Here is a 144,179-nt window from a genome sequence, read left to right as displayed (position 1 = left end):
ATGCTAAGCAAAATAAGCCAATCCCCCAAACCGAAGGCTGAATGTTTTCTTCAATATGTGGATGCTATTCACAATAAGAGCGGGGGACAGTCTAGGAAAAAAATAGAGGTACTTTGGATTAGGCAAAGGAGGGACAGGAGGGGAGAGGGTATGAAATAGGAAGAATAGTAGAATGAATCAGACATCATTACCCTATGGACATACATGATTACACAACTGATGTGATTCTACATCATTTACAACCAGAAGAATAAGAAGTTATACTCCATTTGTGTATGATGTGTCAAAATACATGCTACTGTCAGGTATAACTAATTAGAACAAATTTTATGAAAAATAAAGTTAAGATAACAAAAATATACAGTTCAACTAGGGCAAAGGTTCACGATGAACCCAGAGAGGTTAGAAAAAAATGAATCATGCAGAACCTTTCAAAAGAATATGCTCCTTACCCAAAAGAAAAGGGAGAGCCCTGAAAGGATTTGATCATAAAATAAAGGGTTCATATTAAAAACCATTCACGTAGGTAGTGAATGGATAATGAGTCTGTGTTTGCAGTGGATAAAAGATATGTCAGAAGGCAGGGCATGGATTCCTGGGGGGCAAGTCTAAGCATTTAACAAGGTCTGTGTAGGGGGTGGCCACAGTCATTTAGGTAAGAGATTTTGAAACTCTGTCTCAGAGAGACAATTAGAATTATATTAAATCCTTCTTCAAGGTCAGGATCTGACTATGGTAATTTACGTGCACTGATTTTATAAAGCTGTAAAAAATGCAGCGAACAGAAAAGATAAAAACCTCTATAAACTCATAACTTGAACAGCTAATGTGATTGTGCTCTTCACACAGCTGGGGGACACAGAAGGAAAGAGAGATTTGAGAAGTTTTAATACATTGAGAATGAGGTATCTATTGGTTATCCTTGAGAGAAAAAAAATTTCAAAAAATTATTTTGGCTAGAGGCAGAAATTCATGGACCATAAAAAAAGAATTAGATTGCCTAAAGTGTTAGTCATATTTCTGACACTGTGCCTAAATACTTGACAAGAACAACTTCGAGGAGGAGAAGTTTATTTGGTGCTCACAGTTTCTGAGGCTTCAGTCCATGGTTGGCTGACTTCATTGCTCTGGACTTGAGATGAGACAGAACATCTGGCGGAAGGGTGGCAGGGTGTGGTGAAGGACAGATGCTCGGCTCAAGGCAGCCAGAAAGAAGATATAACCCCAAGGGCACACCACAGTGACCTTCTTTCTCCAGCCACAACCCACCACCTATAGTTCCCACCTAGTAGTACCTTCAAACTATGAAAGCACTGAGTGGATTAATTCACTGATTACAGATCTGACAATCTAATCATTTCCCCTCTGAACCTTCCTGTGTTAACACATGAGCTTTTAGGGGACATCTCATATCCAAGCCATAACACCTAAACAGAAAAGAAATGAGTAAGAAAAACTGAGTAAAAAGGAGATGAGGGGAGAAGAGGAGGGGGGAAAGGAGATGAGGAGAGTAGGAAACTGAGAAAAGCTAAGAGAACATCGCTGAGGATAGAGGACAAAGAACATTCACAACTGAAGAAATAGCAGAGAAAGAGGAAAGAAGGCACCAAAGAGCAACCAGAGATGTGTGAGGAAAATATAAAAATATGGGGTCAGGGTACTAAGGGGTAAAATGATTAAGTGCTAAAACCATCCATTGAATCTCATAATAAGGTCAATCTTGATGACATGACTAAGAACAATATCTGTGACTGGTGGGAAAGGAACCTAGATTGCAGTGTATTGATGAATAAATGGAGAATAAGGAGGTGCAAATGTGACCAGATGGATTGAGCTAACGTTGAAGATTTGCTGCATGAGTGGACGGAAGACCACCATGCCTAAGACTTGAGCAAATTGTTATGAGTGATAAACCATAAGATCCAGACTGGAGAGGTAATAGAGTGAAGGCAAAACAAATTTTGGGGAAAAATAGAATCAGAGACTAGATAGGTTTATATCTAGTGGCCTATATGCTGGGTAAAGTGGAAAGAGAAGGAATGGAATGTCTTAATTTAATATTTTATAGGTAAAGCTGTTCCAGGTTTTAAGCCACAACCTTGAGAAGAGATGACTTCAATACAATGGAAGTCATTGAAAATGAGAGAAAAGAATAAAACTTCCACATTTTTGAAGGGTTTATTTGTGCAAATGCAACCAAGTTGATGGAGAGAGGACAACTGTGACTGATTTACCACAATCTATAGCAAAATAGCAGCTATTGGAGTTGGGTAGTTGGTGATGTAGGAGTTGACAAAGTTTCTACTTAGCTCCATACTGAGACAGCTTTATGTGGAAAGATGTCTAATTATAATATAATTTTAAGATAGAAAAAATATAGCCTTGTTTTCATCAATAAAGGAAAGGTTATGTTGATTGTGATAGATATCCATTGAAACTATTATGACATAACCATTAAAAGAGATTTTTGAAAACTTGCTGAGGTGGTTAGATGCTGTTAAGTTTCTTTCCTGGCGTTTGCCTGGAATCCCAGCAGGATTCAACCATTCTGAGTTGAGAGAATCTCCAAATCCCTTTGTTTCAAAGTTCATGAAGCTATATCAGTAAAACAGCATCATCATCTAGAAAGAAGCTGCCCACATAGATCTTCACTACATCTACCACCTCCTAAACCCAGTTTTGAAAAAGGCCAACAAACTCTCAAGGTTTATAATCTAAAACTAAAATCCTTTTCTATATTGTCTGTCTATCTCACCTCTAAGAATTACAAATGATAAAATAAACAAATAGCTTTTTCAAAGGATTAACTTCAAAGAACCTGAAGTTTTTCAAGTGTGAGACAATTTTTCTGGATTTTATGTGTCAGATTTTTTTTCTATTTTCAAGTTCATTTTTTTGGTATGTTTTTGTTTACTTTTGACTTTCTCTCCTTCTATCCCTTCTTTCCATCCTTCCTCCCTTGAAAACTATTTTTATTTGATATAACCATACCTAAGTTTGTCAGCAAAGCAATTAAACTTCAAAATAAAAGTTAATTTCCCCTTCTCTTTCCACTTTTCATTTAATAGGATCATCAGAGTAAAGAAACACAAAGTCACATCCTCTGGGCTACCTGGTGGGAAGGGCCCAATAAAAACCCTTTGAAAAAGATGTGGTTCTACCTAACTTCCCAGAGACCAGCCAATCACTTAGCTTTCCATTTGGACCTGGTTGGAAGCAGTTTATTTTCACTCCTCCCTGACCTCAAACCAAGTACGATTAAGGCTGGGAAGGCAGAGGGCAAAGCAGAAGAGAGGCCAAGAGTGCTTTGAGATGCTTTCTCTGTGGACTCATCCTCTCAGGTTCCCCGAACAAAAATGCCTCCCATAGGACTCCTTTCCTAGAAGAATCAAGGGTGGAAAGGGGCAATTAACTGAAGTCTGACGGATGCTTTTACCCGGAAATTACAAGGTCTACTCCCTGCACCCCAGGGGTCTTTATACTTAGTTATTCTCATATTTAGATCTGGGACTGGCAAAACAGCAATGAGAATTTGAGCTTGTAGCATTTCTTCTTGATGCCTGAGAAGTGTCTAGGATCTTGGAAACTGGTTTTTAGTTCCCACAGAGAACTTTAGGACACACTCACCCACCAAATACCTGATCATAAAAGCAGTCAAGGTCAGTAATGGGGATGAAATGGGGATGAATTTTTCCCCTCAGTAATTAATGTGCTTATATATGGATATAAAAGAGGAAAATTCAGAAGGCAGACTTGGGCATGGATGAGAAAAGATATTAAAAAACAGTAAGAAAGAGAAAATGGGCTGGGGTTGGGGCTCAGGGGTAGAGTGAGTGCCTAGCCCATGTGAGGCCCTGGGTTTGATCCTCAGCATCACATAAAAAATAAGTGAATAAAATAAAGCTATGAAAAAAGTTACCTCATTTAAAAAAAAAAGAAAGAGAAAAGAGAGAGATGGAGTGAAGAAAGAATAGAAAAAAATAGAGATTTGGGGACAGAGACAGTGAAGATTAGGAGAGGAAAGAGAAAAAGGTAAGAAAAAAAGTGAAGCGAGAGACAAGAAGACAGGATGAGAGAAAGGAAAAAGAAAGAGAAAAGTGGATGAAGCTATAGAGACAGGCATTCGTTTGCCTTGGATCCCAACCTAAAAAACCACATCTGAACAGCACAGGACATGAGCATTCCCAATTGTTTGAGTGTTTCGCCAGTTTGGGGAAATCCTTCTACGCTCCCCAAATGTCTCTTTCCATGGTTATAGGAATGTTCTAACTGCCAACATTAGGGGTATTTTTCCTTGATGACAAAAATATCTCTCTGTTTAGGCAGAACAATCTGCAATGCCTTAACAAACCACTGCAGAGTTTGGAAGTCTAGACGTTGAATGAGTGCATGGGTTTTTAAAGACAAATGTCTCTCCAAAGGGCCACTTATTTGGTTCCTAATGTCTGTCTGTGTAGGAATTGTTCAGTATGTCATGGCCTCTGAAACAGTAAGAGGGGACTTTAAGAGAAAGGCTCAGTGAAGAAGGATTATCAAAGAGGGGGTGGTGTAGGAGGCCAGGGTCAGGGCAAGCACAGTCGACATATCACATCTTGCAGAATACACAGTGACTCTCCAGCCTTGGCTTAGGGTATGGTGGGCTGCTCGTGGATTGGCATTTTGCTGTCTGCTAAATTATCCAGCTCATTTGCAAATAGAGTCTGGGGCACAGGCACTGCATCCAGGACAGCCTGAGTTTCCTGTGCAGTTTCCTTTCCTGGTAAATAGCATCTATATCTCATCCACCTGAATGATAATGATAATGATAATTCCAACAAAGGTTAAGAAATCTGCTATGGGTCAAAATACCATGATCAAAGTACGACCATGAGCCAAGCCTATTTTATTCCAAAACCTGAGCTTTTTCCCTGGACTTGTGGTGCCTCCAGTGAGGGTGGTAGAGGAGGAAGAAGAGGAGGAAGAAGAAGAGAAGAGAAAACGTTCACTCTTGGGATTCTAGACAAGGGAGGAGGTTTGAGCCTAACACTTGTAACATTTTCTTCTGACGAGTCTCAATATGCATGTATGTAAATTAGGATGCGGAAGCCTTCTAGGAATAGAATGAAGCCTATGGAGTTGCATTTTAAAAGTCAGATGTTCTGAAACCTGTCCTGGTTTGTCTTCTGCTGAATGTTTTCTCTTGATTAGAAAGTCATTGGATGAAGAAGAGCCCCTTCTTAGCTCTCTTTTTCCTATTTAAAAAATTATGATCTTGAGATTGTTTGGGGAAGTGGAGTGGTTGACCTCTCCTATATGATTAGAGACAAATGCTCTTGCTGAGATATAACTTCATTTCCCTGTGTCTCAGGTAGGAAATCGCTTTGCTGAGTGATTGCATCCTTGTGCTGTGGAGTTGTGGAAGAAGACTTGGACTTTGTTGCATATTGGCACCCAGATACCCAGAACAGTTGGATGTACCTGAAGTCATTCCAGCACTAATGTATAAGTCTACTGTTAGTGCTCTAACAAATCACCCCAAATGTCATGACTATAAAATGCACCACGAGTTTACCATCTTGCCGTTCTAAAGGTCAGAATCTGTTTCCCTGCCTGTTCCAGCTGCTAGCTTGCCTTCCTTGGCTTATAGCCCTTCCTCCATCTTCTAAACCAGTGACTTAATATCTTCAGGTCTGTCTCTGACTATGACCCTCCAGCATCTGCTTCCACATTTAAGAATGTGTGGTTACGTTGAGCTAATGCAGATAATCTTCTTGTTTTAAAGTCATCCAGTTAGCAACCCTATTTCCATCTGCAGCTTCAATTCCCCCTTGTCACATACCTTAACATAGCCACAGACTTGGAGACAAGGATGTAGCCATCTTTGGGATCAATATACTGCTTACCACAACTGATTAGGAGATGCTGTGTTTTAAAATGATAGGAGCACCTAGGAGGGAGATGAAAACTTGGGATACAACTAAAATGTCACTTCGTTTGCCATCACAATTCATATAGGATAAGCTTTATCAAGTAACCAAAGGAACAAAGGGGGACTAGATTGGGAAGGAATTAGAAAAATATATACCGTGAAACTTGAAATGTCATTTAAAATGATATCAAATTGTCGCCTAACTTACCCTGTGTTGACCATTAGACAATAAGGTATAAACAAAAATTGCCTAAGATATTCTCCAAAGCAAAAATTAATTTGTCTTTGCTTTCCCAACATGGCACGAGATCATAAAAACCATCACCAAGGAGAAGGGATCTGAATGACATTAAGTGGAAATGTGTCTTTGGGAAAGTTGAAACAGAGAAGTCAACAGTGGGGAAAGCAATGATGATAGAGAAAATTGATGGGAAATGTAGAAGACACCAGTTTAAAAGGGTTGTTATGCCATATTAAGATGTTACCTCATCTTAAGATCAGTAAAAATCTTGGGATATTTAAACAGGAGAAATCATATTGAAATAAATATTTTTAAAGGTCTCTTTAAAGAGAGAATGAATTGATAAAAATTAAGATTTTTAGGGCCCCTTTACTTAATTGAAACAAAAATGTATGCATGTTTATGACAGGTTTTTTTTTTTTGAAGAAAACAATATTATGCTTTGCAGCTTTTCATTTGAAAAAGCCACCTTTCACCTGAAATTTAGTAATGGATATAAAAATCAAATCTAATTGTTGCTGTGCCATGATTAATTATTTGGAATACTCCCACAGAAACTTCTTGGGGCAGTAGCTTGGCTGCATCGACTTTTCCACAATCTAATTCTCACTGGCACAGGTGCAAGAATCACGTTTTGTCAGGGAACAAAAAATGCTGTCCCTCCTTAACATTTGTGATCAATAATCTTTCTAGTTCCCTATTACCAATATATAAGGAGAAATAGATTATTTCCCACTCTCTTTAAATAGTACATGAATCTTTTTTATATGACTGTTAAAAATGATTATTTCAGAGTTCCATTCCCAATATTCTCAACCATTCTCCACCTGGATCACAAGGAAGAGCAGCATGAGGACCGAGAACCAGAGCAAAATGTCCGAGTTCCTCCTCCTGGGGCTCCCCATCCAGCCAGAGCAGCAAGGCATGTCCTACGCCCTGTTCCTGGGCATGTACCTGAACACGGTGCTGGGGAACCTGCTCATCCTCCTGCTCATCAGGCTGGACTCTCGCCTGCACACCCCCATGTACTTCTTCCTCAGCCACCTGACCCTCACTGACAGCTCCTTCTCATCTGTCACTGTCCCAAAGATGCTGGTGAACATGCAGACTAGTCACAAGTCTATCCCTTTTGCAGAGTGCATTTCCCAGATGTATTTTTTCATATTTTTTACTGACCTGGACAGCTTCCTTATTACATCAATGGCATATGACCGATATGTTGCCATATGTCACCCTCTCCACTACACCACCATCATGAGGGAGGAGCTGTGTACCTTGCTGGTGGCTGTATCCTGGATCCTGTCCTGTGCCAGCTCCCTGTCTCATACCCTTCTCCTGAGCCGGCTGTCTTTCTGTGCTGCTAACACCACCCCCCAGTTCTTCTGTGGCCTGGCTGCCCTGCTCAAGCTGGCCTGCTCAGACATCTTCCTCAAGGAGTCGGTCACGTTCACAGTCGGGGTGGCAGTCATCACTCTGCCATTTGTATGTATCCTGGTATCGTATGGCTACATTGGAGCCACGATCCTGAGGGTCCCTTCAACCAAGGGAGTCCGCAAAGCTTTGTCTACATGTGGTTCCCATCTCTCTGCTGTGTGTCTGTACTACGGGGCCACATTTGGACAGTGCCTTTTCCCAACATTCAGCAGTTCCCTTGACAAGGACACCATCGTGGCCATCATGTACACCGTGGTCACACCCATGTTGAACCCCTTTATCTACAGCCTGAGGTACAGGGATGTGAAAGCTGCCCTTGGGAAACTCTTCAGTAGAGCAACATTTTTCTCACAGTAACACTTGACTTTTATCTATTTATTTATTTATTTTTCAGAACTCCATTTTGGTTGATGTGCTGAATTTGATTTCCATTTGAATGTGTTTCAAAACAAATTTATGTCTCTAAGCTCTAAGACAAATGACAGCATGTTGAATGTATCTTGTAAATATTCATTGACCAGAATTTCATTTTTTATACAATGTTCTCCTTTACAACTAGATTTTTAAAATTGTTTTATTTTTTATTAACACAAAATAATTGTACATATTTTGGGGGTACATGTATACAATTGTGTACTGAACAAATAAGATTAATTAGCATTTCCATCTCCTTTTCATTATTTTTTGTTTGGATACTTCAAGTACCTGTCCTCTAGTTCTTCAAAAATCATATAAGAGGTTATTTTGACCTATAGTCCCACATCTTACTATAAAACACTAGAATCTATCTAACTGGAATTCCTCCTATCTGGCTCTTTGGTAGCTTTTTAATAACTTTCCTCCACCTCTTCTCACATTTACCTTTTCTAACCTCTAGTAATTACTATTATACTTTCCAAATGGCTTTCTTATAAAAAGATTTGGATTAGTAAATATGAAATTAATTTTATTACTTATTTCTTCAATTTGGGAGTCATAAATAATACAATAATTCAGAGTTTGGTTATTCCTTATTTGAGATTTTTGGAAAGCCATATATTTTTAACCCACAATCCCAGGCTTTAAAACAACCCAGAATCAAAGAATGTGCTGTATTATTTAACTCATCTCTCCTGTGCAGACTAAGTGGGTTTTATTTTCATCTTTATGGGTGTACTGAAATCAAAGAACAAAAATAACTTGTCACTTAAATAAGAGGAAATATATTACTCTCTGCTCATACTGTTAAATGTCACAGCTCTGAAGAGCGAGGTGTCTGGTGGTCAGTACATCCCCAAGCCTCCCCCGCCCTTTTCCAACACTGTGTCATTGATTTTGTTTAGCTTCCAAACTCAGTCATTAATAAAGAAGTGCTTCATTTTGGCCTCTTTAGAAATATAACCAAATAAGGGTGCAAACTCTCTGAAGGTACCATCATTTTCCTACAAATCTACTATGGATTCAGCCCTGACTAGCCTTCATGGACATCCTGCCTTCCTAAATGAAGAATGAAAGCAAAGCTCCTCAAGCTTTAGGGTACATAAGAATTTTGGAGAACTTTCTAAGTATGGATTCCTATGATCTACGTCCATAAATTCTGATTCAGCAGTTTTGAGGTAGAGCTCAAGAATTTGCATTTCTAACAAACTCCCAGGCTGCCCTGATGCTGCAGAATTGTGAACTAGAATTTGAAGACAACTGGCCTAAGAACTCAACCTTGGAAGTTGTCAGATGCACATTTCATGAATTCTGTTCCAGGTAGAGTGAAGCAAGAGACAGCTTAAATTATTTTAGTTATAGAGGAAGCAGTGGTTCCTGCTGATATTTTTCTATTTAATTCTGGATGCAGTAAAATTTTTAAGCTCTAATATAATAGATAATATTCTAATAAAAAATTTTAAAAATCTAATATTCTTTCCTGAGACATGAGAATTCCTTTTCTCTTTCATACAGAAGATAGACATATCAGATACCATATATCATATCTTGTATTATCACATCAAACTACAATTAAGTGAAAATAAATCCAAAGTTTTGAAAACATACATCATAATGTTCAACATGGTTTTTTTCCATTAAATTTTGAGTAATTTCGATGTGACTTGTGACTTTATTAATGTCACTCAATACTCTGATTTTCCCTGTATCATTAGAACATGTTCACATGTTCTAGAATAACTCTAAAAAACATATTTTCTTATTTTGCACTAACAATTATTTCACACATGATACATGATATAATAAAATATGCATTAGTTATAGAACTTTAGATGATATTGGAAAAGCTGTAACCTCCACCACACCCCCCCCCACACACACACACACAAACACACACACACACACACACACAGGTACTCTTGAGTTCTTGGCAGAACATTGAGTAATTTTGTGCTTCATGATGTCATTCATTTATAAAAGGTGTCCTAGAACTTGACATGTTTCTGGACACAGGACATAAGATAGCATTTGTATAAAATCCAATCCACATTATTATCATTAGATACATCACATTTTTATTTTGGTCTTTACATCACTTCTGTGGGTTGTTTGTTTTGGCACCTGCCTATGCAAAATACAATGTTTTCCCAATTTCACACATAAATATAAGATTAGATAGTATGTAACCAGCAGTCGGAATGATATTGAAGGCTGTAGTGATACCTACAGAGTCTGCTTGGGATGTGAGGATGCAAATCAAAACATTTTGAAGGAGTTGGATGTTTGATATTCAATATAGAATGTAAAAAAATTGCAACAACCCTTTCTGCTCTTGCTCATAAAACTTCATTCCATAATCTTTGGTTTATGCTACAGGTGAGTGAAAACAATTTGACATGGCCACCTCCTTTTCCGGAGTTCAAGTGGAACTTCTATTGTTCAGCCATTTTCACAGTTAAAAAGATTGTTTGTGGCCTTTTCAAACAATCAAGCCACAGATACTGAGGAGCCCAAACAGAGAAGCCCATTACAGTTGATGCTTTTAGAAATATTAAAGTAGCCTCGATTGGGCAACTGACACAATAGATGATTTCAAGACCTTATATAATCTTTAATAACACTGCATAGGGAATCTTTGTGCTAATTCCAGAAGAGACTGATTAAACCTTTTTTACTTTAAGTATATTTTAAAAGTAATGATGCACTTAGAAGTGGAAATATAAATGTGAGTAAAATAATTATAGAATAAAGAATCACGAAATACTATAAAATGAATCCCACTTGCATAAATATAAATGTTTACTAATAAAAATCATTTTAGAAGGTTTAGAAATGAATAATGGATAGGCAAGGTATTTTAACTTTTGCCATCATTTTCATGTCCAGAGTATTTGGATTCACATGATGAAGATGCATTACTTTTACAAACAGACAAGCAAAAGGTACTTTGCATTTGAGAGGGAAATTCCTCTGCACATCCCAAACTATGACCTAAGAGAGGCAATCCAAATCTTGCAGGGAAGGAATTTCCCCATCTCTTGAGCTCAGGGTCTGCATCCTGATGCTCTTCATAAAGACAATGTTTCTTCAAAGTCTGTCCTCAGAAACACTGCCTGAAAAATATCTGGCCCCAAATCTCATAAATGAGCATCTCTGGAGGTGGATCTGAGATCTGCATCTTTAACAAGGTCCCAGTTGATTCTGCTGAATATTAAAGTTTAGAGACCACTGCCCTGGGGCATCTGTCCTAGAGGGAGTAAGAGGAAAACTGAGAAATGAATACATGTTTAATTCAAGTCTCTAATCACAACCTGGTGTCCTGTCCCATTGGGTCCTAACCCTAGTGAATAGAATGAAGTCTTCACATCTCCATTTCTGAAGCTGGTGAAATGAGAGAAGCAAGCTCCAGGCTCATGACTTTTCTCTTTGATGTCCATGCCACGGAAGTTATATGCAAAAATCTGGGTCTACTGGAGACAGCTGAGAAGGCAATACAAATCTCTGGGAGTAGGATAACCTGAGCATAAAGTTCAGAGCAGGACTGGGTATTCATCAGTAGCAGGTGTGTGTGCATGTACAGGTGCCCAGAGACTTCCTATGCTCTCTGTGCTGAAATAATTTTTTTATTCCTACTTTCTAAAGACAAGGATATAGCAACCATCACTAGTCAATGGTGCTCATGCCTCTATCTCCAAGTCTTAGGGAGTGGAGGAATACAGCCAGATGACTATGTAAATTAGCAAGCACACCCCCAAACCAGGCTGGAGGTATTGTGTCATCATTCATGTTTTAGGTTATCAGGATGTATGCTTCTTAATGTATGTAGTGTAACCCAGTTCTCTTTAGTGTTTCTCTCCAAAGTCCCTGATCATTTGTATAGCAGTCCTACTTTTATTGTATGTATGTTTGAAGTTATTTCTGGCTATAGAGCTTTGATTTCTTTTTTAGCAAAGCACTCATAATGCAGCTCCCTGTTAGAATCACCCTAATGATTTCTTACCTATGACCCTTAGTGTAGTCTCAGACCTTCATTAAAGACATCAAACCCTGCTCCTTGGAAAGATCTACTACAATGTATTGTGTATTTCAAAATAGCTAAAATAGAGGATTTTGAATATTTCCACATAGTTACTTTTTTCTCCTGGTTTTCATTAAAGACACTGAGTGTCTTCCCTAGAGATCTTTATACTCTTTATTTAATAGAAGCTATGTCACCTCATCTAGAACAGCTCCTATGAGAGATTTGTTTTACAGACACCATTTTACTTAATTCTTACAGTAAAAGGCAGGGATTATTATTCCAGTTTTACAGAGGAAAAACTGAAGTTCCAAGAGATGCAACATTTGAATCCCTTCTGTCTGGCTTAAAAACTTGGGCTTTGCCTTCTACAGCACACACCCTCACTATCAAGAAAATATCCATTATTAGCAAGCAGCTGTTAAGGTATTGAGAAGGTTGAGTGTGGTGCAGTGAGAATCTCTACATGGTCTTTACTTAAAGCTAATACAGAACTACAACAACACCAAAGCATGGCTTAATTAGATCCAGGAGCTTTTATTAAAATCCTAAATCTCATAAACTAGATAGAATTACAGCTTTGGGAAGGAGTCATCATTTCATCATTTTATAGCATGAGGGAAACCAGAAGAGAATGGAGAAAGAGGGGGAAGTCCAGAATACTGGATATCTGAGTTATCGTTCTGTTAATATTCAGAATATTCTCAGGACCTAAGCTCAGTGTCTTACTTCTAACTTAAAGATGAGAAAAATGGGGTTTTGCTGCTTGCCCAGAACTCAACAAATATGAAGTGATGCTGCCTGAATTTGGAGCTATTCCTAATTGTAATGCTTTTCTCAACACACCATGCAACCCTCAGGCAGGAAGCTCTTATCTTAAAGTCACAGTTCCAAGGAGAGCCAGAATATTTAAGCGATCAGGGACAGACTGAGAACTGGGCCAGGTGTCATTATTTTCAGAACTGTCACATCTGATAAGTTAGTTGTTTTCAGTAAGTTTAAAAAGGAGATGATACATCCGTATGGGATAGGAGCATGTTCAAATCACCAACTTGGAGAAGCAAAGATTTTTTGCCTACCATTAACCTATATAAAATTTCTAAATTTTCCTCTAGTTAAGAGCTAGTATAATATAACTGTAATATCTTGTATTGACTTTCTGTCTATAGGCATCTCTAGTAGGCATTTAACTGATCTGAGGCTTAAAGGGAACTTTTTCCCACTTGTCTTACAGGATTTAATAACTTAGTTTTTAGAGTATTTTAATGGGTAGATAGTAGTTGATGGGGAAGACTGCAAATACATTTTTAAGACACTTGACACTGATGAGTTGGGGGCCCTAAATATAACTAGATCTTGAACAGGGCCTATTAGCAAGTTCTAAAGATCAAGATTCTAGGAGCCCAGTGAGGAAGCTAAAAAAGGGAAAAGGATACATGAGTGGCCCTTTTCTTTATCCTCAGTTGAGGAAAACTCTATTATGAATTGTGTTTTCATGGTGCCATGAGAACTCATTGACTCAGAAGGTTATAGAAAATTATCTAAAAGATCCTGACAAATTTATTACTTATAATAAATATGGAACTGCCAATAATGTTTTCTCTTTTTATAGCAGTGACCTTTTAACCAATGGATATTTTTTTCTCATCAATTTTATATATATTGGGAACTTTGGTGCTTAATTTTTGACCCAGTTTTCTTTAGGCATATACTATTGAAACTTCTGCCCCAGACTTTGACTATTGATGGATTTTGAAGTCATATTTCAAAAGTTTGATACATCGCAACTTGAAGGCACGAGAAAGGCTAATGATTATTTGTTAAAGTATAGAAACAGAATAGATGTTGGGACCATTTTAACGTAATATTTCTCCTCTAAGACCATGGAGGTTTTTCTTCACTGATAGACACAGCTGCAAATTACGCTTTGGTCAAAATTGCCTCTTCCCTGGATGGTGAGTAATGCCATAACAAACTCTCTTCTCTGTTGACAAATTCTATTTTAGAAGATTTTTTAATAGGGACATGGCAATGAAGATGGATACTGGTATACAGTAATCATCATTTGAATGGCTCTTGTTTTATCCTGCCTGCTCTACTTTCTTCAACAGCCCTCCCGTCCCAGTAGAGAGAAGAGCAGAATGAGGACGGAGAACCAAAGCAGTGTGTCCGAGTTCCTCCTCCTGGGGCTCCCCATCCAGCCAGAGCAGCAAGGCATGTACTACGCCCTGTTCCTGGGCATGTACCTGACCACGGTGCTGGGGAACCTGCTCATCCTCCTGCTCATCAGGCTGGACTCTCGCCTGCACACCCCCATGTACTTCTTCCTCAGCCACTTGGCCCTCACTGACATCTCTTTCTCATCTGTCACGGCTCCAAAGATGCTAATAAGCATGCAATCTCAGGATCAGTCCATCCCTTATGCAGGATGTATAGCACAGATGTATTTTTTCATATTTTTCACTGATCTGGACAATTTCCTTCTCACTTCAATGGCATATGATAGGTACGTGGCCATCTGTCACCCCCTGCACTATGCTATCATCATGAGAAAGGAGCTATGTACCTTGCTAGTAGCGGTGTCTTGGATCCTGTCCTGTGCCAGCGCCCTGTCTCACACCCTCCTCCTGGCCAAGCTGTCCTTTTGTGATGGCGACACCATCCCCCATTTCTTCTGTGACCTTGCTGCCTTACTCAAACTCTCATGCTCCGACACCTCCCTCAATGAACTGGTCATTTTCACCCTGGGAGTGGCAGTCATCACTCTACCGCTCATGTGCATCCTGATCTCTTATGGCCGCATTGGGGCCACCATTCTCAAAGTTCCATCTAGCAAAGGGATCTGCAAAGCCTTGTCCACCTGTGGCTCCCACCTTTCTGTGGTGTCTCTATATTATGGCACAATTATCGGAGTTTATTTCTTCCCCTCATCTGGCACCTACAGTAACAAGGACATAGTTGCTTCTATTATGTACACAGTGGTCACCCCACTGTTGAACCCCTTCATTTATAGCCTTAGGAACAGAGACATGAAGAGGGCTGTGGAGAAACTCTTAAATAAGACAACAGTCTTGTCTCAATGACATTGCTTATATATTCATGTATTTCTAAATGCTAGATTCCTAATCTTGGGCTCAGCATAAAATAAGTGCTCAATAAATATTTAGTTACTTGAATTGTATTTTGTTATCCTTATTCTCTCTTTTCCTTGCAACAATTTAGTATCTACTATGAATTCTGAGTTAATATTATTGGAGATTTCTCTTGCCCACTAGAAATTATTTAGTGGTACTTAAATTTCTTCTCTTATATCCTGGGTATATTCTTATGAATGGTTGGGTGATGTTGAATAAAGAGATCCCTTGGCATAGAATTTCTAAATTATGTCTTTTCCTTCCTCCATCTTCCTTTCAGTGTTCTTAAATTTTTTGGTGGTGATGGTAATGATTGTTGTGGATCAGGAGAAGAAACTATATAGTACCCTTTATGGTACCAAGAAACCCTCTTCCTTTGGATCAGCTGCTACATTCAAGGACACAAGTCCTTGAACACTGACCACCCTTTTAGACTATAGTAACCTTCATTCAACAATTTGCTTTCTCCTAAGCAGCTGTCTGAATCTTCCTGACTGCATGTGGGAATTTTAATGAAGAATTGGCTCAACCCAGGTAGGTGATGAGAAAGACAGAGCATCCACAGTCAGGAGCCTTCTGTCGCCCCACTGAACTTGGTCTTCTCATTCATTCTCTTCATTATCTATCTCCCTGAAAGTCATTTATACTCAACTTAGTGACTCTAGGTTTGTACTGCACAGCTGAGTAATCGTATATCTTTGTCTTCTATATCGTATCTTCTTCAGCATCCAGTGAAGGGCCCCATAGGTCTCTATCTTGGGGCCTATAATTGAGGATAAACAGAATTTCCAGTGCTTCTGAGACTCAGCACCATGTAGCTGCAAGCAAGGAAAAATAGATCTCAATCGCAAGCCTTATGTACCAGAGTGGGGGCTGTGTGGCCTCAGGCCATTCACCTAACCCATCTGACCTTCAATTGCTTCTCTAGTATAGATGGAAAAACTATAAAATACCTAACACATTTTTATTTTAAATGAATTCAATAGTAAATCTGGCTTAACACTACAACTAAGAAAAATGAATGTTAGTTTTTCCTACCTAACAGAGATGAGTTTTGGAGCAGAACTTATACAGATATTGCTGAATTGTAATTATAGGCAACATGACATGTTTGCTATATTTCCAATTCAAAGGCAATCAGCTGTCCTGGGAGACAGCAATACAGCTGCTGTGGCTTGAGCTGGAGCTGGATGGCTAACAGAATGTGAGGGAGTCGATGGGTGTGTGGATGAGGGAAGACAGATGGGAAGAATGCCATACTGTCCATGTGTCCAGAGTTAAAACCTGAGCAGGGATGGAACCTTTCTTGCAGGTCTACAGGAAGCCTGCCTTAGCTAGCCTGGACACAATCGTGAACCTGCTGCGGACGCCTCCCCATGTTGGTGGTGTCGTCTGCAGGACTGAGTACTCAGTCAGTTCCCCAGCCTACTCCAGCTCCGTCCCTGAGATCCCTGAAGTTCTGCCTAGGTCTGACAGGACCACTTTCCAAAGAGGTCAACACCTGTCATTCATACTCATGGGCTGGTGACACTCTTGAGTGACTTCCTCTAAAGAAATAGCCAGCCCACCTGCCTATTGGAAAGGGTTTATGACCACCTTCTCTGCTAGTCCACCTGTCCCCTAGATTGGTTTTCTTATTTGTGGACAGACCAAACCACACTGGCAAGTGTCATACTGATGTGGATAGAATTTCTGGAAATCACATTGGAAGTATACAATATACCTGGCACTTTTCTCTTCAGCCATGCCAGGGCCAAGTTTCATGACCTTCCCTAATGAAGCATCTCACTGGGTTTAGAACAAAGTTTGTGGCATTTTTGAAAATCATGAATGTATAATGTGGTCACAGGTTAACAAATACAACTGGAAGTTGTTCAGATTGATATTTCAAAGGACTAGTTTATATCTTTCTCAAGAGTTAATATTTATTCTTTCAAAATGTGTGACAAAAGAACAAGATTTCTCAGAGGAGAGGAATCATAACATCCTAGAAGCAAAAGCATTTGCATTTCAGCTTCACTGTAGTGCATGTGTGTGTGTGTGGGCGCGCGTGTGTGTGATTGCAACTCTGACATGAAGATTAAAGAGTAAGCAAAAAGTGTCCTATTTTGCCATACGTGAAAAGTAGAAGATCTAATAAAGAATTAAATTCACTTTTTGATAAAATATTAAAAGCCATGAATTTCGCATTGATTATTATCTATGAATCTAAGATGATTTTTCATGCTTTTATTCATACATTATGGTTATACATAATAGGGGGGTTCACTTTGACACATTCATATTCCTCCCTCCCCTGATTCCTTTCCACTACTATTGAGGGAAAAGATATAAATTAAATCAAGAGCAATCTCATAAACCCATGAGATTAAATTTATTCATCACTAAGCATAAAAAGTTAGAGTTAATATCAGAAAAATAGTGAGACTTTCCTTCCATTCAGCAGCCATTTAGCAAATTATCTGCTCCATGCTAGGCCGTGCACCTATCCCTGCAGGAAAAAGATGTGACCTCTAACTAAAGAAGCTCACATTCTAGTAGTATAGAGACAGGTGGGCTAAAAAATATGTAAGAGTACAAAATGCTTTAATATAATCATACAATGAATAATTGAGATTAGTATGCCTGATTACTATATATTAGCACTATATTAAAATTTTACTATATTATCTCTTTTAATCCTTAGAATAACCCTATAAAGCACACATTGTTATTATCTGTATTTTACAGTTGAGAAAATTGGTAGAGACAATGACGCAATTATATGATAGTCACATAAGGAAAGATATAGTTAATGTTCACTGGATATTAGCAAAGATAGTTACCAGAGAAATAATTCTTCAATTGAAAGTTGAAGGATGTTAAAGATTGATTCATAGAGGGCAAATTAAAGTCTAGACAGAGGGTACAGAGTGACCCAGAATATTAAAATAGCACAATAACTTCAGGAAAATGTTTAAGGGGAAAAAAAGGTGTTCCCATGCATATGTGTGTGTGTCAAGGGAACATTAAAAGCTAAATCTAGACAAGCAGTTAAGGACTACTTTGTGAATGGGTTAGGATGCCCTCTTTAGGGATTTAGATACTACCCTGCAAGTGATAGAGTATCATTGACTTGGAATAGGGTCGAGTAGGGAAAACTGTGGAATGTTGTATTTGTACTGGGAAAAGATTCCTGAAGTAATCGATGTGTAAGATGGTTTGTCAATGGCTTGGGGAGCCTAGAGACAGGGAGCTCAATTGGAAAGTTGTTGAACATCCAGGTAATAGGTGTTGTATGCCTGAATGATGATCATGGCTTGAGGACAGAGAAGAGATTATCTTGAAGATATGCTAAACAGGTCTTGGTATGTGATGGGAAGCAGGTGGTAGAACTAAAAATTGGTTTTGGTTTCTGGCTCTGTGAATGATATTTAAGAATAAAGTCAAAGGCTAGGCACTTTGGATAATTTTTTTGAGACTGTGTCCCACTATGGTCTTGAACTCATGAACTCAAGCAATCCTCCAGACTCTGTGTTCCAAGTAGCTTAGACTAAAGGGATGCACCAGCACATCTGGTGCACCTTGAATAATTTTGATTACATTTAGCAATCTTAAGGAAGCGAAGGAACATATTTCAAACCATCTGTTGTTGTTGTTTTTTTTTTCAAAACAGCTTCTAAGCAAGAGGAAACCAAATACCCTATGTATTCAAGAGACAACAGAAGCTCTCCATCATCCACCTCTCATCCCAGCTAAAGTCACATCCTGCTCACATTACACTACCAAAGTGCAAAGATTTATAACTCATCTATACTTCAGTGTGAATTATTTAAATGCTAACAACACATTCCCATTGCTTGAAACAGGAGATCATAAAGAAATAGAAGTTTGAGTTTAGGGATCAGAAGTGAGTGCAATGGGATGTATCCAAGGGAGGACCTTTGAATACAGTTGGGTGGAATCTAAGAACACTGGACTGAGGAACAGTGATAGGCAATAGTATCTGTTGATGGGTCTTTATATGCTCTGAGCTGAACTAACTTCTCACTGCCACACAATTATTTTGGTATAACCAAACTGGACACCCAGTCTCATATCTCTCAGTTTCCCTGGGACTTGAGGGAAAGAACTTAAATCCACCCCAACATGAAGTTCAGACATGTACTGCACTATGAATGGACTGAGAATCCCTGGGGATCAGAATGAAGAAACCACAGGGCCACCTAGAGAAACCACCAGGAGAAGGAAGATGCAGCTGACTGGGGCAGTCTGAGAAGCAGGTGCAGGATAGCCGAGGGGACCTGGGGTGTGATACTGTATCTGATACTCGCACATCTCAGTCTGCCTCAAGTTCACTAGTCATGTCATCAGGAGCCTTAGAAATCTGCCAGCAAACCCACTCCTGAAAAAATACGATCATGAGAAGTGAGAAGTATTTTATTGCTATTCCAAAAGACAGAAGAAAGCTGGGTGGCTTTCTTGGTGGCTCAGAGACTGTCAGTGGCCTGTGGTCAGCAGAGCGAAAGATGTCAACAAAATGGAAGGAGATAAGGGCAGAAGGACTCCAGGGCTTCTGCTTATACGAGAATGGCCTCCTCAGCCCGTTCACAGACCCCTATAATGAGTGGAATCTTAGGAGCTAAGATGGAGCACGCTGCTCTACGTGATTCACAATTGTACTCAACTGCTGCTGAAGCTGGGGTGGTTTGATTCTGTGAAGGATTTCAGTAATTATTCATTGACAAAGTATAGGGATCATGAAACATTCTAAGAGGGGTCAGTTCTGAGAAATAAACTTCTGCAGGGAGGAATGTTTAGGTGGAGAGTGGATACTTGGTCACACCAGAAGTAAGGGATCAAAACTATATGAGACTCATTTTTTTTTAGTGTTTTTAATATTTCTTGGGTTCTTGGAGACAAAAGAAACCTCACATGCCTGTGAACATCATTTTTTTCTTTCTTTACAACTAATTTAAGCCTCTTTTTTTTTTTTACAGCTGAAGGCAAATATGCCATCAAATAAGGAAAGAGGGTTTCAGTATTCTCACCCCTTGGTCCCATCCTACCCAAGAAGGATGCTGACATTGGACCTTTTGGACCAGCAGAGGGAAGGAGCAGCACAGGGAGCTCTAACACCATTCCTGGTGAAATCTTGGGGAATCAGAGGAATTCCGGCAACCCGCAGAGCCATCTAAACATAGACTTTCTTTGATAGGCAATTCTCAACCTATTCCGTGTTACCTGGAATGTAAACTCCATATTTTATTTCTTTCTCTTAACCTCCACTTAGACCTATAACAAAATAGGTGTTCCTAAAATTTTAATGATGGATGAATGAGTAATCTTGAATGAAAGAGTCATGAAAACAGAGGCTTTGTCTTGTTCCGTGATATATCCAGAGCACTTAACAGGTTTTTGCTTTGTTTGTTTCATTTTGTTTTTCTTTTTTTTTAATGTCTGGGTTCGGGGGAGGATGAAGAGTGAGAACAACATCATCAATAATAATAATAATAATAATAATTATAACAACAACAACAACTATCATTTGTTGAAACCTACTCTTTGCCACTGTACCACATGCATTTCATAGCTCATCTCAATCAATCTTCCATGTTACCTTATTAGACAGAAACTGCCATCAAATAACCATGTTCTCACCGTTGGTCCCATCCTACCCAAGAAGTATGCTGGCATTGGATGAGATGAGAAAATTAAAGCTCAGAGGAATAAGTAAGTAACGGAAAGATGGTCTAATGGCCAGTGTGTGGCAGACTCCCCAACTGAAGTCCGCTGTGTGATTCCAAGTCTATATATTTTCATTAAACATTGCTATTGCTATATATAAAAAGAAAAGCTCCTGTGACCGAGGAGCCTCTTCAGGGCTCCCTTCATGTCCTTGTTCCTGAGGCTGTAGATGAAAGGGTTCAGCATGGGAGTCACTACCGTGTACACTGCAGCCGCTGCAATGCTCGTCTCTTCAGAGGCCACAGAGGGAGGGCACAGGTAGGCACTGAAAAGGGTCCCGTAGAAGACACAGACAACACAGAGATGGGAACCGCAGGTGGAGAAGGCCTTGCCCCCTCCACCAGGAGTCCGGACCCTCAGGATGGCAGGCACAATGTGGATGTAGGAGATGACAATGCACAGGAAGGGGACCACGAGGACAGTGCCTCCTAAGACAAAAACCGTCAACTCATTGACACGGGTGCTGGAACACGACAGCTTCAGGACGGGAGTTATGTCACAGAAAAAGTGAGCAATTTCCCCCACAACACAGAAGGACAGCCGGGCCATGAGGAGGGTGTGAGTGAGGGCAACCAGGTTAGTGAGGAGCCAGCACAAGGCGAGCAGCAGGACGCAGGCCCGGGGGCTCACTACTGTGGAGTAGTGGAGCGGGCGGCAAATGGCCACGTACCGGTCATATGCCATTACAGCCAGCAAGAAGCTGTCCAGGTCACCAAACATCAGAAAGAAGTACATTTGTGTGAGGCAACCAGTATAGGAGATGGTAGGATGCCGGGTCTGAACGTTCACCAGCATCTTGGTGACTGTGCAGGATGTTAAACCCACGTCCACCAAGGACAGGTTGGCCAAAAAGAAGTACATGGGGGTGTGGAGGTGTGGGTCAGAGGCAATGGCCAGGATGATGAGCACATTCCCAGTCAAGGTGACAAGATACATACACAGGAAAATTCCATAGAGTAAGTGCTGCTGCTCTGGCAAATCAGATATTCCCCGGAGGAAAAATTCAGAGACGCTGGATTGGTTCTCCATGACGGTAGTATCTGGAGGCTAGAGAAGACGGAATGCTAGATTTACCATTAAACTGCTTGTGCTGACTCTCAGATCTTCCAACTCCCAAATGCAGACACAGACCACCAGAGGGACAGAGGGCAAAGGCACTCATGGCCTGGTCATCTTTAAAAAGCAGCATGACCTGTTAGGTATTAAAAGCTTAGCATGTGCCCTACCCACCACCCTCCAATAACCTTATCACCTTCAGAAACCAGGCACATCGTTAGGGCCAGGGTGCTCTCGCCATGACTCTGAGGACAAGCAACCTCAAGGATAAAAACTGTTGAGAAGACCTCGACGTGGCAAATTCCTAGGGCCCACAGCTTGTCACCTGCCAAGATTTGTGCTCTCTTCCATTTCCCACCTGCGTGTTCTCAGCTCAGCCCTGTCATGGGGGAGGCAGAGATGTTGACGCAGGATGTCACACTGATACGAACAGCTAACTCTTGACTCCAGGATGCCGGACTGACCACACCTTCCTTGAGTTAGAGAGCCCTCGTAGAAAAAGAAAACACACCTTTAAAATGGACAGAAAGCTGGGAAACAATCCTTAACCCACCTCTTTCACATGAACAAAACCAACTCTCCTTCTGAGTGAAGCCCTCGCAAACAAGCCTCACCTGTATGTTCTTGCACCTGACTTGATTTTATTTCTACTGTCACCAAGTCCAAGTCCCCACGTCCAGCATAAAATCTTCCTTTAAATTCCTTGTTACCCCAAACCTCACATTACCTTCAATCTGACCCTACTTTTTTCTCTCGTTTCTAGGAATCTCATTTTTTCTTTCCTCTCTGTTTTCCTCAATTCAAACTTTTATGGAGAGAGTACCCTTCCAACATGGCCTGAGGCAAGTTCATCCCTGATATTACCATGCCTTAGAGGAATTCTGCAGCTCTATAACAGTTCCTATGTTGCAAAAGGATATTAACATGAATAGACTGAAGTGAAATAAATCTTAAATTATTTGGCGGAGATGGTCCCAAGACACACAAAATATTCTTCTTTTTAAAAATTCTCTAAGGGGGTTGGGGTTGTAGCTCAGTCATTAAATACTTGCCTAGCATGTGTGAGGGACTGGGTTCGAGTCTCAGCACCACATATAAATAAATAAAGGTCCATCAATAACTAATAAAAATATTTTTTTAAAAATTCTCACAAGGGAGGTGGGTAGGACCTGAAGAAGTACTGGGGAATGAAATCTACCAAATCTACCAAATTATGCTATCTCCATGTATGACTCTACCATAATGATTCAAATATATGTATATATATGCATAATATATATGTAATACATATAAGTATAATGCACTAGTATATTAACTTTTTGTTGCAGTAACCCAAATACTTGATGAGAACAACTTAGAGGAGTAAAGGTTTATCTTGGGCTCAAAGTTTCAGGTTTAATCATTTTACCTCTGAGCATTCCTACATTAACATATGAGCTTTTCAGAGGACACCTCATATCCAAGCCATAGCAATCTGCCCCTGGCCCCCAAAAGCTCATGTTCATCTGACAATTCAAAGTGAGTTTAGTTCATCTCCCAGAGTTCCCGTAGTCAACATTTTCAGAATTGCTCAAAATTCCAAGCCCAAAGTCTCCTCTGAGACTCAAAGCCAACTCTTAGTTGTGAGCTCCTGTAAAGATCAAAAACAGGTTATATACATCCAATAAATAATGACACAGAGTAAACATTACCATTCCAAAGGGAGGAATAGGGGCATAGAATGGAGGAATGGGACCAAAAATGGATGGAACCCAGCTGGATGAAGAAGCCCCATAACTCCATGTCTGGCATCCAGAGCACACAGCAGCATGATGTGATCCCAAAGGACTAGGGCTGATCCACCCCTATGGACTTGCCAGCTGCAGCCCACGTGGCCTCTCTCACCCACAGCTCTGTCCACAGCCATCAACTTCCCTTGGCAGCTGTTCCATATTCTTGGACTCTCTCGATTCCGGGGATCTCCACTGCAGTTTCAGCTTCATCTTCAGAGATTCATGCATTACCCTCTGAGTGACTTCCTGCAGGGGTTTCAAGCCTGCAACATGTGCCCTGACCTCCCAAGCCTTCCTTTGAAATCTCAGTGGAAGCCTCCATGACCCTGTAACTTCAGCATCCTGCATTACTGCAGCAACACATGAATGATAGCAAGATCTGCTGCAGTGACCTCTGAGTGCCTGGGAAGCTTAACATAGTGAAACAAATCCCGGGGAAATGACTTCCTAGGTGCACCCTGTGCAAGCAGGGTGCCCCCTTGGTCTCTTAAAGCAGTTTTCCCTTTTATACCCATGAGTCTGCCATGGGTATGTCTTGCATCTTTGCTATTATTTCTCTGTAAGTACTTATTTTTAGTGGCTTGGCCCTAAGTTTTTAGGTACTTCTTTTTCTGAGAAAACTACAAATTTTAAACTTTTTAACCTCTTCTTTCTGCTCCCAATTCTCTCAGTAAACCTGGATAAAAGCAGTCAGCAATACCCAGGCCACCACTTGAATGCTGTACTGCCTTGAAATTTCCTCCACTTTATTTAGTTCATCACTTTTGAATTCAGCCTCACACAAAGTCTCAGGACATAGAAAGAAGTGTAGCTAAGGTTTTGCCAGAATGTAATATGTGCAGCCTCCAGACTAATTCCCCATTGAGTCCTCATTCCCCTCAGAAATCTCATGAGCACAGTCTTCACTGTCCACATTTTTATAAGAATTCAGGCTTTCTGAGCTCCCACCACCATTACCCATTAAGCTCAGCTTATGACATTCCAAGTCTTCTCCCACCTGTATTTCAGAACTTTTTCAGACTCTTCCCACAAATCAGTTCCAAAGGCTTCTGAACCACATGGTCAGATTGGTCACAGCAAAAGCCCTGCTCCCAGTACCAATTTCAGTGTTAGTTATCTTTTCACTTTTGTGGCCAAAATACCTGATGAGACCAACTTAGAGGAGAAAAAGTTTACTTAAGGCTTATAGTAACAGAAGTTCAGTCCATGGCTGGTCAACTTCACTGCTCTGGGCCCAAGGTGAGGCAGAACATCATGGCATAAGGTGTGGCAAAGGAAAGCTGCTCAGTCATGGCAGCTAGAAGCACAGAGAGAGCAAGAGAACAGATGTCCAGGGATGAAATTCAATCCCCAAGGGCAAGACCCTTTCACTCACTTCCTCCAGCCATGTCCCACTTGCCTTCAGTTACCGCCCAGTGGTTCAAATTATTAATCACGGGAGGTTACAGCTGTCATAATCCAGTCATTTCATCTCTGAGCATTCCTTCATTGCCTAACACACAGCTTTTAGGGGGACACCTCTGAACCAAGTCAAAATAACTAATTAAAATGATGATGATGATGATGATGATGATGATGATGATGATAAAAGGGAGATCCATAGAGAAGAGCAATTGTGTCAGGAGAGGGAGGAGGGAAGAGAAAGAGAAGGTACTGAGGAATGAGTGATCAAATTATGTTATGTGCATATATGAATATGGCATAATGAATCCCTCTTTTAGGTATAATTATAATGCACAATAAAATGTTTAAATCTCAAAACACCTCATTTTAGAATGAAGGGATTGTGAAAAATATATGCCTATTTATTTCCTCATCTTTTCTTCTGAAAGAAGAAGTGAAGTCCTGCATTTGAATTTCTGTCATTGGTATCATCATCACCCTCTAATGCTTATTAGCTACTATTATTTGCCAGGCAATCTATTTAGCACTTACCTAGTTGTCTCCTTTAATCCTTCAATGAAGCAGGATGCAGAGATTATTCTTCTTCACTATAAACTGAGGGTAAGGATGTTTGATAAATTTTCACAATGACCCACCATGTGTGTGTATGTGTGTGTGTGTGTGTGTGTGTGTGTGTGTGTATGACAAATATCAAACCAATTGCATTGAACTCTAGAGACAACATCATTAATCACAGCAGTTTGTCTGCGAGACGCAGGCGAATGGGAACTTGAATTCAGCCGATCCGGGCTTGGTGTGTGTTCTGAGAGGCCCAGACTGTTCGCCCCAGATCCACGTCAGCTCAGCATTGCCTAACGATCCTGAGCAAACAGCATTTAGATGGTTTACGACTCCCTATGCCCACGCAGATGAAGAGGTCAGAGACTTGATCTCTTCGCGCCCGCCGCCATGTTTCAACAACATCATTAATCAATACATGGTGAGTTATTTTCTTTCTTTATAATTACTCTCTCAGGATTCCTAATTGAACATCTTTAGTATCAATTGCCCTTGCTATTTTATATATTTGTTTTTCGTAGAAAAATATTGAAGCTCAATAACTGGATAAAGCCTAAAAGAACATTGGGTCCAGAGATCCTTAAGCATCATTATATAGATCAGCTTATCTAAATCAATTGAGATGTTTATTAAAAATATAGAATTCTATTCCCCACCTCAAACATACAGTCTGGGTACCTGTATGTAAAACCACAATTAAATCCTCCTCAGGTTTTTAGATGTTTAATTGGTACTAAGAAACATTTTTTTAACCCAACTCTTCCCTTTAATTCACAGATAAATAAGTGAAGGGATTGAAAAATATTCCACTGTTCTTTGGAGGAAGACAGAGTCTAAAAACTGAGGTTTCAGACTCTTACACTAGTTCCCTGTCCATTAAGTCAACTGACTTTCCATTTCATATTATTCAGAGTCCATACTTAAAGAACAACTTCTCTCTAAATAAATAGACTTACTGAGTCACTGTGCATATTTTGAAGTTAGGGGTATTATCTATCCCTAAATCCTACACTGAGTTGAATAACATCTCAGAATTACACACGTTTTTTGCATGAGATTTTTTAAAAAGCCACTACCTAAACTATTTCCCCCCTACTCCATCTCATGATGGGGAACATGGTGACTCACCAAGATTAGACTCTGGTGACTGGACCTATTCTAATAACCATGTCCTGGGTGGCAGGAGAGTCTCTTAGGACCCAACAGATGTGCATCTCATCAAGAGGAGAGTGATGGAGACTGGCCAACAACTCTGTGCTTTCCTGACATCCACACCCTGTCTTTAGTGTTTCCAATTAGGCTTTAAGGAACCATAAATTACTTTAGGGAAGAGCAACATCTCTTTCATTATCTATGTCAGCTTGATCATCCTGTTAATGCCTTGATCAAGCTATTCCCATTGGAGATTCTTCAGTCTATGGTACTAACCAGCGCACATCAGAAAATTCCCCAAATCCACCCAAAATAAATTCATAAATAGAGCTTCCCATTGTAATCCCAGCTCTTGACCTTCTGTCCTTTTGTTCTTTTATTCAAGTACCTTGTGCTGGTATGTCTTGCTCTAGCCTTTAGTTCTTTCCTCCCCTGAAATGATTTCTCATCTTTCAATCTTATCTGTGGCCTCTATAGATCTTTGAGACACCATTGAGGTGCTTCCAGAAATTTAGGACAACCTCTTCCTCTATCATCCAAGGTGACACTGTCTCTTAACTTACCTCCATCGCCTCTTCCTGTATTGTGACTGTTAAAAGGTAAAAGCTGACTTGAACATGATAGAAAGGAACTCCGAAGGTAGCATCTGCCTGACCACAACTGCTTAACTCACGTTTCTCTATTTTGTTTTACACTGGTTACTGAGAAGAAAGTGATGCAGCTATCTTTAATTTGGGCAGAAAAGTTTGGATTCTTTCTGAGAATCTTTGTGATGGGATTAACTGGAATTAGAGTTCAGGATCAAAAAATAATAAATACAACTGTCAAACAGCCAGAAGCAAAAGACAGATTGCTAACCTGAGACTAAAAATAGAGTTTGGAGGGAAAGAGAAAAAAAAGATTTTAGATTCCAAATGAGGATCCCAAGACATTAAGAAAGGACTTGCAAAAACAAGTCAAGGTCATATCCGAGGGGGAGGCTGGAGCAGTCATGGTTGAGTTCATCAGGGAGAATAAAAACCTGAAAAAGGTTCTGTATGAATGTTTGGGGTGACCTGGGAAACATGGTGCTCTGATCCCACCTAACCCAGGTCTTCGGGAATTTTGAAGTACTTTATATTTATATTTGAAAGCTGAACTGACGAAACAGAGAGCTGGTAGTTCATCAAAATAATTCTAGGAGGAAACTGATCAGGCTCCACTTTGGGCATCCACATATACAGGGAGTCTGGGGATAGAATTCCCTAGAGCCTTGTTATTGCAAACGCTCAATAATTGTCCAATTTCCTCTCTGTGTCTCTTAGACTGAAATAGTACAGTGTCACTTAAAAGCAGAGAAGTTTTACTTCTTTATGTTAAGTGGTAGCATCAAAAAGTGTATCTATTTATACAGATTTGTAACCACAGTCTATGGTCAAAACACACTTTCTGTATCAATAAATCTCTTATCTCCTTACCACGTTTTTGCCTCTAAGCTCCTTCTCTAAAAAAAATCAGAAGCTACCAACATAAACTCATTTGAACAGTTTAATAGCAGAGGACATATCTTTCTTTTTTAAAAGCTATAAATAAACAGAAAAAAATCATCTGACTAAAGGGGAGTGAACAGGGAGAAGGGGGAAAAGGAAAGGCACTAGAGAATGAATTAGAGCAAATTATATTCCATGCTTGTGAAATTATGTCAAATGAACACTAATATTATGTATAATTAAAATGAATTCTCATGCTTCTGGTTATATAAAACTCTGTTGTATATACATACTATTTTTTTGATTGTTGTTGGAGCTGCTTTTAATGTGCATGCATATTTTTCCCCCATTATCATCAAGTGTAATTTTAATCTTACACAAATAATATTCATTGAAATACCACGTGAAAAATTTGACCTACCATGTTCAAAGAGTTTAGTTACTGAAAAGAGAAGAAAGCTAAGGACTCTTGGCAAGGTGGTTATAACATGTGCTTTGTAAACATTCTTCTTTGTCAGTTTTTAAACATTTTAAATTTGGTTTCTCAATTGAAATTTAGCTTACAGGAAACTGATAAACATATCGTATTTTCTTTAGCCATTTATCTGTTGACAGGCACCTGGGCTGGTTCCATAACTTGGCTATCATGAATTGTGCTACTATAAACATTGATATGCCTGTATCAGCATTGTATGCTGATTTTAGATCTTTTTAGATAAATACCAAGGAGTGGGATAGCTGGGTCATTGATGGTTCTATTCCTAGTCTTTGAGGAATCTCCAAGTAGCTTTCCAAAGTGGTTGTACTACTTTGCAGTCCTAAAAACAATGTATCAGGGTACATTTATCCCCACATCTTGCTCAGCATTTCTTATTATTTGTATGTTTAATGGTTTCCATTCTAACTTGAGTGAGATGAAATCTCAATGTAGTTTTGATTTGCATTTCCTGAAGAATTAAATTATAAAATTTGAGGTAAATGGATGGAACTGTAGAACATCACATTTAGTGAAATACACCAAACTCAGAAAGTCAAGTGTCAAATATTTTCTCTCATATGCAGAACCTAAGAGATCAGTGGAGTAGAGGAAGAGATAGAGAGGGAAAAAGGATGGACGGAAAAAGTAAGAAACTGTGAAATAAAATTGACTGAAGTATTATATATATAATATATATTATATATGTGTATATATGTACATATCTGTGTGTGTGTGTGTGTTGTGTGTGTGTGTGTGTGTGTGTCACATTGAATTTCACCTTTAATAAAAATAATACCTCCATGTACTCTTGGGCAATTAAATCATAAAAAAAGGAAAGAAGTATTTTCTTTCAAAAATTGAGATTTTAAGTATTCTTGGAGAAAGAAAAGTCATGGTTCATATAGGTAGGTGGATGAGTTTCTGGTACTAGTTGCCTTCTATTAATCTGGGTGATGATTATAAGGTTATTCACTTTATAACAATGATTAATATTTGTATTAGTTTTTAATTTTTAATTTTAAATTTTGTTATTTGTATTTAATTCTACAATAAAGTGACTCAAAACTCTTCATACAAAAGGTTGTTAACTATATAGGTTATTTAATTGTTTTCAGTTAAAATTATGCACGTGGCAATATCTGAAATAATCTGCCTCATATTGGATGTTGTTCAAGAAGGCAGTAAAAGAAGATAATTTATAATATAGAATCTATTTTATAAACTTCTTTTATGCCATTCTTTTATGTTTGAATTTTATACACTACTTGACAAAAAAAATGTTATACTAAACTCATGCATCTTGTTTTGGAATATTTAAAACCCACACAGATACAGGAGTAAAAAGAACAAACAACAGCAATAAAATTTTGAAAGTTGGAAACCCCATGGACCAATAAGTAGTGATCAAGGCAGCCTGAATTTCGCCCTTGGCTTGACTAAACTTTAGACAATTTTTTTTTTCTCCCGGCTGTAGGACCCTGAAGTCCCTTTTTTTACATTGACTTTAGAAAACTTGCTATTGTAAATGCTTTTTCTGCATTTTTAATATGTAAATCTCCCAGATTTTTGCCAGTTTTACAACCTAGGAATATTTTTCTCAAGCATGTGGGAGCCACCCTTCAAGTGTAATCAAGAAGAAAGCAGAATGATGTCAGCAAGATATCTTACTAGACAGACCTTCCCTCCCCCACACCAAAAAAAAAAGCCAAAACAAAGAAAAAATAACTGCAATCCACTGGGTGCGGTGGTGCATGCTGGTAATCCCAGCAGCTCTGGAGGCTGAGAAAGAAGGATTGCGAGTTCAAAACCAGCCTCAGCAAAAAATGAGACACTAAGCAACTCAGTGAGACCCTACATTTAAATAAAATACAAAATAGGGCTGGGATGTGGCTCAGTGGCTGAGTTCAATCTCCAGTACCCAAACCAAAAGAAAAAAAGACCTGCCAATCCCTGTAAGTGTTCTAGGGAGAGTGCTGGAGTGAAGGGGCAAAGATGCGCAAAGCACAAAAACTCAGGATGGCCTTATAAAGAAGGAAATGGAACACACAGCACCTACTATTCCATCTTCCCAGGAAAGACCAATCCTGAGCCAAGAGGGACTTCACATAGTGAGGAATGGATGACAGGAAATTCCCAGGAATACCCACGAATGCCATAGATAGTTGAAGTATTTTCTACAGTCCTCACAGGCCCTGAACCAGTATGGAGAGATGCTGGAGAATCTAATGCAGCATTACCCCAGGGAAAGAACCCAACGCATATTGTGCCCTCTCCCCACCCCCAAGCTTCTGCTGCACAGTGCCATTTGAGACCCCATATACCTGAGGCCCAGAGAAGCACCCAGACAGTCGCCCACTCTCCTGCACACACATAAAGCAACCAGGTGGTCCTACTGCCCACTTTTTTAAATGTTTTAATTTGTTCTTTAGAGTTATACATGACAGTAGACTGTATTCTGACATTTAATAGCTACATGGAGTATAAGTATTCATTCGTGTGGTTGTACATAATGTGGAGTTACACAGGTTGTGTATTCATATATGAACATAGGAAAGTAATGTCCAATTCTACCTTCTTTCCTATTCCCAACCCTACTCCCTAATCCACTGAACTTCTATTCTTCCCTACTACCCTCCCTTATTGTTTGTTAGCATCCAGATATCAGAGAGAACATTCTAGGAATTTGGTTTGGGGAATTGGCTTATTTCACTTAGTATGATAGCCTCCAGTTCCATCCATTTACCTGCAAATGCCATAATTTCATTCTTCTTTATGTACCACATTTTCTTTATGCATTCATCTGTTGAAAGGCACCTAGGCTTGTTCCATAGCTTAGCAATTGTGAATTGAGCTGCTATAAACACTGATGTGGATGGGTCACTACAGTAGACTGATTTTAGGTGCTTTGGGTATATGCCAAGGACTGGGATAACTGGGTTGAATGGTGGTTCCATTCCAAGTTTTCTGAGGAATCTCCATACTACTTTCCATAGTGGTTGCACCAATTTGCAGTCCCACCAGCAGCATATGAGTGTACCTTTTCCCCACATCCTCACCAACATTTATTGTTACTTGTATTCTTGATAATTGCCATTGTGACTGGAGTGAGATTGAATCTCAGTGTGGTTTTAATTTGCATTTCTCTAATTGCTAGAGATATTGAACATTTTATCATGCATTTGTAGACCAATAATTTTTTTCTGAAGTGTCTATTCAATCCTTTTGCTCATTTGTTGATTGGGTTATTTGGATTTTATGGTGTTAAATTTTGGGGGTTCTTTATATATCCTGGAGATTAATGCTGTATCTGAGGTACAGGTGGCAAAGATTTTCTCCCATTCTGTAGTCTCTCTCTTCACATTCTTGATTGTTTCCTTTGCTGTGAAGAAGCACTTTAGTTTGATATCATCCCATTTATTGTTCTTTGATTTTACTTCTTGTGCTTTAGGAGTCTTGTTGGAGAATTCAGTTCCTAAGCCAACATGATGTAGATGTGGGCCTACTTTTTTTGTAGTAGATGAAGGGTCTCTGGTCTAAAGTCTAGATCCTTGATCCACTTTGAATTGAGTTTTGTGCAGGGTGAGAGATAGGGGTCTAATTTCATTTTGCTACATATGGATTTCCTGTTTTCCCAGCACCATTTGTTGAAGAGTCTCTTTTCTCCAATGGATGTTTATGGCACCTTTGTCTAGTATGAGATAACTGCATTTATGTGGTTTTTTTTCTTTCTTCTATACATGGTCAACATATACTTACAATAAATTGTTTTTTATATATACTTAAAATAGTGAGGAATGGATAACAGGAAATTCCCAGTAATACCCACAAATACCATAGATAGTTAAATACAGTCCTCTTACAATATACTTACAATATATAATATACTTACAATAAATGGTTTTTATTGACACATAAAACTGTATTTACTATATAGTACCATATACTCCAATACACATATACATTGTATAATGCTCAAATCAGGGCAAACATATATAATTCTTCAAACATTTATCATGTCTTTGTGGTGAAAACACTCGAAATCCTTTCTCCTAGCTTTTTTTTTAATAGTCACCTTAGTATGCAATAGAACACTGGACTTCTTTCTCCTAATTTTAACTTTATATCCATTGGTAAACCTTCCCCAGCCCTCTCTTTCCCTACTTTTCCTAACCTCTGGTCACCATTATCCTGCTCCCAACTTCTTTGACATCAATTTTGTTAGATCCCCCATATGAGTGTGATCATGTGATATTTGCCTTTCTGTGCCTGACTTATTTCAGTTAATATAATACCAGTTCTACCTATGCGGTTGCAAATGACAGGCTGTATAGCATTCTATTGTGTACATGTGCCACATTTCTTTATTCATTCATCAGTTAATGGACACTTGAGTTGTTTTCATTTCTCGACAATTGTGAATAGTGCCACAATAAACATGTAGTGAAGATGTCTCTTTGACTTCATGATTTCATTTTCTTTAGATATATCTCCAAAAGTGGGATTGCTGGGTCATGCAGTGGTTCTAGTTTTAGTTTTCTAAGGAAACTCCATAACGTTTTCCATAATGGCTATACTAATTCACATTCCCACCAACAGTGAGTAAGAATTCCCTGTTCTCCACATCCTTGCCAACACCTGTCTTTTGACTTTTTAATAATAACCATTCAAATTTTAGTGAGGTGGTATCTCACTGTGTTTTTTTTCTTTTCACTGACATTTAATGCTGTTGAACACTTTTCATATACCTGTTGCCCACTTGTGTGTCTTATTTTGAGAGATGTCTACTTAGATCATGTCCCCATTTTTAAAAAAATTAATTAAATTTATTTTAAGTTGATGCATGTAGAAAATATAAAAATTATGTGTATCAGTGTGATGTTTCAATGAATATACACATTGTGTAGTGTTTAAATCAGGATAAACATATTTATCTTTTTAATTATTCTTTATGGTTAAAACTTTCAAATTTTTTCTTCTAGCTTTTTGAAATATACAGTACCCAATTATTACTGATAGTAACCCTATTGTGCAATAGCACATGAGAACGTCTCACTCCTAACTATAACTTGGTACCCATCAATCAATCTTTCTCCATGCACCTGCTCTTCTAAATCTTCCCAGATTTGTCCTCCATGCTGAATCCTTTATCTACATCCTGAGAATAACCTGAAACAGGGCCTGAGGGAGCTCATGGGCAGGAAGAGAACCTTGGCACCATCCTCTTGACAAACTCACAAGTGCAATTGAAGGAGAATTCTATTATTAGCCTGACTAATAAATAAAATTAACTAATAAATTCAGTTATTTCCCTTTCTCTGACCTGTCCTTTATGAAGTTCTTCTTTCCCTCAGTTCATCTTAAATTCCAGGATCACAGTACTGAAGATAAACATCCTGTGAAGCCAAAAGAGATTGTGGGCACCAAATGGAGCTTGCTGGCCCCATCCCCAGCAGCAGCAACTTCCTTGCCACAGATACGCCTCTGTGTGCTGCTGTGCAGTTCCCTCAACTCTCCTCCCTTTGTCTTTCCCCCTTATAACCTAAACGTTGCCACTACCCCACATTCTGAAGACAGCCCTTAGATCTGTCTAGACAGTCCTTGGGTGTGTCTTCCTGGTGTGGCCCCACTGAAATTAAAGTTCCTTTTTCTGTTTCGCTATTCACTTCACCACCTGTTTATTCTTCTGGGAAGAGTGACTGCCTCTAGCCAATGGAGATGCTCAGAGTCAAGCTTCTGTGCTTTGACTCTGGTAACAGACCCTGTTCCGGTTGGATCTGGTTTCTACTGGTTCTTGATGATCAATCAGCTGCTGGAGGTTGACATTTCTAATCCATGTGAGGTGAGGCTACCGTGGGCTCTGGCACTCATGGATACCGGCCTATGAGTTGGCCCTGTGTCTGTTTAGATCACAACACTCTTACTCTCTATTCCTCCTCCTTCCTTCACATTCTCTATTTTCTTATATTCTAAATACTGCTTTAAACTAACCCTTTCCCCATATATATTTTCTGACCAAATTTCTCAATTCATTAAGGCTGATTCTCCAAAATCCTTCCCATTTCAATATATTGCTGAAAAAATTACACAATCTGCAGTTGTTGAATATTTATGCAAACACATTTGAAGAGAGAAAGAATGAAGAAAGGGGTAGGATGAGAATGGAGAAAAGAGGAATAGGATGAAGAGGAGTAATTTTTAGCTAAAATTATATTTTAGCTAATTTTCTCATTTTGAAAAGGTGTGTAATTCCTTCATATGCTCCTACTAAAATTTTTTCTTGATTAAATCTTAAGTGTTTACATTTACTCCCGCCTTTTCTTTCTTTCCTCCCAGTATTATAGTACTGTCTTTATTTTCTTTTATTTCCTGTTATAGTTTACCATACAAATAAAAAAAATCTAATAGAAAAGAATCAAGAAAGATAACATGGAAATTATCCATTCTACACAAAAATGTTGAAACCTTTCTTCCGTCCTAGACCTTCCTTTGCTCCTAAACTACACATGCAAATGGTATTTACACTCTAGTCTAGAAACACCCATTCCTAGGATTTCAGCCTATGTATTTATTATCATAAATGAATATTGCATAATATTATCATGAGTGCACATTGAATATTGAGATATATGTGAATACATTGAAAGATGTTCCATGAATTCCAGTTTATAAAAGGTGAAAAATGGCAACCTCCTAAAATATTATCCATCAAGAAATGAGGAAAGATATTATGATTAATTCCATTGAGTTTAATTATATACAATAAGTTCAAAAAATTAAATATATATCTAATTCTACCTTGAAAATCAATTAGGTAGGAAGATCAAGATGAGGAAAAAAAGGTAAAAATATGAGTAAATTGGGGCTGGGGTTGTGGCTTAGTGGTAGAATTCTCCCCTAGCGCAGGTAAGGCACTGAGTTCGATCCTCAGCAGTGCATAAAAATAAATAAATAAAAATAAAGGCATTGTATCCACTTACAACTAAATATATATATATATATATATATATATATATATATATATATATATATATATGAATTACTAGATTTAAAAAAGCATGTGAAATGTATATGTGTGTAACCAATTGGGATAACAACAAGAGTGCAGAGGAACAGAGAAAGTTTTTCCACTTCCTTATACATATTCTCAGTGTTTAGATTCATTAAAATAATCATTTGTTGCTTATGGAATTAAAAACTATTCTTAAATATTTATTCACTTGATTGAATTTTAAAAATGTTAAAAACAACTCAGATTTTCTATTTCTTCTTAGGTAAGATGTGTATTTTCCTTAGAAGATATCTGTTATACCTAAAATTTTAATTTATTTGGCCCATAGATTTCAGAATAGACTATTATCTACTAAAATATCTTGTCTCCACAGAAATTGTTAATAAATAAAATAGTCAACACATTGTTGAATGACTTTGAAAATTGTCAGCTAAGGAGAAATTTTCTGAGTGCTTACATATGTGAAAACACATAATTTGGCACTTTTATTCCGTAGATCATTTGATTATTTGGTAGAATAAAGCATTGTAGATTTCAAAACTTTTCCTTCTACTTTGGATTAGAAAAATATATTATTGTACTGCATCAGGTCTTTCCAGTGAGATACAGAAGGTCATTCTAATTTGTATTCATTTATAATAGTCTCTGCTCTATAGATTTCCTACATCAAGCATGGATATGCTTCTACTACTTAAGTCTTGGGAAAGTAGACCCTGACTCTACCCTCTTTACTGCAAACCTGAGTTTATGAGCCCAGTCGTTCTTGATTGTGTCTTTTCCTATAAGTTTCAACATTTAACAAAATGGTAGGCAAAATACTGGAAAAATAGTTCTTAGACTTGACACCAAAAAACAAAAAGCATGATCTATAAAATATAAACTGACAATCTGAACTTCACCAAAATTAAAAACTTATTCTGTATAGGATCCCGTTAAGAGTGAAAAGAGAAACTTGAGAGTAGAAGAATATATTTGCAAATCACGTATTTGACAAAGGACTAGTATCTAGAATATACAGAGAACTTGCAAAACTCAAGAATTAACGAATAAACAATCCAGTGGGAACATGAGCAAAAGAATTGAAGAAATATGTCATCAAAGAAGATATATAGAGGGCATATGAGAACAGAAAGTTATTAATTATCACCTAAGAAATGCAAATTAAAATGACAATGAGATTTGACTACATACCTACCAGAATGACTGAAATAAAAAAATAAGGACAACACCAAATGCTTATAAGGATGCAAAGAAACTGGAACACTCATGTTTTTCCTGGTGGCACTACAAAATAATATAGCCACCAGAAAACAGTATGGAGTTTTCTTTAAAATCTAAACATGTGACTGCCTTACAATTGAGAAACTGCATTTATCTCAAAGACATGGAAACTTATGCTTACACAAAAACATTTACAAATATCTCCATTTCTTGCAGTATTACTTGAAATATCCAAAACCAAAAAGAAAGTGGGTAAAGAGTATATGAGATCTTTATGTATTATTTCTTATAACTGCTTATAAGTATATAATTTTTCTAAAAAATAATTAAAGACTTATTTCCAATGCACAATGTAAAATACTAGGGTCAATAATTCACAAGTGTAAAATGAAATGCAAAACTTCCAAATTATCTGAGGAAGATATAACAAATAAAAGAGAGAAAAAGGAAAACAAAAAGCATGATATATAGAAAAAAATAAAGTAAATTTAAAAATCAATTCCAAATATCCTGATAAGTACATAAATCTTAGTAGTTTTTTTTATAAAAATAGAACATTGCAGGTCTAAAGTTAATATGGAGAGGCAAAAGACCTAGAATAGCTAACAATTAGGAAGATGAAGAAATTCAGAGTACTGATATTCCCAGACTTCAATATTTACTATTAAGCTACAGTAGAAAAATATAGTGTGAGATGGGTAAAAAGCGGGGAAAAAGACAACTAAATAAATGAAATGGAATAGAAAATCCAGAAATACAGGCATATAAATATTGTTGACTGACTTTTGACCAAGGAGGAAAAGTAATATAATAAAGATCAGGTTTTTAAGCAAATGGTGCTTTGACAACTGGGAATCTACATAAAAAATTAAAATAGACATAAATATTACATCTATTACATCTTACAGACTCCATGCAATGGCATATTACTCACCCCTCAGGGCTGCAAGTCATGATACAGAGAAATCTTCAATGTACATTGCTAAGTGAATTAAGCCAATCCAAAAACCCAATCAACTGTACGATTCCAACTATGTGTCATTTGGAAAAATCCAAACTTGAGGACAGTAAGATTAATGGTTGCCAGGAGTAGTGGGATAGAGGGATGAATACGTAGAATACAGAGGATTTTTAGGACAGTGAAACTGTATGATACTATAACAATAAATATGTGTCATTATGTTTGTCAAGACCCATAGAATATACAACACCAAGAGCAAATCTAGTGGAAACTATAGGCTTTGGGTGATAGTGGTATGTCAATGGAGATTAATTGATTGTAAGATACATACCACTCTGGTGTAAGATGTTGATAGTATGGAAGTTGTATTGCAGAGTAGTAAGGGATGTATAGGACCTTTCGGATGAATTTTTTTGTAAATCTAAACTCTAAAAAAATTAAGTCTATTGAAAAAAGGCAATATCAATTACTGCCTACTTGTCCTGGCTGCTGGCACCTAAAAATTTTAGACTTGTTATTCCCCGCAATTGCTTAAGCTGATCCCTGGAAATAAATACCTTTATTAATAAATAGATTATTAATGGAATGGTGTGCCTGGGTAACTGGAGAGCAGAGGTAGGGATACTAGAAGTAGGAATTAGCTCCCAAAACCAGAAGTACTATTTACAAACACAAAATTTTCCTTTCTGACCTTTGCTTTGGTACTAGAAATTGCAGTAGTAGATTGCTATGGTCAGGAAAAAATAGCTTAAGTTTAAGGCCAGGATGATCTGGTCTAGTTTCCCTAATATTCTCATTATTTCTCTCTTCCAATCCAAAGAAAAGGGAAAGAAGGGCCAAGAAAGATTGGCCAAAGTATAATGACTGCAATGTTTGGTCTTTCTTTAAGAACAAGACCTACTATACACCACCAAAAATCCACACCATCCTTTTAAAAAAACTTGGTCCAGCATGAACTTAATCTTGAGACTTGGAGATCTAGTTACATGTTTCTTTATCTCTTTGGGGTGTCTTTTTAATTATCGGAGTTTTTTTTTTTTGGTGCCAACCCCCAAATTTCCTTTACCAATATTAAAAATATCTACATGTTTTAAAACACATAGCTATAAAGAAGAAAATTATTATCTAATTCCATTGCATAAAGATAACCATTGTTAAGCTTTGTGTCTTATAATACCAATTCCCACAAGAGTGATTCTCATGAAATTACTGCTCTGAAAATTTCCAGCATGCATGATTAATCAGTTTTTAAGAAATATTTTATGAAAGAACCCAGAAAATAAGTCGTGCACTGAGTATAAAATTGGCACACAGAAGGCATGAAACAAATATTGATTTTTTTTACATGTTTGTCATAAGTTAAAGAAATGAAATAGTAAGGAAATAACACGACGTATATGGCATTTTAATCATCATCTCTTGTCTTCATCATTCGATGGCCTTATATGTGCTCTCACACCTTCCTGATCATGATCACCACAGGTGACACAATACAAGGAGAACAGGTATTAGAATAAAAACTCACCTGGTTTGAGCAAACTCTTTGCATCCTAAGTCACAATTTTTCAATCCTACCTCAAAGGACTGATGTGAGGAACTATGAAGAACATTGAGAAAGGTCAATAAATGTTTGCATTCTCATCCTGCCTTACCGGGGTAGAATTCCCTGGCTCCAGACCCCAATATCATATGACTTATGGATAATGTGCTGGTTGTAGAGGTGAGGAGTGGGGGACTGGTATTCTGTTCTTAGCAGCGGTTTTTCTGCTGAGAGTAGGAGGGAGGTTGAGGCAGAACATCTCATTCCACAGCCTATAGGAAGGAAATGCCCTTCTGGTTGTATCTCTAACTCAAAAATCACTGAAGTGGTTGAGGGCAAAGTTGATCTGGGCATTAGGCTTAGGCCTCAATCATGGTAAGAAGAACATTTTCCCGCTGCCAAAAAGTTTGCCCAAAGCCTCCTTCATGTCTCTGTTCCTCAAACTGTAGATGAATGGGTTCAGCATGGGGATAATCACCATATAGAGGACAGCAGCCCTACTTTCCCTCTCTGAGGAGTGAGTTGATGGGGGAGGTAAGTACACACCCATAAGAGATCCGTAGAAGAGCAGAACCACCGTGAGATGAGAACCACAGGTGGAGAAGGCCTTCCAACGCCCTCCAGGAGAGGAGATGCCGAACACAGCCCAGGAAATTCGGACATAGGAGAAGACGATCAGCATGAGAGGAACAGCGAGGAACATCAAACCCATGGAGATGACCATCAGCTCGTTAATGTGGGTGTCAGAGCAGGCAAGCTTCAGCAGAGCACTGGGATCACAGTAGAAGTGGGGGATGGCCGTGTGGGCACAGAAAGCCACACGGGTCAGCAACAGTGTGTGCATCAGAGCAGGACAGTTGGTCAGCACCCAGCACATACCCAGCATTAGTGCACAGAGTCGAGGACTCATAGCTGTGCTATAATGGAGTGGCTGGCAGATGGCCATGTAGCGGTCATACGCCATCACGGCCAGGAGGCAGTTGTCAAGACCACCAAACATAAGGAGGAAATATAGCTGTGCAAGGCACCCAGAATAGGAGATGGTCTGCCTCTGCATATGAATGTTGGCCAGCATTTTGGGGATTGAGGCAGAAGTGAAACAGGCATCAGTTAACGAGAGATTGGCCAGAAAGAAGTACATGGGAGTATGGAGGCGTGGGTCAGAACTGATGGCCAGGATGATGAGCAGGTTCCCCACCACAGTGACCAGGTACATGCCCAGGAAGAGGCCAAATAGAAGAGGTTGTTCTTCTATCCGCTCAGAGAGTCCTAAAAGGAGGAAGTCTGAAACAGCAGTTTGGTTCACTAGGCTTGGTTTTCCCATGCCTTGTAGTCCTTGTTATCTGTGCAGATAAAACCTTTCCATGTGACAATATTTAATTATCAGTATATTTAACAATTAAATGTTTAAAATATACTAATAATTAAATATTTAATTATATGTGTATGTATTCTGTAAATTGTCAGTTCCCAGGATTATACATTTTATATATTTTATGGCCAGAACTATACCAGGAAAATAAAGGAGAGTAAATGGTCTTTGCCAATGAGAATCTCTGGATCTCATTAAAGATGTAAGAAAATACCCACAAGACATTCAGAGAACATTTAAGATAATATCCAATTATGACATTTTCAGGTAAATGGATGGAGTTGGAGAATATCATGCTAAGTAAAGTAAGCCAATCCCCCAAAACCAAAGGCCAAATGTTCTCTCTGATAAGTGGATGCTGATCCATAATGGGGGAGCATGGGGAAAAATGAAGGCATTTTGTTAGGCAAAGGGGAGGGAGGGGAAGGGAGGGGACATGGGGGCAGGAAAGATGATGGAATGAGAGGGACATCATTATCCTAGGTACATGTATGGCTACATATATGGTGCTACACTACATCGTGTACAACCAGAGAAATGAAAAGTTGTGCTGCAATTGTGTACAATGAATCAAAATGCATTCTGCTGTCACATATACCTAATTATATAAATAAATAAAGATAATATCCATTCCAATAAAATTGTGCTTTCTATGCTATATCAGGGTCCGGGGAATAAAAGATCAGTTCAATCAGAGAAGTCAGCGTTACATATTTGGAGGAGATGAGAATTGAGGATGGCCTCAGGGGAAAAAACTAGAAAAGAAATTTATGATTTCTTTAAATTCTAAAAATTCATGAATTTTTTTTCTTATTAAAGAGAAGATGTATGATCTCCATCACTACCGTTCCTTCTCCCAACACACAGGCACATACACATAGGCCCACACACATGGGCACACACATATACTTTAAAGTCTTCTCTATGGGACTGAAAAGGAAAAGACACCCTCCTCTCCACTTGCCTCCCACTCCCTAGAAGATGACCTCATCCATTCAGACCAGGTCTGAACTGTTCCCCATCTGGGAGCACAGGACACGAGGGCTGAGGGCAGGGGCGCTCTGCCATATCCCACATTCCGTTGACTGCTGGGATGTTCCTTTCACAAGAGGGACAGGGGTTCTTACTGTTCCACAGCTCTCCTTTATCTGTGGCTTCTTCTCTTCTGTCATCTATTCTGGGAGCTGATATTTTAGAATCCCCGTGCCTTCACCCCTACACTTGAACTGCATCTCTCTGATATTTATTTCTTATCAGATAGAGGCAAGGTGAAAAATATTGGACCTTGGCATTCTTGAATTAAAATGGATGGAGTTGGAGAATAACATGCTAAGCAAAGTAGCCTCTCTGTCTGCCCTCCTAGGATTCAGAGCAAGCTGGCATAAAAGGCCATCTCATGTTGGCCTCACAGAATTTGAGTTCTGTTTGTTTCTGTGGTTCATAGAGAGGCTTCTGATCTTAGGCAGACTCAGATTACATAACCTGGAAACTTGTGCTTGATCATTTGGCTAGTAAAGAGGTGTGTGTGTGTGTGTGTGTGTGTGTGTGTGTGTGTGTGTGTGTTAACCTTCCAGATCCTCACCTGAGTAAGAATCAATTTTAGGCATCTTTAAATTCTCTCCTTTAGATGGAAAATTCTCACTGAGGAACTTTCTGAGACCTTTCTGACTCAGAGTCAGGAAAGCTGGGGCTGCACTCAGTCCAGCATTAGGAGCACCTGGACCGTGACTCATTATCAGCTTTCCAGTCTTTAGAAGACAGGACTATTTCTTAGGGTTATAAAGGCTCTGGGTACACCATGTCCCAAAGTGCTCACTAGAGCCAACCCCAGTGTCACTGTGAAAGTTGTGCTCCAGCCAGCTCTGGCTCGGTCCTGGGGGATGTGGAGCATCTCTTTCCCAAGGGTTAACCTCTTAGATGTGGGTCTGGGGAGTGAGATACTCTTGCTACAGTGTAGTGCACTTCAGCCTAACCAGCAAGTCTCCTGGGAACTCCCACCTGTGCACTGGACAATTTAGTTCCTGTCCTGTGCCCTAGGTAAAACTGGATTGAAGAAGAGATGGAGGGCATAAGCTATAATATGACCATTTATGATTTCCTCACACAGAGCAATTCTGAGACAAAGTATCCTGCAGAAAAAGCCCACAAGTCTCAAATGAGACAGTCTACATAACGCACATTAGCCAATCCCACTTAGAGCATATAAATCGCCTCCTATCTCCCATGTACTTACTAATACTGACTAACTCTTGAATACTGTCAGTACATGGTCAGAAGTAACATAAGCAGCTCAGGATGATGGAATTGTTATTATTTCTATTTTACAAAAACTGATGCCCAGTGAGGATAATCACCTGATCAAAGCCATAAGACTATTATATGGAAGGAGTGAACTTCCTACTTGTATCTACATGACTCCAGATACCATTCTCTCAACCCCTATGCTTTATTCCAGTATCATTGTTGGTTTATTAGGATCATGCTTGAATCATTAACAATTTCATCAAACTTTTTTTCTTTTGGTTCTGGGAATTGAACCCAGGAGCCCACTGAGCTACATCCCCAGTCCTTTTAAATTTTTATTTAGAGACAGGGTCTCACTACATTGCCAAGGACCTCATTAAATGTCTCTGAGGCTGGTCTTGAACTTGTGATCCTCCTGCTTCAGGCTCTTGAGTCACTGGGATTACAGGTGTGCGCCACTGTACCTGCCAATAACCAACTGTTTTTAAACTCGCATTTGTTTTTAATGGTGGTGGGATTGTACCCTAGGTCTCATACATGCTAGGCTAGTGCTCTACTCCTGAGCTATACTCAGCATGTTTCATCTGATTTGAATGAAGCAATTATTCCTGAAATAGTCTTGTTTTCCCTAGTGAAGTATTCACACGTTTTTAAATAGATATTAAAGAAAATAAAATAAAATTTTGATTTTTTTCTGTCCTAGTCATTCCATTATGTCTAGAATGTTTTAAAATTATTTTGTATTCAAAGTTGACAGATATTTGCATTGTAATTTTCCCCCATTATTTTCATATTTAAAACCTTTTCCATCCGTAATCATGGTAATTTCACTTAGCTATTTCCTATAAGTTTTAACTATTACATTCGAATCTTTAATTTACTTGCAATTTATATTATAGTAGGAAAAAAAGAGTCTATCTGTACTTAAATATTTTTAATACCCACCTGCCTCTGTTCCATTTTTAGTAACTTATGCATACTCCATTTGTAAGCTAGACCTGAGCACCTATAGGTAGTTTTTCCACCATCTTGGGGAAGCCCACTGCATGGGAGCAAGATTCTGAAAGTCAATGCCTTGAGGAAATTCTATGAGGTCAAGGTGGAAGCTGTATGGTCCACCAAAGTTTTGAACCTGGCTTATAGAAATTCCAGACCCTCACTTTCACTGCCCATGTAGCCAAGCAAGTCACTAAGTCCAGGCCAGTTACTAAGGGAAGGAAATTAAGCACTATCACTCCATGGGAAGGCTAGCAAATTAGTTTTGACCATCTTCAGTGTACCACAGCTTGTACTCTCACCACAAATTATTTACATATATCCCAAGACTCACTTCTTCCCAAGAGTCTCGGAATTTCATCCCATTGTAACATCAACTCAATATCCAAGATCCTGGCGACATCTAAATGAAGTTCAGGAGAAAATAAGTTTCCCTCTAATGCAGTTCCCTGTGTCCTCTTCCTCTTAATTGGAGTTTGTAAGAACATAAGATTCCTGCATATACCCAACAAAAAGGTGATAGAGATGCGGGATGACTGCCATAGATACCCCTGATTCTTGGGGTGAGGACAGGAAGTGTTTAACTCTGCTGCTGACAGTCCACTGATGAATATACAGTCATTTCCCTCTTTATGGTTTTGCTTTCCACAGTTTCCGATACATGTAGTCAATTATAGTTCAAAAATATGAAATTTTAAATTATGCATGTGAGTAGTATAATAAAATCTCTAGTCACCCACTCATTCCTGCCTGGGATATAAGTTGTCCCTGTGTCCACCATATCCATACCACATGATGCTGCCTAGTAAAATGTGTCACCACACCTGGCTCATCCTGTTCTTGTTTGTTTGGTTTTTTTTCTTTCAATGTTTAAAGAATCCATCAATGAAATCGTCTGTATCTTGATATTACCATTACCATGTTGGGAAGCTTTGATAGTGAATGCCATTTAAAACTTTTTAAATTAACACACAAGAATTGTACGTATTAATAGGAAACCATGTGATACTTTGATGCATGTATAATTATGTAATGTTCATATCAGGGCAAGCAGATCTACCTTCTCAAGCATTTACCTGAATTAATCAAAAGAGAGGGAAAACCCTTCCTGAAACATAAAAATATGGTGGTGAAGTTATTAACTTTTCCCCTCTACATTATGTTTTATTATTATTATTAATTTAATTGTGCATATTTATGGGTCATAGTGTAATAATTCAAAAATATGTATAAAATATCTAATAGTCAAATTAAGGTAGCTAGCATTTCCACCTCCTTAAACATTAAAAAATGATCTTTGATTATCAAGTAAAATTATACACATGCATTTTTATACATGTGTATTGATCAAATCAGGGTTTTGTTGAGGGTTTTTATCATAAAGATATGTTGATTTTATCAAATGCTTTACCTGAATCTACTTTGATGACCTTATGGTTTTTGTCCTTCATCCTGTTGATGTGATGTGTTATGTCTGTTGATTTGTGGATTTTGAACTATCCTTGTGTCCCTTGGATGAAACACACTTGACCCTGGTATATAAGGGTCTATGCTGCAGGATTTGATTTGCTAGTACTTCATTGAGATTGTGTGTGTTTGTGTGTGTGTGTGTGTGTGTGTGTGTATGTGTGTGTGTGTGTGTGTGTGTGGTGCTGGGGATAAAACACCAGGCCTCATGCATGCTGTCAGCTGCTCTGCCACTGAGCTACTTCCCCAGCCAGTTGAGAATTTTTGCAACTGTGTTCATCAGGGATATAAGTACCAATTTTTCTTCTTGTTGATGTATCCTTGTCTGATTTTGATATCAGGGTGCTTGCCTTGTAAAGTGAATTTGGAAAGATTCCCTCCCTTGCAATACTTTGGAACTGACATTAGTTCTCTAAAATTTTGATAAAATCCAACAGTGAAGCCATCTGATCCTGTTCTTTTCCTTGTTGGAAGATTTTTTCAATTACTAATTTGATATCATTACTCATTATTGGTCTGTTCAGATTTTCTGTGTTCTTATGGTTCTATTTGTATAAGTTACATGTGTCCAGAAATTTGACCATTTCTTCCAGATTTTTCAATTTTGTGGCATATTTTTGTTCATTGTGGTATCTAATCACCCTTTGTATTTCTGTGGTATCAGTTTTAATGTCCTTTTTCACCTTCAGTTTTATTTATTTAATCTTCTCTTTTTTATGGATTAGTCGAACTAAAGGTTAGTCAATTTCATTTATTGTCTTGAAAAATGAGCTCTTTTGTTGATATTTTTTATTGTCTTTTTAGCCTAAATCTCATGTATTTCCTTTCTGATCTTTGTTATTATTTTCCTTCTACTAATTTTGGGTTTGGATTGTTATTGTTTTTCTATTTCCTTGAGTTGCATCACTAGACTGTTTATTTGAAGTCTGTTTATTTATTTATTGTGATGTAGGCACTTGTCGATACAAAATTCCCAGTTAGTACTGCTTTTGCCGCATCCCATAGGTTTTGGTATGTGTATTTCCTTTTTAAATTTTTCCCAAAAAACTTTAAATTTACATTTTGATCTCTTCATTGACCTGTTGTTCATTCAAGAGGATTTTGTTCTATATGTGTTTTACAATTTGTAGAGGTTCTTGTTGCTAATATCTAATTTTAGTACATTGTGGTCATAGAAACTACATGACATAATTTTTACATTTTTAAAATTTATTGATACTTGTTTTATGGCCTACCATCTGGCCTATCCTGTAGAACATTCTATGTCTTAATATATATTCTGCCACTGTTGGATGAAATGTTCTGCAAATGTCTGTTAGGTCCATTTGGTCTATAGGGAAGAATAATTTCAATATTTCTTTGTTAAGTTTTTATCTGGATAATCTGTCCATTACTAAAAGCAGTATGTTGAAATGCTTAATTATTATTTTATTGAATTCTATCTCTTCTTTTATATCTAATAATGTTAGCTTTATATAATTGAGTGCTTTAGTATTGGGTGCATATATATTTACAATTGTTATATCTTTTCATTGAAATTGATTCCTTTATCATTATATAGAGAATGTCTTTGTCTTTTCATATGATTTCAACTTCAAGTCTATTTTATCTAAATATAGGCACTCCAATTTTCTTTTGGTTTTAACACGTATATTTTCCCACCCTTTCACTTACAGTCTCTGTGTGTTTTTACTAATTGACTATCCTGTAGGCAGAATTTTATTTGCTATTATTTTAAAAATTCATTCAACCAGACTAAATCTTTTAAGTGAGGATTTTAATATACTTACATCAAGGTTATTGTTGATAGGTAAGAAGTTACTACTCTTATTTTGGTAAATTTTTATGGTTGTTTTTATATCTCCTTTTTTTCCTTTTCTCCTGTCTTATTATTCATCTTTGTGTGTGGTTGTTTTCTGTATTTATGGAGTTTGAATCTCTTCTCTTTTTCCTTTGTGTACTTACCCTAACTGTTACCAGGGTAAATTTCATACTTTTTTCATGTTTCTATGATGTTTACTATCTTCCTTTCACTTCCAGATGTAGGAATATCTTAGGCATTTTTTTTTTCTTTTTGGTAAGGTCAATCTGGTAGTCTGGTAGTGATGAATTTCCTCAGTTGTTGCTTGTTATGGAAATCTCTATTTCTTCATCATTTCTGCAGGATAGTTTTGTAGGATATAGTCTTGGGATTGGTTTTTTGGGTTTTGTTTCTTAATTTGAGGACTTTGAATATGTCAACCCATTATCTTCTGGCCTGTGAAGTTTTTTGCTGAGAAATCTGCTGTTAGTCTAATTGAGATTTTTTTATAAGTGACTATGGAATTTTCTCTTCTTACATAATTTTAACAAATTGATTATAATATGCTCTGAAGCAAACCTTTTTGGCTGAATAAAATTGGGATCCTCACACTGTCTGGATTTGTATGCATATCTCTTTTAAGTCTTGGGAATTTTACAGCTATTATTTTGTTAAGTGGTTTTCTATTATTTCCCCTTCTTTTTTCCTTCTGGAACATGGGTAATATAAAAAGTTGTCATTTACACTTCTCAGAAGAGGAAATACAATCAATCAACAAATATATGAAAAAATGTTCATCATGTCTAGCAATCAGAGAAATGCAAATCAAAACTACTCTAAGATATCATCTCACTCCAGTCAGAATGGCAGCTATTATGAAGACAAACAACAATAAGTGTTGGCAAGGATGTGGAGGAAAAGGTACACTTATACATTGCTGGTGGGACTGCAAATTGGTATAGCCAATATGGAAAGCAATATGGAGATTCCTTGGAAATCTGGGAATGGAACCACCATTTAACCCAGCTACCCCTCTCCTCAGACTATACCCAAAGGACTTAAATAGCATACAACAGGGACACAGCCACATCAATGTTTATAGCAGCACAATTCACAATAGATAAACTGTGGAGCCAAATTAGATGCCCTTCAGTGGATAAAAAAAAATGTGGCATATATACACAATGGAATTTTACTCAGCATTAAAAGAGAATAAAATCATGGCATTTGCAGGTAAATGGATGGCTTTGGAGAAGATAATGAATGCTAAGTGAAGTTAGCCAATCCCAAACAAACACATGCCAAATATTTTCTCTGATATAAGGAAGCTGGCTCATAGTGGGGTAGGGAGGGGGAGCATGGGAGGACTAGTTGAATTCTAGATAGGTAAGAGGGTTGAGAGGGAAAGGGAGGGGGCAGGGGATTAGCAAGGACGGTAGAATGTGATAGACATCATTATCCACAGTACATGTATGAAGACCCAAGTTGGGTGTAAACATATTTTATATACAAACAGAGATATGAAAAATTGTGATACATATGTGTAATAAGAACTGTAATGCAAAAAAATCCCCCAAAAAAGTACATGTATAAAGGCATGAATTGGCGTGATCATACTCTATATACAAAGATATGAAAAATTGTACTCTATATGTGTAATAAGAATTGTAATGCATTCCACTGTTGTGTATTTAAAAAAATAAAATCAATAAAACCAAAAAAAAAAGAAAAGAAAAAAAAAGTTGTCATTTAAATGGTGTCCCATAAGTCTTGTAGAATTTTATTATTCTGTTTTATTTCTCTTCCAGTTATTTCCCTTTTTGTCTGTTTGGGTTATTTCAAAATGCCTTCCAGAAAGCTCAGAAATTCTGCTTGATTTTTGTCTATTGTTGAGGCTTTGAACTATGTTTTTCTTTGATTTATTCGGTTCTTCATCTCCAGACTACATTCTTGGTTCTTTTTCACTATCTTTATCTTTTTGTTGAGTTTCTCATTCATATAATGAGACATGTCCATTCATATAATGAGTTGTGTCCCTAATTTTATTGAATTGTCTGTTTGCCCTTTCTTTTTTATTAAATTATTTATTTATTCTAATTTGTTAAATGATGGCAGAATGCAATTCATTTCATATTACACATATAGAGCACAACTTTTCAAGTCACTGATTATACACAAAGTATTTTTACAGCATTCATGTCTTCATATGTATACTTAGGGTAATGATGTCTAACACATTCCACCATCATTCCTACCCCCTTACTCCTTCTCTTCCATCCACTTTGCTCTATCTAAAGTTTCTCCATTCCTCCCATGCTCCCCCACATCACCATTATGAATCAGCATCTTCATATCAAAGAAAACTTTGGCCTTTGGTTTTTTGAGATTGGCTTACTTCACTTAGCATGATATTCTCCAACTCTATCCATTTACCTACAAATGCCATGATTTTATTCTCTTTTAATGCTGAGTAATGTTCCGTTGTGTAGATATACCGAAGTTTCCCTATCCATTCATCTACTGAAGGACATCTGTGTTGGTCCACAATTTGGCTATTGTGAATTGTGCTGCTATAAACATTGATGTGGCTGTGTCCCTGTAGTATGCTGTTTTTAAGTCCTTTGGGTATAGACCAAGGAGTGGGATAGCTGGGTCAAATGGTGGTTCCATTCCAAGTTTTCCAAGTAATCTCCATACTGCTTTCCAGATTAGCTGCACCAATTTGCAGTCCCACCAGCAATGTATAAGTGTTGTTTGCCTTTTCTTTGATCATGCTGAATTTCCTTCAAGCTTGTAATTTGAGTGCTTTTCCATTCAATTTATTTATTTCCTTTTTGAGTTATGGTGCTAGAGGGTTATTGTGTTATTGGCATCATATTTTGTTACCATGTTTTTCATGCTTCTTGTGTTCCTACATTGATATTTGTACTTCTGGTGGTCAGTATCTTTACCAATTTTATAGGCTGTCTTTCATAGTTAAAGATTCTCTGCTGACAATGTGTCCTAGGATGTCAATTGAGTATGCTATATTGTCTTTGATTCTGTAACCAAAAGCTCCATTCTTATGCCCAATGCCAATTTAATAATGAAGACATGGTTTTGAGAAAAAGGAAGAAGTTGTTTTACGGCTTTGCTAGCAAAAGAAAAACACATAGGACTCCTGTCCCAGAGGCTGTGATTCTACCCATCAGGAGGAATGGGGGGCTTTTAAAGGAGCTGTTGAAAGGCTACATTCCAGGTGTGCCCTGACAGTGGGCCCAGGGACTTTGATGGTGTGTGAGGATTCACTTGTTAATTTGTCACTTTTTAGATCCTCTGGCAGACGTCTCCTTACTGTGGAGCACAGATAACTCAAGGTAATTTTGTTTCTCACCCCCAGCTTAGGGAGGGAGAGAGGGAGAAGAGGAAAAGAAAAACTTGTCCCTTTTAAAAATAAGACTCAGAGCTATATTCAAAAGTTGAAGTAGACACTGTTACAATTCCAGATGTAAAGAATAGTATAGTCCTCATGTAGCTTTTTCAGCCATAACCAACATTAGTAATGCCTACAGTTGTCTTCAGCCACAGGAGTTTGTAGGAGGACATCACTAACTGGGATGTGCACGTGTTTCTGGGAAGAGCACACGCAGCTCTGAGTGTAGGGCATCCCTCAGTTTCTAAGGAGCCCATTAGAGCAGGGCCGCTGTGGTGGACTTAGAAAGGTGAGACCTGGATAACAGAATAACAGAGAAAAGGTACCCAGGAGTTTCTGAGAGCCACTTCGAATAGGGTCATTCTGGAAGAACTGGGCAGGCATGGTGCTGTGCTTCCAGAAATGGGTACAGAGCACTTGTCAACGTCTGAGGATCATGAGGAGGCCGGGGCCTACTCAAATAAAAAATAGGCCCAAATCCTCACCATGTTGGCTTAGGAATTAAATTCCTCAACAAGACCACTAAAGCTCAAAAAGTAAAACCAAGAATCAATAAATGAGATGGTATCAAACTAAAAAAGCTTATTCACAGCAAAGGAAACAATCAAGAATGTGAAGAGAGAGCCTACAGAATGGGAGAAAAATTTTGCCACCTGCACCTCAGATTGGGCATTAATCTCCAGGATACATAAAGAACTTAAAAAAAATTAACAAGAAGAACCAAACAATACAAAAGCAAAAAACCACAAATGACCCAATCCAATAAATGGGCAAAATAACTGAACAGGCACTTCACAGAAGAAGAAATACAATTGGTCAACAAATATATGAAAAAATATTCAACACCTCTAGCAATTACAGAAATGCAAATTAAAACCACACTGAGATTCAATCTCACTCCAGTCGCAATGGCAATTGTCAAGAATACAAGTAACAATAAATGTTGGTGAGAATGTGGGGGAAAGGTACACTCATACATTGTTGGTGTTACTGCAAATTGGTGCAACCACTCTCAGAAGCAGTATGGAGATTCCTCAGAAAACTTGGAATGAAACCACCATTTGACCCAGTTATCTCACTCCTCAGTTTATACCCAAATGACTTAAAATCAGCATACAACAGCAACACAGCCACATCAATATTTATTGCAGCTCAATTCACAGTAGCAAAGCTATGGAACCAACCTGGGTGCCCTTCAACAGATGAATGGATAAAGAAAATGTGGTATATATACATACACACAATGGAATATTATCCACCCATAAAGAAGAATGAAATTATGGCATTTGCCAGTAAATGGATAGAACTGGAGAATATCATGCTAAATTAAATAAATAAGCTGTGTCCAGCTGCATAAAACGAAAGGCCAAATGTCATCTCTGATATGTGGAGGCTAACCCAAAATAAGGGGGCAGTAGGGAAGAATAGAAACAGTGCATTAGACAAAGGGAAATGAAGGGAAAGAAGGAAGGTGGGAATAGGATTCTAATGAATGATTCTAATGAATCAGACATAACTTTCCCATGTTCATATATGAATACACGAGCAGGGAAACTCCACATCATGTACAATCACAAGAATGGAAAGTTATACTCCATGTATGTATAGTATGTCAAAACACAGTTTACTGCCAAGTGTAACTAAAAATACAAGTTAAAAAAAGAAGAGAAAGAACTTTATACACATAAAAAAATATTTACTGAATGACTGCAATGAGTCAAATCTCAAACCTTACGGAGTTTACATTTAAAGAGACATGGAAACTCTGGAGTCTCCAGTGCCTTGACAAAGTGTCTTCTCCAACACCGCGACCCACCCTCCCCATACACTCCAGGAAGGGACCTGAAGACCAGGTAAAGGATTCCTTCTGACCAAAGTGACCAGCTTAAAGTGAATCGAGTCTACCCTGGCTCAAGGGGAGAACCTCTGACTACACTAGGTCAAGAAAATCAAGTCCCCATCTACATTGGCTCAAGACAAGTGAGTTCCCATCCACACTGGCTCAAGGTGAGTGAGTGTCTACACTGAACAGGACAGGGAGGCACAGTGAGTGCTTCAGGCATTGGAGAGGATGGCTCCTGGGCTCCAGCATTTTCCTGGAGGCCTCCCTCTCAAACAAACAAACAAACAAACAAATAAAAACTGCTTTTTAAAGAAAATCTTTGAAACATCAATTTTATTATACCATTTGTGGAGAAAAATTAATTTAAGAATAAATTTCTCCCAAAGCAAGGGAGAAAGGCAAAGAGCAGGGAAGGAGAAGCGTCCCAGGGTAAAGTCTCTGTGATGTGTTTTGCGGGGGGGGGGGGGGGGGGGGGGGGGGGACAGAGAAGACTCCTGGTGGGTACAGATGCGCTCCTGCCTGGAATCCGTGCAGAGACGCCTGAGCCATTCAGCACACCTCATTCCCACACCATGATTCAACATCCACAGAGCCCAGGTCTTCTGGCTGTCCATCGGTTCTGTCTGGGCTCTGCATTTCCACTGGAGTCACTCTGTTCTGGAGGCTGGCCAGTGGAAGCAAAGTATGCAGCACAGTTACTGAATGCATTTGGTGATGCTCCTCCTCAGCCTCTTCCATCACCTGCTGCTGTCCTGGGATTGCCCTGTGGAGGTGTCTTGGGAGGATGAGCTGCTGGGCACAGAGTCCTGCTGGGAGGCTAGGCTGGGGGTTTGTCCACATGGAGGAAGCAGAGCTGGATGGCAGGCACACTGGCATTCCAGGTCCCTTCTAACCTGGGATTACTTGGCCTCCTCAATGTAATAGTCTATGAACTGAGACCTCTGGAACTGTGAGCCCCAGAGAAGCTTTTCTTCCTCCAAGCTGTTCTTGTTGAGTGTTTTGGTCATAGAGACAAAAAAAGCCAATCAAATCACAGCCGTACATCATTACACCCAGCTTGACAAATGTACGTGTGTGCGCGCGCGCACATGTGCTCACGTGCTGGGAGCTAAATCGGGTCTTTGCACATGATGGATTAGCTCTCTTCACGTGCACATTCCATTTCTGGTGTGGGAGCTTCCTGGCCTAACAAGCTCTCAATACTGTGGCATGGATGCTGAACTGTAACAGGAATTTTGGAGAGATACACACATTCAAACCACAGCATGAGATAAACTAGAGCTCAAGGAGTGGGTCCCCACTAGATGTGCCCTGTGTGAGCGGAGTCCTTCAGGTTGCACTGAAGGACATTAGACAGGAACTCGGATCTTGATGAAGACAGAAAGATCCCTCCTGGTAAACAAATTCATAACCAAAGTAGCTAGGGCTACTTTTGTTTTCTACAAGATGTTAGAGAGTAATGTATCAAAACACCCCAATTTTATTCTATGGTATTATATGAATATCATAAAAACACTGTGAAATCAGTAACTGAGGGGAAGGGGTTGGAGAGGTACAGCAACGGCATCATTAGATGGCTGAAGTCATGGTACTATAGATTCACATCACAGTGGCATCTCTTTCTCACATTAAATGGAAGCCCCAAGAAATACATGTAGAGAATGCCCCAAATGAGAGGTAAGGGAATTAAAACGTTTCACTATAATCATCAACTAAATATGAGAGGATATGATCATATAATGAAGCAAGTCACATTGAATCAAAGCTTATGCTCTCTCCTTCTAAGAACGCAAGCCAAGCTGAACCAAGGCCCACCTGGTCTCTTTATAAGACACAAACCACACTGAACCCAGGGCCCCGATAAACAGCAAAGCCCCACACATGTCAAAACTTCTATGCTATAAGCACTTCTCCTAGCCTATGAACTATCTTAAGTGAGAACAGAGACTGGATCTTATTTAATCTTGGATGCCCAGTGCCTACTATAGAACTTCATACCCAGGAGTTTTTCACTTAATGTTGGTTAATTGTTTTATTGGCTGATTGGGTTGGGGTGGTGGTGGATGTATGAAGAGAGAGATGGACAGATAAAGCACTAGTTGGAGACATGGATGGATGGAAGGAAGGAAGGAAGGATGAATAGTTAGATGTATGGTTGTTGGCAGGCTGATTGGATGAATGGCTGGGAGGATATAAAGTGTCTGATAGTAATAAATTGTAAGTGTATTAAAAAAGAAAAAATAAATATACTGTAATTGTAGCAGTGTGGTGTTATATTAGCCAAGGGAACAAACAGACTCCACCTGTATGATTGTCTGCTTAACGGCAAAGGTGATACTACAAGCAGTAAAGAAAGGATTCCTTTTTCAGTAATGGTGCTGGAATAATCAGTATCAATATCAGACAAAAATAATTATAATTTACACCATGAATAAAAATTATTTCCAGAGGTATCATAGATATAAATATAAAAGGTAAAATGGCCTTTTAGAAAATAACATAGGATAATATATTTACATATTTGGCCAAACAAAACACAAAAATTACTGACCATAAAGGAAGCAAATAGTCAGATTATACTTAAATTTTAAAAAAAGTAAAAATGCCATGACTCTAGTGGCACTAAGAACACAAAAACAAAAACATGAAAGAATTATCATTCTTCAAAATATATCTGAAATCCTGTCCCTTGTAGAAAAACGAATGGAACTGGTCATCATCATAGTAAGTGAAACCAGGAACAGAAAGACCAGTGTTGTGTGTTTTATTTCATTTGCAGAAACTAAAGAGGAAAAAAATGACCTGAAAATAGAAAAAAAAATGACTATTAGGAGCTAGAAAGGGGACTAGGGCAGAGAGAGGATAGAGGGAGGATGGACACATCAACACAGAACACCTGCAGGTCTGGAAATACCACAGCGAATCCCATAAATTTATATATGTATACCAATTAAAACATGTTAATATTATAATAAGAAGCATATATCATTTAGATGGTGAAAAGCAACTCTCTCTTCCTTTCTATCTTCAGCAACAAAATCAAATCCAAACGTCAAATCAAGGCAAAAAAAAAAAGGAGAAAATGCAACAGAGAAGAAGAAGATTGGAATAGCTGCCTCACCAAGAAGATCTCCAAATGAGCAAATTCCAAAGATTCCAAATTCAGTTGGTGTCCAAGAAACATGAATTAAAGCCAGGAATAATGGCACACACCTGTAATCCCAAAGACTTGGGAGGCTAAGGAAGGAAGATCACAGGCTTGAGGTCACCTCAGCCACTTTATGTGACTTTCAGCAACTTACTGAGATCCTCTCTCAAAAAAAAAAAAAAAAAAAAGGCCTGGGGATGTAGCTCGGTGGTAAAGCACTTCTGGGTGCACCTGCTCCCCCCAAAAAAAAGACATAAAAAATAAGATCATCATGAGATACTATATCACGCCTCTCAGCATAGCTAAAATTTAAAAGATGGTGGTTGGCCACAGGGGGACTTAGTGTTAGAGTGCTTGCCTAGCATACACAAGGCCCCAGCACCAAAAATAAAAAAAATAAAATTTAAAAGACTAACAAATCAAGTCTTGCTGTGTATTTGAAGCACTAAAAACTTCTCTTGCTGTAAATGGGAATATATATCCGTGAAAATCCTTGAGACGCCATTGGGTTATATCAATATATTCCTCCCAACCAGCATCTCCATTCCTTGGCTCACATATAAGTAATTCCACTCCCGAGAATATACACACTTAGCAAAAGATATTTATACTAATATTCACAGGAGCTGGATTCTTAATAGATCAAAACTGGGAGAAAAATCCTAAATGTCAATACTATCATAGGTTTTTTGATTATGGTATATTTATATAAAGGAATTTTAAACAGAAAAAAAATGAACAAACCAATACACAATAAACCTCAGTGAATGTCACACAAACAAAATGTTGAACAAAGTAAGTCAGATGAAACTGATAAACTGATTTAAATTAAAACTTTTCTCTTCCACAGTAGACACCCCAATTGCACATATTATACAGAGTAAGTTGGAACATTGGCCAAGATACTTGCTAAGATAGTGTTAAGATCTGATGAGACATAGATGACCCCTTTCAGCTGTCTCCTTATGGACATTTACCCCAGTTTTTCCACTTGAGTCACAGATTGACCAGGTATGGTAGTAGCAAGCACAGAGCAGCATCCCAAGGCGACTGACAAGAGGAACACTCCTGGAGAGTCTACAAGAAGAACAGAAATCTCACATGAAAACAGTAGTGCACCTTCTGTCTTTAGGGATTCAGGGACAATTAGTCTCTGTTCTCGCTAATAACAATCTGAGGCCTCTGAACCTGGTAAATATTCCCCCATGGGCCACTGCAGGGCTTTTCAGTTCCATTTATTGTGACTCCAAAAGTCTACCTTCAGTTGCCTACAACCCTGAATTTCATTTCTATCCCATAAAAAGAAGAAGCTGTCCCCACAGATCAATAGCTTCTGAGATTTGCTGAGATCAATTGGGTAAGTAAGTATTCAATCAGATAGACCAGAATTCAAGTCTGAGATTTTGCACTTACTTGCTGAGCTACCTTGAACAAATTATTTAAATTGTTCTCTTTAAACCTCAAATAAGTGTCCTTATTTATCTTAGAAAACAGTGAAAATTCAATGAGAAAAGCACTTTTAATGCAGTGCCTAAGCAGGAGGTTAACAATCAATGCAGGCTTAGTCTTTTTGCTATTGCTATTGCTGTCATTGTTGGTGCAGTGAGCAATGACATGTTTCGCAACTCCCCCCTTAGCTAATGATCAACAGAGGCAGGATTTACACCAAGGTCTGTCTTCCCCGAAGTGTGCACTCTTGAGCACTAAGTCATTCCATTCTCTTGTTACATGAAAAACAAAGATTCAAGAGCATGGAATTCAATGGAAAATCAAGAGGCAGCTACTTTCCCTCCTTCTGAAAAGTTAGAGCTCTCCACTGCTCTTTCTCCAAGCTCCTTTCAATTTTCCCCCTGCAGATGCATCTCAGAGAGGTTTACCTGGAGTTGTGGTGGCCAGGATGCGACTCCACAAGTCTTGAGTAACTTCAGAGCTCTAAACTCACTGTGTCAGTAACTCTAAACTTTGGAAAGACTACGCAACCAATGCTGTTTGACTCAAATGACTCGTGGCTCCCTGCCAGAGGGCCAAAATCTTTCAAGTAACTCATCATCTTATTCCCCACTGTCCAGCCACAGTGGCCTTCCTGTTTTGGTGGGACCCTTTACTACCTTGGGACCTTTGTATGTATATGCTTCTCTTCTTTCTTCCACTCTTGATATAGCTAATTACCACTTCAGGTTCCAAAATATATTTAAATTTCTCAAAGGAGCTTTCTCTGAACTTAGTCTAACAGATGTTCCAAGTATACTTTCTCAATGGTATCACCATAGCAGTCCTTTTTGATGGAAATCAGAGTTTCTGACTGTACATTTACCTGTTTGTTTATTGTCTCCCCAATTAGCCTGTAAGCACAAAAACTGTACTTTTTTGATGAACCTTAACTATTCAGTGTCCACAGGCCTTGCTGGCATTAAGTAGGCAATCTAATATCTAAATGCAGGAAACACTATGAAAACAGTGCCCTAGACCCTCTGTGGAAGCATTCTAAAAATAGATCTATTCTGCAAGGTCACATTCTCAAAATAGGAAACAAATATCTCTAGTACCTATGAGAAAACTGAGAGTTTCCCTGCTTCCAGGGATGGAATTGAATCTTGGACTAAATTCCAGAATTGGTAGAAGATCTTAATTTTAATGTTGCATAATAAGGGGATCCTTATTAACTATATGATCTTAGGCTATATAATTTGTCTCTGTTTCCTGATCTGATAATGTGGGGAAAAGATACATTGCACATAGCTTATGTGGATCAAAAAGATACATTGCACATAGCTTATGCCACTGATACACAGTCTATATATCATAAGTAGTTTTTTATGATAAATATCTTCACTCCTTCAATTGTCTTTGTCTTTTTTTCAACATCCCCCTTGTGAAAATAATTCAGAATCATCCATATCTTGGCACCCCTTCTCTCAGTCTTCTTAGGTTTCCAAGGAGTTCTAGGTATTCTGCCATTTGAGAAATACTCTAGAGATTATTTCTATGTTGATAGAGAAAATCACCTTAATTCTTTCCTGTTTACTTTAGAGAATTTTAATACTTGTATCCTAAGGAGGCAGCCGGACAGGTGAAACCACTTTTACTCTAGGGCCCTGATCCAGCACTTACTGTTCCTTGGACAAGTTTGGAAACTCTTGAAAACACAACCCGAATCCATCCACTTCATGCTCTCTGTTTGGGTCCTACAATTGTTTCTTTACAGATCTCCCTGGGACCCTTGTGTCCCCACAGTCTTTCTGTACACAGTAGCAGAATGGTCTCTCCATATCATAAATCATTCACAGTCTGCTGCTTGACACCCACACACCCCACCATCAGATCTCTGATTGTACTTAAAATAAAATACAAACTCTCGAATCTGCGTGGCCCAGCCCTACCTGCCCTGTACTGCCTCCTCCACCTCCTCCTGCCCTCCTGCCTGCCCCCCTTGGTGCATCTCTCTTGAGCCCTTACCTTCCTCCTCCTTTATCACACGCTGGCATTCACTGTGACCAAAATGCTCTCCCAACCAATTATTTATGTGGCTGGCTCCTTCCCATCCATTCCTCCACGGTGAATGACTTGCTGATCACTCAGTTCAAAGTCATGTGCCACCCACCGTGGCATCCTGTTTTCCGCACCTGCTGACAGCATGACTTCTTTGACTAGAATGTTGACTGCATGAGGGAAGGGATCTTGCCGTATTCTGAACCACCATCTCTCTGGCACCTAAAGGAAACAGTGACATATAAGTACTCAATGCACAGAGAGTGAATGGATTGGTTCTGGAGGTCTCAGGAGAGGTAGATTAGTCCAGAGACTGTAAATTAGAAGTGCCAAGATTTTAACCTTACCTCATCTTCTTTCTAGGGGACTCAGTTCCTTTTCCAAGATCTGAAATGTTCCCCAAAGGCGCATGTGTTGAAGGTTTGGTCCCCAGCAAGGTGCTACTAAGAAGTGGTGACAATTTCAAGAGATGAGATGTAGCGGGAAGTTTTAGGTGGTGGGGGGCATGCTTTTGGAGGGGATTGTGGGACCCCAGTCTCTCTGTTTTCTCTCTTTTGTGTCCTGGCCATACGACGAGAGGGTTTGTTCCACTGGCCACTCCCCACCATGCTGGCTCTCTCACCAGAGTTCCAAATGCAATGAGGCCCAGGGCTGTGGACTGAAGCCTCCACAACTGTGGGCCAGACAAACCCTTTCTCAAAACTTTAAGTCAATTGTCTCAAATATTTGTTGTCTTGACAATGAAACCAACAAAGTGGGCCTAGCAATAACCACTCCATAGAGCTCTTGCATTTCTCAGTGGGAGGATGCACAGCCCTCCATATTCTGGTGTCACTGTTATTTTATGCCTTTGTTTCCATCAAGGCAATACTAGAGCATGGAAAGGTTTTAAAGGGTCATTTTCTATTTCACTCTTTAGTTACACCACAGCATGAAGACAGGAAACCACACCAGTGTTTCTGAATTTTACCTCCTCGGCCTTTCTGAGCATCAGGGAGAGCAGTCTCTCCTCTTTGGCATCTTCCTGGTCATTTACCTGGTCACCGTGGTGGGGAATAGTCTCATCATCCTGGCAATTGGCTCTGATCCCCACCTCCACACCCCCATGTACTTCTTCCTGTTTAACTTCTCCCTCACGGACCTGTGTTTGTCATCTACTACTGTCCCCAAGATGCTGGTGAACATCCAGGCTCAGAGGCACACCATCCCCTATGCCGGATGCCTGTCCCAAGTCTGTTTCTTCCTGTGGTTCATTGGTCTGGATGTTCTCCTCCTGGCAGTGATGGCATATGACCGGCTTGTGGCTATCTGCCATCCCCTTCACTACACCACTGTCATGAGTCTCAGACGCTGCATCCTGCTGGTGGCCTCGTCCCTCGTCCTTGCACATTCCTACTCTCTAACCCACACCATTCTCTTGGCTCAGTTATCCTTCTGCCAGGACAACATCATCCCTCACTTCTTTTGCGAACTTCTTCCACTCTTGAAGCTCTCCTGTTCCAACACCTACGCCAACCAGTGTGTGCTGATGTACTGGGGAGGGGCTCTAACGGTCTTGATCCCCTTGCTCGTCATCATTTCATATGCCCGCATCGTGGCCACCATTGTGAGGGTCCCATCAGCAAGTGGGAAGTGGAAGGCCTTCTCCACCTGCGGCTCCCACCTCTCTGCAGTTTGCTTGTTCTACGCGTCTGCTATCGGGGTGTACTTCATTCCCTCTGCTGCTGATTCCGTCGGCAAGGACAGGATCGCGGCAGTGATGTATGCTGTGGTGACCCCCATGTTGAACCCCTTCATCTATAGCCTGAGAAACAAAGACATGAAGGGTGCCTTGGGCAGACTCCTGAGCAGGGGGGCACTGCGATCTCCATAAGGCCAACAGCGTCCCCTTAGTAACTCAGTAACTCAGGGCAAATCCACTTGCAGCAAATCCTGAGTCTCTATTTGCTAGCTTTTCAGCCCCAGGCAAATTAAATAATCTCATTGAGCTGCAATTTCCTCATCTCGCAAAAGGGGGTGGTAACACAATGTCTATCATGCAGTGTGTCTGATATATTTGCTGGTCCCAGGTCTTAGGCTTGGAGATTCATCGTCTTCAGCAAGATTCAACATATTGCATTGAAGTAATTATGTTCATCCTTTTCATCATTCTAAAGAGAAGATGGAGACTCTGAGAGGTTAAATTACTTCCCTGAAGTTATACAGCTAATTAGTGACAAAGCCAGAATCTGAACCCAGATATCTGATTCCAAAGCACATACCCTCAATGATGACCTTATGCCGAGGTGGGCATGAAATCTACATATTTCTCTCAGCCATTCATTTTCTTTTCCTGCTTCCTTCACATCATGCACATATGCCACTCCCATCAACAATGTCTCCAAATACTACCTTGACTGGATGATGGGGCAATGCAAAGGAGAAGCTAGAGAAGTGTAAAATCCCAAGAAGATTCCAGTATTACCCAAGCCCTCTGTTTGAGTGTATGTATCTGTTTAGATATTCTGGAATGACTTAAAAATCAGGCCACATGAGTAAAGATTCTTGAGCAGGTTATTCTGGACTCCAAGTTTCTTTTACGGAACCATCCTTTGACACTAACATTCCATGTTTGGATCTATTTCTAAGCAGAACATCAATTCCATCATTGTAAGTGCATTATTGCCTCTCCTTGGGATACATGCAGATAACCTCCAGAGGATTTTTCAACAGCTCATTAGAGAAATTTTGGCATTTGCCATACATTTTTTAAATTTCTTTCCTGTGTAATTGTCACACAACTGAGGCCTCATTGGTGAATTCAGATTTTTAAATAGTTTTTTTAAATGTCCTCCATCATCTGGCTAGATTGGAAGGACAAATTCCCCTCAGTAATGTGGACAGTGGTCACCCCATGTCCAGCCCTTTCATTTTCAGTCTGAGAAGCAGGAATATGGAGGGAGCCCTGTGAATCCACTCAATGCTAGGCAATGCTACAAGGAAGACCAAGGAGCAGCTTGAAGTCCTGGGATTCAGTGCTGGCTTTGCTCTGAATAAAATCTGTGGCAGCTGCATAATGACTGAATGATGCTGAGCCCTGATTTCTGCATTTGTTTAAAAAAGCGATTGGACTACAAACCCCAGTTGTAACAGTATTTAGAGGTACAGTGACCAGAACTCAAGATGGGAACTCATAAATTAGAAGCCAGCACCCTGATCCACCCCTTCCACAGTAATGTAACTTGAGGCAACTTCATCTCTGTGAGTTTTGGGGTTTCATGCTCTGTGCTTCCAAATGGAGAAAACTAAATTAGGTAATGAACACCCTCCTTTGTCCCATTGCTCACTCTGTCCCATCTCTTGATTGCTTTGGGTAAGCTCAGCAGGTCCCTCCCTGCTTCTTCTTGAGAACAAGGCTACTCACAGGGAGGAAACGCTTCAGTGTGTAGCCCCGAGGGCAAAGCAGCCCCTCAATGAACACTCCTGGGAGAGCCACCTAGATTCAGCACTGCCTCCTTCTAGAGATAGCTGGGAAACACTGAGGCTCTCGCTCCAAGTTGTGTCCTGCAACCTGAACTTAGCAACAGTAGAGACAGTTTGCCCTCCACCTGATATTACCTGTCTTAGCTATGAATTGATTAATAACTCAGGTGGGAAAGAAAGTGCTCTTTGCTGAATTCCCTCAAACACTCTCAATAATCCAAAACTCACAGCTCCATCTCTTAGGGGCTGGGTGATTCTACAGGAAGTTGTTTAACTTCTCTTGAGTTTCATTGTCTATCAAAAGAAGGTAAATATAAAAGTTTTTAAGACTTTGTCATTTAGAGAAGTTTTGTTCATAGCAAAATTGAGATGCAGGTATAGATATCTCATGGCCCCTGCACATGGATAACCTGCCCCATTTTCAATGTCTTCCCCCAGAATGATGTTATCTATTACAGTTGTTGAACCTGCATTGATACTTTATCACCCAGAGTCCACACTTTATATTACGGTTCACTCCTGGTGTTGTGCATTCCATAGGTTTGAACAAACATATAAAAACATGTGTCCACAATTATAGTATAGTACTGAGCATTTTCACTACTTTAAAAATCTATGCTTCTATTCATCTTTCTCTACCGCTGATGCCTGCCATACTAATCTTTGTAGTGCCTACATCATTTTGCCTTTTCCAGAATATCACATCGGGGATGTAGCCTTCTCAGACTGGCTTCTTTCACTTGATAAAATGCTTTATGGTTCCTCCAAGTCTTTTTAAGTGTTGATAGTTCATTTTCTTTTTAGAGCTCAGTAACATTCCACTGTCCAGGTGTAACAGTTTATCCATTCACCCACTAAAGGACATCTTGATTGCTTCTAAGCTTTGGCAATCATGAATAAAACTGCTATAAACATCTATGTGAATGTGTTTTTGTTTTGAAAGTGGTATAGTCACTGGTATATGAGCCCAGCTTGTGAGAGCTGCAGAGCTGGTTGTACCCGGCAGAGCTGTGGCAGTTGAGTTGTAGACAGCTTTGGGGGCAAGGTTTCCCAGAGCCTTGGGGACACAACCCCTGCCCAGAAAAGCAGCGTAAGGGGACACAGAGATGAGAATGGGGGGAACATAAGGTTAAGAGAACAATTCTAAAAAATGAGCTCATGTGCTGACCCCACACATGCTTTCTTTGCCAAAAAGTAATCTGCTTGCAGCCCTGCCTGGCCGAGTAGACAGGATATGTCACATTCCTCAGCAAATTGAGGCAGGGGCTAAGGTCAGGCAATGTTGGTAATAAATAATAGGGGTCCAGAGAAGATGATGCTGGTCATCACTGGTTATCAAACAGAAAACAATGGGTTGTTAACCTCTGTGAGTACTCCTGGGCTTTCTGGGCTGCTAACAATTAACCCCCAAGTCCCTGCTCTCAGGGGCATACCTGGAGAAAAAAGAGGCAATGATTAAAGGAGACTCTGGGGTCTGTAAAACAGCAAGACACACCCTCTCCTGCGGACTTCCAGCTCCAGGTATGCCCCTTTTCTTTGGAGAATTCTGTCGCTATCACTTTCTTAAATAAAACTAGCTTGTCTCAGCATTTCTCAAATGTTTAATCTTTAACACTTGGGAACAAAGCTCCATTCCTGATCTCCAAGACTGGTAGCAGCAGGACCTCACCCCACAGGGTCTGCAAGCAAACACGTTAAGGCAAAAATGGTTGTTCTTGAGTCTTAAAGTTTTTTAATTACTTAGGATGTTACCCCTTTCTTCTTTCCTATTTCTTTTGAACTGGGGATAGCTATCCTCTGCCTGTCTCACCACTTTATTTTGGAGACATATCACAAGTTCAATTTTACATATTCAGGTGGAAATCAGTTTGCCTTAAGATGAATCACACCTTGAATCTCACCTATATTTTATCAAGAAAATGTGGTATATGTATACATACACAATGGAATATTACTCGGCCATAAAAGGAATGACTTTGCCAGTATACAGATGGATCCGGAGCCTATCAAACTAAGTGAAATAAGCCAATCCCCAACGCCCCCCCCCCCCCCGCCCAAAAAAAGAGAAATGTTCCCTCTGATATGCAAATGCTAACAAACAACAAGAGGGCAGGAAAGGAAGAATAGAAATTCATTGGATTAGACACAGGGGAATGAAAAGAATGGAAGGGGGATGGGAATAGGAAAGACAATAGAATGAAGCAGACGTAACTTTCCTGTGTGCGTATATGAACACACCACAGTAAAACTCCACATCATGTGCAACCACAAAAATGGAATCTTAATTAGAAAATGTTATATTCCATGTATGTACAAGATGTCACACTACACTCTCCTGTCATGTCTATCTAAAAGAAACAATCAATAAATAGTATTTGAATGAGGCTAGGATTTTGAGTTGATGTTGGAATGACTTGAGACTTTGGAAGCTATTGGGATGGGATGATTATATTTTGCATGTGACAAAGACATAAACGAGGGAGTTACGATCTGAATATTTGTGTGTCCAAAAATTCATATGTTGAAACAATCACCAATGTGATAGCTTCAGAAGGTGGAATCTTTGAGAGGGCATCAGATCCTGAGGGTGGAGCCTTCATGAATGGGATTAGTGTCCTTATAAAAGAAGCCCAGAGAGCTGCCTTGCCCCTCAAAACCACTGAGGACACAGAAAGAAGCTGCCATCTAGAGTGGCCATGATCAGACATGGAACCTGCCAGCACTTTGACCTTGAATTTCCCAGCCTACAGAACATGGAGTAATAAAACTTCTGTTGTTTATAAGCCACCCAACTTGTGATAGTTTGTTACAGCAGCCTAAAAGATATTCAGGAAGGTCAGACTAGACTTTTGTGATTTACATTTTCTAAAATCCCAACATTTAGTTTTCAATGTGCTTCTCTCAATGATATGTCAATAAATAATTGCCTAAGCAATGAGGCAATTTAGTCTTCCATTCATTCTACCAATATTTACTAAGTTTCTATTGTGTGCCTGGCACTCTGCTAGATCTGGGGCTATCTTGAAGAAGATCAGAAGGCACCTTGCACCTGCCCTCCTGGAGCTTATGTAGTCTAGCAACACATCTTCTCTTGTGCACAACAGAACACACAAGGTAACAGATTTCATGCTATACTATAAGTTCCATGAAAGCACAGATCTGTTCCATTCTCAGGATTTAGCCAAATAAATGAAGAAACCGTAAGTGAATGAGTTCATGGGAATGTTGAATTTAAAAATAGGTTTTGACCCACAGAGGAGAGGAAAGAGATTGAAAAAGGAAGAGAGGAGAGCACAGAGAAGTACTGGAGAATGAAATCCACCAGATTATCTGGACTCCATGTGCAAATAGACCACAATGAACCTGCTTATGTATATAATTATAATGCATTAATCAAAGTAGTAATAATATTACAAGAGAGATCAGCAGAGCACAGCAACAAGATCGGGGGAGAGAAAGGGAAGGTACTGGGGAGTGAGATTTGTAAAATTATGTTACATGCACACAATAAATATGGCATAATGAATCCCAGTATTGTGTGGAATTAAAACTCCTGTCATTGATCCATTGATCTCATTTATTTTTCAAGAGGCTCATCTCAAATCAAGGTATTGAGGTCATTGTTGTCACAGCATTTGTAGAGAGGTGATGTGATATAATTGAGAAATGCCCCAATTTGGGGGGAAGGAGATCTGACCCTGAATTTAGCCCATTTATTTTGTGTGATATTTTAACAAATTTCTTAGCCTGCTCCTTGGTTCTTCTAGTTATGATTTAGGATTTGATGAAATTTAAATCATAACATTAGAAAGATTAAGTTATATGACCTCCACGCATAATAGGCACTAAATAAATATTTAAGGTCCAGGTCGAATTATCAAATGTTTATTGCACATCATGGTTGAGCACAGTTATAAGGTTAGTCTCTAGACTCAAAACGGAACACCCACCAGTTAGGTGACATCGAGCGTGTCAATTTCTCTAAGCCTTGGTTTGTTGGTCTGAATATTTGAGATCATAGTAGTATCTAATTCATATGATTGTTGTGAGAATTAAATTACATAAAATTCTTTAGGAACTTCTTTGTGGGAATGAGGATGTAACCCAGAGGTACTGTACCACTGAATCTACACATACAGCCCATTTACTCTTGATCTTGCTACATTGCTAAAGCTATACTTGAATTTGTGATCCTCCTATTTCAGCCTCCTAAATGGCTGGGATTACAGGTATGCACCACCACATCTGGCTAAAGTTTAAAGAACTTCAAATGAAATGCCTGACATATCATAAGCACTCAGCAAATGTAGCCTCTTATTATTGCTAAATACATAACCTCAGTGGTGTCTGTGTTCATGCAATCCATATGACAGCTGGTAACAATGGTTGCATTTTACCTTCTAGGGTAACTAAGATTTGTGTTCTCAGAATGAACAGAGAATAAGCAAAAGAGCAAACATCCATTCAAGCTGGACACTGAAAGCAGAGAGTATGAGTCAGATCAAGAAGAAAAGCAGAAGATGATACTTCTCAGCCACATAATAATCCCTAGAAATCAATAATCAAAACAGCAACCACATAGAAAAGATGAACCAGAATATGGTTAAAAAATTCAAAGAAACTAAAATTACAAATATATATGATTATATATGTATATGATTATATATATATATATATATATATATATACACACACACACATACATATATATAAAAAATAGTCTCCATCAATTAGGAAAATAAAAAGCAAACCTATCATAAAGTATTATTTTTCTCCTTAAATTGAGAAAAATAAAATTTGTAAACAGTGCTATTAGACTATGAGGAAAAGACTACTCTCTCATGTGCTCTCAGCGGTTGTGCAATTGGTACAAACCTTTTGGAGGACAATCTGGGGGTATCCATTGAAGTTTAAAAAGATGAACATTTTTTTTTTCATCCAGCATTTCTATCTGTATAGAAATATAGGTAGGTACAAATGCCTGTAAAAGATTCGCTGTAGCACTGTCTCTGTAGAGTCAGAGGAAAGGAGATCCATATGTGGCATGTGTAGGGAAATGTTTATAACTTGTGATACATTTAATATTCCATGAACTATCTTTAAAATAACGACGTATGTCTGATGTTGTCATAGGAAGCCCATGATATACTGATGAACAGAAAAAAGATAGCTCCTGAATAAAGGATCTTATTGTCTTAGGCTCTTATTTTCGTAATTACAAACTTTCATACATGTTTATTTGTGCATAAAAAAGTGTCTTAAAGGGTGTGTGTCTACACGGTGACAGCAGTGACGTGACGCCTGGAGAGAAGGGGGAGGCTAAGTACCAGACTCTCACTTTCTACTTGATGCATATTTTATTGCTATTTTTTTAAAAAATTATGTGTTGCTTAAAGAAAGTGAAACGAGTAGCTACATATCCAAGGACTCGGGGGAGGGAGAAATCCATCCCTGCCTGGACCGTCTGAGTTTCTACGGGCTTCCTGCTCAGTAAATCTGGAGCACTCTAACAAGCCCCACGTCCAGGCCAATCTCCCAGGTCCTGGGGGCTCTCCTGGGAAGAGCTGAGCTGCCAAGTCACAGTCACAAATATGACATTGGAAATACTGCCTCATGGGCCCCACTCCTTAGAGAGGCAGCGAGGTTGGACCATAGCACATGAGGGACTCCAGGCCAGTGAGAACCACGGAAGCCATGCAGAGGCATGTATAAAACCTCAGCTCCCAGCCCCTTCCCCAGTCGCCCTCCTGCCCCTGACAAGCAGAAGCACCTGCAGGAGTCTCACAGCTCTGCCCCTCCAACCCACACTGATGTCTTCCTCTGGTGCTGGGCATCTTCTGTCTTCGCCAAGTGGTCTGCCAGGTGCAGCTGTCAAAGCAAGACGTGACCACGCACGCCGCCTGAGGGAAACACCAGGCCAGGCCCACTCGAGTCCAGCCAGCATCCACAACAAGGCGGGGCGGTGCCCTAGAGGGCTGCACACCGCACACAGAAGTTTCCAGACACCTCAGATCACTCGAGATAGGCTTTTTGAGACTTATCTGGAAGCAGGACTGTCTTTCATCACAATTGATCCTCTGGGCAAAAAAAGTGAGTATGGTGAAGTTTGGTTTTGACCCTCTAAGACATCTTTTCTCTCCCTTCATAGTGTCTCTTCCTCCATCATCCTCAGATATGCTCCGTCTTCATGGACTCTTGCGTCAGCCTATTAAAACAGCCACCGAACAGCACGGGCGATTTCCAGTGGAGAGCGGTCCTCTTCAGGGAAACTTTCTCTGAGTCAGAGAAAAATCTAATGGAATTCCAGACAGCTTCAATCAGTTGGGGAAGTATTAATGAATAATCAGGGCTAAGTGACCCAGAAATCCCAGAGCTTGGACATAGTTGTCCACTTTTTCTCCTCTTAACAACTGACGCAGAGTTTTCTTCCCTCTCTGGGAATTAATGATCAAACAGGAACTCAGAGAACTGACTTAGCTGCGTTATACAAGGTCCTCCTCTATTTTCAAAGGACTGTGTGTGAATCAGGTGGTCAGCAGTACCTATCCCAGAGCCCAAATTCTCCTAGAAATTTAAAACAAACAGGTCCTCACTGGTTCATGGGACGTTTAAGTGACCTTTATGTCTAGAGTCTCTTCTGTTTTATAAGCTTCTCTATTGAAAGCAGGTTGTCAGTCTTCCCATTTGCCAGATGAGGAAGGCAAGCTATTTTACCAAGGCCTCAGGAAATTTTCATGGCAGACCTGGGACCAAAGTCCAGACGTTCCATCTCCTGGATCAAGGCCTATCCCTGTGTACCACACTGCTGTTTCTCCACCCACACCCTTTCATAAAACGAGATTCTTCTCTGGTAGTTGCCCATTATTGGCATCCCACCTCCTTATCCATACCATTTTCTTCACCTCTGCTCATAAGGGGTCAATTCACTGATGGGCCAGGCAGATCCTCTCTGCCACCTGTGAGAAAGACAGGGAGGACTCCAAGCCTTCAGGCAGCTCACCCTTCAATCACTTCCAGGACGCTCTCCAGCCTTATGAGCAACTTTGTCACAGGAGCTGCTAGGGCTATCTGTCACCTAGGGTGCAGACCAGTCTATGCCTTTCCTAAGACCTGAGAAGAGATACTCCATGTTTTCTACATCATAAAATCAGAGCCCCAACCCAAGACAGCTGAAGCCCCAACCTGGAGGCTGGAATTGTGACGTCACATTTAACAAGTCCAATTGCAATGGCAGGCTGACAGGCGGAAACCAGCCTAGGAAGACAGTGGGATGTGGGTGTCAAACAGGTGGGGAGGGATAGAGAAAGCACCTCTTTTCAGACTAATCTACAACCTACCTGATTGTAACTCTACTCTCTGGGGCCTTGGGGAACTTAACTCATCCCTCTCATCCTAGTTCCATGACCTAAATATGGAAATAATCGTATCTACTCTTTAGTTTACAATGAGGATTAAACTAGAAAGCATATGTTATAGGTACTCAACCTTGGCCAATGCACAGAATAATCCAGGGGAAAAGCAAGAAGCAAAGAGGAAAGTAGAAACTGGACATTGAGGGAAAGCTTAGCAGGTGGCAGAGCCTAGTAGTTAAGAGCAAGGCTCTGTGATCAGGTGGGGCTGAATTCTGATTCCAGTTCTACCACTCACTAACCAAGCACCCTGAGCATGCCACAGAATTCCTCTGTGGCATGTTCTCATCTGTACAGTGGGGATAATAATATTTGCATCACACAATTGCTGTGATCACCACATGAAAAACATGTGTCTTTTGAGAACAATTTGTGACGTAGAGTAACTGCTCTATAAATTTGGCTACCACTTCAGTCCTCTCATCATCATTACATACTGAGATCAGTTTAGGAGATCCAATATCATACTATGAATTGCGAATTTTGTAACTGAAAAATCTAATGTTTGTTCTCTGGAATTGTAGCACAAAGGCATCCTTTACTTGAGGCATTAAAGCATACAAACCAGGAGTGAGAAAGATATCCAATCCCATAGGGAAGAATCTAAGCTCACGAAATGGGTGGGCAGACACACGTCTGAGCATACCAGGTACCCAGGTCTAAGTGTGAAATCCAGCCACCACTTAAGACTAAGTTATGCTGAGAAAATTGCTTTGCCTTTCTAAGCCTTGACTTTCTCATCTATGCAATGAGAATCACAAGTGATTGCACGCAGCTGGAAATGTCCTGGTGTTGACATAAGACTTAACGCATACAGTCCTTACTTAGGGACAGTTCTTTCATTTGTTTTTTTTTTTTCCCTCCCAAAACCCAAATTGCAAAGCCTAAAGAATTTTTTGAATAGCCATGGACACAACTTATTTGTGGCCTGCCAACTCTGATCACCACCCCAAAATAGTTATTTTGTTATTATTTATGATCAGACAATCAGATTACTCTGTGATGAAAAAAAACAGACTCATGGAACATTGCTTAGTTCTGGGAACCACATTTGTACAGACTGTGATGAAATGAAACAGGTCCACAAATAGAGAGAACTGGATGGCAGAAAAATCTCTGTTTGACAAGACTGAAAAACTCATAGGGAAAATTACCAGCACTGACTGAATATATGGCAGGGACCAGGAACTCTCATTTAATCCTCATAACAACTTTCATATCTGCATTTTGCAGATGAGAAAACTGAGGCTGGCCTTTCATCTTCTTTCTCTTGTATATTTTATGTTTTTATTAGTGCATCATAGTTGTACATAACAGTGGAAGTCATTTTGACATAATCATACATCATATAATTTGCTCCGTCTCAATGTCAGTACTTCCCCCTTTCCCTCTCCCTCCTCTCCTCGATGCCCCTCCTCTACTCTATCAGTCTTCCTTCTATTCGTTTCTCTAAATTGATGCATTATAGTTATATGTAGAAGTGGACTCATTTTTATATATTTATACATGCACACAGAATAATTTGGCCAATTTCATTCTGTGGTTCCTCCCTTCCCCCTCAAACTCCCTCCTGTACTGCACTGCTCTCCCTTCTATTTTCATAAGATCTTTTTTATTCTCCTCCCTCCCTCCCTCCATCCCTCACTGCTCCCCCCTCTATCTCCCTCCCTCTCTCTCCCCCTCACCCTCTCTCTCTCCTCTTTCTTTGTAGCTTCTACTTATAAGATAAAGCATTGAACTCTTGACTTTCTGAGTCTGGTTTATTTCACTTAGCACGATGTTCTCTAGTTCCATCCATTTACCAGCAAGTGACATAATTTCATTCTTCTTTATGGCTGAGGAAGACTCCATTGTGTAGACTGACTTCATAACTTGGCTGTTGTGAATTGAGTGGGATGCTGATTTCAGTTCTTTTGGATAAATACTAAGGAAAGGAAGAGTGGGTCATATGGTGGCTCCATTGCTAGTCTTTTGAGGTTCTCCACACTGCTTTCCAAAGTAATTTTACTAATTTGCAGTCTCACCGACAATGCTTGAGTTTACATTTTTACCTGTCTTCATTGAGGCTGGCCTTTTAGATACTGCCTAGTGTTGCCTTTGTTGATTAATGTTTAGAGTTTTGAAGGCTTTCATATTGAAAAATAATGTGCTTGCTCTGTGAGACCTCAGAGGACCAAACTCTCCTTTCAGTGTACAAAAACAAGAAGCAATAATACAATAGAAAAATTCTGATGGCTAGAGCCTTTCACCACTAAAAGCATTCTAGAATAGTAAGGTTGTTCACATTTCCATCATCCTAAAAAAATAGATTGAGCACTGATTGAGAGGTCAAGTTAAATCTGTTTTTCACCCATATGCCCCCCTAATGAAAATCTATGGGCTTTAAAAAACAGGCAGATAAAATTGTTCATTATATGTTTAATAGTTTAAAATATAGAATATACAATGTATTGGTCATTTAAAATAAACTTTACATTATTTCTTAAAGCATATCCATTGGCATTTTAATACCAGAGTGTTTAGATGCCTGATACTGATATCACCCATTTTTTTCAGTAAGTACATAGTGATGCTATAACGTTTTATTCAAACAGTCAAAAAGGATCAATAAAATTCATCACTTGATATTAAAAGCAAGCTTTCAAAAAACCATGTAGAATTCATTTTTAACAAACTTATAACTCTGGTTTGTTATGACATGGCATAAATGCTTGTATAAACCTCTTTTACCCAGATAGGCAAGGAAAGAATTATTTTAGTTATGGGAATTCTGTTAGAAAATTATAAGAGAAAGGCTAAAAGTATTTTATGAAAATATTAAAAATTTTTAAGTTATCAAAATATTGGATATAGAATGCAAAACTTTATTTTAATACCAAATAGCCATTCTTTCTTCATTTAGAAATTATAAGGTTTTTGTACTTTTCACTGAATTACATAATTTAAGACACTCTCCAATTAATACTATGGACATGCGTTGTCTCTAAAACCTTTCATAATTACAAAGAACTGTTACCAACTTATGACCTAAAAATTATACTTTTGGCATAGATATTTTAAATCTTATGCATCTATCAAAGAATAACTTTCAACCAACATGAAAAAATTAGCTAAAAAAACAAAATCAAGTTTAAAACAAGAGACTGGTATTTGCCTTCTTGCTTTGTTCAATTGTGTGATATACTGAAAATATTTGTGAAAAAAATATGTTTGGCTTTGTAAAGCAGATTCCAAAAATGTCTCATGAATAATTTTATTGGAATCAATATATACAAAATGTTGAAATAAATAGAAGACAAATGATCCTATATTGTTTAAAATGCTGATTGATTGACTCAGGGAAGAGTTTTTACTGTCATGTATAACTAAAGCAATTTTTTAAAAAAAGATTTACTATCTTGTTACTCCAGTTCATAATTTTTCTAAACAAAAGGAATGGTTAGTGAATGTTCAGTAATCAAAGATAAAAATGAGAGTGTCATTTAAAATTTTTCACCAATATGCACACTGTATACAAATAAGTTTAAAGCACCAAAGGAAAAGAAATGATTATCTATAACTTTGCTTGTCAAGTATGAACTACAGTTAAAATTGAAACTTTCCATAAAACAAATCAATATTAACTATATTACATATTTTCCCAACATGAGTTAATATATACTTTTAATTGTGATTGATAGTATGTTTTGTATATTTGTAAACACTATAAGAAAGAAACATTTGAAGGGAACTGTTTAATATTAATGTTTGCAGTTGGTTTTAAATTTATACAATTCTCCTCTCAATTTTATGTTAATAATATTGAGTTGACACAAAATTATTTAATTCGCTTGGACAGCCTTTGTCTTGAAAATGATGTGTTTTTCCTGCAGTCAAACTAATTTTGCTAAAAGAGACAATCAAGTTTTGTCAATGTGGAGGATAATATTAAAGGAAAATGATTTTTTGCACTTAATTCAAGTATTGGAAAAACTTTTTAAACAAGTAGAATAATCCTAACTCTTAGGAAAACTACTAAATCAATTATATTACTTTTTCATGTGTTTCTAATGTGTTGGATATGTAAATCAAATTTTCAACTGTGTAAGTTTTTAAAAAGCAACAAAATACTCCTTAAAAGCTACAATTTTACATCATTTTCTTTCAATTTAAACATGTACTTTGGTACTTCTTCCTATTGTGTATTTTATCCCATTGTAACAAAATTTTATGCTAAAAAATTCTTTTTAACCACCTATTTTATTTTCTACAGTGAAGAAGACTACAAAATTAATATTTAATTTCTGGTAGCTATAATATTTTATGTTTAAAATAATCAGAAATATTTCATCTGAATCAAATTGTTATTATAATTGTAGTAGTAAAAAACTGACCAAAACTATGATTACAAAGCTCAATTATATGAAATTGCCAATAATTACCTATTTTGACCTACAAATGGTAATTTTTTTTACTTTAAAAACTCTTAATGTTAGTTTTCCTAAGTTGGCATTACCATTTTCTTCATATTCATCTGAGTCTCATCATTATGCATAAAATTATTTTCAGAATCCTGCAAAGTCTTAGTAACATATATTTTGAGAAAGTGGAAAATAATCATCTATTGGTCTGGTGACTCCTACCCAATTTTACAGTCTATAAAATAGCAAAATGGCAATTTCATATGACAATATATCATAATTTTTAAAAATAACTATCAAACTTAAATATAGTCATTTCATCATCTCCATTAGGGTGTAAATCCAGAATTCCTGTGAATGCCAAAATCTGTAGATGCTCAGGACCTTTATATGAAATGGTATAATATTTGCATATGACAAATTCACACCCTCCCATATACTTTCTCTAGATTACTTAAAATACCTATATAATGCCCACTCATCACTTCACTTACATGGACTCAGTGTAATATTTGGTACCTGGCAAATTCAAGATTTGATTTTGGGAATTTTCTGAAATTTTAAAAAATATTTTTGATGCATAATTGGTTGAATCCATGTCACTATAACTTATAGATACAAAGGCATGACTTTAAGAAAGTTTTATGTAAAGATACCTAATGGAATAATGCTTTCTTTTTTATTAGTTCATGTATCCAGAAGTGAGTATCACTTATTACTAGATAAATCTAACCACTAATGTTTTTCTTTTGTCACATGGGAGACAGGATAATGCATAAGAAGCCATCATGAAGACAAGATGAGATTAGAGACAAGTTATGTGGAAATTATTAGGAAATTATATTCCTAATAATCTGGAAACTTACTCTCTTAAAATAATGGGCACCAGCAAGAATACCCTTGTGTGCATCTCCTAAAATGAAAACAGAATATTCCTTCCTTGATTATGTAGCTAATCAACAGGTCTACTACCATGAATAAGATGTCTTGGTTTTAGTTTGGAGACTCGTGGTATTTAGTAGTTAATAGTGTAACATTTGGGGCCACATATACATGACTTAAATTTTGCCTTTCATGAGCTTAAAGTGTTTATACTTCAATTTTCAAATTTACAAAACTAATAATAACAACAACAATAATCCTATTCTAAGATTATAAGAGTATACAACAAAGTCCCTGCTCAAGGTAAATGCTCCATAAATATTAGCTATGGTGATAGTGATGCTAGTAATAGTCATGAAAAATTATAAAATGTTTTGGGAAACTATAAAGCATTTACTTCATCCCCTCCCTTATCAGCACCATGTGTAGTTTGTACTGGGGCACAACAGTAAAAGCAACTAAATAGCCTGCTCATGAGTCCATGAAAATAATCTTTTTTGTTGTTTTTATGGTAACAGATGAGCAACACCAGCTGGACCAGTGTGTCCCATTTTGTTCTCTTGGGTATTTCTACTCGCCCAGAAGAACAGATCCCACTCTTCCTTCTATTTCTACTCATGTACACAATCAACATTTCTGGCAATTTTGCACTCATCATACTTATTATCTCCGCTCCTCACCTCCACATCCCCATGTACATCTTCCTCAGTAACTTGGCCTTGGCAGACATCTGCTTCACCTCCACCACGGTCCCCAAGATGCTGCAGAATATTTTTTCCCCTACAAAGGCCATTTCCTACACGGGCTGCTTAGCCCAGACGTATTTCTTCATTTGCTTTGCAGCCATGGAAAACTTCCTCTTGGCTGTGATGGCCTATGACAGGTACATTGCCATCTGCCACCCGCTCCGCTACCCCATGATCCTGACCGGAAGGCTGTGTGCACAGATGGTGGCTGTGTGCCACGTCCTCTCCCACCTTCATGCCCTGCTGCACACCTTTCTCATGGGCCAGTTGGCCTTCTGTGCAGATAACAGAATCCCCCACTTCTTCTGTGACCTCTACCCTCTGATGAAGATCTCCTGCACCAGCACCTACCTTAACACCTTCATGATCCAGACAGAAGGTGTGATTGTCATCATTGGAGCCCTGGCCTTCATCATTGCCTCCTATGCCTGCGTCATTTCAGCGGTCCTCCAGATCCCCTCAGCCAATGGCAAGTGGAGATCCTTTTCTACCTGTGGCTCTCACCTCTCTGTGGTGGCCATATTCTATGGCACCCTCACATGGGTCTACTTCCGGCCCCTTTCCAGCTATTCGGTGACTAAGGGTCGCATTATGACAGTCATGTACACTGTGGTGACTCCCATGCTGAACCCCTTCATCTACAGCCTGAGGAATGGTGATATCAAAGGAGGTTTCCGGAAATGGATGAGACTTTTTACTTTTGATAAAACCCCAAAACACAGTTCTGAGTTTTAACTATGATTCTAGGAAAATTGTTCCATCCCTCAGATCTTCTTCCTTTAGAATGTCTCAGAAATATCTTAATTAAATCCATATTATGAATTTTTTCACCAAATATTTTCCTGGGATGTCTCGTAAACCCAAAGAACATGAAACAAAAGATTCTACTGTATCATTAGTACAAAATACCAGCATGGCTTCAACTATAATTGAGGGTGTTCTGTGGGCCTACAATTACACAACAGCCGTAAGTAATTCTCAAGAATTCTTAGACACAGGCAAAAGAAATCAATGCTAGTGATTCATTGGAGGAAGTGAGTATCTCAAAAGGCTAAGTGGAGCTCAGAAGTTACCAAGACTGAGGAAACAAGAAAATGGACAGGAATAAGAAAAGTCACATAGTCAAAACCATAGTCAAAATCATAATTGGGAACTAGTCCAGTGAGGATATGGCTGTAGTTTCCAAACTCTGTTCACTGCCAACTTGCAACTTGTACCCCTGCCAGCATTTCCAGCAATAGTCACTGGGTATAGCCCTCGGAGACCTACAAACTGGTTATCACCACCTCCAGAAACACCTGCCTACATATTCTCTTCACCACTACCTCTAGATTCAAAATGAGATAGTGCGATGGTGCATCTGACTGGCCAAGAATGGGTCATTTGCCCATATTATATCTGCCAGAAACTGAGAGAACAATATTAATGTTTGTATTTAATATAAGTTTCTGTAGGACAGGTGAAATGGATTAACTACTTCAATATGGGAAGAGGGACATAAGGACAATGTCTACTCTATGGGGTCAAATGCTTTCAGTACCTTAGAATTAGGTATGACCACAGCTCTCCAACTTGCATTTTCTCAACCTACTTCAGCTGCACAATTCAGAGATGACTAAAATTCCCACTGTCTCAGCATGTTTCTGGTCTTTTCTGCAGTTGATATGTAGAGCTTGTCTAATACCGGATGATTGCTGACTAATCGATCCTGTGCATGGATAACAGGTTCCAGAGCCAAATCTCATAAGTATAGGGCCAAAAGGAGAATGTGAGAGGGACTTCCCAGGACATGGGGCAGAAGATGCTAGTGCAGGCTGATTTAGATAAAATTCCTTACAGAATACAAGTAGTTATGATGCTGAATTAGAAGGAGCTAAAATTGTGGTAATTTGTCATGTGATAGAAAAAATTATTTCTTATAGCTTAATTATGTATTAATCAAAATTTATTCCATTGGAGTGGATTTGAGAAGCTATATTTCCTATATCTTTTTCTGCACCAGGTTAATAAATTCTATCAAGATAAAGGGGGCCCTGACACTTATAAGATGATGACAACAAAGAAATCATGCCAAGTTTTGATTAGTTAACTCTGGTTCCTCATATTTTGTAGAAAATATCTTACATACTCAACATTTTTTCTGCTGGATTCTTTGTTTCCTCCTACTTTGTATCTCCATCTTGAGGTGGCAGTTCCATTTTTGAGCCCTTTTATTCTTTACTCTCTGATTAGACTCAACTCTTAGCACTGGAGCCTTTTCTAAAAATCCCCTTTCTTCCATTAAAGAATTGTCTAAATATGGAGAAATAAACATGTCAGTATATGAATTCAGGATTCACCCACCAGATCCATAATTTTGCTTTCCAGTTTCAGCTACCCATTGTCAACTGCTGTATGAAAATATTAAGTGGAAAATTCCAGAAATAAACAATTCATAAGATTTAAGTTGCTTGATGTTTTGAGAAACATATGAAATTCCACACTGTCCCCCTCCATCTTCCTCAGGACATGAATCACCCCTCTGCCCAGCATATCTATCCTGCATATGCTATATTCCCATAAAAAGTCATTTAGTATCCTTTTTGATTATCAAAAAAACACATAATATGCAAGTTGGCACTATCCATGGTTCCAGGCATTCTCTGGAGCTGGGAAACATATCTTCTATGATGAAGGGTTGACTACTATGCAACTTTTTTTTTTTTTTTTTTGGGTACTGGGGATTGAACTCAGGGATGCTTAACACTGAGCTGCATCCTCAGCTCCTTTTAAAATTTTTTATTTAGAGATAGGTTCTCACTAAGTGGACTGTACAATATTTTTAAAATTAATTGAGCAATTATTACAAATAGCACACATACACATTTTATGTTCAATACACTATTATTCATGACAGTGAAAATTAGAAATAATCCAGAGGGGAAGGATGGCAGAGTAGAGGAAGGGTGTGATTTTCACTTGCTCTGGGACTCCAGATTCAGGCAGTGGGGATACTGCTTCCCAGTAAGGAGGATGACAAAGGAATACACCAAAATTCATGTCAGAATAATAGAGATGCATAAATTCAGGTGCTTGGAACATAGAACAGGAAAGAATACCTCAAGAACCAAGCCCATAATGCTAGCTCCAGGGAGGGGTGACACAGGCAAAAAGAGAGACAGAGTCTGTCAAGAAAATGTGGCATGGGGGAAGCCATGGAAGAGAGGGGCGGTCTGAACTTGAGTGACCTGAGGCAGGGTGGGGAGTTGGTATGGGAGGGTCCTTGCATTTGATGGAGAACAGAAAGCTGAGGCAAGACACCATCTCCAAGTGGCCCCTTGGGGACTTTCTGTTGCAAGAAAAAGAATTCACAACAAGCTTAGCCGAATGCCCCTGCATGCACCTGCCCTGAGATCTAGGGTCCATCTGGAGGGTCCACTAACTTAGCACAGAATGGAATGCCCCCTGGGGAGTGCTTAGGCTGGGGGAGTGGAGCAGGATGAGGCTAACTTTCCCTTGGGGTTAGGAGGCTTGTGGAATTAGCCAGAGAGAACCTAGAAACTGAACAAGTGGGCACATTTGCACTTGGGCCAAGACCAGTGGAGAGTTGGTCACTTTCTTCCAACAGTAAATAGGGTCCTGATGCATATTTTAAAAAATAAAAGTATAATCTGTGGGTGACTAGGTGTATACCCACATAAGAAACAAGTACATACAAAAAACTTGAAATGATGCAGTTGGCTTTGCAGAGAAGTGGACAAAAGATGAATTATTAAAAATAATCCTACTGTCATGTATAACTATTTAAAACAAATTTTACAAATGTTTAAAAAAGTAAGTTGACTTACTTAAAACAAAATCACTTTCCCCATAGAAGAAACCCTTTCTACACTTTTAATGCTTTATTTTAGTTGCAATGCACTGTATAGCTAATTAAAACAAATTTAAATTTTTAAAGAACTATTTTAGATACTTTATGTTAAAAAGAAAGCACTTAAATGAATTTGTACCTCAAACTACATTAAAAAATAATCACCTCCATATATTTTTTAAGACTTTCAAGGACTAAAGGCAAAGTTTAAAATTTTACATAAAAATATGGAATACTATTCCAAGGTTAGTAGGACAAGGGAGTTGTTTTTTAAAATTCAGATATATTTGGTTAAAGCATAGTCAAATCATATGGCTTAAAAGCCAATGCCAGCACCAAATTCCATCTGGGAATAGAATATTCATGTGCCATAATAAATGGTTCCAGTTGAATTGTTATCAAATCATATACTATTGATAATATACTATTTTAACCCCTGATGACATCTAGCTCAGTTTCTAAACAAGGTTTTAAATTAGATCAGGTGCATGTGTTCACTCAGAGGACTCAACTGGCTTCTAATTTCCAAAGTCACAAACAGTCACTTGACTCTAGACAATCTCTCTCTCTCTCTCTCTTTCTCTCTCTCTCTCTCTCTCTCTCTCTATCTCTCTCTCTCTCTTTGAATTTGTCGGTTTTGTGGGTTAGTTGACTAATGCATAGGGACATGTATCCAAAGTTAAAGCACTATATGGAATAAATTTTCTATACCTTAAATCCCCTTTAGTTTATCCATTCATCCTACATTAAATCTTTAGTAACAACAGATCATTTTGTTATCTCTATAGTTTTGCATTTTCTATGATACCGCATAGTTGAAACCATATATTGTGTAGTCGTTTCAGACTGGCTTACTAGTATAAGCGTTTTGGAAAAGAGCTCAGCACTGAGAATTAAATAGGATATACATATGCCATATACTCCAATATTCCTTCTGTGTGTACAATTTACAGAATCTCTCTGATAAACACACTGGATGCATGCAGTAGAATGTTAGCAGCATTGTTCATGATAGCTGAATGCTGAAAGCAAAAAAAAAAAAAAAAAAAGCCATTAAAATAGATCAGAGAGGTCTGTTATAGTTCCACAGTGGAAGATGAAAATACAGAGACGAATTTCACAAAGGCAAGAGAAGACAACAAAAGCTAAACGAAGCAGAACACACATAGTCTTTCATTTAAATGCACATCTACAGCAGATAAAATTTATGGATCACTGAAGTGTTGAAACTCACATGAGAAGTAAATATTGCAAACAGTGAAGCTACTGGGTACCTCCAAGAAGAAAGAAGACACAATCGAGGAGGGATTGAAGAGGCTTCGATGGGGATATTGTTAGTTTTTTTATTGTTTAACCCTGCAGATTGTTAAGTGAATGTTTCTGTTAAAATTATTTAAAATGCTATCATACCTCACATTATGAAGAACTCATAAATGCATACATGCAGTTACAACATCATGGATACATATACATATAATTTATGTATGTTATTTCAATATTTTCCTAAAAATTGAAGTAAAATTTTTAGTAAAATGTTTAAAATATTGCTTGGGTTGAAAAACATTCAAATATCTAAAAGGCATCAGGGTTTGACTTCTCACACACAGGATGACTACTCCACTACTAAATATAGGAGGCTTATTGGCACACGGCTAGTTACTAAATGTCTCTCAAATGTGAATTTCTTCCTTTATAACAAGAGTTAAAGGAATACAAAAACATCTGTCACAGTAAGCAGCTTATAGCAATGGAGTTAAGTATCTTTGCCTGGAGCAGAGGCAAGTTTCTCAAGGAATAAAGATAAAACTTGGCCGTATCTGATGAGAACACAGAACACTGGATTTATGTAGTTGGGTTAGGAAGTAACTGTTTTCATTTTAAAACAAAACATAGTTGGATTAAACTGAAATGGAGACCTGCTTGAACTCACTGCATGTTGCCCAGATTCCTGACCTCCCACCCAGCCATTCTCCATTCCACAGCCAGAGAGGCTGACCCCTTACTGGAATGGGCCCATCTCCCAAATAGCATCATCACCTGAAAGGCCTTTCAAAAACCATCATTCTCACTGCCACGCCCCACACCCACATGGCCCCCGTAGGGCCCGGAGGTCTCCAGTGAACTTCCTGTTCACCACTTGAGTCCTGGGCCCATTCTATGTAGACCATTGGGCTACTCTCAATTTGTGACAAGGGCCATTCTCTTTGAGAAAAAAGTTACATGCCTACTTATCATCACTCTAATAACACATAAAAAATAATTTTTGACAATGATTCTGAAATAACCAACAGTTTAGGAAAATAGAAGAAAAGGTAAGGAAAAGCTAGTCGTCTGGTACCAAATTAACCAAAAGTTCTACTGTCCTACTACTTGGTACATTGACTAGAGACAGTAATGCTATGTTATGTACTTCTAGAAAGCTATAATAAAGGCTTTTGAATGTTTCAAAGAAATGGAAAATGAGGAAATAAATATGTTTGCCACCATTTGAACATTACACAATTATCAAAACTTCACACAGCACAGCATGAATATGTATGATTTTTTAGGAGTAATTTAAAATAAATGAATGAATAATGGGCCCAGGTTATAGCTCAGTGGTAGAGCACTTGCCGAGCACATGTGAGTCCCTGGGTTCAATCCTCAGCACCACATGAAAATAAATAAATAAAATCAAGGTATTGTGTCCACCTACAATTAAAAAGTGTATTAAAAAATAAAATAAAACAAATGAGTGAATAAGAAATTAGGAACAAAGGTAAAACTGCATTTCTTATTTCCCTTACAAAAGAAAATAAAATACAAAAAGCATTACAAAATTATACACAAAAGTATAATTATAAACCACCAGTAGTAAAATTATAATCATCTTCAGAAAGCCAAAAAAAAAAAAAAACCTTTGCTACAACCAGTGGGGGTGTGGAGAGGGGGGAGACAAAGATAAAAGCTGAGACTACATAATAATTTTAAACGTATTTAGGATGAGAACAAATGAAAAAGAAAAATTAGGAGTAGGTAATTAGGCAGTAATATTTATAAGATTTTCAACATTAACAATTAAACATAGACAAAAACTATGTTCCTTGTGTAACACAGTTGAATAAAGTATGTCACATCAAATTCACTAAGGAACAGGTTTGGGGGTGTAACTCAATGGGCAAGCTTGCTTAGTACTGTGAAAGGCTCTGGGTTCCATTTGCAGTAGTCAAAAAAAAAAAAGATTTGCTAAGAAAGAGTAATTCAGAGAGGAAATGATACATGTACAGTATCAAAGAAAATCTCATATCCAGCAATTGTGAAAACAGTGGCCATCACGCTGAAAATATTCCCCTACTCAGGACGTTTCTCAGAGCGCCTCTCAGATCCCAATTCCTCAGACTGTAGATAAAGGGATTCAGCATGGGGGTGACCAGAGTGTAGAACACAGACACAATGACATCTTATCTTTACTGCTATTGGATGAGGGGGGAAAGTAGAGTGCAAGAACTGCTCCATAGTATAAAGAAACTACTGCTAGATGAGAACCACCTGTGGACAAGGCTTTGTAGATTCCCTTGACTGAGGGTCTTCTCAGGATGGTGGCCGCAATGTGGCCATAAGAGACCAGAATGCATACAAATTGCGCAGAAATGGCCACAGTTCCTACAGTGAGGATGACCAATTCATTGATGGTGGTATCAGAGCTGGACAGCTTAATCAAGGCAGCAAGCGGAAGTGGTGGAGAGTGTTGTCTCTAAGGAAAGAAAGATGGGCTAGCAGGAGGGTGTGCACAAGGGCACCAGCAAAGGACAAGACCCAGGACATAATTACTAGCAGCAAACAAAGGCTCTGACTCAAGATGGAGGTGCAGTGGAAGGGATGACAGATGGCAACATACCTGTCATAGGCCCTTGAGGTCAGAAGGAAGCTGTTAACATCTCTGAATAATAATTTTTTTTAAATCCTGGAAAATGCACCAGAACAGGAGATAAATTTATTTTGCATCAGCATGTTCATGAGCATTTTTGGAGCCATAACTGAGAAGAAAGAGATGTCAGTGAGGGCCAAGTGGCTGAGGAAGAAGTACATGGGGGTGTGGAGGTGAGAGTCCAGGCTGATGAGCAGGAGGATGAGCAGGTTCCCCAGCACCGTGGTCAGGTACATGCCCAGGAACAGGGCACAGAATATGCCTTGCTCCTCGGGCTGCTCTGATTTTCCTTCCTCGTGCTCTTCTTGTTAACTTTTTCTACACACAGAAAAGAGATGGAATGTGAAAGAATCATAAATCATTGTGACTATTATGTAACAAAAACATGGCTTTAAACTAGTCAGTAAGTGCATTCCAAAACTTGAATATCTCAAGTTTCTTGCCACACCTGTGGACTAATGATATTTTGGAGAAAGGATGTGATGTGTTTACCTAGGAAGACATAACATCTTTGAAAAAGAATCCATGAAACATCCAAAGGAGCATGATATCAGGCCAAATCAACTCAAGGACTCATTATGGAGATCTGAGATTAGGAACAAGGTGGAAAGGCAGGTCAGTAACCAATTAATAGAAAAATGAGTGGACGATCTCTAATGATTTGTTGGCTTCTCTGTCTTAACCATCTCCTTGCCTCTGAAATACACTTTGGCTAATGTTTTAATTCCAGGAAGCAGATCAAATGCAGAGAATCAAGTGGGAAACTTTCAATCTGTAAGATTTCAGCATGTACAGAGGTAGTGGAAATATCCTATGGACAGATTTAAGGGTGTAAACATGAGTCAGTAACAAAATATCAAATGGCATACCTTGTCATACACCCATCAGTTCGTTCTTAAAGAAAATTCTTTCCCATTCAACATGTTCAATCTTTCAACGCCCTTTCTACAGGAATTTCCAAGGAACACAGAGGAAAAGTAGGTTTCTCTTTCAAATTCCCATTTTGGTTGCAACTTGAAATAGATCATTTTTATTCAAGTCCTTTGAACAACAGTAAATACTTGCCATTTCAAGTTAGACCCAGGATCTGCCAGAGAACAGACACCACCAATGTCTATCTAGCATAAGGAAATAATAACTTCTCCATTTTTTCTCTTCTTAACCTAGTTTTTACGCTGAAAATTCTTATATATTTCTTGTCATGATCCTAAGATTTCTTACCTTATAATCATCAATCCTCTCTCTTTCTTCAAGTCAATTGGACTCACACATACCCACATGAACAATTATAAAGAAATAAGGACAGAGAACATGGTGTCTGTCTGTTAAACAATAGAATCCATGTTCTATACAAAGTCCTATTCAATCTGACCATCTATAGGAGAGCTAGAGATTTAAGTAAATAACATAAAAAATTTTAAAATAGCTTGCAGTTTACTGGGTCAAGATCAGATTATAGCAAGACAGGAGGGTCATCAGGAATCAAAAATAGAGGTAATTACAGCAGGTTAAATACAAAGCAATATTTGTCTACACCTGGATTATGGTAATGAAAATGAATAAAATTCCAGAGATTAAGTATAAAATTTGGAAGATATCACAGGATCTAATGAAGTTTGAAATCCAAAAATCCTCTCAAAATATAAATCAATTTCAGATAAATAATTCTATACATATATTTGATTTTATCCTATCTTTTCAAGATTTGGTTATATACTCAGCTGGAGATAAATTACCCTTCAGGGAACCATCTGTCAGGTTTCCGGTGAGGAGGTGTAGAGTCTAGGAATCAGAAGCACACACTGGATACACACACACATATAGCACAGAAACACAAACAATGATATTACCAAATGTAAATTCCGTTCCTGTTGTGACTGGGCCGCTCGTATGATGAGCACAGATACCTTCAGCTAATAGCCACAGGAATGTTCTTGCATTTTTCTCCAGCAGACACTGAATGCAGTGAAGCACGTGGAGTCTCTAAGGGGATTAAATTTCCAAAGCAACAGGAAACTGAGTTATCAGTTCAGAATCAAACTATACACACACACACACACACACACACACACACACACACACACCTGTTCACAGCTTAACTATGGGGAGGTCATGGGACACCATACCTCTAGCTCCATCTCCAAATTAGAGGGGGGATAAAAACAGATACACCTGCTTTATTGCTTTCTCTTCCCTTGGGAGAAGACCTAGATATTGCAGCAGGCCTGAGGGATTTAACTCTTGGAAGAATGCTGAGATTAAGGGCAAGACAGCTATTGGAAACCTGATGATGCACAAGGCTTTTTGCCTTCCCAGTTTACCTTGGGGAAAACGCGAGTCAAAGTGCATCATAAACCAGGGTAAAGGTTGAGCATGATGATCCAAGGGTCTTGGTGATGAACGCCATACTATTTAAAAAGCACCAGAAACCCTCTAATACCTTCATTCTCTACTAAAAGAGTGAAGAAGAATATATTTCAGGGTCACCACTGGACCCTGAGGAATGGAATAGAATTTCTATGAGTCTAACTCTTGGTGGAAAACTATCACGTCATCATTAGATTGCGGCAACATTCTTACAATAACATAAATGACCAGTCAATATACACATTCTACTAATTACCTTACAAAACTGATCTCAAATCCATAAGTACATTTCCAGTTCCATTTCCTCCTGGTAGAAAATGAATATCATGTGCTCATTGTTCAAGGTGAAGATCTATGAATATTTATAAATATTATTATTCAGATTTCCAGTTTTCCCAGCACCATTTTTGAGGAGATCATCTTTTTTTCCAACACATGTTTATGGCACCTTTGTCTAGGATGAAATAACTGTATTTATGTGGGTTTGTCTCTGTGTTTTCTATTCAGCACCATTGGTCTTCATGTCTGTTTTAGTACCAATACCATGCCATTTTTGTTACTATAGCTCTGTCATGTAATTTAAGGTCTAGTATTGTGAGGCCTCCTGTTTCACATTTCTTGCTAAGGATTGCTTTGGCTATTCTGGGCCTCTTATTTTTCCAAATGAATTTCATGACTGCTTCTTCTATTTCTATGACGAATGTCACCAGAATCTTAATAGGAATTGCATTAAATCCATATAGCACTTTTGGAAGTATGGCCATTTTGACAATATTAATTCTGCCTCTCCAAGAATCTGGAAGATCTTTCCATCTTCTGAGGTCTTCTTCAATTTCTTTCTTTAGTGTTCTATAGTTTTCATTGTAGAGATTTTTCAACTCTTTTATTAGATTGATTTCCCAATTTTTTTGAGGCTATTGTGAATGGGATAGTTTTCCTAATTTCTTTTTCAGTTGATTCAATGACCATGCCAGTGATCGTTCTCTTTCTTCTCTCCTCCTCCTCCTCCTCCTCCTCCTCCTCCTCCTCCTCCTCCTCCTTCTTCATCTTCATCTTCATCTTCTTCTTCCTCTCTTTCTCTCTTCAGTGTGAAGATACAATAAGTTACCTGTTTGAAAACAAAGACAAGAGCATCAAATCAGTTAAAAATTTGATCTTGGATTTACAGCCTCCATAACTGTGAGAAAATAAATTTCTATTGTTTAACCAAACAGAGTATGGTGTATTTCTGTCAAACCAAGAAAATGGAGTCATATATGTACATATGTACAAGTATGTATTTTAGAGATGCATATACATAGCAATACAATGAAAATGATCAATAAAATAAAATAATTAAATTCTGCCTGGTTCTTTCTTCCTACGGAGAGACAGGAAGACAGTATGTGGATAGCTCAAAAGTAGATTCAAATGAATCTTTTTTAAAAATAATCATTTGTTAATGGAAGTTAACATTCATAGATAAACATGAGCATGCAGGAAATGCACAAATTCATGAATTATGACAAGAGAAATACACTATGTAAATATCAGCTGGATAATGAAATAGTCCTCCAGATTGTTCCTCCTAGTCATTTCTTCTAAATGTAAATCTTATTCTACTACCACAATTACTCTTGGCTGATTTTTACCTCATAAAATGAAATGCAAACAAAGTCTGTATTCTTTTTATATTTTAAACCATTTTATATAATTTCATGTAAGTATGTGCTCAGATACCAATGAACCAGTCCATCCAATTGGGGAAATACATATCAATACACAAAATATCGACATCACTTCAAAAAGTTTTGTTGAGCTCCTTCTCAGCCAATATCATCCAGAAGCAACCAGCAATTTTACTGCTTTAACAATACATTAATGCATTAAAGGGGGTGGGGTCTCTGGCTCTGATACAGGATGTAGAATTAGTACTAGAGCCAGAACTCATATATAGTACTATAGTGATGCCAGGCTTGGTTCTAGTTTGAAACTACAGTTACAATTGACATGAAATCATTTAATTTCAGTCCAGTAGACTAACAGCAGATCTCTCAACAGAAACCCTACAGTCCAAGAGGACATGGAATGACACATTTTGAGTCCTGAGAGAAGTAACTGTCAAGTAAGATTACTATACACAGCAAGGTTATGCTTGAGAAATAAAGGTGAAATAAAGACATTTGAAAATAAGCAAAAATCGAGGAAATTCATAGCCACCAAAGAACCCTAGAAAAGATGCTTGAGGGAATACTCTACTCAGAAGTAGAAGAAAGAAACTAACATGATAGCATAAAAAAGTATAAATCCCACAAAAGGAGTAGACATAGAAAACAGAAATAGAAAATAATCAAACATTATCAATACAGTAAACCATCAAACACAGTAAGAATGGAAAAATGAGCAAAGCATATTCAAAGCAACTGGAAGAAAATCAACAAAACGACAGGCAAAAATCCATACATTTTAACAATCACTCTGAATGTAAGTGCTCTTAATTTTTAAATTAAAATTTTCACAGTGGCTGAATAAATTTTAAAAACAAGAATCAACAATGTGCTGACAATAAGAAAGTCACTTTACCAGTAAAGACACACTCAGAGTAAAAGGGAAAATAATAATCTAAGCAAATGGAATTCTAAAGCAAAGCAGGAGTTATTTTGTCATATACTTATATATAACAAAACAGATTTTAAGACAAAAAAATAAGGGACATGAATACATAATGATCAAGGGATCAACAAATCTATATGCAGCAAATGTCAGAGCACCCATTTTTATAAAACAAACACTATTGGACCTTAAGAGAAAGATAGGCTCTAATAAAACAATAGTGATCTACCTCATTATCACTGATGGGTAAACCATCCAGACTTTAAAAAATCTACAAAAAAAATTAGAATTAAACTTATACTATAGATCTATAATTCTTTTTACACACATAAAATAAGACACTTATTATGCTAAAGAACAGATTGTATTCTCTATTTTCCCCAAATACTAAAGCACATGGCACAGTAATTCAACACACAATATAAGTTGACATATGCAATCAATTATCCCACAAATAACTCTTTTAAGTCCTTAAAAACTTATACTTTTAAATGGCCTTTATTAATAAAATTATCAATGAACAACAAAAGAGTCACTTCAAAAAAAAAATCTTACTGTAAAAGACTTCAACACTTAGGACTTTTGTAAAGAAGATTCTTGATTTGCCTCTCTATATCTGAGCCAGAGCAAAGAGTCTCAAGTTCCTTTTTGCTTAAGGTAACACTGCTAGGTTCCTAGTTCGAGGGGATTAAATTTAATATTGCAACTTTCACCATACAGCCCACATTTAAACAGCATTTCAAGTGGAAGGAGTATGAGAAAAAAAATCAAATTGTGCTGCAGATCAAAATTATTCTAGGAGATGCAGAAATGGCAACTGCTCGCCATGAGCTCAGCAAGATTCAATAAAAGTACGGTGGGTAGACTTCACAAACATTCACTTGCAGAAGGTATCAGAGACAAGCTGAGGAGACAAGATGATGTCTGGGACAATAGTCCTTTGGAATGGGTAGAGATCTCAAGATGCATAAAGGATTTCATGTTAAATCACCATGTGCTCGTCTGATTTTAAACTGGATATATCAATAATCACCTGAAAGGGCTTCCCAATTCTTAGTATCTTTTGAGCACAATTTCAAACATGCTAAAAAAAAAAATTTCCTTCTGCATCCATCAGCTTTTGGTGAGTGAACTGGGCTTACTCCCTGCCTGGTCACACAGAGCTGAGAACAGACCCATGGCCTTGGTTGGAGCAGCTGCGGGAGCTGAATTTGTTCCCATTGATTTCTTCAAATATGGAAGCTCTTTGTTGCCATCGTGAAGCAAGAGATTAGTGTCACTCAGCTCGTTTTTCATTTCCAATGATAACGACTTACTCTGTGAATTTCCATTTACATCCAGAAGGGTACATCTACTGGCAAGGGCTGCCCTTGGGTGATCTTTCCTTAGGGCTACATCACTGTCCCTCCCCCTTTGCTTCTGTCAGGCAGGTGCCCAGGGTCCCTCCTCCGTCCCTCATGCTTTGTGTTCTTGGATGGAGTGAGCCCAGGGTGACACCTTGTCAATCAGGAGAGGGACTTCCGAGGATCTCACTGAGAACCTGCAGGCGTCCGTTGAGCATCAAGGAAGCCACGAGTAGAGGTAGGGGAAGTCGATCGCGAGGTCAGGTGGAAAGATAAGCAGTGTGCGGTCAGCGCCTTGCACAAGACCCCACCGGAGCCGGCGACCGGGCCCTACAGAGCCGCGGCCATATAGACTGGAGCTCCCACCGCCCGCCAGCCTGCTGTCCCTGTGCCGCGTCCTCCAGGGCCTCCGCCCCCCGGCCTGCTTGCTGGGCACTCAGGGAGCCTGGGAGGCGGCAGTGAGGCCGGCGGGCGGGCCACTGGGCAGCCATCCTTGGGTCACATTAGGAGAGCGCCTCCGCGAGCCGCCATCTGGTCAGATCTGGCAGATCAAACCATCTTAACAAGCGTTTACAGAATATTCCATCCAACAGCTTCAGAATACAGTCTTTTCATCAGACCATGGAACTTTTTCTAGAACAGACCATAGGTTAGGCCACAAAATAGGAATTAACCATTTTTTTTTTAAATGAAATCATGTCCTGGGTCTTTTCCAGTCACAATGTAGAACTAGAAGTCAACAGCAGGTCAACCTTGAGAAATTATACCAACATATTGCCATGAACGACACACTTTTGAACAAGCTGTGTGGGTCATTGAGGAAGTGGAAAATTTTCTTGGGAGAAATGAATGTGGAAAAGGAACATACCAGATCTTGCAGAAGCTCACATTACACCAAAGAGCTATAGTAATGAAAACAGCACGGTATTGACATCAAAACAGACATGACAACCAATGGCATAGGAGACAAAGACAAACTCACATGGATACAGCCATCTGATACTTGACAAAAGTGCCAAAAATAGCTGGGGTTGTGACTCAGTAGTAGAGCACTTCCTAGCACCTGTGAGGCACTGGGTTCAAGTCTCAGCACCATATATAAATAAATGAATGAAATAAAAGTCCATCAACAACTAAAAAAATTTATAAAGTGCCAAAAATATGCATTGGAGAAGCCATAGCCCTTTTTAATGAATGGTGCTAGGGAAACTGGATATCCATATGTAGAAAAATGAAACTAGGTTCCTTTCTCTCACTCTACAAAAAAGTCAACTCAAAGTGTATCAAAGATTCACAAATTAGACCATAAACTGCAATTGTCAGGGGACAAAAACAACATCCCAACATACTGGAGCAGACACCAAATTCCTTAACAAGACTCTAAAAGTGCAAGAAATAAAACCAAGGATCAATAAGTGGAATGGCATCATATTAAAAAGCTTCTGCACAGCAAAGGAAACACAAACACACAGAGAGAGCCTGCAGAAGGAGAAGATCTTTGCCAGCTACTCCTTCAACAGGGGATTAATATGCAGAACATATAAACAACTCAAAACACTTGACACCAAAACACAAATAACATAAGCAAAAATGAACAAAAGAACAAACAGAAACTTCTCAAAAAAAGAAATACATACAGTCAACAAATATGTGTTAATATGTTTTTAAATTATAAGAGACGTGAAAGAAGAACACGTTTGTTGTTAATATTGTTTTCTACATTTGAAAAATCTGTTGCTATGAAAAAGAATGCACTGAGTCATGCTATGGTAATAAATAAACACGACTACCAGCTTTGTTATATGTATGTGCATAAAAATACATGCAATTTATTACAAAGCCTATAGTTTTAAATTCAGAGTGAAAATGTTGAGTCATGGTGTTAGTCATCTTCCCACATATTAAGATATCATAAATTCCCTTTTTAAGCAAATTAAGGAGTAATACATATCAAAATATAAAAGCATGATACACAGATTATACAGAAGTATACATACATGATAAATAACTTATATACATGAATTTTTAAATGATAGTGTTGGCATTATAAAAGAGTGGAGAAATGTTGAAATAGTAAAATTAATTTGAAGTCTTTCATTATGCATAAGAAAAAATATTTAAAGGAATTTTTACCTCACACTACAGTAAAAATAATCAACTCCTTTATTTCAAAAACTTCCAGGGACTAAAGATAAAGTTTAAAATTTTTACTTAAAAACATGGCACACTATTCATTAGGTACATAGGCTAAGGGAGTACCTTTCTTTAAAAAAAAAATCTCACATATATTTGGCTAAACAGTAGTTCAAATCACATTATTTTACTAGCTAATGCCAGAACAAAATTCTTTTTGAGATGGAAATCTCAAAGCGATATAATCACAGAGTCTTGTTGAATTGTTACCAAAGCAGATACTATTTATGCTCAATTTTACTAACTCCTGATGACATCTAGCTTATTTCTTATTACATGGTATTGATTAGATCGGGTGCATGTGTTTTACTCTAGGGACACAATTCGCTTCTATTTTCAAAAGTTACAAACTTCCCCTTGATTCTCAAGAATCTGTTGCACATATAAGCTGTCAGTCATTGTGTGTGTGTGTGTGTGTGTGTGTGTGTGTGTGTTGAATTGGTATTAATATGAAATGTTCTAGAGGGGATTCCACTGGGGTATTCCTACTACTGAAGCAAACAATATGCCCTGTATTTACATAAATATCAGGAATATAAATCTACCCTTCCTCAGCTTCTGCATTTCTCCTGATGCCACATCCCTTACTTATTGTCTTGAAAATATTATGATTGCCATTGTCAGGGTGATTTCCTTAAAAAATCACTTAAAAAACACCAATTCATCATAAAATGATGAATTAATAACTTCAAACACATTAAAATTAACTATTTTTACTACTGGTAGATTAAAAAGTCAAAATCTTTATATGAACACACTTGGCAATATAAAAATAATGACTTTATGACTTTTGCCAGTAAATGGATGGATCTACTAGAGACTGTCAAGCTAAGTGAATAAGCCAACCCCCCCAAACCAAAAGTTGAATATTATCTTTGATATGTGGATGGTAACACCCAACCAGTGGGGAAGAGAAGTGCCCCCACCAGCATAGCCATTAATTGAGAAACCAGAGGGTGATGAGGGGATGAAGAAAAGACAGACAGACACACATAGAGAAAAAGCTGGGACCAGGTGGGTAGCCACACTCTGATGAGGCTTGATTGACATGTTTGTTATATAGGTTTTGTCATCAGGTTATTTGTCAGAAAGTTTTGGCCAAGCAGGCTGTCTGAAGGACACAGGAAACTTGTAAGACATCGAGGCATCTTGTTATGCCCAGAATTCCCTACCCCTGGGAGTTGGTGTCTGAATCCAAGGTTCCAACTGTTAGAGCTGCTCACCTTTGGGCATAGCTATCCCTGGCTGGCATTACCATAGCAACTGGGGCATCTCGCCCCACACTATTACATAGGCAGCTCCCACTGCAAATGCAGCCATGAGGAAATCAGAGACCATGGTTTGAATCACCACTCTCCTCAGGGAAGAATAGAAGTTCAGCAGATTACACAAAGGGGAATGAAGGGAAGGGATGGGAATAGGAAAGAGAGTAGAATGAATTTGACACAAATTTCCTGGGTTCATGTATGACTACATCACCAGTGAAATGCCACATCATGTACAACCACAAGAATGGGATCCTCATTAGAATAACTGATTGTATGTAAAATATGTCAAAATCTACCCTACCATCAGGTATATCTAAAAGAACAAAAAATAAATAAAATTAAAATTTTAAAAATGGATAAAGGACTAATTTCCAAATTATTTAAAGTCTATATGCAAACAAACCACCCAATAGAAAAGCAGAGGAAAAAAAACATGATCATGTATTTTACATGAAGAAATTCTAGAACAAGGATAATGGTGCTTGTTCTCATGATCCAGTGTGAGTCTCCCAGTAGGTAGAAGGCTTTTCACTATTTGGCAATTCAAGAGCCAGGCTCAATTTTTCTGAGAGAAGCCAGTAATTTGTTTCCTCTCAATAGAGAAGATCTATATGCTTCTTCAAAATTCTGGCCAGAAATTCCATTATTGAGAATGTGTTTCTTAGACTCCCTAGAACAGGGGGAAAAAAGATGTAGCAGCTTCTTCCCAGTGACAAATTTACAGATCATGAGTTGGGTGGGCAGTCAGTAATCTGTCACAAATAGACAGGAAACATAAGATTAGAAGTTTTATTGCATTAATGATCACGGGAATAGAAAGTAAATGTAATTTGCCATTTGCTACATTTGCAAAAAAAATCAAAAGTGAAATCTTTGTCTTTAAAGTCTTAAGAAAAAAGTAATAGGAACTCTCAATCCCTGGAGATACATGTTTAAATTAGTGTAATTTAACAAATAGAAATGGTCCTAGTCTTTTGAGGAATCTCCATCCTGTTCCCAAAGTGGTTATATTAATTTACAAGGTATGAGTGTAACTTTCCTCCACATCCTTGCCAGCATTTATTATTATCTGTATTCTTGATGATTGCCATTCTAATTGGAGTAAGATGACCCAATTATGCCACCTCTTGGTATTTATCCAAAAGAACTAAAATCAACATAGAATAATGATTCATATATACAAATATCTATAGAAGCACAATTCACAGTAGCCAAGTTATGAAACCAACCCAAGTCTCCTTCAACAGATGAATGGATAAACAAAATGTGATACACACACACACAATGAAACTCATTCATAAAGAAGAATGAAATTATGTCATTTGCTGGTAATGGATGGAAACAGAGAACATCATGCTAAGTGAAATAAGGCAGACTTAGAAAATCAAAGGTTGAATGTTTTCTCTCATCTGTGGAAATGAGAGTGGAACAAGGGGAAATAAAGGGGAGTGGAGGTCACATGAAAATAGGAGGCTGGTAAATGGAGCAGAGGAAGGAAACTGGAGGAGAGAGAAGGATGGAAAAAGGGAGAAACTGCAACGAATTGACCAAATTATGCTGTTTCCACATATGCACACACCACAGGGTATATCTGTAACGCACCAGTTTAGTGGGTGGGAGGGGAAGGGAGGAGATATGGGGTTAGAAATGACGGGGGAATGTGATGGACAATATTATCCAAAGTGCATGTATAAAGACACAAATTGGTGTGAATATACTTTATAAAAACCAGAGATATGAAAAATTGAGCAGAAAATTTTCCCTATTGGCCTATCATTTCCATGATTAATATTTTACATTGATATAGTGATTTTGTTACAATTGAATCAATATTGGTAAGCTAAAATTGATGAAAGTCCATAGTTTACACTAGGGTTCACTCTCTTGATTGATTCTCTCTTAGTTTGGTTTTGCACAACTGCATAATTACATGTATCTAAAGTTACAGGGTCATACAGAATAACTTTTGGCCCTAAAAATTCCCTTTGTTCTACTTATTCATCCTGCACTTTCCCATACCAAACCTTGGTAATCACTGATTGTTTTACTATCCCTGTTTTGCATTTTCTAGAATGTCATATGTAGCTGTAATCATATCCTATGTAGGCTTTTCAGAAAGGTTTCTTGGTATAACTATTTTCTAGAAGAATTTAGTAGTGATAATTTGTACATATACTTGCCTTACAATCAAGTAATTCTTCTGTATATATAATTTACATAACCCTTTGCATATACACACTGTATGAATGCACGTAAATTGGTAGGATCAATGTTTATAACAGCAATACAGTGAATCCAAAAAAAATGATCCCCAAAAAATGGAGGAAGTAAATGTGTTATAGTCTCACAGTGGAAGTTGAAAATATTTAAATGAATTTGACAAGGATGTAAGAAAAGCAAAAGAAAAATGGAATAAATAAAGGTTTTTATTTTATATACATGCATTACAGAATAGGAAAGATTTTTTAAATGTTAAAATTCTTACAAAAAGTAAAGGAACAGAGAAGATAGTAAAAATACAGGTAACTTCAAGAGAATGAAAATACAACTCATAAATGACCAAAGAAACTTCAATGTATTATTAATTTTCTAGCCAAGATATTGTTTAATGAATATTTATTTTAATATTTTTCTTTAAAATTTGATCATATATCATTATATGAATACATACACATATATAAGCATGCTACAGAAGTCAAGATCCCCAAACAATAAGAAAAAATATGTCTGGCACATATGTATAAATTGCAATTATGTTATATATGTTATTTTGCCTATATGTTATTTCAATACTTAGTAAAGATTAAAGTAAAATTTCCAATAAAATTGGTAAAAATATTGCTCGATTTGAAAATTATTCAAGTGGCTTGTAGGTCTCAGGATTTGACTTTACATACAGTAGTCTGATTTCCAGTTTTATGATATTGCTAACTTAGTTCCAGATGCCTAGTTAAAAAAAACTTCTGATAAATTTGAATTGCCTCTTTCATACCAAATACTAGAGTTAAAGTAAATAATAAATGCAAGCATGTTTGTCACAATAATCAATTTATAGCAATGAAGTTAAGTAACTTTGCCTTGAGCAGAGGCAGTTTCTCAAGGACTAAAATAACACACTACCATTTCAGATGGAAACAGAACATTTAGAAAGTTGAGAGAGGGAAATGCCCTTTTTCTTTTCATAATAAAATATAGTGAATTAAATTACACTGAAGCCTGACTTGAACTCGGTTCAGGTTGCCTAGACTTCCTAACATCCTTTCTAGCCATTCTCCAGTCCTGACCCAAATTCAGTGAAGCCTCTGATCTGGATGGGCTTCATCCCCCAGGATTACATCACCACCTGGAAGGACTTTAAAACTCTCTCCTCTCACTACTTTGCCTCACACCCACACAGCCTCTGAGACCTTGAGGACTCCGTTCAAGTTTATGTTTGACATTTGGGGCATGCGCCTGTTGTATGGGTTCCACTGTCCTGGCATGCTACGGACAGAAAGCCATCCTCTGTAGTTTGTGAAAATTTTTTGAAAAAGGAATATGAAATTATAATCACCCAGAAAGATTAAAAGGGAGAGGATGGGGAAATATTGTTCAATGGATATTAAGCTATAGTAGGAGAAATAATTTGTGTCCTATGGCACAGCATAGTAACTGTGATAATAATACAATATTATGTATTTCAAAAAGCTAGAAGAAACAGTCCTGAATAATTTCACCCAAGAAAGTGATAAATATTTGAGGAGACAGATACACTTTCTTTGATTTGGATAGTATACGTGATATATATCATGTATGAAAACATCATATGTTGCCCTATAAATATGTACCATTTTTATTTGTCAATTAAAAATAAAAACATGTAAAATATATATTTTTATAAATAAATATATAAAATAAAAATATATTAAAAATACAAAAAGTTATTAAAAACAAAAGTAAATCTAGATTTCTAATTAAGGTTACACACAAAAATTAATTCAAAGGGAATATAATTAAAGACAAAAATAAAATTATAAAGCTAGGATAAAGATGATTTATTTAAGAAATGAGAAAACTGTCACAAAAGTCTACAAACTATCAAATTTTTAAAAGACTGATACACCTAATAAGGAAGATAATGCTCATCATGTTGAAATGGTTCCTCTCCTGATGATGTTTCTGAGAGCTCCTTTCATATCCCGATTCCTCAGACTGTAGATAAAGGGATTCAGCATGGGGGTGACCAGAGTGTACAACACAGACACAATGACATCCTTGTCATTAGTGCTATTAGATGAGGGGACAAAGTAGAGTGCAATAATTGCTCCATAGTACATAGAAACCACAGAGAGATGAGAGCCACAAGTGGATAAGGCTTTGCAGATTCCCTTGACTGAGGGTCTTCTCAGGATGGTGGCCCCAATGCGGCCATAAGAGACCAGAATGCATATGAGGGGAAGGGTAACAACTGCTGATCCTACAGTAAGGACAGCTAGCTGATTGATGGTGGTGTCTGAGCTGGACAGCTTGAGTAAGGCAGAGAGGTCACAGAAGAAGTGGTGAAGAATGTTGCTTCTAAGGAAGGAGAGACGGGCTAGAAGGAGAGTTTGGAAAAGGGCATTGGCAGAGGATAAAACCCAAGACACAATTACTAACAGAAAGCAGAGGTTCTGACTCATGATTCTGGGATAATGCAGGGGGTGACAGATGGCCACATACCTGTCATAGGCCATTGAGGTCAGAAGGAAGCTGTCAAGATCTGCAAACAATACGTAAAAAAATTCCTGGGAAATGCACCCAGCATAGGAGATGGATTGAGTCTGCGTCAGCATGTTCATGAGCATTTTTGGAGCCGTGACTGAGGAGAAAGAGATGTCAGTGAGGGCCAAGTGGCTGAGGAAGAAGTACATGGGGGTGTGCAGGCGAGAGTCCAGCCTGATGAGCAGGAGGATGAGCAGGTTCCCCAGCACCGTGGTCAGGTACATGCCCAGGAACAGGGCGTAGTACATGCCTTGCTGCTCTGGCTGGATGGGGAGCCCCAGGAGGAGGAACTCGGACACACTGCTCTGATTATCCCTCCTCATGCTCTTCTTGTTACCTTTTTCTGGACACAAAATAAGAGATGGAAATGTGAAAGAATTAGAAGTCCTTGGGAATATTATACAAGAAAATCATGGTTTTGAATTAGTCAGTAAGTGCTTTTTAACCTGAATCTCTCAGGCTTTTTGCCACACTGATTGGCTAGTGAGGGTCAGGGAAAGGATGATATTTGTCCATCTATAAAACAACAGAACATCTTTTGGAGGTACCATGAAACATCAGAATCACACCAAGTTCCACTTGAGGAGCTCAGTATGGAAATTTGAGATTAGGGAATTAGTGTGCATGATCAGGTCAGTAATCAGCTAATGGAAAGACTATTAGATGGTGTGATGTCTAATGGTTTTTGACCTCTCTTAGCCTTCCCCATGCCTCTGAAATACACTTTGGCTAATGATTTATTTCCAAGGTCTGAATCAAGAGCACACAGTGGACTGCTTTGAATCTATAAGATATTAAGATCTGAAGACTTGGTGGAAGTATCATATGGACAGGTTGAGGTATGGGTGCTAAGTTATGAATCAATGTCTATAGCATAAAATATCTAATGACACACCTTGCAATAGGTTTATCTGTTCTTCTTTTAAGAAAGTCCTTTTCTTGGGCTGGGGATGTGGCTCAAGCGGTAGCGCGCTCGCCTGGAATGCGTGTGGCCCGGGTTCAATCCTCAGCACCACATACAAACAAAGATGTTGTGCCCGCTGATAACTAAAAATAAATATTAAAATTCTCTCTCTCTCTCTCTCTCTCTCTCTCTCTCTCTCTCTCTCTACCTCTCTCTCTCTTAAAAAAGAAAAAAGAAAAAAAAAAGTTCTTTTCCACTCAAGGTTCTTAACTTTCCATCTCTCTTTCTAATGGAATTTTCAAGGGGTGGGGATAAAACTTCTGTTCATGTTATTTGTCCACCTAGAAAACCCAAAATTAACCACCTTGGGAATTCCCTCAATCAAACCAAATCACCCTGTTGAAGTCTTTATAACTTTGGGAAATTCTTGACTTTTTCAGTCACTTCTTGAATCTGCCAGAGTTTCTTGGTGTCTGCCTAGCAAAAACAAATGATACAATTCTTCTTCATGATTCTTAGCCTAGGTTTGATGCCAAAGATTCTTTTTAATTAGCACATTTTAATTATATATAATAATAGGTTTCATTGTGGCATATTCACACATGTTAAAACATACTATATATCCTTTATCCATTCATCCTTTGATGCTATACCAAAGAATCTTAACCAGTATCTTTGTTATATTTCAATATTTTCTACATTGCATAAATTATCATTCCTCTCTTTTTCTCCTTCAGGGCTAAAGTTAGTTTTGGACCTACCCATATAAGCTAACACAAAACAATAGGAAAATAGATTATAATCTGTATACTAAAAATTAAAATACATATTCTTTGTAATGTTTGTTTAAACTGTAATGTTTATAAAATTTGTTTAAATTGTTGGGGAATGATATTGGCTAAATTCTATTCTTATATTGTGTGCATGTACAAATATGTAATGATATATCCTATTAATACACATAACCATAATGTACCAATAGAAAATGTGAGGGAAAGTGAAGGAAATTATCATTTGATAGCTAAGGAAGTGTCTCACTATCTGCCTTATCATAAACTCATAAACTCATTTGGGGAATTTAACTAAAGTTTACATAACAATTCTCAGAACTTAGTTAAAATTATCTTTAAAATTCTTATATCCTCCAGCACACTATGTTAAAAATTATATTAATGTGACCTTGTGAGCTGATATGGATTATACTTTTGGTTGTTACTCATCACCATGTTAGTAACAATCAAGTTTATCAAAATGAAAATAGTAATTAGCTCTCAGTTGGGCATATTGATTTTTTCTAATATTTTTCTATTTTCAGCATATGACAAACATTGTTCTTATATCATTTTTCACAAACAGCATATATATCTGGAATAAATATCTGGAATTCTTAAGAATGGAATTTGAGGGAAAATATTCATGGTTTTGATAGAGTGCCAAATTACCAGAGACTAACATGAAAAGGAAGTCAATTCTTATTATTGTTTAAAAAGGAGTCTTTAATAGAAGAACATATAACCAGAAGATTATGAAAATGGGAATTCCAATTTAGTATATGGAGACAACAGAGCCAGAGCATTTAAGAAACAAAAAATAGTAGACCATAGTCAGTCTGGGAAATATACAAGGTGGAGACCTGAGAAGTCAGAGTATATAAAACCCTTTACACTATCACAGAAATTTTAATCTATTCTAGAACAGTAGTACACTCAAGTAAAGAATTAAATAAAGAAGGGATTAATCTTGCTGCTTCTAGATAGAGATCAGATTATATCAAGGAAAGAGTGTCAGCAGGAATCTGAATAGGAGGTGATTACAGCAGCTCAGGTACAAAATAATACCTACCTGTACCTGTATTATGGCAGCAGAGATGAAGAAAATAATAGAGATTTATGATACAATTTGGAAGAAACCCCAACAAACCTAATGGGGTTAAAGTTAAGAAAACGAAGTATGTTTTCCCACATCTTTCTCAAAGCTTAGAGATAAACTATGTTATGTGAAGTTTTTTCCTGTTATCTCAAATCTTGGATCAACACTCAATTCAAAATAAGTCACTCTACATGGAGCTGTCTGTCAGAGTGTGCTATGAGTTAGATAGCGTTTAGGGATCAGTTGTATACACTGGACAAATACACATAGACACAGAACACATAAGATTGTATTACTGAATGTAGATTCTACACCTACTATGACATAGCCCCTTACAAGATGAACAGAGATACCTTCAGCAGCAAGTCATAAGAAGGTTCTTCCATTTCTTCTGGAAGTCACAAAATAGAGTAAGCAGGTGGCATTTCTAAAGGGCTCAAAGGTCCATTGCAACAAGGAGACAAGTTTGCTCTAAACCATTTAGGATGCTCATAGGATATACATCTGTTCACACAGCTCCTGAGAAATCAGTGTGAACTCTGATTTTCAAACCATGGGGAGGATCTGGGGAGGGGTGGCAATCCCCCATCCCAGATCCAAATTAGAGACCAATATGATCTAATTGCTTCATTGCCTTTGGCTCCCTTGGGGTCAGAGGCTGAAGCAGGCATAGGAGTTCTCCCTTGGAGGAATAATAACAATAACCACAAACCAGGCATTAGGAACTTGGTGATTCATAATTCTTTTTGTCATCTCAGTTGACCTTGGGGAAAGTATGATTAAGTTTCTATAACAAGCCAGGCTGGAGATTGAGATTGAGAAAAAAAGTTTCTTGCTTTTGACCCTATACTATTTCAAGAATTTCAGAAAAACTCAAATACTATCACTCTGATTAAAAGAATTTAGAACATTAAATATCATCATTATTAATAATGGATTTAAAATGAATAAAATATAGTTTCTATAAATTTCAATCTCTTTCTTAAAAGCATTCCATTTTAGTCTATTCAAGAAATGTACATTTCTAGATACCATGAACATGCACATTTCCTACAATAACATGAAATAATCTTAAATGCTTATTTTTTCACCCAACTTACAAAATCAATCCCTAGTCCATTTTGTACATCCTAGAATTTCTTCAATGCTGGTAGAAAATGAATATCATGCATTCATTGTTCATGTGAAGATGTTTGAATATTTGTAAATGTTGTTGATTTTTTCTATTTATGTTAAATTCAAGTTTTACTGATAACTGCTATTCAAATAGAAATGTCCTGTAAGATATTTAAACTTTCAGAATGGTTTCTGGCTCCTGTCAATCATGGTTGATCATCTGTTTCCCCTATAATAATACTCTAATTAATTTGTCTGTTTTTTAGAAGTCAGGGGTTGACAAAAAAAAAACTTTCATCTCAAACTCAACAATATCATTGACACCTCCCTCTTTTCTGACATTAAATTATATATATATATATATATATATATATATATATATATATATATATATATATATATATATTTCATGAGATGGCAGATTAGAGGAAGGGTGTACTCCCCAGGAGTACCACAGCAGTTCTGTAGCTCAGGAATTTTAAAGTGGGAAAACTGCTCCTCAGCAAGGTGGGCAAACAAGAGAATGAACTGAAATCTAATGTTGGACAGCAACATAATCTTAGAGACACAGAAAGTCAGAAACTTTGATCATAACATGGGAACAGTACGTTAGGATGCACCTCCCACCACTGAGGGGATGGGAAGCACAGAGAGAGAGAAAAGCTTGGTAAGTAAAATTGACTTGGGAGAACCTGTGGAGTAGAGAGAGGGTTTGATCTGAACTGATACAGAGATGGTGGGAGATGTTGGGTGAAGAGTATTTCAATTCACTCCCCAAAGGGCAGATTGTCCACAGCAGTCAGAGTTCCTGTGCAGGAACCAGTTTTGAATAATCATGAGACGGTGAACACAGTGAGTTGTGAGATTAGGAAACCACAGGAAGACACCAGCCTGACCCAGCAGTTGCTGATTGTAGGGTCCAGCGTGTGCCTGGGCCGTTGTGATCGAAACAGTACAGAGAGGACAGTGCTGGGTGGCACTGGGTGGGCATAGTGAGGAGAGAGCCCATCTTGGTGCTGGCATCCCATATGAGCTCTACAAAGATTCTGGTAACCAGTCTGACAACTAGGCCTGATGTCCAACTCACCACTCCTCTTCAATGTAGTTTTTGAAACTCTCATCAGAGCAATCAGTCAAGAGAAGAAATTAAAATGATACAACTATGAAAAGAAGTCAAATTATCGTTTGCTGATGGCACTTTCCTCTATCTAGAAAATCCAAATAACTCCCACAAGGAGACTTCTAGAGCTGATAAATAATTTAAGTAAAGTAGTAGAATAAAAGATGAAAATTCATAAATCAATATCCTTTCTATACTCCAATAGTAATTCTGCTGAGAAAGAGATCAGGGAAACTATCCCTTCACAATGACATCAAAAAATAAAATAAAAGACTTGGGAATGAATTTAACCAAGGAAGTCAAAGACCTCTATAATGAAAACTACAGAACACTGGAGAAATAAATTAAAGAAGACCTTAAAAGATGGAAAAACTCCCAAGTTCTTGGGTTAGCAGAATTAATATTGTCAAAATACTATACAGAGTTAATGTGATCTCCATCAAAATATCAGTGACTTCCTTCACAGAAATAGGAAAAAAAACAGTCCTAAAATTCATTTGGAGGAATAAAAGATCCAGAATAGCAAAATAAATCTTGAGTAAAAGGAATGATACTGGAGGCATCACAGATTATACTATAGAGCTATAGTAATAAAAACAGTATTGTATTGTCATTAATACAGACATTAAAACCAATGGAACAGAAGACAGAGACAACTCACATAGTGACAGTCATCTGATGCTTAACAAAGATGCCAAAAATATATGTTGCAGGAAAGATAGCCTTTCAACAAATGTTGCTGGACAATGGGATTTTTATATGTGGAAGAAAGAAACTAGATCTCTTTCTCTAACCCTGCACAAAAGTCAAATCAAAGTTGATCAATGACTTAGAAAACCTAGGATTAAAACCAGAAACTCTGCAACTAGTAGAAGAAAACCTAAGGTCAATACTCCAACTTTTTGATGCAGGGACCAACTTCCTTAACAAGACCTTGAAAGCAAATACAAGAATCAATAAAGGGGTCAGCATAAAATTGAAACCCTTCTGCATAACAAAAGAAATGATAAAGAGCTTGAAGACAGAGCTTAAGGTATTGACAAAAGAATCCTCTGACAGAGGATTAATATCCAGAATATATGAAAAATTTTCAAAAAGTTTAAGACCAAAAAAATAATAATAATAACCTATCAAGAAATGGACAAATGGACTAAACAGAAATTATTCAAAAGATGGAACACAGGCAGCCAACAAGTATAGAAAAAATATTCAATATCCCCCACAATCAAGAAACTATAAATAAAAACTTCACTGAGATTTCATCTCAATGCAATCAGAATGACAATTAGAAGAATACAAATAATAAGATATGCTGGTAAGGATGTGGGGGAAAATTATTGATGGGACTGCAAACTAGTAAAACCATCCTGGAAAGCATTTTGGAGATTCCTCAAAAAGCTAGCAATGGAACCACCATATGACTCAGCTATCCCATACCTTGGCATTTATTCAAAGGAACTTAAATCAGCATTCTATAGAGATACAGCCACATCAATGTTTATAGCAGTGCAACTCACAAGAGCCAAAATATAGATCTAGCCTATGTGATGAATAAGATATGGTACATATACACAAGAGAGTTTTACTTAGCCATCGAGAAAAACAAAATTATGGCATTTTCAGGTAAATGAGTGGAACTAGAGAATATCATGCTGACTAAAATAAGCCAGATGCAGAAAATCAAGAATTGAATATTTTCTCTTATATGTAGAAGCAAGAGTGTAACAAAGTGGGGTGGGTGTTTAATATCACAAAGACAGGGTAGGTCAGTGGAGTAGAAGGAGATTGAGGGGGAGGGAGAAGGTCTTAAAAATGGAAGAAAATGTGGAATTAATTTGACAAAATTATATTATGTATAAATATGCCAGTGAATTCCACCTTTATGTATGTGCAAAAAGTACTAATTAAAAATAAATGAATGAAGCCAGGTGCGGTGGTGCACACCTGTAATCCCAGTGGCTCAGAAGGCTGAGACAGGAAAATCACGAGTTCAAAGGCAGCCTCAGCAATCAGTGAGGCCCTAAGCAACTCAGGGAAATTCTGTCTCTAAATAAAATACAAAAAACGACTGAGTACGGGGGTCAGTGGCGAGGGCCCCTGAGTTCAATCCCCAGTACCAAAAACGAATAAATAAATGCATAATTGAGTGGAAAGTAGACAAGTAGAAAAGAGGAAGAGGATTAGTGGAGGGAAAAGGAAACCTGGACAACTGGGGAGTGAGATGGAGTAAGCTAAATTCCATCCATGTATGATTATGTCAAAATGAATCCAACTATAACACCCTTAGAAAAGAAAACAGTAAGTTCATGACTCTGCTTGGTTTCTCATTTAACAGGATGAGGAAAAGTATCTCCTTGAATTGACAAATGACATTATTACTTCCCCAGGTACTTAATATCATTACCTAGATGATCTTCATCTATGTCTTCTTCCACAGCAGGTTTCTCTCATCTTTCTGAATTTTATTCAAAACATGCCCTATGCTTTAGCTTGTGATTCAGTAATAGAATGCACTCAAAGGTGCAGCCACAGCAAAATTGAAAAACCGGCAAATAAGATGAACAGGGATTTCAGAAAAACAAACTTCAAATGAGCTAATCCCTACCTACAAAGATGATCAACCTAAAAATTAACCAAAAAAGCCATACTGAAACCTCAGTAACAGTCCTTTTTATATCAATGGATTGAAAATTTGTTTTGAAGATTGTCTTTGAAGACAATGGTATGTATTATTTGGATGTCCTAATCATTTTAATATAGAAACAATGTAGTACTATGATTGAGAATTGAAAAAATTACATTGCCATGGATCATGCATTCTAACATCAGTTTAAACCCGAAATATGTCCTGCACATGTACAACTGAAAACAAATAAGCAGATTCACAGCAACATTGACAATTCTATTAGAAAAGCAGGTGTGGGGAGAAGTTCAGCAATCAATAAGTTGTGATAATTTTACAGAAGAGATACTGTAGTATGACAATTCTATGTCATACTAAATAAATTTTAAAAAATAATAATGGAAGAAAAATGCAAACTCCAATAATATGGCAAATTTTCATATAAATATATTGTTAGAGACTGAATGTTTGTCTCCCTTCCCCATATATTTATAAATTGAAGCCCTACCCATGAATGTTGTAATTAATTAAATAATATTAAGGGAAATATCTCTGATAGAAAGACACTATGAGAAGGCAGCTGTGGTATGGTATGGCAGGTAGAGGGTCCTCAACAAGAAACCAAATGAGTTGAAACATTGATCATGTGTTTATAGCCACATGAACAGTGGAAAAGTAATTCTCTATTGTCTTTGTCTAAGCCAACTAGACCATTGTCTAACATTATGATATCCCCAAGCAAGTAAAGTCATGGTCATAGATATGTGAAATATAAATATATGTTTCAGAGATCAACAAATACATATGGAAATAAATTACAAAACCAAAAATCATAAACACAAAATTTGAAATTTGGACTAGCTGTTTCCTCCTGAGAGGAGATAGAAGGATATCCCTAGAAGTGCATAATAACACGTCCAAAACCTCTCTGTTGAGTCCTACAAGTTCTTCCTTTGGGGTCAGAATACAGTATGCTGGAGTGTTTAAAGTCCTGGGTTGAATGCTAGTTCGTATCATAGAGGATGCCTCTGAAGCAGGCTGACTTAGCAAGATGAAAGTTGGCTGCCTGTGGCCTAAGCCAAGAAAGGTGAAGGCTGAGACACGTCATGCACCTCTGCACCTCCATCAAGCACATCTGCCAAAGAGGTTGTGCCAAGAGAGTGACATCCAAGTGATATTTGCCAAATTACATTGTTATATTGTGTGCATGTATGAATATATAACAACAAATTCCTTCATATGTTCAACTATAATGCACCAATAAAAATGTGGAAAGAAACAAATAAATAAAAGTTATTTAGCTTCATTTAAAGAAAAAAAAAGAAAGGAAGGAAGGAAGGAAGGAAAGAAGGAAGGAAGGAAGGAAGGAAGGAAGGAAGGAAGGAAGGAAGGAAGGAAGGAGCGTGCATGTATCACCAACACTGCAGCCACAGTGAGAGCCTCGGGTAGGGAGGGTCAAGCTTTGGAGGCTTCACACATCTACTGAGGGCCTCCTCCAACCCCAGAACCTCTTCTAGGGAGGGCTGAGATTGCAGAGAAGTGCACACCTCGGATGCTGACAGTCACTGCAACTACCTCGGACAGGGAGAGCCACGCCTGGGAATCAGCATGCACCACCACTGCCTCCCTCCCTCTGTGAGTCTCCACTGGGGGGGCAAAGACCAGAAAGCAACATGCAACTCTGACCTTTGTAGGTGCTTTGGTAGAGCACAGCTGCCAAAGAGGGCAGGGCCAAGAGATGGCTCAAACATCTGATCCCTGAAGCCACTGCCACAACCTTGTTCAGAGAGAGCCACGCCTGGGGATCTGCATGCATCTGCTGAGGGCTTCCGCCACACTCAGCACCTGGCACAGGGAGGGACGAGTGGGGGAACAGAGAACATAGCTTGTCCCATGTCCCAGCTTGCCCTCTACAGCAGATCTCAGCCCTGAACACATCCCTGAGCTCTGCCCTCTTGTGCCCGGCAGCTCCTCTTCATCCCAGGTGCCAGGGCACCCTATGCCTGTACCTCGGGTGAAAACCTAAACAAACCAGTGACCAGCAACAACACTAAAGCAGTAACAAAAGTCTTCTAACAAAGAAAAGCCCAGGACCAGACGGATTCTCATGAAGTTCTAACAGATCTTTTAAGAAGAACTAATGCCAATCCTTCTCAAATTATTCCATGAAATAAAAGTTTAATTTCTCTCATATGCTTGCATGTATAAGTATTTATGCAATTTTATTTATCTATAACAATGCTTCTAGGGGCTGGGATTGTGGCTCAGCGGTAGAGCGCTCGCCTAGCATGGGTGGGACCCGGGTTCGATTCTCAGCACTACATAAAAATAAAGGCATTGTGTTGTGTCCATCTACAAAATAGATTCATATTCTCATATTCTCTCTCTCTCTCTCTCTCTCTCTCTCTCTCTCTCTCTCTCCTTTAAAAAAAAGAAAAGAAACAATGCTTCTAAAAACCATTTCATGTATTCAATGTATTCAGCACAAGCACTCAGTTTTTAATTTCTTTATAGCCAGCAGTAGAAAGGATGAGTCATAGAGTCTACACTACTTTTCAGTCATCTTGCCTCATAAGAGAAGTTATCATAGATTAAAAGTTTTTAAGAGGGTAATAATGCATATTAACAAATTAGGATATGGTATAAGAACCATGTAGACATAACAGCTACATTAGAAACAACTGATACATCTACAAAAATCAGATATGTTGCAGTTGGCATATCAGAGGAGTGAGGAAAGATTAAACTATAAAATTAATTTTAAATATGTCATTATTAACATTTAAAATGATAAATGACTTTATACTTCACATTACACTAACAATAATCAACTACATATATTTTACGGATTTTTAAGGCCTAGAAGGAAAGATTTAAAATTTCACGTGAAAATACAACTTACTCTCATTAGATACATAAGGCAAGATGTCCTATATTTTTATTTTTAATACTTCAGAGATATTTGGTTGAAACAATAACATGATTCACTGGGCAAAGCTACTCCAAAATTCTATCCAGGGATGGGACTGTTCAAATGCTGTCATAAATGGGTAATGTTGAATGATTATCAAAACATATCTGTAGTGGTATGCTAACTGATGAAATCTAGCTCATTTTCTTGTCACACAGTATTTATTAGGTTGGGTGCATGTGTTTCATTCAAGGGGCTCAATTGACTCCTATTTTCCATAGACACAAATATCCCCTAGAATCTGACAATATCTTGCACAACTAAATTGTTCATAAAGCATTGTGTGTGTTGAATTGGGGTTAATATGGAATTGTGCTAAAAGGAATTTCACTGGGATATGTCTACTATATGCAAATGAAAGGCATTTTCTTGAAAAGAAGTCCATTTTTATCAGACTGTGCTCTTCCTGATACCATGTCTCTTCCTCAGTGTCTAGAAAACACAATGGTGGCCATTGGAAGGTGATTTCCTCAACGGATCCCATTAAAATCAAGAACACCATCTAAATAGATGAATTAATTACTTTAAGCACATTAAAATTGAGACATTGTTACATATTTTAAAAGTAACAATATTAAAATAATGGAAGACATTTGCATTATATAGAAAGGACAAAGGATTAATACCCACATTATAGGAAGACTGTCTACAATACAATAAGTAAAAGACAAGCCACCTAATAGAAAAGCAAGAGAAGGATATGATCATCTATTTCACATCAAGGAATTTTGTAAGTAAAAAGGGTAATGATGGCTTCTGTAATGGTAAAGGGTAGATCTCCTGGAGTAGATCTCCTGGAGGGTAGATGAATTTTCATCGTGTGGTAATTCAGGAACCAGGCTCCATTATCTCCAAGCACTGAGGATAATCTGCTTCCTCCAATAGATAAGTGGATCCATGTGTTTTTCAAAATCTTGACCAGAAAATAACACACATTTTCTTCCACCAGGAACAATGTCACTGAGACTTGGATTAGTTGAAAATACAGAAGCTCTTTCATAGTGAAACTTCACAAATGGTGAAATTTGAGCGAATAACCAACTATCTCTGTCCAAAATAGCCAACAAACATAGAGTCAGATGCTTTATAGCACTGACAATCAGTGAAGTAGAAAATAAAAGTACATTGACATTTAATTTGTCCTTCATCATACTTGAAGAACATTTTTTAAATCTCCTTATCAATACCACTTGTTTGAGAGGTAAAATAGTTGAAACTCTGAGGATACAGGTTTAAAATAGTATAATTTTTTGAAAAAGATTTTTAAGATATGCTTTAAATTTATAGAAAAAATTGAACAGAAATTGTTCATATAGCTCTTTTCCTAACCCCTAGATGCAGTTCCTCTGTTGATCTTTTCCCCCTCTATTGACATCTTGCTTTGTTGTAACACATTTGTTACAATTGAACCAAAATTGTCACATTATTAACTAAAATCTATAGCTTACATTAGGATTCATGCTTTGTATTGTACAGTTGTAGTTACTTTCCCTTTGGTTGGTTGTTTCAGCTTTGTTTTTGACTAATACATAGTAACATATACCCACTGCTACACATCAGACAGAATAAATTTTCTACCCTAATATCCTCTTTGCTCTTCCTATTCATCCCTCCCATCCCCTACATTAAAGTCTTAGAATTCACTGAACATTTTATTATCTTGATTATTTTGCATTTTCTATGATGTTATTGTCAGTTACAATGATTTCATATGTAACTTTTTCAGACAAGCTTCTTAGTGTATCTATTTTGTAGAATAGTGCAGCAGTATTAGTTAAATGAAATAAATGCATATTCTACAATCCCATTATTTTCCTGAGAATACAAATGACTAGATCTGTTGCACATAACATATTGGGTACAGGAAGTTACCTTTTTTTCATTTGTAACAAATTACAGGTGGATTAAACCCCCTGAAGAACTGCTTGAACTCAGTTCTGGGGGCCTACACTTCCTCACATCCTGCCTACCCATTCTTCAGCCCACACCTTCAGAAGCTGAACCCCCATTTCAGAATGGACTGATTTCTCATTATTACCACACCACCTGGTAGGTCTTTTCAAAATCTTTACTATTGATACTGTATCTCATACCCAGTTTTTTGTTCACACTTTTGTCCTGTACCTATTTATTTTGTTTAAAAACTTACCATGGCTTTTTGCATCGATCCATCTTATTTACATTATGACCATGCCATCTCTTTTTGAGAAAGGAAAGGTTATGTACCTGGTTACCATCTCTCTAGTAAAATAACTTAATTGGATATTGAGTAAGAAATTATAAATAACTGATAAAAATATGGGAGAAGAGGGAAGGAGAAAAGTGGATTAATGAATCATAAGTTAGTTACATAAGTTCTGTGTTTTATTGCACTGTAGCTTGACTAAAGATAATAATACCATACTGCATAATTCAAAACAAAAAAAAAACTACAAAAAAGGATTTGGAATGTTTTTAGCATGATAACTTTTAAATATTTGAGAAAATAGATATGCCTACCTGCATTTGAACATTATGTAACATGTACAAGGAACTAATATATACAAAAAAGAATAAGAGAATATCTATAAATATGTACAACTTTATGTATCAATTTTTAAATAAAAATAAATTTATACATACTATTCACAAAAAAATTAATTTGTAATTAAATGTGTTATCTTGTAAGAGTAAAAAAACTTTTCTATAAAAAGAAAACCATGCAATATTTAAAAAAGAATAATGGCTTTGACTACATGAAAATTCCAATGTTGGTAAGACAAGGTGTTGTGGGGCAGGTTGCTGAGAAAACACATCAAGTCCCAATTTTGTCCAAATTGAAGAGTTCTTATTTAGCCAGCCAGCTGGTGACTGCTCCCAACAGGACCCATAACTGTCTCTGCAAGGAACAGCCCCAAGCCTGAGCATTTTAGGATATTTAAAGGCAAAAACCAAATCTGGGTTGACGTAGCTGCAAGCAAGCAGGTACAGAAGCTGGATTGGGCAGTTAGCGAGACAATGCAATGGGTACACTGGTATTTCCCACAGGACTTTCCAGGTTGGCATAGCAGCAAGCAAGCAGAAGGGAAGGGGGTCAAATGACCCTCATTCAAAACACGTTAGAGAATTGTGACTAACATCTAGACAATCAATCTCTGACAAGAAACATTGCCCCAGAAAAATGGAAACCAAAGAGAACAATTTTACATTGTATAAAAATATTGTGTTGCAAGTATGTTATACTAGGTAATTATTAATGAGTACAGAGGCCGGCCTTTTCCATGGGAGAAGCATTTCTTATATGATATGGAGTCTCAGGGTAAAATGGAGTCTGTGTGGTCATTGCCCATATAGCCTGTCCCATAATAAAGGATACCAAGTGAAAAGCAAAAATGTGCAGACATGTTTGTGAAAACCTTTCCTGAGACTCTAAGATCCACAAGAAAATTAAATAGAGACGAAAACTAAATTCAAATTGAAACAAGGCTGAATAAAGACTCCCACATCAGGATTCACCAAGAAACAGAAATTCAGAGAGAAAATGATGCATGTAAGGGACTGAGAAGTCTAATATCCATAATAGGAAACAAAATCCCCATCATGCTAAAAATGTTCCTCTACTGAGAAAGTTACTTAGAGCTACTTTCATATCAATTCCTCAGAGTGTGAATAAAAGGATTCACCATGGGGGTGACCAGAGAGTACAACACAGACACAATGACATATGGTCACTGGCATTATTGGATGAGAGCAAAGAAATATAGCCAAATAACTGTTCCATAGTACAGTGAAACCACAGAGATGTGGAAGCCACATGTGGACAAGGTTTTGTAGATCCCTTCGATTAAGGGTCTTCTCAGGATGGTGTCCCCAATGTGGGATAGAGATCAAAATATACATGAATGGCACAGTTTAGACTATCAATTCTATGCTGAGGATAACTGGCTGATCTGACCTAGACAACTTAAGTAGAGAAGTCACAGAAGATGGGGGGGCTTAATCACAAGGTTTCTGCGTTTGTTTGTAATATTTTTTTCTATTTCCAAATCAGAATCTGATTTTGAGTATTAAAGGAATAAATCTATTCAAGGTCATAAAATATCTAGTGACATGTCTTACAACAGACCCATAAGTTTCTCCCCACTAATAAAATTCTTTCATTCAACAATTCACTCAACATTTTCAATCTTTCATCAGTCTTTCTATAGGAATTTTTCTGTAATGTGGGAAAAAATGTACAGTCTCTTTCAAATTCTACATCCTGTATTCCCTCATCTCAAAGCAGATCATTTTTATTCAAGTCATTAGAACACTAGGAACAACAAAGAATTCTTTGTAAGTGCCTGTCTAGCATCAAAAAAAAAAACCCAAAAAAACTCTTAATCTCCTCTTGGTTCCTAATTCAGTTTGTATGCCTCTGATTCTTCACTAATGTTTTTTTTTTTGTAATATTTCTAACACTTCTACCTGATCATTCCTCCATCTATCTTTGTTGAGTCAGTTGGTCATAGACTTATCCATGTGAACAATCACAAAATAATAGGTAAAGAGAACATGATGATATGTCTACCAAAAATTAGAACTAATATTCTACACATAGATTCATTTAATCACAAATTTTTTGATTTTTAAAAAAAACCAAAGTGATTCTTTTATTCATTTCTCCATTTGAAAATGAACAAAATGTTCTTGGTTGGTAAAGAGAACATGACACTCATAATGCACTATCTTCAAAATAAACTCTACTCTCATGTATAACTAAAAAGAATAAATAAAACAATTTAAAAAGAATAAGAATAGATTCTCAAGAACATCAGAGAGCTTTCTGAAAGTTATTGTACATCAATCAGAGGAACAAATGCTCAGAGTCGTGGGCTTGTAGTTTGGGGGGTTCTTTTGGATAGTGAGGCTGACATATAAGAAAGAAAACCACACACCAATAGAGCATATACTAGTATATACGTTCTCACTCAACTTTAGTCCACATAAATATTCACCAAGCAAGAGTGATAACAATATTGGGATCTGAAGGGTTTGGAGGGTCATGGGGTAAATTTTTTAAAAATCTAGAAATGTATAAATTCATAGAGTCCCTAAATGGGAGAGAGGATTATCATTTGTATTTTTTGATAATTGCTATTCTAGCTATTCTAGCTAAAGAGAGATTAAAATCTCAATGTAAATTTGATTTCAATTTCCCTGATTTTTAGAAATTTTAGAAAACATTTTTTTCATTTATTTTTTGGCCATTTGTATTTCTTCTTTTGAAAAATGTCTGTTTAGTTCTTTTGCTCATTTACTGATTGCATTAATTGGGGTTTTTGGTGTTAAGTTTTTTTAATATATATTCTGGATATTAGTCTCCTACTGGAGGATAAGCTGGCAAAGATAATCTCCCATTCTGTGGTCTCTCCCTTTATGCTCTGGTTTCCTTTGCTATGCAGAAGCTTTTAAATTTGATTCTGTCCCACTTACTAATTCTTGGTTTTATTTCTTGAGCTTTAGGGGTTTTGTTAAGAGAGTTGGTGTTTGTATTACTCAGGGTTCTCTATAGGAACAGAATCAACAGGAAGTATAATTATAAAAAGGAGATTTATCAGGTTGGCTTACATGACCAGTTAGCTGGATAGTCCATAATGGCTGTCTACAGGCTGGAGAGCTGGAAGAACCAGTAGCTGCACAGTCCAAGAGGCTGAAGCCCCAGAACAAGAGGGACCAACAGTGCTACCTTAGTCTGAGACTGAAGGATTCTGGAGAATCACTGGTAGATTCTGCTTTGGAAGAGTCAGTAAGTGAGAGTCCTATATCCTCAGACAATCACAGAACCAATCAAGAACCCATTCAAGAAGAATTGAGCTTCCATCTTCTGCTGCTTCCTTATTCTTTCAGCTTTTATTCCATTCAAGCCATCATCCTATTGGACAGTGCTGCCCATATTTAGGGAGGGTCTCCATTTCAGTTGGCTATTCCACATGCCAATCATTCCCTCATTGACACCCATAAGCCTCCTAATCTCTGGTATCTATTAATACAATCAAGTTGACAATTCAAATTAACTATTACAGTGCATATGCCAATATGTAGAAATGTTGAGTCTGTTTTCTTCTAGCAGTTGCAGAGTTTCTGCTCTAATTCCCATGTCTTTGATCCACTTTGAGTTGACTTTTGTGTAAGTTGAAAGATTGGAATCTAGTTTCATCCACTACATATGGATAACCAATATTCCCAGCATCTTTTGTTAAAAAAAAAAAATAACTTTTCTCCAACATTTGTTTTTGGTATCTTTGTTCAGTATCAGATGTCTGTAACTATGTGGGTCAGTTAAAACTGTAATTATGTGAGTAGCTGTCTTCTCTTAGTCTTCATGTCTGTTTTGGTGCCAATACCACACAGTTTTGGTTACTATAGCTCTGTAGTATAATTTGAGAGCAAGTATTATGATGCCTCCAGCATCTTCTTCTTGATCAGTATTATATTGACTATTCTGGGTCTTTTATTCTTCCAAATGAATTTTAGGACTGCTTTTTCTATTTTGTGAAAAATTCCATTGGTATTTTGAATCTGTATAAAACTTTTGATAGTATGTCATTTTGAAAATATTAATTCTGTCTATTCAAGAACATGGGAGGTCTATCCATTTTATAAGGTCTTCTTCAATTTCTTTCTTCACTGTTATACAGAAGTTTTTCATGTCTTTGGTTAGAGTAATTCCAAATTATTTTATTTTTTGAGATTATTATGAATGGAATGGTTTTCCCAATTTCTTTTTAGTAGATTGATTATTGGAGTACAGGAAAGCAATTGATTTATCTATGTGTATCTTATATCCCCTTTCTTTGTTCAATTTGTTCATTAGCTCTAGAAGTCTTCTGGAGGAGTTTTTTGGGTCTTATAGATATAGGATGAACTAGCAGCAAGCAGACAATTTGAGCTCCTAGTTTCCTATTTATATCTCTTTAATTTCCTTCTCTTTCCTGATTGTTCTAGCTAGAGTTTCAAGAACCATGCTTAATAGGAGTGACGAGAGAGGACATCCTTGTCTTGTTTCTTGTTTTTAGAGGAAATATGTTCTGTTTTTTTTTTTTTTTCCATTCAGTATGATGTTGGCCTTGAGTTTGTCATATATAGCCTTTACAATGTTGAGGTAAATTCCTTCCATCCCTCCAATCTGATATCTACTCAGTAAACTATAAATTACTTAAATTTGTCAGTCATTTCTTTGCTGAAATTTTTTCTTGGGTGTACTATTGCCCTGAGAATACAGTGAAATTTTCCATTATGTCAGAAGATGTCTTATATATTCTAGATCCTCAATAATTCACAAACCCATATCCTTCCCGGGCTGCCTATGGTCTTGAATCTTCTCTATTCCTCAAATGCCCTAGCCATGTCCTCTCCAAACACTGCAGTGCCCATTTTTATAATCTTCTTTTGACAGCTTCTTCTATTAAGAAAATCTTTTAAAGAACATGTAAAAATAGACATCATCATCATTGTAGTTTTCCACAATTTGACCTTCCATCAAAATTATGACTACAGATTCTGATTCTATTTCTATGAATTTATCCTACAGACACATATGCTAACTTACAAAATGACATTTAATAACATTATTTATTGCAACACTATTGGAAATAAAAAAAAATATTATAAGCAACCTTTATTGCCATTTTCATTGTGATAAGCTGATGGTTAATCACATGGTAATGAGGGACATAACTGAATGTATAATTCATCTCAGGTAATAGATCCCATTAACAGTATTCTTAATATAGTGAGATTACAAGTATTGTGAATTTAAAAATATAATTTGAATCACATTGAGGAAAGGGGTACCTTAATGTAAACTTTCATTCACCCAAACAAGTGATGTGTCTCATAGTGAGACATCTTTGCAGCTCTCAAACGCAGAAATTTTGTGATTAAATCAATCTATGTGTAGAATATTGAGAGTACCTATAAGCTTTGATCTGATTTTTGTTATTAAAGTAAGTCAAGAGGTTGTTGAAATTAGATTCAGTGCATGCAAACCATCACTAAAATGATCAAAGTTCTGCAAGTCATGTGATTGTTTTCATTTTGCTTAGTAGTTCTCTGTGTTACATATTATTCCTGAAATATGAGACATTCAGGCTTAGAGAATATTTAGTGCATTTTTCCACATTTTTATTGATGTATTACAGTTGTCCATACAGTAGGATTTGTTGTTACATTTTCATAAGTGAACAAAATTTAACATTATAATATGGTTAATATCATTCCCCAGTATTTCCCATCCCCTTAGGTTTAGTGACTTATAACTATCTTCTCATTTCCAATCCGATGATATTCTAAATCAGTTAATAGGGACCAGAAACATTTATTCATGAACTCACTTCTTCCATAATCCAACCAAGGGGGTCAACAGTGAAGATTATTCTATAGGAAGGTAATTCATATGGTTATTAGGGGCACAACCCTCTATCTGAAACATGTTCAGGTTAGATCATAACTCTCTGGTCTCAGGAGACATGTTTCCATTCTCTATTTGCCTGGGAACCAGGCTGGAAGTTTCCTGAGATCCAGAGTTTCCTAAAAAGTCTTCTCAGAGCTCCTTTAACTTCCTGGTTTCTGAGGCTGTAGATTAATGGATTTAGCATAGGGGTGACCACTGTGTAGAAGATGGCAACCTGACGATCCTGATCCAAGTCATAGCTGGAGGACGGCCGGAGGTACATGCGGATCACAGAGCCATACAAGAGCAACACAACCAAAATGTGGGAGCTACAGGTTGACAGAGCTTTGCGCAGGGCAGCAACTGAGTGCATGTGGGCTATGGCAATGCCAATGCGGGCATAGGAACCCAAAATAAAGAAGAAGGGGCTGACCACAACAGCTACACCCTCTGTGAATATTAGCATTTCATTGACCACTGGTCGAGTGCAGGAGAGCTGCAGCAGGGGAGTTATGTCACAGAAGAAGTGGGTGACCTGATTGCCACAGAAGGTTAAGTGTGTGACTAACACACTGTAAAGAAGACTGTTAAGGCTGACAATCACCCAGGAGGTCAACGTTATGCGCAGACAGAGGCCATGGCTGACAATGGCAGAGTATCTTAAGGGGTCACAGATGGCAACACAGCGGTCATATGCCATCGCAGCCAGTAAGTGGCCTTCCATGCTGCCCACAGCCATAAAGAAGAACAGCTGGATCATACAGCAATTGTAGGAAATGATTCGATTCATGGATAGTGTGTGCACAAGCATCTGAGGAACAGTAATGGTTGTCAGAAATATGTCAATAAAGGAAAGCTGGCTGAGAAGGAAATACATGGGGGTATGAAGTTTGGGATCTGAGCAAGCAACAGTTACTAGGAGGGCATTGCCTGTAACTGCAACCAGGTACATGGCAAGAACTATTCCAAAAATAACTGGCTGCATTTCTGGCCTGCTGGACAAGCCCAATAAGACAAATTCAGTCACTTCTGTCCTATTTTTAGTGGCCATAAAATATGGTTTACATCACCTGCAGAGATGGAGGATCAGAGTTGGAAAGGGATGAGAATGATGTCAAGACTCAACCAGATCTCAAAGTCTCTACCCTTCAATGGGCCACTGCAGTGAAGATCTATCTGGTCCTAACTTTGGATGTCAAGAAACTGAATTTTTTCAGTTGTATGTGATATGGACTTTCACTGGTCATTTATTCATATATGAATATAGGAAAATTATGTCCAATTCATTCTACTGTTCATTCCCCTTTGTCTAATCCAATATACTTTTATTCTTCCCTCTCCCTCCCTTTCAAGTAGGCATAATATGTTAAAATAGACTCTACTGTTATGTATATCTAAAAATAACAAATAAATTAAAAAAAAAAAAAAAAGAAACTCAATTTTGTTCTTTCAGTATGGATTTTTCTATTCCCGTAAGTCAACTAAAACTTATCTGGGATGAAAGTAGAAGTGATTAATCATAGATTCTATTAATTATTAATTTTCAATGAAAAAATCAAACCTGTCAATGAATGGGATTCTCATGCCTTTTTGATTGGTTTTCCCCATAGGCAAATCAGGAAAGTAAAACAAAGAGAGAAACTCTGATGTTGCTATACAAGTAATTTTGATGAAATACTGTATTTTTATATAAATGTAATAAAAATAATTTTAAAATAGTATGGTACAAGTTTGGGAAAATATAAGATATGTGTATCAATTTTACATAATTTGATATTATTTCTTTCAATTTTTGTCAGATTCATCTTTGAGTCTTTCCATAATAGAAATTAATGATCACTTTGTTGAATGTCAAATTAAGTACTTACTGTCAGATCAGGCTGGGCAGGCAGCAACCAAAGTTGGTAGATTTAAAAGGGCCGCTGAACAGGCTTTATTGAGTTCCAGGAGGAACTCGATCAGACCCACAGAGGGGACAGGGGAAGGGTCTGAGGAGAAACCAGGAGGAAGCTCGACCGGACTGGACTTTTATGGGGCTTACAGCAGGAAGGGAAGGGCTTGGGACAGGAAAAGGTGTCTCTAGGGTCCCTTGCCCCCTTGGAGTTGGTCAGGGGAGTTGGCTGAACTCCAGGATTGGCCAGGGGGTCCTGCTGATTGACAGGCGTTAGTCAGGAGATCTGGCTGATTGACAGGCGTTTCCGCCAGCATCTGATTACTGTTCAAAGCAGCACAGGCTGCTTTGTTCTAAGTTGCCACTAAGTCGCCAACAAGTCGCTGCCACCAACCTAACACTTACAATAAATTAAATTTTTCTATAATGCAATTATGAGGAACCTCAAAAGAACTTTTGCTTTACATGTAGAAATGTGGTAAAGCCAAATATTTGGCACAATATAAAACAATAAGAAACATTTCTGTTTTCTTTGTTAGATGGAGGCTGCTTCTTGTTTTGCTAATGATAGATTTTTAGCTGTAACATCACTGATTGAGCTAAACAAACAAATCATCTTTGAATACATAGAGAAGAAAACAACTCAACTAAAAATGGGGAAAGGATCTGAAGACATTTATCCAAGGAACATGTTAAAAATTTATATGTTAAACATATAAACCATTACTGTAACATCTCATCTAGACCACCTCTATCTCTAACACTTCAGAAGTTTCAAGATTGAGAGTAGTCTTACATCATTAAGACATAATAAAGGAGAAATTCCTTGAGATCACAACTGTGAGGTCATCTGATTATACAAATCATTCACTTCTGTGCAAAATTTGAAGCATATTTACCTCTATTCTCCCAGGTTAATCTTGTCAGTCACCTATCAGGACTTAACTCCTTTTCAAGAAACAGACACCAAGATGTACTTATAAAACTCCAATAACCTCAGTACTACAGCAAATGCGAGATGAAGTATCCTTTTGCTCTGGTTCAGGACTACAGGGAAGGAGGTCACAGGAAAGAAAACAAATCAAAATGTTAGAACTGAGAAACTACTCATTAAGTTTTGTGATGGTGCCATCTCCATTTTTATATAAACATGCTGGCATAAATCAAGGTCAATAAATCAGTAACTATAGTATTTTGAATTTTTTAGACTTTCAATTATCACCATATTAACAACCAAAATAATTAGATCAAGCACACAGGAAAAGGTAATATTAAACCCACTTTGATAGGGTTGGTTTCTTGACATATGAACTCTCTTTTTTTTTTTTTTTTTTTTTTAGAAAAGGGATAGTGCATCTCAGTGTGCTTACAAACTAGGAGATTACTTCAAATTCTATATTTCCTTATGGCATTTGCCAGTAAATGGATGGAACTGGAGAGTATCATGCGAAGTGAAATAAACCAATCCTGTAAAACAAAAGGCCTAATGTTCTCTTGGATATGCAGATACTGACACAATACTCAGATTGGGGGTTGGGGGGGTAGTTAAAGTTCACCAGATAACACAAGGAGGAATGGGTGGAATAGAGGGAGGATGGGAACAGGAAAGACAGTAGAATGATTCAGACATAACTTTCCTATGTTCATATATGAATATACAATCAGTGTAACTCCACATCATGTACAATCACAACAATGGGAAGTTATACTCCATGTATGTATGATATGTCAAAATACATTCTACTGTCATGTATAACTAAAAAGAACAAATAAAAAAAATCTTTTTAATTCTGCATTTCCTAACTGCAAAAAAAGGAGGTAGCACTCACAGTTTATAAATAAACTGGTTTTCAAGCATAGAGCCAGAACCAATGATAATAATACACTATTTAAAATGGCCATTTATTTTTTTAATTAAATTTAAAATTTAAAATCTCTTGAAAAATGTAGATAAAATAGCATTCAAAGAGCAAAGTGTTCACAATAAGTAATAATAATAATAAATAAATAAAATGGCCTAAGGCAATGAATTTCATTTCCAATGGAAAAAAACAACCGTGCAAACAAGCTTAAAGTTACTTTTTATGTGTCCGCAGTATAAAATGTAGTTTATAATAAAGCCTTAACCCCAAATGCCAGTAACTTTAAAAAAAAAAAAAAAAAAGGGTGAAGGGGAGAAGTTTGTTTTTTTTTTTTTTTTTTTTCATTTAGGGAAAAAAATTTTTTTTTTCCTAATCTTCAACACCACAATTTAAACATATAGCTGCTGTAACATTTTATCAATTCCTATGTACTAGAGCAACAATAAGCTCTAAATAAACAATGGGTCAAGGATTTACTTTAAAATACATCCTACTTTCCCTTTCCCTTAAATTTCTAAAATATCACATACTTTCCTCAACATCTGCAGCCATCAAGGAATGTTTAGAAAACTTGTTCATGATCTTAATTCCTAATCCCTGGCTCACTGGGCTCAGTGACAGAGATCAAAACCACCAAAAATTATGGCTCACTTGAGGTCAGAAGAGAGACTCCAGTTCAATTTTCTCTTTGGGTGAAAAAAAAACAGGGCTGCATCAACTGGCTCCATGCAGGAGGGACAGAGGAAATTGGGGAAATGAGAAGATGCTCGTCAACCAGCATCTGTAAGGTCCAGGTAATGGAAGTTCATGCACCAGCAGAAATCTAATTGGTCCCCATGAACAAGTCGTCAAAACAGATCCCACACTCTGGCATCTTTTTTCTGGTCCATCTCCTCCAGTGTCATGAACTCCTTTAGGCACAGGCTGTACAAGTCGTGATCTTTGAGCTAGCCTACTGTCCTAATCTGTTCCGCTCCAGTCAGCTGAGTTGCTTGCTGAGTGAGGTTAGATGGTAGACTGGACCTGAAATGTTACTGATACGGCATTGGTGCCTCCTGATCCAGCTCTGTTACCTCACTGAAACTGGCGGAGAGTCCTAAAGCAGGCAGATGTCACCTGAGGCTGGGATTTGAGGCAGTTCCCCGTCTACCAGGGATATGGTGTATGATCTGTTCACTGTGCTGGCAATCTTCTCATTTCCCCAATTTCTGATGATTATTTTAGTTCTTTAATTCCTGGCTTTCATCCACTTTTTCTTTATATATATTTAAGAAACTACCAAATAATGTAATCATGGGCATGAATCTTTCTCAGATTTTTCCTGTCTAAAGTTCTTTTCATTTTACACTTATTTAAAATAGTGGCTTATTGGTTCTTATTTCTTATTCAAGGTCGATGATGAGAAGTCTGCTGCCATTCCTTGTCTGGGTTTCCACCTGGTAATTTTTTAGGATTTTTATTCCTCTCATCCCTAAAATTTATAAAGATGGTGCTGCATGTAGGTGTTTTTCATGAGTTCTGTAATGCATTTAGGAGACTTTTCAACACGAAGATATGTGCCCTTCTTCAACTCTCAGATCTTTTTTGTACAGTTTCTTTAACTTTCTACCTAGGACTTTTTAAATCTCTTTCTGTTTATTAATCCTTAAATGATCTTTTTCTTCTTGTTTTCTCTTTGTCTTTCTAGCCTATGCCCCAGATTATAGCCATAGTAATCCATCATCAGTATTTCTTTTATACTTACAATCGTGTTTCATTCATATCCATGAGCTCTTTATCATTTGTGTGTTTCCTTACAGGAGTATTCTATTCTTGTTTTGTGGGTGCATTTCTCTGAAAAACAAAATACATTTTTATGTTATCCTTTGTATCTTGTATGACTGAAATTTATTCTGGAATCAAGTTTTTCTTTTATTCATACTGTATTTCTCTTTGATGCTGCTGATTCGCCATTTTTGGTGCACTGGAGTAGCTTGTTAGGTAGTAAGTGCCGATTCCTCAGGGAATTGTATTTGCATACATGAGCCTATATTACGCTCTCCCAGGAATAAGAAAACTTAATACCTTGTGGGGAGTTTATCCTTTTGCTATTTATCCCAAATATAAATGAGAACTTTCCTTTAAGATATAATGGCCAATTTGATAGCCCTAATTCTTTCTCATTCCAGAGAAGAATCTTCAAGTTTTCTTTGGGATAAAATGCAGGCTACCATGATCTGAGTCTTAGGTTAGGGGAAGAGAGAAGAACATTTGTAGAATGGCTGGCTTAGTTGTATTGTAGTGTTCATTTTGGTTACCACCCTGTTTCTCACCCTTTCCCCATCCTCCATCTCACTCTTTTCTTGAACTGGCTCCCTCTGGGCCTTGGATTGCTGGTAGGAAGATCAGCCCTCTCCTCCACTGAAATCCATTCCCTGTATTCTAAGCAATTTTTATCTTATTACTACTTTATTTCTGTCTCTTGGAAACTCACTGAAATATCACATCTGCTAATGATTCCCCCCTCCTATTATTATTATGAAACTTTCCCTTTGTTGTTATTTTATTGCTATCTCTAGAGAGTTGGAAGGACAAAAATACACCAACACTCCTAGCTCTAAAATTCTAAGATGCCTCACCTCCACAGTAGGAAATAAGTCACAAAAAAAGGAGTAGATATTCAAGTCTACTAGTAAGGGGCATTTCCCCTGAATAGTGCTGACGACTCTAAAACATGGTTGCCTTTTGAACTTTCTTTACTTATCTGCAGGCAAGACATTTGCTTTGTCTTTCATCACAAATACATCACATAAATCTCCTCAATCACATAAGTTCAGACCATCTTTACTTAGTGGATCACATCTTTAAGGTAGGAGCTTAAAAGAGAATGAAAACTTACTTTTTCCAGTGTCTGTACTTTAGCCTTATTTCTTCCTGTATCCTTTTGTGTCACTGGGTATAGCTCAAACGATATGCTTGTGAGATCTTATGACTCAGTCAAGACAGAGCCATGCTTAGCTGTTGACATGAACATTAGGAATACGATCTATTAGTGCCTACATGATCTAAACTCTATTTCTAGTATGGCCCCAACCTTTGTATCACAAAGGTTGAATCTGAGATGTATAAATAAGCACCTCCTTTTTTACTGTCTCATGAATAGGTCATCTAAATTCTCAAAAAATAAAAAAAAATAAATTAGACCCTCTATTATATATTTCTAGCATCTGGGAACCATAAAACATCTTCCATAACTTTCCCAATGACACGACCATATTCTCCATCTCATCCTTCACTTCTCACTGAAAAAATATATGTTTCCCAGTTTTAATTCATAATTCCTCCATCCTATTGCTCCTGAACTATGATATTTGTACCTTATGCTATTCTCTTTGGTCTTCTGGGTACTAACATCATGCTATTTTCTACAAAATGAATAGGGTATTTTGTTTTCTGTCCTTTTCCATTTACTACTAGGGCAGGGTGTAACACTAACCTCACCTGTTCTCTGTACCTAATATCATAAACCAAGTTAGAAAGTCTGGCAGAGCTTCCCTCCCTCTCGCCCATTAGGGATGCCTTTTTTATCATTTTCCACAAAAGCCTTCCTGGAGGGTAGCTCATCACAATGAATCAGACTCACTTAGATGCACTCACTCTGGGACCCTACTAAACCCAGGAGGCTCCAATTGCATTCAGATGAAATACTAATTGGAGTGGGCTGAGCCCTTCCACCTCCCGGTATCAACTGGGTCTGTGACTCATTCTCCTTCCTTGTACCTAGATATTGCCAAGCAAATCCCATGAAACCTCTGTGAACAATTGGGCCTTCAGGGGACACCATGGCTTTGTATACTATCAACAACCATGCAAGGAGAAACCCAAGAGGATTCCAATTTCATCATCTCAAGAAGCCATCTCTCCTAACCTATCCCCTCTGTAATTAATGACTGATTGTTACTTAACTCAGGTGAATTAGATGCAAAGCATGAAGATTCGCAAGATTGCAATAGGAATGCGCTGACCATTGCTATTGTGTCTCCATCCTTCTCTCCAAAGATTTTCTCCTTTCCTGTGCTCACCTCATCCTTTGGCTATGTTTAATCTGGCCATTTTGTTATTTTACAACTACCATTTTTAGAAGATCTGACTTAAACAATTTGAGAAATAAAATTAACAGCAGGAGATGGAGGACTATATTAAAAAATGTAAGATTATTTGCAAATGGAGAGATCCTTGGTCTATATGACATAATAATGACATATGCCTTATTGAAATAGAAACAGTGGTATTTTTTTCCACCATTTGCCTGCATGAGAGAAAATTAATCATCAGCTAGAAAGCCAAATAACTGGTTGATAAGGATGATCAAATTCTAGTGGAAATAAAAAGATTTAACCAATATTCTCTCCACCCCCGACCCAAAATGAATTGTACTTATCAAAAGCCATGGAGTGACATTTGTTGTTTTTGTTTGCAGAGGATTTACTTGAGTTTCTGGTAGCACCTTTATTACTTTAGGGAATAAAGTATTACAGTGACTAAATCACAATGTCACTGTCCAATCCCCTCCCCCCAGAATTCCAGGGAGGCAACAGAGAGATTGAAAAGGCCTAGATGTGGTTCATCTTCACTAGTCTCACTCTGAGCAGATCATCCTGGAGTTTCAACTGTTTCTGAAACAGGATAAATTTGGGGCCCCCTCTGAATTAAGAGCGATATTTTTCATGCTAAGAAGAAAAGCTAAAGAGGTACAATCCCCCACTCATTAGAGCGCCAAAGAGGTGAAGAACAGAGATTGCCCCTGCCCTGGCCTGTCTAGCACAGGCTAACTACATCCCCTGAGTGTATTTCCTGCCTGTTGGCCCATTCTATCCCTCCTCAGGCCAACTAAATCTATATATGTATATGCCTGGTTTTTGTTTTCATAAATTATAGCTGTTTCTGTGGGACCAGAAAAGAGAAGATAGCTGCTTCTCCCAGTTTGATCAGCATCTCTACCTCCATTTTGCTTCTATTCCTTTGTTCCAAGTCACCTTGGATTCAGAAACAAGGTCTGATCCAATAAACATCTTGTGATGAATTACAGTAACTTCCAGAACAGTAACTTTCTTACCAGGGAAAAGGCCCTGGCTGACAAATCCTGAGATAATGATGGACAGACCACACCGGATCCAGATCACCTGCTTTGGCTGCTGTGAAAAGCCCCCAGCTATACAGACCCCCAAACTCAGTTCCCTTTCCATAAAACCTCAGGGTCATTTAACCCTTGAAGGCATGTCAAGGACACGGATCCCTTGTCTTTCCAGTGTCACCCACTGATTAAAGTTCCTTTCATGCTGTTCACCACTATCTTTTTGTTGTTGTTGACCTAATTATTATACATGACAGTAGAATGCATTTTCACACATCACACAAAAATGGAGCATAACTTCTCATTCTTCTGGTTGTACATGATTAGAATCACACCAGTCTCACCATTGCCTTTTCTGTTTGTTTTTTGGGGTGAGTGGCCGGACCTGATTTGTTACATGCCTAGAATCAGTCTTCTGGCCTAGAACTCTGGTAACACCTACACCTATGACTTGATTTTTATTTCTGCTTTAATGAATAGACCTAGATATTAGAGAGAAATAGCTGCTAACTTCACCAAAAACGTGGCCTAATCAGATATTATGTGTCCTGCTCATGGAACAACACAGAACCACCCTTGACAGGTCTCCCTCTTCCAAAATCAAGCATGGATCCCATCTGACTTCCAACTTATGGAAAATATCAAGTGCAGAGAAATATGTTAAACTACAATATGGTGACAAAACCAGACAAATTCTAACTGTAGGAAATTCCACAGGAAAATGACCCAGTTTCTTCCGTGAATTGTAAAAGACAAAAAGGGAGAGAAGAGATAGAAGAAGGAAGAGAGAAAAAGACAGAATACACTAAAGAACTAATCATACTGCGGGAACCTTATTGGAATCGTGCTTTTTTAAACTATAAAAATTTTTTCATTGTATTTTAATGAGAAAATTGAATATTTCAACACTGACCGGGCCTTTAGTGATATTAAGGTAGTTTTGTGATGTCCACCAAGTCCTTTTAAGATTATATTACTGATGTTTCTCAAAGGGTGAAAACAGCATGACTAGTACATATTGCTTATCACCCGAGCTCACTTTCCATCTTCTTTTTCCCTTCATATTCAATATTATATTGACAATAGCAACAGATTTGTCATTTGTTGTTACAACTTTCTCCAGTTGTTGTAATAACCTTACAGGTTTGGAAGATTCTTCTATCTGCAGTCTCTTTAATCCCATAAAGTTTCACTGGCAGCAGGTTGACATTCAGCTCTTTGTACCCCTGTTCCTGCCAAGAGTTTATCTGGTGAGCCTTCAATAAATACTGTTAATGTCTGTCCTCCAGCATTTTGCAAGACAAATGGTGTTCTCCAGGAGCATTGACTGAAGCTGGTTTTCTGCCAACATCATGAATATTTGCAAGATCCTCATTCAAAGTAAATGACATCTCAGTCCTTCCTTGATTCTTGGCAATCCGCAATTTCCCAACTTCACCTCTTCCAGGGGCTTTAGGACATTGCTGTGACAAATATTTAGGAACCTTGACCAGCCACAATCTGGTGTTGTGCTTGGCGCTTGTTAGTCAAGTTCCCAGTACTCTACCGGGGTCTACAGAGATGGAGTGCAAAGGGTGAAAGGTGGTGGAAGGCAGACAGAAGCCAGAGTCACTCACTGCCAGGATACCGGGAACACAGGGCTGGGGGATGATTACTATTCTTTTATGGAAATTTTTTACCAGAACTATTCCTTTATTAAAAAAACAAAATCCATAATAATATGGCATATATAAAGCATCCAAATGTGTCATACATACAAAGGATTTTCATAAGGACAATTGTAACAGGGTTCCACTTTATGTCTCGAATGTAAACCTTGCTGACGGACCACAGCCAGCCTATGTTAAAACTGACTTCTTTTTCTTTCCCCCTCTCCTTCTCCCCAACTCCCAACTGCAGAAAAACAAGATCAACATTATTCCTATCCTAAGCTATCTGCCCTTTCATTTACTGCCAACTTGAACAAAGAACCCCCCAGACCTGTAAGTGGTAAAACAGCTCTCTTGAAGATAAAGTTGAACACTAATTACAGATATGGATAATATTTGGAAAACGGCCCTTGTTGTCCCCTTTTTAAAGCCCTCGGTTTCCCCGGCATTAAGAATGGCAGCCTCCATGATGTGAGTCCATAGCCTTTCTCTTTTGCTAGCAAAGCAATAAAATTTCTTTCTCCTTTTCCTCAAAGCCTCATTATTGGGTTATTGGATCCGAGACAAGGACTCAAACTTTCTGTACCAAATTACTCAGACAATAACTCTAGATGATGCTCCACATCACTAATAACCAGAGAAGCGCAAATTAAAATCACAATGAGATATCTCCTCCCTGCTGTTAGAATGGCTGTTATCAAAAAATAAAAGACAACAAATGCTGGGAGGATGTGGGAAAAGGGAACACCTGCACCCCATTGGAGGGAATGCAAATCACCACGGCCACTAGAAAAGTGGTATGCAGATCCCTCAAAAGTTAAAAATAGGAATAATACGTGATTGACTAGAAGGTTAGGGAGGGAGAGAAGACCAGGAAGAGCGCGGAGGGCTTGGAAGGCTGAAGCTGTCCGGTATGATCCTGGAGTGGTGGATTCGTGTCATTATACATTTGTCCAAACCTGAAGAATGTACATCACCAAGAGCGAACCCAAATGTACACTGCGGATGTGGGGAGTAGGTGTTCAATGTGGGTTCATCAGTCATGACAAATACACCGCTCTGATGTGAGCACTGTTGGTGGGAATGGCTGGGCCTGCATGGGAGAAGGGAGTCCACGGGAAATCTGTGCTCTCAGTTCAGTTTTGCTGTGAACCTAAAGCTGCTTTGAAATATCAATCATAAGTCCAAAATATCAGGGGGAAAAGAGGGGGAGAGAAAGAGAAGAGGGGTGATTCCATCAAAATAGAAGAAAGATCAGTGGACTAGACGAAGGGACGGGGGGAAGGAGAAGGGACAGGAGAAGGGAAGAACAGAGGACTAAATCTGACCTAACTCTCCCATGTGTGTGTATGAATACATCACAGTGCATCTCACCATCACGTATATCCACAAGATGCCAGCTTAAAAAAAAAAAAAAAAACACCACCAAAAAACTAAGTAAACAGCAGAAAAATCAGTAGAGAAAAGGGAATAGGGGGACAGAGTACAGAAAGGAAAAGGCAAGAGTACTGGGAACTAAATTAGAGCAAATCATATTTTATTTTCAGGATGGAAAGTGACCAGCATCCCATTGGGGGGTTCTTCTGCCCAGAGGAGTTCAAGCCACCCTAAATCTTAATATCTCAAATAATTAACAAATAATAAAACACAAACACGCAGAAATATATTTACAAACAGTGAAGCCCCTGATAGATCTAGTCCACATGGGTTGGACAAAGAGAAAATGGCCCCAGTGGTTTATTTAAGGGGTACATAAAAAGCAGGGATAATGTTTCAAGGGCAGAGTCTTGCTTCCTGATGTCTTGCAGTCAGAAGGTTGATTGACATCTCAGCAAGTCACACCCATCTCAGGTGCTATGGGGGATCTTAGGTAGAGCTTGAGGTGGGTGTTCACCTGCATCAGGCAGTCAATCCCTGTGGGGGGTGCCCCAGGGAGTTCCCAGTGCCAGGCTTATCTCCTCAAGAGGCTATGCACAACACAGTCCACACACAGCCCTGTGCCAGGCTTATCTCCTCAAGAGGCTATGCACAACACAGTCCACACACAGCCCACAGATGGCTTATGACATTCCATGCATCTATAATTATGTCAAAATGAATCCTAATGCTATATATAAATTTAAAAAATAAAATAAAATAAAATTTTGCCAAAAAGATGAAGTGATTGTTAGCTTAAAAATAAAAAACAAGGGGCTGGGGTTGTGGCTCAGTGGTAGAGCGCTTGCCTAGCATGTGTGAGGCACTAGATTCAATTCTCAGCACCACATATAAATAAATAAAATAAAGATCCATTGACAACTAAACAATATTTAAAAAATAAATAAATAAAAATAAAATTAAAAACAAATAAATAAAATATTTAAAATAAATAAAAACTGAGTATAGTGGGACAATAGAAGAAAAGGATGATAAATCTCACAGTATATGTGAGAAGACATCTAAGCTATGTTCTTGATATTATTAAAGAAATAAATACACTTCTGAACAATTTGAAAAATGTGATGGTGATCATTAACAAAATGAAAGTAAGATATATATACTTTTAGATAGTTGGTGGGGGGAAAGAGAACAAAAATTGTGATGTATAATAAAACAAGAAAATAAAAACCAAAATAAGATTGGCAGTAATCCAAAATATGGAGGAAGCACATTATAGTCACAAAAAAGGAAGCAATATTAATTTACAGGAGAAATATAGAGTGATGTACTCACTCAGGGATTATTGTAGGAAATAGTAGCTATCACACTCAGTTCCCAACCATCTGAACAGACAATGGGATCAAAGTTTTATTAAAAGTAAATCTGTTGAATAAATCAGACAGCACTTTCCTATGTTCATATATGAATACCCCTTCCTATGTTCATATATGAAGTCCACATCATGTTCAACCACAGGAACAGGATCCTAATTTGAATAAGTTATACTCCATGTATGCATATACTGTCATGTATACCTTAAAAAACAAAATTTTTTTTTTGTAACACAAAATTTTTTTTAAAGAGAGAGTGAGAGACAGAGAGAGAGAGTGAGAGAGAATTTTTTAATATTTATTTTTTAGTTTTCGGCAGGCACAATATCTTTGTTTGTATGTGGTGCTGAGGATCGAACCCGGGCCGCACGCATGCCAGGCGAGCGCGCTACCACTTGAGCCACATCCCCAGCCCGAAAAACAAATTTTTTAATTAAAAATAAAATTAAAATTAAAACTAAAAATATTTTTTAAAAAAAGTAAATCTGAATTAGAGCATGCGTTAGTCATCTACAGATATATAACAAATTACCATAGAGCAGACATCACACACCACAGAAATTTATTTCTCAGAGTTAAAGAAGATGAGAAGGCCAATGTGGAGGTGCTGGCAATCTGAAGTCTGGAGAGGGCCCACTTGCTGATTTGCAGATAGTGTCTTTTCACTGTATTCCCTAGACAAAGAGCAGAGAGGAAAGGTAAACAAGCACACTCTGACCTCTTCTTAAGAAGGCACCTATCCCATTCATGAGGGCTCCACTTTCGTGACTCTGTTATATCCCAAAGATACAGCTCCTAATCCCTTTGCCTTAGGAGTAAGATTTTAACACATGAATCTTGGGGAAATAGTCCATTCTCCCTCCTTTTCTCCTGCTTGAAGATAATTTCCCCTTAACCTTCCTTGTATCTGGACAGAGAAAGAAATATGGCTTAATAGTCAGATATCTGCCCAAAGCCATGATTCCCAATCCTGGCCATGAATCTGGAGAGTTTCTAAAAACATTACTGTCCACACTAGTGATTCTGTATTAATTGGTCTATGATTAGGCCCAGGCATCAGTCTGTTTTTGTAGCTACCAGGTGCTTCTGATGTGCTGCAGGGTTGAGAATGATAGCTTGGAAGCAGTTTATTTCAGGCACTCATGTGTAGGCTGTGGCCAGAAGAATGTAAGAATTACTAATTAAAGAGTTGGTGTATAAATGGTGGATGAAGAAGATTTCTTGGCAATTTTTTCTTTTCTGCAGAGTGAGGTAAGATTGGTTCTCTGTATGGAGACTTAAGGGTGAAGGATTAAATGGTCCTCACCACCAGGTATTAAGAAGTCATGAATATTATCATGATAGGAACATTGCAATGACATGGAAACTTTTTTGGCAGTATATTAAGTATTGTGCAAAATTATATATAAAATATTATTACTATTATGAAAAAATAAGCATATTGATAAAAAGTCTATGTTCAGTAGTACAAGAATTTTCTTTATTTTTAATTTATTTTATTTTTTAAATGAATGCCAGTGGGATGCATTACAATTCTTATTACACATGTAGAGAACAATTTTTCATCTCTCTGGTTGTTTAAAAAGTATGTTCACACCAATTCATGTCGTCATACATGTACTTTGGATAATGGTGTCCATCACATTCCACCATCCCCTGCCCCCTTTCTTCCCCTCCCACCTCTTTGCCCTATCCAGAGTTCAACTGTTCCTTCTATGCTCCCCCTCCCTGCCCCACTATGAGTCAGTCACCTTAGATCAGAGAAAACATTCAGCATTTGTCTTTTTGGGATTGGCTGACTTCACTTAGCATTATCTTCTCCAACTCCATCCATTTATCCTGCAAATGCCATGATTTTATTCTCTTTTATTGCTGAGTAATATTCCATTGTGTATATATGCCACATATTTTTATCCATTTCTCTACTGAAGGGCATCTAGGTTGGTTCCACATTCTAGCTATTTGAATTGTGCTGCTATATACATTGATTTGGCTGTGTCCCTGTATTATGCTGTTTTTAAGTCCTTTGGGTATAGACTGAGGAGAAGAGTACAATAATTTTTAATCAAATAAAGCACACTAGGACCTTGCTACTCAATGAATGGCCTACTGGTTAGCAGTATTGGTGTCAAGTGAAAATTTATAGAAATACAAGTTCCCATAAAGTTTGAGAAGCATGATACAAGACACTAACTAAAAAAATTAAAAATAAAATTTAAAAAAAACTATAAGTAAATAGCAGAAAGATCAGTAGGATAGAGGGAAGGGAACTCCTTGGGGAGAGAGGAGGAGAGGAAAAAGGGAAGTCCTGGGGCCTGAATTAGAGCAACTTATATTCTATGCTTTTATAATTATGTCAAAATGAATCCTAATGTTATATGTAACCAAAAAGAACCAATTAAAAATACAATCAAAGTTTGCCAAAAAGGTAAAGTATAATTGTTAACTTAAAAATGAAATATCAAGGGCTGAGGTTGTGGTTCAGTGGTAGAGCTCTTGCCTGCAGATATGGGGCACTGGGTTTGATCCTCAGAACTACATAAAAATAAATTTAAAAAAATAAAGGTGTTGTGTCCATTTACAACTAAAAAAATTTTTTTAAATAAAATATCAAGCATCAGCAGAAGAACAGAAGAAGCAAACACAATAGAAGAGGTCAGAGAAGATAATTCAGGGTACAGGGGAAGGATTCTAGGAAAAGTGTACAATTTGGGGGAAATAAAAAACATAACTTGTTCCCGGTGTTGAATCAATGTTGAATCATCCAGCAAAAAAGAATATAGCTGTCAGTGAGCACTTATAAATATCTCCACCTGGTCTGTGTTTAGCGGCTATAAGAAGTAATTCAGAAGTATGTTACATAACCTTTTCTATCTTCAAGCACTCTAATCTAATTTCAGAAATGATGCCAATGTACTTGAAAAAAATAGACCATAATAATGGCAACTTTTCTTTACCACTTAACAGTTTACAGAGCACAATCACATATAAGATGTTAGATGAAAAGGTAGTTCAAGTTTTCCTAATATCTGAGAAAACCAAGGCTCATAGTTTACACAGACTCAAATAAAATGATACAGTTAAAAGAAAAAGTGATACAGTAAGAAAGTGATGGTATTAAGAGCTCATCAAAAGCCTGATGACTCCAGGTCCGATGCAAATGGGCTGCTCACATGCAGATTGATAGTGTGCTCTGTAGGGTTAACACCATGAACTATGGAGCAGATGGGTAGCAGGGAGGCCCAGTAGTCATTTGTATAGGATATGAGCAAGACAGAGACTCAATTGTAGCTATGTGTTAGAATCATCTTGGAGGATGTTTTAAAGTTGCTGTCCTTTCACCTCATAATAATTGAGTCCAAATCTCTAGAATCAGGACACAGACAACAGAATTTTTTTAAACTCCCCAGGTGATTCTGATGCACAGTAAAGGCTGAAAAGCACTGATATAGATAGATAGGAAGAATTGGGGTTGACTTATTGGAACTTTACATATCAGTGATGGTAGTGGAAATAAATTGAGCTTATGGGAATTAACCTATAGTGAGGATGTAATTTCCTATATTGTCATTGTTCAGTAATTGTACTCTGGAAGACTTGAAAAGAGAAGTGACATTTTTGGAGAGAACTAAATATACTTTTACAATGTTGGTTGGATTGTGAATTAGTACAACCACTATGGAAATCAGTATGGAGTTTCCTTAAAAGGCTAGGCATGGAACCACCATATGACTCAGCTGTATCACTCCTCAGCATTTGTCCTGAGGAATTAAAGTTATCATACTACAGTGATACATGCATACCTGTGTTTATAGCAACACAATTCATGATAGACAAACTGTAGAACCAGCCTAGATGTCCATCAACAGATGAAAGGATAAATAAAATGTGGTATATATACACAATGGAGATTTATTCTGCGTTAAAGAAATATTAGATTGTCATTTTCAGAAAAAAAAATGGATGGAACTAGAGACAATTATATTAAGTGAAATAAGTCAAACTCAGGTCAAAGGTCATATGTCTTCTCTCATATGCAGAAGCTAGAGAGGAAAAATGACAAGAAAGTTGGAGGGGACAGGGTTCTCATGAAAATCAAAAGGAGATCAGAAGAGGAAAGGGATCAAGGGATAGAAAATAGGGAGGGAGGGGGGAGTGATTGGGAGTGATATCAGCCAAATTACATTTTTATATTGTGTATCAGGTGCATGTATGAGTATGTAACAATGAATCCCATCAGTATGCACAACTATAGTGCAACATTAAAAGATGTAGAATAAAAGAGCAGACAAGTTCTGTGACAGAATAAGACAAGCACAGGCAATGTGGTGAAGACTCAGCATAGGAGAAGAAATGTCAGTCAGGGATACAGTAAAGGTCTACATCTTTGAAGTCAGAGGACATGAATAGTGCAATATCATGGGAGCTAGGCATGTAGCCAAAGGGATTGTTCCTAAAAAATTATTAGACAGACAATGCAGAATAAGGATTGAGATGAGACCACTGGACTTTACAAGAGGTTGAAGAATGATGGGAGGTGTTGAGAAGATGGTATGGTAGGGATCAAGGGAGTGTAGGGATTGAACCCGAGTGGAGAGATCTTTGGCTTGAGGCAGTGCCTTGGTATGGGGATCTGGAATCTATAGAGGAATAGAAATGGATGTCGGAAAAACTCTGAAGCAGGGAAGCAAAAAAGACCAGACCTTGGCTGGCTCAATGATGCTGAAGGTGCCCCAAGTACACTTGGTAATTCTCAAGGTGACTTCTAGAGTTCTCAAAAACTTGGCATCTATAGATGTCCGAAAATCCTCAGCAAAATAAATTCTTGATTACAATGTGTTTGAGTGACACTGTCACTCTCTGTCTCATATGGGGTGAAGGACTAGAATCAATGCATAAAGTTGAAACTGAGTAGCATCAAGGTTACTTTTTTTTTTTTGGTACTGAAGATTTAACCCAGGAATGCTTTACACTGATCTACATCCTCGGATATATATATATATATATATATTTTTTTTTTTTTTTTTTGAGACAATGTCTCACTAAGTTGCTTCAGGTCTCCCTAAATTGCTGAAGCTGTCCTTGAACTTGCAATCCGCCTGTCTCAGCCTCCTGAGCTGCTGGGATTACAGGTGTACACCACCACATCTGGCTCAAAGTTACCATTTTAATCTATTAAGAGATAACAAAACAGAGGCCAAGGTTCCACCCACCAAAAGCCTAAACAAAGCCATTTTTTTCATTGTTAAAAGAGTTCCTCAATCCTTCTTTAATGCAACAAAGTCATTGACTTTCAATTTTAGTTTTTACTTATCAAATGAATACTGAAAATAATTCAAAATATGTAAAATAAAATTCAAATTCATCAGAGTTTGAAACTCACACTATGAGACAGACCCACAGAAATTGGGGCTGAAATATGGAATTGAACATCCTGACTATCATTTCATGCTTACTGCTGGATCTACTTGTTTTGAATGGACTAAGTAGTGAACTTGCCAGCCCTGTGTGTCTAAATTGCTGTCTTTCACTTGCTCTCCGATATGCACCAAGCTGATCCCACAAGAAAGCCCACCATAGTAAACTGTCACTCTAACCAACTTCTCTGTCCTTGTTTTAGTTGATAATTCCACAATCCTATCCTCATATTACTTCAGAACTCTAGAATTAAAGCTAACAAGACCTACTGGCTTATTTATATCCACTTTGATAACTGAAGGTGAATGGCCTGATGGAGGGTCCCAGAGGCATGCAGATAAAGGCATGCAGATAAATATCCTGATCACATGTGTGTATCAATGTGACACATTTGCAGCTCCATCAGAGCACAGCACAGACAAGGGCCAAATCTGGTCAAGTCATCCAGGCCAATCCTCCTTCTGATCTCCCCAAACCAATCATGATAAAATTCTGCCCATACCTTTCCTCACCTTCCCACTACAGCCCACAGCAGGCTGGTCAGGAGTCCACTCTCCCCTGTCTGTGCAACCTGCAGAGTGCACCCTTGACATCCTTATTGCGAAGGCTATAAACAAACGGGTTGGCCAAAGGTGTAATGGTAGTGTACATTACTGCAGCCACCATATCCTGGTCCCGAGAGTTCTGGGAGGGAGGCTGGAAGTAGACCCAAATGATGGTGCCATAGAGGAAGCCAACCATGGTGAGGTGGGATCCACAAGTAGACACTGCTCGGCGGCGACCAGCTGCTGAAGGCAAACGTAAGATGGTGGCCCCAATTCGGACATAGGAGAGTACAATCAGGGCACAGGGGACCAGCATTAGGAAGCCGCCCTCCAAGAATATGGCCAGCTCATTGGAATGTATGTCTGAGCAAGAGGCTCTCAGAAGTGGTCGGTGGTCACAAAAGAAATGGGGAATGTGAACATGCCCCCCGGCATCCGCAGTCCAATACAGGGGCAGGAGGAGACCCACGTGTAGCATAGTATGCACTATGGAGACCGCCCAGCTCAAGGCCAGTAGGCAGGCACAGCGCTGGCGATTCATCACCAAAGCATAGTGCAGAGGGTTGCAGATGGCCACGTAGCGGTCTAGAGCCATGACAGCAATGACAAGTGTATCTGTGACTCCAAACGCATAGAAGAAAAAGAACTGAGCCAAGCAGCGGGCAGCAGGAATGGCTGGGTAATCAGAGGCCAGATGGACCAACAACTGGGGCAGGGTGACTGTGGAAAGCCCCAAGTCTATTATGGAGAGGCCACGGAGTAGATAATACATAGGTGAGTGGAGCCGGGAGTCCCGGGAGATGAGCAGTACCAGAGTCACATTCCCCAATATGGTGGTCAGGTAAATAGCCAGGAAGAGGAGAAAGAGGAGACTGTGAGGGATGCTCGATTTTGAGAACCCAAGGAGCAAGAAGACTGGAGAATGTGAAGCATTAGGAGCACAGCTCATGATGAGTGTTGAGGAGCTCTCCTGGAAGAAATTTAAGTCGAAAAGCAATAGGTCAGAGATTAGGGATCATAACATGTGCACATAATAGTTATGTTATTCAAGGTCCTTAAAGACCTAGATTCAACTCCACGGTTCTTTCTCTAGGTCATTCCCTTAATTTATTACAGCAGTTTTTCCAGTATTTCTTCCTTTTATTCACTGCAGAGACAATCTTCAAGAAATAATTACCTATCCACTGTCTTCAGCTTCTCATCTTCCATTCACACCTGATCCTACAGCCATTCTGATTTATTCTCTCTGAACCTGTCCAGAGAATAATATATCATTAAATCCCAGAACATGTAAAGAAATGGTTATTTAAAACTAGTAGACTTCTATAGTGAAATTGCCTTAGATTGTCATAAAATTGTTTTTCTGCTTTATTCTTTATGTTGGCAAATAGTACCATCATTACCATCTGCCTGATGCACAAACAAGAACCTTAAGGAACCCTCCCCCAACTCCCCACATCCAGTCACCCCTTGACATCTATGTTTTTCCTTATATCCAACCTTTATTCTTTGTTCATAAAACTATTTAAGCTTTGGCATCTCTGACTGATACTAATTTCCACAACCTCATTACTACTGTCTCCACTCGTCTCCCCCAATAGGTCTTCACACTGTTGCCACGGTTAAGACTTTTGATGTGGGACTTCACATTTAACTAGTCGGGGACTTGAGATTCAAATCCAAACTGTTGCTCTGACTTGTATGGAATTTTCATTATTAGTACTTAACGTCCCTGTCCAGGCTAATGTTAAGTCATGTGCTCAAAATTAACATGTGAAGTTCCCATACCCCTCCCTGAACATACTTAATTATTTTGAGAATTTCAGCCTCTGAAGTAAGAGTTACTAAACAGTAGAAACACCTACACACATATTCAACAATGATAGACATTTAAAGAAAACATAATAATCATCCTTTCAAATTCATAACTGAAAAAACTTTCAAGAATGTAAGGGAAATTTAGGGGCCTATAATCAAAGAAGGATATAAAAATAATATCTAAACTTCGTGGTGGTAGAGCTGGTGCTGATATCAGGTAGTTGGGAGAGGACACTATATCAGTCTTCAGAGTCCAAAGCTTGAGTATAAAATCCATGTAGTATAGGAGAGGAGGGCTTAGTCCTGTGTGAGGGCGGGTAGAGACCACCACATAACTGAAAACATTCAAAGTTAAGTTTTCAGGGAAAGAGTATACACAAATAGTAATAGGTACAGACAGATAGAGATTATATGAATTTCTTTGGGCTAAGAAAGAAGGAATGGAGGGCTGAGGTTGTGGCTTAGTGGTACAGCGCTCACCTAGCACATGGAAGGCACTGGTTTCAATCCTCAGCACCACATAGAAAGAAAGAAAGAGCTTGAAAAAATATTTTAAAAAGAAAAGAAGAAATGGAAACCCAGATCTCTCAGTATGCACTATTTGGAGGAAAAATTACCTCCCAAAGGAATCCAATTATGGGTTTTTACCATATACAGAGTGATAGTGCTAATTTTCAAATCAAATAAACCCTCAAAAAGAAAATTAAGATAAAAATATGCTTAAATGGGTAAAAACATTGGGGTACCTTATAGAAGCAAACATAAAATTTTTCCTCAGGGACTTACAGATTCCAATCCACAGAAGTCCATAAATAAAAATCTATTAAAGATAAGCTCACTATTCAAAATTACAAAAGACACATGAAATCTACTAATTATGACAATAATCAGCAATCAACAAACAATAGCATTAACCCCCTCCAACATCATAAAATTAACCAATCTGATAGAAATTATAAATTATATTTAAAGTGCTTATTGTCTAAAAGAAGGAATAAACATAATAATAATAATGAAGGCATTATAAAGATAAATGAAACCTATTTGAAAAAAAATTACTAGAAAATAAAAATATTCATATTCAGAAGAAAGATGCAAAAGAAAGAAAGAGGGTGACATGAAGACAGTACAAATTAATCAAGGTGTGAAAAGAGGATTAAGAATTACAGAGAGAAAAGGAAAGGACTCATATATACCAAAACAATGTGACTTTTCCTGTATACATACATGAATACGCCACAGCGAAGCTCAACATCAGGTACATCCACAAAACTGAGATCTTAATCAGAATAAGATATATTCCATAGTTATATAAATATATCAAAATACAGTGTACTGTCATGTATTACTAAAAAGAAAAAATATAAATAAATAAATAAATAAGGGGCTGGTGTTGTAGCTCAGTGGTAGAGCACTTGCCTCGCATGTGTGAGGCCCTGGGTTTGATCCTCAGCACCACGTAAAAATAAATAAATAAATAAATATGCTGTGTCCATCTACAACTAAAAAAGATAAATAAAATAATAAGTAAATTAGGCTGGGGCTGGGGCTCAGAGGTAAAGCACTTACCTAGCATGCGTGAGGCCCTGGGTTCAATTCTCAGTACCACATAAAAATAAAGATATTGTGTCCATCTATAACTAAAAAATAAATAAAAATTAAAAAAGTTTTAAAAAATAATAAGTAAATAAATAAATAAATAGTATTCACATGCAAAAGAATGAAAGTAAAAATTAAATTTACGTCATACATAAAAATCAATGCAAATAGTTTAAAGACTTAAACATAAGAATAGAAACTATAAAACTCTAGGAAAAAAATAGGGGGAAAAACTCCTTGACATTGATCTTGGCAAAATCCTTCAAAAGACTATAAATAAACAACTGGAACATCAAAAATTTCTGTATAACAAAGAAAACAGAAAACAGAATGCATAGATGGCCTACAGATTTAGAGAAAATGTTTATAAACTATACAACTAATAAAAGTTAGTATCCAAAACGTATAAGGAGCTCACCTTTGACAGAAAAAAAAAAATCTGATTTAAAAAAATGGGCAAAGGATCTGAAGATCCACAAGCCATCAGGTTTATTAAAGGGTGCTCAAAATCACTACTCATCAGAGAAACACCAATCAAAATATCTGCACTCTCCTGTTCACTGCAGCATGGTTTATAATTGCCAAGAGAGGAAAACTTAAGCATCTTTAGCTCAACTAATTTTTTAAATGCAGCAAATTGTTTCCATACCCTGGCAGGAGTCTACACTGAGTCCCTTCCACAGCGTCCTTTAAGAACTTGAGTAATATTTTGCAGCACATTTTTAGTTTCCAAATGTATTTTCTTAAACTGACTTTTTATTATTGATCCCTAATTTAATAGCAATCTAAGCAGAGAATTTAATCTCTATGAGGTTAGTGCTTTGAAGCTTTTGGAAACTCACTTTGTCACCTGATATATAGCTAAATGGACCAGTGACAGGCGAGGACAGCCCTGAAAACTAACAATTTGTAGAAATATAAACAGGGTTGGCATTCCTGGTAGATGAAGGATAAACTATTCAGTTAGATATTGTGCTACATCTATAGGTACATGTTTTAACAGTCATTTACCATACTATAGAACACTTGAAAATAGATACATGCTTTCATAAGTGTAAGTCTCCACAATATAACTGAAAAAGACCAATTGCAAAATTATAGAAAAGTATGACCAATACGAATATTTTTAACATGCAGAATTATTGTGGTGTTTTTGTTGTTTGTTTGATTTGGGGTTTTTGTGCCAGGGATTGAACCCAGGGGCACTTTACCACCAAGCTATATCCCCAGACGTTTTTATTTTTTTTATTTTGAGACAAGGTGTTGCTAAGTTGCTGAAGCTGGTTTTGAATTTGTGATCCTCCTGCCTCAGCCTCCTGAGCCACTGGGATTACAGGTGTGCATCACCACACCTAGCTTCTGTTACTTTTTTTATTTAAAAAAAAAAGACATATATAATAAAATTCTAAAAACATGCATGGGAATAGTCACTATTTAGTGTAGTAGGTACCTTTGGGGAAAGAGGAAAGACAGAACCAAGGTTAAAATAGCAGCTTGAGTTTTAATTGTATCTGTATTAAAACCAGAAATAACAAAACACAAATTTTGTTAAAGTTGGGGTTTTGACTTATGTAACTCATTATCCTTCTCTTTTTACACATTGTTCTGTATTTTGAAGCTTTTCCTATGAAGATATAAAGGGAAAAGTTAAGGATAGACACTTAGACATAAGAACTTTTATTTTCTAATGGTTCTTTTTATTTATTCCTTCTAAGCACACCTTTCCATCCCAAAATAACATGAACCTCAGTTAATTAAATCACATACTAAGTACATAACGGAAAATCCAGAATTAGGTAACATCTATATTAGAACTAGTAGAATCAGAGATTTACCTCCAAAGCAATTTTCTAACACATTAAACAAAAAGAGGCCCCAATACATGTGAATCACCACCTTGGAACCTGTGCAGTGTGCCATGATGCTACCTTAGGTTGTCCTTCCCTAAATCCAGGCATGTCCCACATTTCTGATTACCATTTCTGTTTCCCTGTCTTGCTGTAATAAGCTCTAGAGTGAGCTTATGATGGCAGCTCTTACTTCAGCCTGATTTCAGGAATCCAGAGTCAGAAAGAATGTTTTTCACAGGGCTCTGGAATAGAAGAGAGAAATCTTCAACAAAACTAGAAGAGGGAGGGCTGGGGATGTAGCTCAGTGGCAAAGCACTTGCCTTGTATGTACCAAGCCCTGGGTTCCATCCTCAGTATTGCAAAAAACAGCAATGTATAAATAAACCAAGACCAGGGGAGATGTAGGTGGAGCACTCAGGTATCTGCCTGTGTCAACCTCAGGAGCTCAGGATTGATTAATTGTAGTGTTTGGCTCATGCTACACCATCTTTATTGATTTAAACATTGCTTGACTGCTGTCTCCCTTGGTTTTAAAGAGCATATATTAAATGCAAATTAATTTATTGTCCAACAGACAGGAGAACACTGATGACGATTCCTATCTACTTGTATGAACCTTCTCCATCCCTTACCCTTGCTACTCTGCCTGAGGTAGCCAACCTTCAGAATCTTGAGGCAGTCATTCTCTCGCTTTGTTTATATATGTCTGTGGTATTATATACCTATGAATTGATACATCTATAGATATTTCAAGAAGAATATTATTAATTTTGAGATGATCTTAAATTTATGAAAAGGCAACAAGCTTTAAGCCATTTGACTTAAGTTTCAGTATTATATTACTTAGATTCACTGACATGATTCGATATAGCTGTGCCTCACTTATTTTTCACTGTTACAAAATATCTCTTTGTATGAATATACCACAAAATATGTAGTCCTTCTCTGTGATGTATGTTTGGGTTTATTTACTGGGTTCTGCTACCCTGAGGATGGATACACGCCGACATAGTTTATATTTCAGGGCTCCAAGTTACTACTTCTCACAGATGGGCAAGTTTCTTGACTTTTCTGAGTCTCAGATTACTGAACCATAAAATGGACATGGAAACTACTGTTGAAAAGTTATTAGAAGAATTAAATAAAATGCTTACTAGTGTTTAAAAATTATAATTCACAATTATAAACAATTTGTCCCATTTCATATATCTGGAATAATTAACTTAGCTTTCAAATTAAGTATTTTATTCAATTTTTGCTTCCAAGGTTATCATTGAATTATCCTCACCAGATTCAATGATCTGTATCAACAGTAGCCTTAGATAATAACTGTGGAGCCCTTTTGCTGTATGCCAAATACAATGCAAAGCACTGCACATTTGTGACTGTACTAAGCCTTCAATTCTGTATGTTACTTTATTAAATTTTCAATTCTGTGAGGCAGGCACTGCTTTATTCTGACTTTACATATAAGAACGCTGAAGCACAGAAAAATCAAGCAATTTTCTTAATGTTATACAGCTAGTCACTGGCAAAACTGCCATCTGGGGCCAGAAAATTTGACATCCTGACAGCTGCTTTTCTGAACATTTTTCATTTTCCTTTTCCACTAATGAATGTCATTATTAACTATTATCCCCAAACTTATTGGTAATAATTTTTTCAAACTCCATGATACTTAAAAATAATTAATTTTACCCTCATTCTCCCCAATGTTTTCTCTTTTCCATATCTTTTACTGATTTTCAGTAATGTATAAAGAAATCATCCAAAATTATTTTTCTTATAAAGTACAATTGTTCTTTTAAATAACAATTGACAACTGTAAGCCATGTCTCTGAAAGTACTTGAGAGATGAGATAAAAGAACGGATGCAGTTTTGGATAATTGTTCTGAATGCCTGAAGTTGCCTATGGGTGCCAGAAGATAGTTTTGGCTGGACCAAGTGCAACAAGTTTCATATTATGTCAGATTGTTCACTTATTTATACATCTATTGATTAATTCATCTGCTCTACTGAGACATTATGGCAAATAACACTAATATCCTGCCATAAAGAAGCCACAGCATGGGAAGAAAGAAGAATAAACTCAATACAAAACAGAGCAATGAGCAATATGATGAATATAAGTAAAGGGTCTTGTGAAGCTTCTTTGGAGCTGGTTCCATTTCAGCCTTAGCTGGGGTCGGGATGGTGGGCTGAAGTTATAAAAAGATTGCCAAGGAGGTAACCCAACC

At 37.9% G+C, this 144,179-nt stretch overlaps 9 protein-coding genes and 2 pseudogenes across 9 annotated transcripts; 4 read left to right on the top strand and 7 right to left on the bottom strand.

Annotated features, from left to right (window-relative positions):
- The first annotated feature begins 6,998 nt into the window (after window positions 1–6,998).
- On the top strand, window positions 6,999–7,940 carry LOC143390718 (olfactory receptor 1J2-like). The gene has a single exon (XM_076843130.2). It carries the CDS (start codon window positions 6,999–7,001, stop codon window positions 7,938–7,940), a length of 942 nt encoding a protein of 313 aa, XP_076699245.2.
- A 6,219-nt stretch (window positions 7,941–14,159) lies between these two features.
- LOC143390717 (olfactory receptor 1J4-like) lies at window positions 14,160–15,101 on the top strand. The gene has a single exon (XM_076843129.2). It carries the CDS (start codon window positions 14,160–14,162, stop codon window positions 15,099–15,101), a length of 942 nt encoding a protein of 313 aa, XP_076699244.2.
- Window positions 15,102–20,969: 5,868 nt separating this feature from the next.
- Window positions 20,970–21,908, bottom strand: Or1n1 (olfactory receptor family 1 subfamily N member 1). The gene has a single exon (XM_076843128.2). The coding sequence runs from the start codon at window positions 21,906–21,908 to the stop codon at window positions 20,970–20,972; it is 939 nt and encodes a 312-aa protein (XP_076699243.2).
- Window positions 21,909–39,869: 17,961 nt separating this feature from the next.
- LOC143385314 (olfactory receptor 1N2) lies at window positions 39,870–40,865 on the bottom strand. The gene has a single exon (XM_076840744.2). It carries the CDS (start codon window positions 40,821–40,823, stop codon window positions 39,870–39,872), a length of 954 nt encoding a protein of 317 aa, XP_076696859.2. The 5' UTR covers window positions 40,824–40,865.
- Window positions 40,866–60,202: 19,337 nt separating this feature from the next.
- LOC143385307 (olfactory receptor 1G1-like) lies at window positions 60,203–61,144 on the top strand. The gene has a single exon (XM_076840729.2). It carries the CDS (start codon window positions 60,203–60,205, stop codon window positions 61,142–61,144), a length of 942 nt encoding a protein of 313 aa, XP_076696844.2.
- A 14,798-nt stretch (window positions 61,145–75,942) lies between these two features.
- Window positions 75,943–76,905, top strand: LOC143385300 (olfactory receptor 1Q1-like). The gene has a single exon (XM_076840719.2). It carries the CDS (start codon window positions 75,943–75,945, stop codon window positions 76,903–76,905), a length of 963 nt encoding a protein of 320 aa, XP_076696834.2.
- A 6,426-nt stretch (window positions 76,906–83,331) lies between these two features.
- Window positions 83,332–84,163, bottom strand: LOC143385292 (olfactory receptor 1J21-like; annotated as a pseudogene).
- A 13,651-nt stretch (window positions 84,164–97,814) lies between these two features.
- Window positions 97,815–98,753, bottom strand: LOC143390715 (olfactory receptor 1J21-like). The gene has a single exon (XM_076843127.2). The coding sequence runs from the start codon at window positions 98,751–98,753 to the stop codon at window positions 97,815–97,817; it is 939 nt and encodes a 312-aa protein (XP_076699242.1).
- Window positions 98,754–117,513: 18,760 nt separating this feature from the next.
- On the bottom strand, window positions 117,514–118,497 carry LOC143385289 (olfactory receptor 1L4-like). The gene has a single exon (XM_076840696.1). The coding sequence runs from the start codon at window positions 118,495–118,497 to the stop codon at window positions 117,514–117,516; it is 984 nt and encodes a 327-aa protein (XP_076696811.1).
- Window positions 118,498–127,183: 8,686 nt separating this feature from the next.
- Window positions 127,184–127,838, bottom strand: LOC143385280 (general transcription factor IIF subunit 2 pseudogene; annotated as a pseudogene).
- Window positions 127,839–136,669: 8,831 nt separating this feature from the next.
- On the bottom strand, window positions 136,670–137,623 carry Or1b1 (olfactory receptor family 1 subfamily B member 1). Its single transcript, XM_076843125.2, has one exon. The coding sequence runs from the start codon at window positions 137,621–137,623 to the stop codon at window positions 136,670–136,672; it is 954 nt and encodes a 317-aa protein (XP_076699240.2).
- Window positions 137,624–144,179: the final 6,556 nt, after the last annotated feature.

The sequence above is a fragment of the Callospermophilus lateralis genome, chromosome 2 (genome assembly GCF_048772815.1).
Source record: "Callospermophilus lateralis isolate mCalLat2 chromosome 2, mCalLat2.hap1, whole genome shotgun sequence".
In the NCBI taxonomy this organism is placed as follows: Eukaryota; Metazoa; Chordata; class Mammalia; order Rodentia; family Sciuridae; genus Callospermophilus; species Callospermophilus lateralis.
The sequence above is the reverse complement of the archived record's forward strand: the minus strand, read 5'-3'. Positions and strand labels throughout refer to the sequence as shown.

Coding starts and splice junctions, on each gene's coding strand:
- LOC143385300 (XM_076840719.2), top strand. CDS start 75,943: ATGAGCAACACCAGCTGGACCAGTGTGTCCCATTTTGTTCTCTTGGGT.
- Or1n1 (XM_076843128.2), bottom strand. CDS start 21,908: ATGGAGAACCAATCCAGCGTCTCTGAATTTTTCCTCCGGGGAATATCT.
- LOC143385314 (XM_076840744.2), bottom strand. CDS start 40,823: ATGGGAAAACCAAGCCTAGTGAACCAAACTGCTGTTTCAGACTTCCTC.
- Or1b1 (XM_076843125.2), bottom strand. CDS start 137,623: ATGAGCTGTGCTCCTAATGCTTCACATTCTCCAGTCTTCTTGCTCCTT.
- LOC143390718 (XM_076843130.2), top strand. CDS start 6,999: ATGAGGACCGAGAACCAGAGCAAAATGTCCGAGTTCCTCCTCCTGGGG.
- LOC143390717 (XM_076843129.2), top strand. CDS start 14,160: ATGAGGACGGAGAACCAAAGCAGTGTGTCCGAGTTCCTCCTCCTGGGG.
- LOC143385307 (XM_076840729.2), top strand. CDS start 60,203: ATGAAGACAGGAAACCACACCAGTGTTTCTGAATTTTACCTCCTCGGC.
- LOC143385289 (XM_076840696.1), bottom strand. CDS start 118,497: ATGGCCACTAAAAATAGGACAGAAGTGACTGAATTTGTCTTATTGGGC.
- LOC143390715 (XM_076843127.2), bottom strand. CDS start 98,753: ATGAGGAGGGATAATCAGAGCAGTGTGTCCGAGTTCCTCCTCCTGGGG.